Source organism: Chiloscyllium punctatum, chromosome 33 (genome assembly GCF_047496795.1).
Source record: "Chiloscyllium punctatum isolate Juve2018m chromosome 33, sChiPun1.3, whole genome shotgun sequence".
Classification (NCBI taxonomy): domain Eukaryota; kingdom Metazoa; phylum Chordata; class Chondrichthyes; order Orectolobiformes; family Hemiscylliidae; genus Chiloscyllium; species Chiloscyllium punctatum.
In genome coordinates this window covers 54,587,101-54,731,279 of record NC_092771.1, presented here as the reverse complement: position 1 = coordinate 54,731,279, position 144,179 = coordinate 54,587,101, and the positions used below count along the sequence as shown (strand labels likewise).

The 144,179-nt window shown below is 42.6% G+C and overlaps 1 long non-coding RNA gene across 4 annotated transcripts; it reads left to right on the top strand.

The window, feature by feature from the left end:
• Positions 1–72,424: 72,424 nt before the first annotated feature.
• LOC140458550 (uncharacterized) lies at positions 72,425–113,610 on the top strand. Of its 4 annotated transcripts, none has more exons than XR_011953522.1 (7): positions 72,425–72,496; positions 80,190–80,296; positions 88,857–88,937; positions 91,552–91,660; positions 96,801–96,907; positions 106,401–106,845; positions 113,083–113,610. It is a non-coding gene; the product is annotated as an uncharacterized lncRNA (long non-coding RNA). The 4 variants fall into 4 exon arrangements; XR_011953523.1 differs by lacking the exon at positions 113,083–113,610 and adding an exon at positions 88,720–88,762 and having other exon boundaries at positions 106,401–107,124; XR_011953524.1 differs by lacking the exon at positions 113,083–113,610 and adding an exon at positions 74,801–74,907 and having other exon boundaries at positions 72,429–72,496; positions 106,401–107,124.
• Positions 113,611–144,179: the final 30,569 nt, after the last annotated feature.

The following is a 144,179-nucleotide window of genomic DNA, read 5'->3' as shown; positions in this document are numbered from 1 at the left end:
GGATGTCGCGACTCCCACTAACAGGTCGGGGACCTGTGAATAGAGTCGGCCACTCTCAAAAGTGAGGGCAAGGGGGACCCAGGGAGTCGGGGACTCCCACTAACAGGTCAGAGACCTGCAGATAGAGTCGGGTACTCAGATTAGGTCGGATTGGTGTTGTCGAAATTGATTCGCAAATTGTTCTGTGAAAGATGAAAGTAAGAAGTATGGCGATAGATTATGACAAAACTGCTAAGGTTTTAGAATGTCGACAAAGTTCGAAGAAATCATTCGTCTTGTTGTTCATTGTCAGGTTGTTGATTAGTGAAAGTTTTAGGTTGAGGTTATCTTCTCTATTTTATCTTTTCAGCTCGCCTTGACCTGCTTTGCTGCTTTGTATTGTTTGTCTGCTGTAGTTTTGTTCTGTTTGTTTTCCTGTTTGTTCTTTGTTTATGGAATATAGAGGGTGGTTGCTGCTTTCGTTGTATTTTAAAAAAGAAAGCTGGCCAGTGATGCCAGTCTCGCATACTTCTTTAACAGACGATGTACCACTGTGTGTGTGTGTGTGTGTGTGTGTGTGTGTCTGTGTGTGTGTGTGTGTGTGTCAGTCTGTGTGTGCGTGTGTGAGAGAGAAAGAGACTCATAGTTGATTCTGCATCATTTGATATCAATATAAACTTGAACTCAATTTCTCCATAATTCCATGCAACTAACAAAGATCATTTTCACCACTCTCACCCCTTCGTGTAGTAATGAAAGAATTCACCGAATGAAGGATCGCAATAACACTAAATCTAGGCCTCGGGTGCAGAATTATTCTGTTCCGGAATGAGAGCAGCTCTCTGCTCAATTTTATTTATAATCTAAGCCTGACATGGAGGAAAACCACTTCAGATTTTAACATTTGCTCATTGAGTGGAGGAATTGCATGAGCCTTATTTAATTTCGGTACATTTGGTAAAACTGGAAGATCCAAGGTATCCCAAATAATCAGCATAGTTTTCAGAAAATGACACGAGCAGATTTAACTTTTGTTTCAGACTCGTTGATTCCACTTAATTTTAAGTCTGTCGTGTTTCATTGGTGATTATGGTGTGCCATTCATAACTTCATTTGATATCAATTCCCCTTCCTTAATGACAATTGAAGTTTCATTTCAAAATTAAGTTGGAATAAATCATGTAACAAAATTAACATCCTATGCTTAATACCTGTGTCTTTGGATTCGGCCATTAATCGAGCGTTATAAGTTTTTTTTGTTATCATGTGAGTAGACAAGACCTTTTAACGCAGCAGCGGTCATTTCACGGCCAATAGCATTGTAAATGAACAATGACTGGACAGGACTGCTTAAGGAACCTAATCTGGGATTTAAATTGAAGGACTAGAACCAGGTAATTATAATGGATTTCAGAGTTGGAAAAGGTATACGTTTTACATTTTAAATATTGAATATTGAATAAATGAATTTCCAGTTTATATTGAAGACTTATAAAATGTCTTAGTCACTTGTTTAATTTTCAGCTCTGAATTAAAGATAATGATTATTTTGTTTACTACTTTTATGTAATTAATTGAATTAACCCCGAATCAATAACGCAGAATTAATTGTCAGGATCACTTGGTTTTGTTCTTTTACATATTGTCAGTGACCTGTATCATTGCCTATTGTTAAACTTGAAGAATGGCTGCATTAATTTGTTGCTAACTGAAGAATGGAAAAATACTTTACTGGCCAGTTGAGGGGAGTTTGCATGTGATTGGGGATAGATGTATATATAACAAATGGAACTCCCAAAGGATGGGAGGTGTTGTGAATGGGTAGATGAAAAAATCAAAGTGATATGAGATACAATGTAAGGCTACTAAGGCTGAGGAATATACAAACAGGGTTAACCAAAAATGCTATAAATCAAGAACTTAGATTCTACTCGGAATCCCGAGCCTATGTCTGCCTTACCGACCCTATTTCAAAATGGGGATTTTGTTCTTGGATACCCTTGGGCAAGGAGAGAATGGTTTATACTCTTTTATAATGGACACGCTGCGGCCTCCTAACTCGATGGAAAGGGGCCCTTCCGGGCTCTCTTCACAACCCCTACTGCTGATAAGGTCGCCGGGCACCTCCATCATTGCATGGTCATCGGTCGAGCCACATGCAAGGGGGTTGATGATGAAAATCGAACTTACCCTACTATATGGACTCGTCTTCGTCGGCATTGGTGCTCAAGAACGGACGGTTTACCCATGCGACCTTGAGCAAACAGAGGCTGTATCTATTTGTGCCGAGAGACTGATTCTTTCGATGCATGGAAAGTTACCAAGAATGATTGTCGCAATGGTCAACTGCATCAAGAAGATTGGACTGTTCGTTTATTTGACAAGTCTCAATGGTCTTTCCCCTGTCAAGGTGTTGTGTGCCAGTTTGATTTCAGTTGTGATACGAGCGGCCCTAGTAAGCCTGTCCTCTATTCAAAGAGGTCTAAATTGGCACGTCTCAAAAGAGAAAATGGGAAAATATTATTTTTCACGAACAATATGTTTCCTCAAAGTCACAATAAACTATTTGGCCGGGATGAAGTGGTCTGTTATGCCGTCACATCAGCAAAGGAGTCTTTGACCACTTTCCCCTCCCCTACACCCCATCCCAACATAGGAGTATGGAACACTTCTAAATCGTTTACTGGACATGATATTTCATTTTTACTATTAATCATCCCCACCTGCTAGTTGCTTTTAGACTTGCTCCGTGGTAGCCTACCCCAATTGTAACGGCAGAATGGTATGGGGGTACATTTACGTCAATGTGTCCAAGGCTATTCCATGCACCTTGATTAAATGGACAAATGGCGATTGATCCCCTGTGGGGCCTCGCATCTCATGCATATTATGGATTACTGGTGCTGGAAGAGCACAGCAGTTCAGGCAGCATCCAAGTAGCGAAATCGACGTTTCAGAGAAAAGCCCTATGCATATGCCAACGGGAGCAGTATGTCTCTGTAACCCTGTTATTACTGGTTTACAGGCCCTTTGTGGTATGGTTAACAGCACCATCAACCTTCTTTGTGAGACCCCGCATGGCAGCTCCGTCTTCCCCATTCTTGGATTTAAGGAACCAGTCTGGGACAATAACCACATCTCTTACCTAAAGATGCACCACATTTACATTGAGCAGCTTTCATCTTCAGCGTTCAGTACAACCACACTTTGGAATCATGGCCTACACATATATTCCGGGACGTCACAAAGCCAGGCCTGTTTCTGATTGCAAGCTCCCTCCATTATCTATACTAAACCTGGTTATCATTTTTCAGTCAAGGCAAAGCAACGAACTAACTTGTTCTTGATGAAATAGGTATTCCCCGGGCTATAGCTGTCGGGACACGTTTCCCGACTATGGTTCCCTGTCCAACTACCTGGGAATGAGGTTGGGGTTTCCCTGCCAAACGTTCAGTTATATCCCAGTTCTGCGTGCATTGGAGGGGTGCTCAATCTTTGGACAACACTGAAGCTCACTCTGTGGACTAAACATTTCTTAGTACTTTTCCTTTTGGAGGATCTTGTGGAATTTTTGGATATCTAAAACGAAATTATCTGTTTTGCGGTCTCAATCTCTTGGGCAACAAGATAGCTTAGGACATGCTCTCAGAATTACGCCTAACTTCCCAACAAAACCAGTACGCCCTCGACTACCTACTCGCCGAAGAGGGTATTTTATTTCGCCATAGTAAAGGGCAAGTGTATGTTGGTGTTACTGACAGCATCAAGAATATTACAACCATGTAGATAACATCCATACCTTCCTCACTGAAATGACACAAGGCACGGAATGGGTAGATTTGGGTTTTGGCTCATGGTACAACTGGTTGATACGTCTGGCCATGTATATTGTTATTGTTTTAATTTGCCTCTTTGATGGCGTTGCTATTACTAAATGTATTATTGCTAAGCTAATAACTTCTGTTAACAACATCGTTCTCCCCATTAAATGCTTCTTCTCCATCCAAATAAAGATGAGGACATGTGATTGCCTACCCCTGGTTCTTTGGAGGTGGGGGGGAAGTATGTCATTCTCGAGCGTCGTATTGATTGGACTGATCTAATCTGTTTAGTTCAGAGTGGTGCTGAAAAAGCACAGCAGGTCAAGCAGCATCCGAGGAGCAGGAAAATCGACGTTTCGAGCAAAAGCCCTTTATTAAGAAACGAATGGCATCATCAGGGCGTCTAATCTATGCCCTCCCATAATATGGTGTGGTCATGGAACGATCAATGACCGGAGATGAGGACCTGAAAACTGAAAACAGGCTGAGGTAACTAGTTGTTATCAGGAAGACCCACTTAAGACATATTCTTACTAACTTAGGTGGAAATAAAATGATTTCTTCATACTAACATCATCACAAAATGGATTTTCATTTAAAAATTGTCCAATTCTGCTTAAAGCTGGTTAAACTGCCTTTTAACACTGATAAAGCTGCAAAACCGACTTGTCCGTAGTCTGTCTCAACAAAGATTAGCAGGCAATGACTCATTTACAGCACAGAAATAAGTAGACTAGATAAAACACGAATGGACATCATAACTAACATTCAAGTGCAGGTAAAAAAAAACTTGATTCAAGAGATAAGAATGGCTTAAGTTTTGGAAAGCAAAGTTGGTTTCCAGGAAATATCATTGGGTTCAGTTGCTGTTAAAATAAATTTCGTTCCACCAAAGATGGTTCCTGGAGTCCGCAGAACCCCGAAAATCCTGTTCATATCTGTCAGCCAGGACTCCCTGATTGTTCCAGGTTATCAGCACAAATCAGAAAACTCATCTTCAATGAGATCCATCTGGCTGACCACATTACAATTCCAACAGCTTCCGCTATTGTAAGCCACTCCCTGTGTCCCTGTAGTCAGGATCCTCCCGCTTATTCCTAATAAAATTCTCCTCCTATTATTTTTAGTTACTTTCCCTAACTTTTCTTTCTTTATCCGTCCCCTATTCCTGTATTAAGCTCTCTCCCTGTAACTCGCTACCTAACCCACTCCTATTGTCTATGTAATTCTCTCCCCATTATTCTCCATTGAGTTATCTCCCTATTACAAATTTTTACCCTGTTTATATCCGAATTCAACGCTTTTTCTTTCCCCAGTGCTCGTTAACTATTACCCTCCACTCCACCCCCACTCCGCCATCCAGAATGTGTGTTAACTCTACAATAACCAGAGACCTAATGCCCCTGCCTGATCATTCCCCACACCTGCTAACATGGAACCACTGATGCTCTGTGCTGCCGACCCTCTGGCTGACGCTGGGATTGCAGATCCGTCCCAAAGTGCCGGTGAATCTCAGCAGCACCCCTACATGGTCAGAGACAGTATTGCTGGTTGGAAGAAGAAAGGCACAATTTTAACATGAACTAATACAGCATTGATATATAAATAGGAAAAGTTACAAGGCACAACAGGAAATACATACAAACATGAACATTTCTAATATGCGACAATATTTGGGTATAAGCTCGAACATCTCCAATCCTAACAATATTTATGCTCCACTGAACAATAATATTACATGTAAACACAATCAGCTTTAATACACAACAATATTTGTACAGACACAAATAGCACCGACATATAATCCTACATAATGCATGTTATACAAGTGAAACATGGGATAATGTGTGTATGAAGGACTTGCATGAAGGAAGTAATTGCACTGTTGCCAAATGTGCAGAAGACGCAAAAATATTTGGAAGACAAGTTGGCACATTGCATGTGCTTTCTTAGGTATGGGGATGGTGGTGGTCTTCTTGAAGAAAATGGAGACTTCCACTTGTTGGATGGAGATGTTCAATAATTCGGTGAATACATCGGCCAGTTGGTCCATACAGAATCGAAGTGCACGGCCAGAGACTGCATCCAGGCCCATCGCTTTCCTAGGGTTGACTCTCAGGAAAACTTTTCTGTCATGTGCGGTCGTGAACAATTGAACAGATGTGTCAGGGGCTGTTGGAGCAGGAGTCACTGTGCCCCTGGCATTCTGCTTGATTCACACACAGAAAGCATTGCCCGTCTCAGAGAGTGATGTGTCTTTGTCCGCTACTGTTCATTTAATCATTTGGCGTCCCGTAAGCTTCCTTAGTCCTTGCTATAGGCAGTGGGAGTCTGTCTTGTACGTATGGGTCTTTCATGTGGTCTGGTACTCCCTCTTGGCATGTCTGCTGGACTTGCAGAGGTTAGATCTGGATTCCTGTTTAGGTCTGGCTCTTCCCACTTGAATGTTGCCTTCTGGTCTTCAGTTGGGAGTGGATTTCCTGGTTGAACCAACATCGTCATTGAGGAAACACACGGATTGACTTCTTCAACTCTCAGTCCTCCATGCATTTACTAAAGATGTCCGTGATGGTGATGTTCACTTATTCAGGTTTTCTGCTGAGTGCTTTAACACGGTCCAGTTCAACAATTCTAAACAATCCGAGAGACTGTCAATCACAGCCTCAGTCCAGCAATGTACCTCCTTTCGTGAAGAGTCCTCCCGTTTCAGCTTCTGCTTATAAGCTGTTTCCGCATGTAATAGAGACTCGGACCTGAGGGCATAGTCTCAGAGTGAAGGGACGACTTTTGGAACTGAGATGAGCATGAATTTCTTCATCGAAGGAATGTTTAATCTGTGGAAATTATTACCGCAGAGGACTGTGGAGACTAGGACATTGAGTGTGTGATGAGGCTGTTCCTTTAATGTTTTTTTTTGTTAGAATATTAGTAAATGCAGAGGTTCTGTGGGGTCTAGGTTTGATGGGTTTTAGGGTCAACTTCATGATATCTAATAGACACTGCGTCCAGCAAAAGGGTCCCAAGTGATAAAAGTATAAAATGAAAGGGAGTGGCCAATTCTCACAGCTCAGCATTACTCTAGTCTTGTTTCGTTTGGTTTGGTGTTAATATGCAGACAGTCTTTCAGACTGCTGGTACAAGGAACAGCTACATGAAAGTAATTGTTCCATGCTGAATCTCTCTCCGACATCTCTTGTAAGACCCTGTGTTTCATTTTACTTGTATTGCCAAGAGGTGTTTATGGGGATTTGGGCAGTAATTGAGAACAATTATTAAATTGAGACAGTCTGTTCACTTTCACACAGGTTAAGTTATTCTGTATTCTGTTACCTTGTGTTTGTGTTTCATTTTGTACTCTGCAAATAAATTCTTTTTTATTTCAATCCGAGGAATATTGACCAGCTCCATCACTCCTGGAATATCCACTGTATACCTGCTCAAAACAAGTTAGCTCAGAAAAGTTAGGGTTTGGGCTACAATCTTGAAATGTTTTGAGACGGTCTGGCCTGGTCTATAACAAATTTATTAAAAATAGAGATATATGTGTTTCTAATTGATCAGGGAATCAAAGGTTTTGGGGAGAATGCAGGAGAATAGAATTCCCTCATGTCGAAATGTCAGAACGACTGGTTGGGATGAATGGCCTAATTCTGCTCCCACACTGTATGACCTAATGATCTAATACGCAACAATATTAATGTATGGACACAACCAGCTTCAATATTGCATCCATGTTACAAACAAGGATGGAAGAACTGGAATCTTTCCTTTCATTGAATATTTCCCTGTCTTGTTTCGTTCATTACGCTTAGGTCCTTGAACTGAAGTAACAGTTCAGCTGTCAGGGTGCAGACGCTACAGATACTGATAGTTAGTTATTTTCCAGCTTGTCAGAATGCGCTATTTAGACCATTGTGTGCACCGTGATCTGCTCAAGGGTTCACTTGAACCTTTTCAGGAGAGAGAATATCATGATCAGGCATGGACAGAACCACACCCAAAGAATCACCGAAACACACCCACACTCTCGCGCAAACAAACACGTACATATAGAAACACGCCCTCACCCTCAAACTCACTTACACGTACACGCAGAACACATACCTATACACAGTCAAAGTGAGATATAGGAACATGCTGACAAACAAAAACACACATAAACGTGCACACATGCACAGATACACGATAACACCATCAATTTGAAACGTGGGGATACATCTACACAGACTACAGCAACATTCCAGCACCCTCACAACACACAGGAATGAAAACAGAATGCAGAAGGGGGCGCAGCTACTCACACATGTGCGTGCACACATACACACCAGAAGATCAGGCATACTGAGACACACCCATGTATGGACAGAATGCACATGCATCCACACACAAAGAAGTGCAGTCATACTGATGATTTAGAGATGCGGTTGTTGGACTGGGGTGCACAAATTTAAAAATCACAGAACGTCACGTTCTGGTCCAACAAATCTATTTGGAAGCACTAGATTTCATTGTACTGCTCCTTCATCACCTGGTGAAATTTGGCAGGCATAGTGAGAAATCAGAACAAATCTACACATGCTCACACACACGCACGCGCACAGACACGCACACGTATGCACACACAAATACAGAAAGGAACACATTATGTACATGTCAAATGCACACGTTTCCACACACAGAGAAATGCAGTCATACTGAGATATAGGAACACATCTCCACACAAAGAATCACTCCTGCAGCCCCAGACACAGATGTAAAAAACTCAGCGTAAGCGTCATTACACACCAACCTGCAAGGACTGACAGTAACTTCTTCGGCACACACACAAGCACTTTCAAATACACTTATTAAACTCCAAACACAATGAGATATATACAGAGTGACACTCAGAAACAGAGACGCACCCACAGAGAGGCACAGAGAGATCCTACTGTGGACACAGAAAGACTTTGAAACACGGACAGACAGCCAAGCACATTCTGATCAACACGCTCACCTGCTTAAACATGAACACAGTCAGGCAGAGACACCCCACACTCCCACAATAATAGAATGACACTCAGAGACACACGCATATGGTGTCATAGAACCATAATGACATGCTGAGAGTAATACAAATACACACACACACAAAACCACACGGTCATAGGACTGTGACCTCACAAACAGCATATACACACAAGAAAAAATGCAACACCTTCACAATGTACAAAGTACACACAAATAAGCAATCACACAGGCACAATAACATACACCCACATAAGAACGCTTGCCTTCTTGGGAACACTCATACAAGACTGAATAACATATCCAAATATATAACACATGAATGAAAATTCAACAAAATACTTTCCAATACGCACAAAGGGAGACCCACACATCAATGCATAAACACGGTCATGATGTGTCACACTTAGGGACATATCTAATGACAAAAACTGAGGGACACACAAACAAAGTGAGATCCCACAAAGGCAATGAAGTACACCCCTATACAGAGACACACAGAGACCGTCACACACTGAAAGGGAGATGCATGAACACACTTCCCGCACAGCCACAGACAGAAGAAAGGAAGATGATCAATCTCCAGCACACATACTCACAGTAATATGACAACGTATTGTCGGCTGTGTCTGTGCACTTTGCAGTTTGCAAAATAACTGACTGGGGAGGAACAGTGAATGACGGGATCAGGAAGCGTTTGAGTCAATGTAAGTGAACATGTGCTAAACTGAGACAAGTTTAGATGTCATGATGGTTCTATGACACCATATGCGTGTGTCTCTGAGTGTCATTCTATTATTGTGGAGTGTGGGGTGTCTCTGCCTGACTGTGTTCATGTTTAAGCAGGTGAGTGTGTTGATCAGAATGTGCTTGGCTGTCTGTCCGTGTGTCAAGTCTTTCCGTGTCCACAGTACGATCTCTCTGTGCCTCTCTGTGGATGTGTCTCTGTTTCTGAGTGTCACCTATGTGAGAATAAGCCAGAGAGAGAGGGGGAGAGGCAGAGAGACCGAGAAAGAGATAGACAGAGAGACAGAGAAGGATAGACACAGAGGGAGGCAGTGAGACAGACAGACAGATAGATAGGTAGACAGACAGATCGATGCAGACAGGGAAGGACACACAGAGCGAGTCAAAAAGAGAGAAAAAGTGACACAGCAGGAAACTGAGAGATGGGGGGTCAGCGTGAGAGAGGAACAAAGACAGACAGGTGAGGTAGAGAGAGACAGAAAACAATATTTTTGTAAAGTAATTAGACAGGAGGTGGACACAATAAACTCTCTCAAAAACAAATGTGCTTATCCAATAACCAACTCAGATTAGGTGATCACTGACACCCGGAACCTTTCCCTGCTGGTTGTAATAAAGTGTTTATTGTGAGCTGAACAGAGAGAGTCTGACAATCATCATTGTGCAGGAACTACTGCTTCTGCCCAACCCCCTCCTCACCTGCAGGAGGAATGCAAAGACCCATCCAGCTGGTCTTTAACATAATCCAAAGGGCACTCTGTGAAGACCCAATATTCCAGATGAAGCCATCGCTCGCAGCCAGCCACTTAGAATCACTCCTCCAGCCTCTTTCCATCCTCTTTCCATAATTAGTGAAGAATTTACCTGACCAGAACATCGCTCTGAACTTGGGCAGAGTCGCCGCATAAAATAATGTGTTCGTGCTGCAGCTTAAATCCCTCAGTATTTCTGCCATCAACATAAACTGGAATAGATGAGAGCTCTTCCAACGATATGCTTGTTTAGTGTTAAAGTATAAGGTGTTTGCACCCTGCTCTAACCACAGAAGTACAAAGTTGATGTATATGGTGAAGAGAGATATCACCGACTTCCTCAGGCTCTCCATCTCTGTGTCTTTGTGACTCTCTCTATTCCTCTGACCCTTCAGGCTCTTGCAGACTCGACTGGCCACTGAAATGTACCTGAAAGTCAGAGTGTTCATCAACAGAAGTAACACGAATGGAATGAAAGGGGTTAAAATCATATCAAACCAGTTAAATCCCAGCCAACTGAGATCAGTAAAATAACTTGACTTTGTTACGCATTACCTCGGAACATTGTCAATTATCCTCGAAGGTTCACACCGAAAATAGAAAGGAATGCGTTTTGAATAGAGCAGAATGCCAGTTACAGCTAGAGCCACGGCCAAGGTTTTGTCTGTACAATATTTCCTCTTCAGTTTCAAGCAGCAAATGGTCACAAAATGATCAACGGAGAAACGGACAGTGAACCAGTTGGAAAAGTCTGTGGCTACACGAATCAGGACAAAGATAGCACTGCACACAGGGGTATGTCCAGGAAACACCCCAGATAATAAAGATCTTTGAATCGACACAGCGTGATCCCAGTGCTAATGAACAGCAGATACCCTGTTGCCATGGCCAACAGGCAGCGCGTTATGCAGTTATAGAGGCCGTACTTACCCCGTGAGAGAACCAAAATAACCGGGCAATAATCAGAAGTCACTGAGCAAATATTCTCCATCACTGCTCAATGGAAGATCTTCATATCTAACTGAGACAGGGAATTGACAGATGGTCGAAGGGCACAATTTGTAAGGTGAATAGTAAAACGTTTGGTGGGGATTTGAGAAAACGGCTTTCACTCAGAGATTGGTGTGGGTTCTGATATTTCAGTACTTGGGAGGGTTATTGAAGTAGGAAACCTCAAAATCTTTAACAACTACTTGGGAAGAATCCAGATTTTGTTTGGCCTTGATAGCACAAGCTGGATTGACCGACGGACCTCTTCAGTCCAGTCAGGTTCCACAATTCAAAGAAATATTTCTGGGAAGTAGGCTGTGAAGTGAAACATTTTCAATAAGGAAATAAACGAGCTATGAATACCAGAATTATAAAAATGAAAGAGAAATAGCTGGCAAAACTCAACAGTTACGGAAGTACCTGTAGTGAGTGAAACAGAGTTAATGCAATTATGCTTCATCAGAAATCGTCCCTCTGAACATTTGTCAAGGAACTCAAAACATCAACTCGGCTTTCTTCTCGGGCAAGGCCCTATCATTGCAAACAAAGGACTGGGGTTGATTTCTTAAAGGGAATTGAGAATCATCGTGTTGATGTTTATCTACATTGAAATATTTGTTCTACTGCTGTTAGCATGCTGGGCGAGATTAGAATCATCGAGATTTAGAGGAAGGAAACATTGTTCCAAGTCGTCCTTGCTGATCAATTATTCTGTAATAATAGCGTTCCGTTTGCCCTCATCAGCATCAAACCCATTACTCCTCATTTACCCATGCGGCTGTGTTTGAAATGTTGCATTTATACCACTCTCCACCATTTCATCTGGCAGCTCATTCCATATATGCACCACACATTGCATGAAAATGGTTTTCCAGTAGATACCTTTTAAATCTTGCCCCTGTCACCCTGAACCTATTCCCTGGGCCTCTGGAATCCCCCAACCCAAAGGAAAGAACTTGCCTATTTATCCTATCTATGCCCCTCACGATTTTATAAACCTCTATATGATCACTCTTAGCGTCCAAAGCTCCATTAAAAACAGACTCAGCCGATTCAGCCTTTCTCTATTACTCAAACCCTCCCAACCTGGTCATATCCATGTAAATCATTTATGATCCCTTTCATGTTTCACACCATCCTTCTGATCGGAGGGAGACCAGAATTGCATAGACCGTTTCCGAAAGTGGCCTAACCAATTTCCTGTAAAGGCACAAAGTGAACTCACGGCTCCTCTAATCAATGCACTGAACAATAAAGGAGCACATACCAAACGGCTGCTTCACTATCCTAGCAACCGAAGACTCCACTTTCAGGGAACTACGGAACTGCACTCCAAGGTCTGTTTGCTCAGTAACATTCCCCAGGAGGTTACATTAGTATACAGGTCCTGCACTGGTTTGCTGTTTCAAACTGCAGCACCTCACATTTACCAAAAGTAAACTCCATCTGCAACTCCTCAGCCCATTGGCCCATCTGATCAAGCTCCCATTAGACACAGACATAACTTTCTTCGCTATCTACTATATTTAAAATTTTGGTTACATCTGCAAATTTACTCGCCATACCTCCCAAATTCACATCTGAATCATTTATGTAAATGGCAAAAACCAGTGATTCAGTATCAATCCTTGTGGAACACCACTGGTCACAGGTCTCCAGTCTGAAAAGCAGGCCTCCACCACCAGTCTCTGTCTTCTACATTCCAGCCCATCCTGTATCCAGATTGCTAGACCTCCCTCTATTCCATGTGGTCTAAACTTGCTAATCAGTTTATCATGAGAAACCTTGACAAACTCCTTCCTGACGTCCATATAGATCACGTCCACCACTCTGCCATCGTCAATCCTCTTCGTTGCTTGTTTAAAAACTCAAACAAGGTCGTGAAACATGAGTTCCCACGAGCAAAAGCCATGTTAACAAACACTAATTAGTCATTGCCTATCCAAATACAGGGTACATATAAATCCGGTCTCTCTGGATTAACATCCAACAACTTCCATACCACCAATGTCTGGCTCACCTGTCTAAAGTTTGCTGCGTTTTCCTTACAACCTTTCTTAAACAGTGTAACTCATGAGGCAACTTCCAGTTTTTCAGCAGCTCACCTGTGGCGATTGATTATCCACGTATCTCAACAAGGGTCCAGTAATCACTCACCGAGCTAGCCACAGATCAAATCCTGTGGATTTATCAAGCTGTATACTTTATTTCATAACCAGCACATCCTGCTCTGTAATATGGACATTTTTCAAGATTAACAATCTATTTCCCCACATTATATGTTTTCAAGTCTTTTCTCCACAGTAAACAATGATACAGATTGCTCGTTTAGTATCTATCCCATCTTCAACAGTTCCACATATAGAGGGCCTTGCTGATCTTTGAGGGGTCTTCTCTCCTTAAATACCTTTTCGTCATGAATGTAGTTCAGAAATCACATTGGATTCTCCTTAAACCTATCTCATTAACTCTATTTGCAAAAATTATCTTTTGTCCCATATTTGCCCTCCGATTTCTCTCTTATGTATACTCCTACTGCCTTTGTACTCTTTGAAAGATTCACTTGATCTCTGCTGTCTATACTTGCCTGATGCTTCCTTATACCTACCAACCTTGTCTTTCACCCGAACAGGAACATAAATCTAAGATCTTGCCAAATGGCCATCCTCCAATTTAGAACTTTAACTTTTAGAACTGTTCTGTCATTTTCCATCATTATTTTAAACGAACAGAATTCACGGCTCTGGTCCCAAAGTGTGGCCCCACCTGCACCTCAGTCAACTGCCCTGTCTTGTTTCGCAAGAGTAGGTCAGGTTTTATAGGTTTTCTACTGGATACATGCACACACTGAAGCAGAAAATTTTGATATACACACTCAACAAATTCATGTCCATCCCAGCCCTTAAAAATGTGGCAGTCCCAGTATATATTTGGAAAGTTAAAATCCCCTACCATTACCACACTTTTATTCTTTCAAATAACTGAGATCGCTTGACAAATTTGTTTCTCAGTTTCCCACTGACTGGTGGGGAGTCTCGAGTGCAATCCCAATAAGGCAAACAGCCCTTGCTTAATTCTCAGCTTCAAACAAAGATCTTCCCTGTATGTATTCCCAGGAATATCCTTCTTAAGTGCAGCAGTAAAATTATCCGTTATCAAAAAGCAAGTCCCGCCACCTTTTCTTTTACAGCATTATTTCCTTCCTGCAGCACGTCCATCGTGCAGCTTGAAGCTGCTAGTCCTGTCAATCCCTGAAAGCCATCTGTGTAATTGCTATGATATCCCAGTCCCAAGCGCCGAACTATGACTGCAAATCACCTGTCTTCCCAGTTCGGCATCTTGTACAGAAATAAATGCAATTTAATTTGGCAGTCCTCCCTCATTCTCTGCTTTGGGCAACCTTACCCTGACTATTGGACTTGCTCCTTTTCCCAACTGTATCAGTCTCAGACTGATTTGTTTCCTCATGATCGCCCTGGCACACCACCCCAGGCCTGCACATCCACCAGCCCCGCACCCCCGACTCCAACTTTATTAGTTTCATTATTCCTGAACATCACGAGCAAATCTCACTGAAAGTAAATTAGTTTTCTTCCAATTCAGGTGCAATCTGTCCTTGTCATAGAGGTCACTTCTACTCCAAAAATTATTCCAATGATTCAAAAATGTTAACCTTTCTGCCCTGCACCAGCTCCTCAGCCATGAATTCATCTGCTATATCTTCCTATTTCTATACTCACTAGCTCGTGACAACTAGAGTAATCAAGATATTATTACCCCCAAGGACCTCCTTTTAAATTCCTGCCTGACTTCTTATATTCCCCGTTCAGATTTTCCTCCTTTATCCTTCCTATGTTGCTCGTTCCAATGCACACAAAGACCTCCTGCTGGTATCGCTCCCCTTTGAGAATAATCTGCACCAATGAGGCAACAGGCACTCTTGTCCACTGTAATGTCTGTCTCTGCCTCTGAGCAAAGAGTCCCTGGTCACAATTGATCACTTCGAACCTGACATAACCCTAATTACATTAGAGCCAGTCTTTGGTACCAGAAACTTGGCTCTCAGTGCTACATTCTCCTTAGTGTCCTTCACTCCCTACAGCATATCTGTTAAAAATACACATGGCCACAGTAGACTCCTGCGCTAACTATACCCCTCTCCTGCCTTTCCTAGCGATAACACATCTGCTTGATCGTGTCAGCTTTTGTTCACTCGCTCCTGTAGCTGCCATCCATCAGACCCCTGAGTTCCTGAAAATTCCTCATTGTCTCTAAATGCTGCTCCAACCAATCCATGCGATATTTTCGGTTTTCCAAACAAACATATTTACTGGACACATAATCATCAGTACTTGGAAGCTCTCCCTCATCTCCCACATCTAACAGGTAGAGTACATCACTCCACTAAAGGCCATCTTTGCACCCTAATAATCTACACGCCCAGAAAATGCCATAGCCTTATTACTCTAAAAGAAAGTGCTCATGGCTAATGCAGTGCCTAAGCTTTATACTTTTACATTTTAATCAAGTGACAGATCTTAATCAAGGCTATAACCAAAAAGAAACCACGCTACTCAATATTGTAGATTTACACAAAAAAACTCAGCAAGACACCACTTCAAAACCATAAATATACCTACTCCTGTGCTGTGAACTCTCCCACACAAGTTGCTCCTTTATTTTCATTGTGTTGCTTTGATCTTTTTTCCCTAAATTTCCAAAACAATGCAACAGTTCATAAAACAATAATTACTATTCCCGAAATTTGTGGAAGTCTGCGCTGACACCTAAAATACCCCAAATATTGGAGCATCTCTCAAAGCCACAATCTTTTCCCGTCTTCGAATTAGGATTACCTCGAATCGTCTAGTCACTATATTACAGAAACATGAGTTGTTGCACTTGAGAAGATGTAATTATCTGGCGGACATTGCTACCAGAGCTGAGAATGGTTTGTTTCATCAATAAAGGTGCAAAACATGATCTGAGTTATCTCTGCAATGATAAACTAAGGATCTGTTAACTCATTGAATCCCACACAGTTTGTTTTGGAAAGTGATCAATTCCTTGTCAAGTTTAGCAAATGTTCTTATTTGGCTGACATTCAGTCAGCAAATAATGGAAAATGCAAATAGGGAGATGTGACTTTTTACTGTATTGCCTGCATTGGCTGACTCAAATAGTTTTGGAATGTGCTTGTTGATATTTTATGAATAAACTACACAATACAAAACAAAACAGGCAGATTACTACTGCAATTAGTTAATCGAGCAGTTCCAATCCATTGTGCAATATGATATGATTAAAAAAATCTCGCTGACTCTCTATTATGTTATATCATATCAGAGGCAATTAACCTTTAAATTGATAATCCACTGAAGGATTCATGCCCGATAAGTCGATTCTCCTGCTCATCGGATACTTCCTGACTTGCTGTGCCTTTCCAGCATCACACTCTCGACTCTGATCTCCAGCATCTGTAGTTATCAATTTCTCCTCGGTGAGGACCAATAATTTGCACTAAGCCGCATTTGTGCCAACCTGCCAGTGTCTCATGCAGTTCCACTGTTACAGATCTGGCAGGGGCTGATGGAATTTGTTTTGCATTGGATCTGGTGCTGAGTGAGAAAGTAGTAACTTTGGGAGAGGTAATATGGAATTACATCTCATTGTGCATGCCTGGTCAGTGTCTGGGGCATATAATCGATCTGGACGAATTTCGTTGGGGCGCAATGTATTTGAAGAGTGGGGTTAGTCTATTAGTTCCTCGGGAGTTAGTCAAGTGTTTAATCGCCTCACTTCTGTTCCAGCACAAGCTGATTAATTACAGAACACGCCAGATCCTCGTCAGAAATCCAACTTAATGGATGATGACCTTAGTTGTTTTAATTTAACAAAATGATCTCTTCTCGAAAGTAAACACACAATGCTGCAAATATTGTTTCCTCATCAAAACAGAAGTTCATTCCAAAAGAAATGACGACAAACTAGAATAAACCAAACTTCGTACATATAACACAGAGTCAAAGGCAATGAACACGCAGTATATTGCACAACTCTCTTTAATCTCAAAACAATGTATTAATGAAAAAACGGACACGATTTTTATCTATTCTCCATAACACGACTCCCAGTGCTGTTCCAAAGAAAACAATTCCCATAATGGGCGGCACGGTGACACAGTGGTTAGCACTGCTGCCTCACAGCGCCAGAGACCCGGCTTCAATTCCCTCCTCAGACAACTGACTGTGTGGAATTTGCACATTCTCCCAGTCTCTGCGTGGGTTTCCTCTGGGTGCTCCGGTTTCCTCCCACAATCCAAAAATGTGCAGGTTAGCTTGTTTGGCCATGCTAAATTACCCCGTAGGCTTCGGTTAAGGACAATGCATGATAACTATGTCCTGTGGTAAGGCAAAGGATAGGAGGGACACGATTCGTGAACCATGGATGAGAGGAGAAATTTTACAACTCGCCAAGAGGAAATGGGAAGCGTACATAAGGTCGAGGCAGCTAAGACCAGAACGAGCCCTGGCGGAATGTCAGAAGAGTATGACATGCCATAAACAATCAAGGATATTAGTGGTCATGAAATAGCTTTAGCAAGCAGAATTAGGGACAATCCCAAAGTATCTTATTCTTATATCAGAAGCAAGCGGGTAACTAAGGAAAGGATTGCTCCACTAAGAGATAATGAAGGAAAGCTGCGTGCCAAGCCTGAGAGAATGGGTGAGATTCTGAATGATTGCTTTGCATCAGTGTTCACTGAGGAGAGGAACATATTGAATCTTGAGATTACAGATAGAAGTTTGATTAGTCTGCATCACATTGGCAAAAGTAGGGAAGATGTGTTGGGTATGCTAGAAGTTATTAAGGTGGAGAAATTGCAAGGACCGGAAGGGAGGCGAGAAAGGAAATAGCTGTAGTCCTGACAGATATCTTTGGGGCATCCTTAAAAACAGGTGAGGTGTTGGAGGACTGGAGGATTGCTCATGTTCTCCCCCTTCACAAGAAGGGTAGCAGGGATATTCTGGGTAACTACAGACCAGTGAGCCTGACGTCGGTGGTGGGGTAGTTGCTGGAGAGATTACTGAGAGATAGGTTCTAATAATATTTAGAAAAGAATGAGCTTATCAGTGAAAGACAACATGGTTTTGTGCAGGGGAGACCGTGCTTTATCAACTTAATAGAGTTCAGTGAGGAAGTCACTAAATTGTTAGATGAAGGAAGGGCTGCTGATGTCATACAAATGGACTTTAGTAAGGCGTTTGATAAGGTTCCCCATTGTAGACTAATGGAGAAAGTGAAGTCACGTGGTGTGCAGGGTGTTCTAGCTAGGTGAATAAAGAACTGGTTGAGCAACAGGAGACTGAGAGTAGTATTTGAAGGGAGTTTTTCGGAATGAGAAACGTGACCAGTGGTGTTTCACAGGGGTCAGTACTGTAGATTTATAGATTATTTACAGTGTAGAAGCAGGCCCTTCAGCCCAACAAGTCCACACTGATCCTCCGAAGAGCAACGCACCCAGACCCATTACATTTACCCCTTCACCTAATGCTATGGGCAATTTAGCGTGGCCAATTCACCTAACCTGCACATTTTTGGACTGTGGGAGGAAACCGAAGCACCAGGAGGAAACCCACGTAGACACGGCAAGAATGTGCAAACTCCACACAGACTGTTGCCTGAGGCAGGATTATGAACCCGGGTCTCTGGCGCTGTGAGGCAGCAGGGCTCACCACTGTGCAACCGTGCCGCCCACTGTGGCACATATACATAAATGATCTAGAAGAGGGCACTGTTGTTATGATCAGCAAGTCTGCAGATTACACACAGATTGGTGGAGTAGCAGAAAGCAAAAGGGACTGTCAAAAATACAGGAGGATATAGATAGACTGGGGAGTTGGTCAGAAAAGTGGCAGATGGTTTTCAATCCAGACAAATGTGAGGTGATGCATTTAGGCAAGTCTAATTCTAGAGCGGATCATACAATGAATGGAAGAGCCTTGCGAAAAGTTGATGGGCAGAGATATCTGGGAGTGCAGGTTCATTGTATCCTGAAGGTTGCTGCAGAGTTGGATAGAATGGTCAAGAAGGCATACAGTACAAGAAGGCATACAGTATAATTGCCTTCATTGGACGGAGTATTGAGTATAAGCACTGGCAAGTCATGTCAAAATTATCCAAGACATTGGTTCGGCTGCATTTAAAATATTGTGTACAATTCTGGGTGCCACATTACCAAAAGGATGTGGACGCTTTGAAGAGGATGCAGAGAAGGTTTACGAGAATGTTGCCTGGTATGGAAGCTGCCAGCTATGAAGAGAGGTTGAGTAGGTTATGTTTATTTTCACTACAAAAAAGGAGATTGAGGGGGGACCTGAAAAATCAGGTTATCAAAATCATGAAGGGTGTAGGCAGGGTGGATAGAGACAAGCTTTTTCCCAGGGTGAAGGATTCAATAACGAGAAGTCACGCTTTCAAGGTGAGAGGTGGAAAGTTTAAGGGGGATACATGAGGCATGTATTTCACAAAGAGGGTGGTGGGCGTTTGGAGCTGGTTGCCAGCAGAGCTGGTAGAGGCAGGCATGGTAGATTCGTTTATAGTTAAAAATCACACAACATCAGGTTATAGTCCAGTAGGTTTAATTGGAAGTACACTAGCTTTCGGAGCGACTCTCCTTCATCAGGTGATTGTGGAGGGCTCGATTGTAACACAGAATTTATGTCAAAAATTTGAAGTGTGATGTAACTGAAATTATACATTGAAAAATTGATTGTCTATTAAGCCTTTCATCTGTTAGAACACAGTGATAGTTTCAAATCGTTCATGTGTAAATCACAAAACCTTTTTTTTAAAGTTGCATTCTCGGGTTAGCTGTTAACAATAGTGATAGCTAGACAGTATGTTGAAGGTGTTACGTGTCAAAATATTGTCTAGCTATCACTGCAAATTATTGCTATAAATTTGGTGTTACGATCGACCCCTTTGCAATCACCTGATGAAGGAGCGTCGCTCCGAAAGCTAGTGTACTTCCAATTAAACCTCTAATTGATTAGATTAGATTACTTACAGTGTGGAAACAGGCCCTTCGGCCCAACAAGTCCACACCGCCCCACCGAAGCATCATCTACATCTACATCTACATCTACATCTACATCTACATCTACATCTACATCTACATCTACATCTACATCTACCCCTTACCTAACACTATGGGCAATTTAGCATGGCCAATTCACCTGGCCTGCACATCTTTGGACTGTGGGAGGAAACCGGAGCACCCGGAGGAAACCCACGCAGACACGGGGAGAACGTGCAAACTCCACACAGTCAGTCGCCTGAGGCGGGAATTGAACCCAGGTCTCAGGCGCTGTGAGGCAGCAGTGCTAACCACTGTGCCACCGTGCCGCCCAATTGGACTATAACCTGGTGTTGTGTGATTTTTAACTTTGTACACCCCAGTCCCACACCGGCATCTCCAAATCATAGATTCGTTTAACATGCATCTGGACAAATTCGTGAGGAGGTGGGGAGCAGTGGGGTACAAATGCTTAGAAATTGACCAACAGATTTAGACAGTACATTTGGATCGGCTCAGGCTTGGAGGGCCGAAGGGCCTGGTCCTGGGCTGGAAATTTCCTTTGTTCTTTGCGTAATATTCTCATCAGAATCCGTGTATCTATCACTTGGCTAAATGATTTGTGACTGCCACTTCTAAACTGTCACTATAGTGAACGTCTTCCTGGAGCTAGGGTATACCTGAGTGTCAATGTACTCTGCTTTAAACAATCGCTTCAGAGCTTTTCCTTGTCCCAACATCCTGTCTGGGACCGAGACAACATTTTCATTCCAAGGCAGTTTAATTTACTAAAACTCGTATTTCTTTCACATGAGCACAGAGATACACATCCGCTCAGTTCCAGGGTCATAGAGGAACTAAAAGAAATTACAAATATGATTGATGTGAAATTAATGCTTTCTCCATTACTTGTTTCTTCTTCAATCGAAAATTCCAGAACTGCACAAATAATCTTTAAGGCTGCATCATTACCATGCTGTGCTGCAAGCGTCGAAAGTAAACAAAGTTTCACTCGTGTACAAAGCCATTCAGGAGAAGATGAGGACTGCAGATGCTGGAGATTCAAGTCAAGATTCGAGGAATGCTGGAAAAGCACAGCAGCCAGGCAGCATCCAAGGATCAGGAAAATCGACGTTTCAGGCAGGGGTCCTTTGACTTGACTTCAATCTTGACTACAAAGCCAATCAGCCTACATCCAAACCCCAAACACATTTTTAAAAACAAATCTTATCATTACAGAAATAACAGAGCATTTTAGTACTGAGGTTTATTGGATGATACAAACGTTAATCGTTTATTTCCTTCATGAAAATGTTTCACTTCCCAGCCCATTTCCCAGAAATAATTATTTGAATTGTGGAACCCGACTGTACTGAAGAGGTCCGTCTGTCCATATAGCTTGTGCTATCGAGGCTAATGGAAATCTGAACTCTTCCCAGGTAGTTGTTAAAGGTTTTGAGGTTTCCTACTTCAATAACCCTCCCAAGCACTGAAGTATCAGAACCCACACCACTCTCTGAGTGAAAGCCTTTTCCTCAAATCCCCACCAAATCTTTTACTAATCACCTTAAAATTTGCGCCCGTCTACCATCTATCAATTCCCTGTCTCAGTTAGATATGAAGATCTTCCATTGAGCAGTCATGGAGAATGTTTGCTCAGTGACTTCTGATTATTGCCCGGTTATTTTGGTTCTCTCACGGGGAAAGTACGGCCTCTATAACTGCATAACGCGCTGCCTGTTGGCCATGGCAACAGGGTATCTGCTGTTCATAAGCACTGGGATCATGCTGTGGTAATTCAAAGATCATTATTACCGAGGATGTTTCATGGACATACCCCTGTGTGCAGTGCTATCGTTGTCCTGATATGTGTAGCCACAGACTGTTCCGTCAGGTTCACTGTTCGTTTCTCTTTTGATCGTTTTGTGAACATTTGCTGCTTGAAACTGAAGAGGAAATATTGTACAGGGAAAACTGAGGCTGTGGCTCTAGCTGTAACTGGCATTCTGCTCGATTGAAAACGCATTCCCTGATATTTTCGTTTGGAACCTTGGAGGATAATTAAAATATTCCGAGGTACTGCGAAACAAAGTCAAGTTATTTTTACTGATCCCAGATGGCTGTGATATAACTGGTTTGAAATCCTTTTAGCCCTTTTCATTCCATTCGTGTTACTTCTGTTGATGAACACTTTGACTGTCAGGTACATTTCAGTGGCCAGTCGAGTCTGCAAGAGCCTGAAGGTTCAGAGGAATAGAGAGAGTCACAAAGACACAGATATGGAGAGCCTGAGGAAGTCGGTAATATCTCTCATCACTATATCCATTAACTTTGTACTTCTGTGGTTAGCGCAGGCGGGAAGCACCTGAAACTTTAGCACTAAACAAGCATATCGTTGGAAGAACACTCATCTATTCCAGTTTACTTTAATGGCAGAAATGCTGAGGAAATTAATCTGCAGCACGAACACATTATTTTATGCAGCGATTCTGCCCAAGTTCAGTGCGAAGTTCTGGTCACGGAAATTCTTCACTTATGATGGAAAGAGGATGGAAATAGGCTGGAGGAGTGATTCTAAATATCGGGTTGGCTGCGAGTGATGGCTTCATCTGGAATATTGGGTCTTCACAGTGTCCTTTGGAAGAGTGTGAAAGACCAGCAGAATAGGTCTCTGCATTTCTCCTGCAGGGGAGGAGGGGGTCGGGCAGAAGCAGTCATTCCTGAACCATGATGATTGTCAGACTCTCTGTGTTCAGCTCACAAGAAACACTTTATTACAACCAGCAGGGAAAGGTTCCGGGTGCCATTGATCACCTCATCTGAGTTGGTTATTGGAAAAGCACATTTGTTTTTGAGAGTTTATTGAGTCCACCTCCTGTCTACTTACTTCCCAAAAAAAAGCTTTCTCTCTCTCTCTACCTCACCTGTCTGTCTTTGTTCCTCTCTCACGCTGACCCCCATCCCTCAGTTTCTTGCTGTGCCTCTCTTTCTCTCATTTTGTCTCGCTCTGTGTGCCCCTCTCTGTCTCCATCGATCTGTCTCTCTACCTGTCTATCTGTCTGTCTGCCTCACTGTATTCCTCTATGTTTATCCTTCTTTTCCTCCCTGTCTATCTCTTTCCCGGTCCCTCTGTGACTCCCTCTCTCTCTGTGTCTTTCTCTCACAAAGCCGATGACAGGCACTTTTCACAGTTTACAACAAGCTCACTTGCATTGATTCAAAGCACTTCCTGATCCCCTCATTCACTGATCCTTCCCCAGTCAGTGATTTTGCAAACTACAAAGTGCAGTGATACAGCCGACAATACGTTGACACATTACTTTAATGACGGCTGCTGGAGTTTGATCGTCTTCCTTTCTTCTGTCTATGGCTGTGCGGGAAGTGTGTTCATGCGTCTCCCTTTTAGTGTGTGACTGTCTCTGTGTGTCTCTGTATAGGGGGTGTATTTCATTGCCGTTGTGGGGATCTCACTTTGATTGTGTGTCCCTCAATGTTTGTCATTAGATATGTCCCTGAGTGTGAGACATCATGACTGTGTTTATGCATCTGTGTGTTGGTTTCCCTTTGTGCGTATTAGGTAGTATTTTGGTGAATTTCCATTCATGTGTTTATATATTTGGATATGTTATTCAGTGTTGTATGAGTGTTCCCGTGAAGGTAAGCGTTCTTATGTGGGTGTATGTTACTGTGCCTGTGTGATTGCTTATCTGTGTGTATTTTGCACATTGTGAAGCTCTCGTGTTTTTGACTGTGTGTATGCTGTTTGTAAGGTCACAGTCCTCTGACCGTGTGGTTTTGTGTGCATGTGACTCTGTGTGTCTGTGTGTGTGCGTGCGTATGTGTGTGTGTGTGACTGTGTGGATTACTCTCAGCATGTCTTGATGGTTCCATTACACCATGTGTGTGTGTCTCTGAGTGTCATTGTATTATTGTTGGAGTGTGGGGTGTGTCTCTGCCCTACTATGTTCATGTATAAGCAGGTGAGTGTATTGATCAGACTGTGCCTGTCCGTCTCTCCGTGTGTCAAGGTATTTCTGTGCCCCATAGTAGGAACTCACTGTGCCTCTCTGTAGGTGTGTCACTGTTTCTGAATGCCACTCTTCTATATCTCATTGTGGTTGTGGTTCAGTAACGATTTGAATGTGCTTGTGTGTGTGACGAAAAAGTTACTGTCAATTCTTGCAAGTTGATGTTTAATGACTCTTACGCTGAGTTCCTTTATATCTGTGTGTGGGGCTGTAGGTGTGATTCTTTGTGTGGAGATGTGTTCTTATGTCTCAGTATGACTGCATTTGTCTGTGTGTGGATATGTATGCATTTGGCATGTACATAATGTGTTCCTTTCTGTACTTGTGTGTGCATATGTGTGTGTGGGTGTGTGTGCGTGTGTAGATTTGTTCCGATTTCTCACTATGCCTGCTAAATTTCACCAAGTGGTGAAGGAGCAGTAGTCTGCAACCTAGTGCTTCCAAAAGCATTTGTTGGACCAGAAACTGATGTTGTGTGATTTTTAAATTCGTAAACCCCAGTCCAAAAACCACATCTCTAAATCATCAGTATGACTACATTTCTTTGTGTGTGGATGTGTGTGCATTCTGTCCATACATGAGTGTGTCTCAGTATGACTGTTTTTCTGGGTGTATACGTGTGCACGAACATGTGTGAGAAGGTGTGCCCTCTTCTGCATTCTGTTTTCATTCCAGTGTGTTGTGAGGGTGCTGGAATGCTGCTGTAGTTTGTGTGCAGATGTGTTGCCACGTTTCAGATTGATGGTGTTACTGTGCATTGTGTGTGCTTTTGTTTGTCAGTATATTCCAATATCTCACTTTGACTCCATTTCTGTGTATAGGTATGCGTTCTGCGTGTATGTGTTCGTGAGTTTGTGGGTGTAGATGTGTTTCTGCATGTTCCTATATGCTTGTGCGAGAGTGTGGGTGTGTTTCGGTGATCCTTTGCGTATGTTTCTGTCTATGTCTGATCTTGATATTCCCTCTCCTGAAAAGGTTCATGTGAACCCTTGAGCAGGACACGGTGCACACATTCGTCTAAATAGCGCATTTTCGGCAAGCTGCGAAATATCTAACTATCAGCATCCGTAGCTCCTGCACCCTGAGAGCTGAACGGTTCCTTCAATTCAAGGACCTAAGCCTAATGAACGAAACAAGACAGGGAAATATTCAATGAAAGGAAGGATTCTAGTTCTTCCATCCTTGTTTGTAACATGGATGCAATTTTGAAGCTGGTTGTGTCCATACATTGATATTGTTACATATTAGATCATTAGGTCATATAGTGTGGGAGCAGAATTAGGTCATTCACCGCAACCAGTCGTTCTGACATTTTGACATGAGGGAATTCTATTCTCCTACATTCTCACCAAAACTTTTGATTCCCTGATCAATTAGAAACACATATATCTCTATATTTAATAAATTTGTTATAGACCAGGCCAGACCTTCTCAAAACATTTCAAGATGGTAGCCCAAACCATAACTTTTCTGAGCTAACTTGTTTTCAGCATTTGTGCAGTGGACATTCCAGGAGTGATGGAGCTGGTCAATATTCCTCGGATTGAAATAAAATAGAACTTATCTCCAGAGTACCGAATGAAACACAGCAAAAGGTAACAGAATACAGAATAACTCAACCTTGTGAAAGCGAACAGTCTATACCAACTTAATAATTGTTCTCAAGTACTGCACAAATCCCCATAAACACCTCTTGACAATGCAGGTAAAATCAAACACAGGGTCTCACAGGAAATGTCGGAGAGAGATTCAGCACGGAACAATTACTTTCACGTAGCTGTTCCTTTTACAAGCAGTCTGATAGACTGTCTGCACATTAACACCAAACCAAACTAAACGAGCCAATAGTAAAGCTGAGTTGTGAGAATTGGCCACGCCACTTACATTGTATTTTTTTTTACTTGAAAGGCTTTTGCCGGAGGTAGTGTCTGTTAGATATCATGAAGTTGGCCCTAAAACCCATCAAAACTCGACACCACAGAACCTCTGCATTTACAAACATTCTAAGAAAAAAATAAGAACAGTAAAGGATCAGCATCATCACACACTTAATGTCCTGGTCTCCACAGTCCTCTGTGGTAATAATTTCCACAGATTAAACATTCCTTCAATGAAGAAATTCATACTCATCTCAGTTCCAAAGGTCGCCCCTTCACTCTGAGGCTGTGCCGTCATGTCCTAGTCTCTCTTAAATGTGGAAATAGCTTACAAGCAGAAGCTGAAATGGGAGGACTCTTCAGAAAATGAAGTGCAATGCTGGCCTGAGGCTGTTAATGACAGTCCCTGGGATTGTTTAGAATTGGTGAACTGGACCGTGTTAAAGTACTCAGCAGAAAACCTGGAAAATAAACATCACTATCACGGACGTCTTAAGCAAATGCTTGGAGTACTGAGTATTGAAGAAGTCAATGCGTGTGTTCCCCAAGTGTCGACCTCGTGTTGACCAGGGAAATCCGCTCCCAACTGAAAACCAGATGGGCAACATTCAAGTGAGAACAGCCAAACCTAAACAGGAATCCCGATCTAACTTCTGCAAGGCCAGCAGAGATGCCAAGAAGGAGTACAAGACCACGTGAAAGCCCATACAAACCAAACAGACTCCCGCTGCCTATGGCAAGGCCTAAAGAAATTTAAGGGATACAAAATGAAGCAAAGAATACAGCAGACAAAGACACATCACTCTCTGAGAAGCTCAATGCTTTCCGTGTGTGGTTCAACCAGAATGCCAGGGGCGCAGAAACTCCTCTTCCAACAGCCCCTGACACATCTGTCAATCGTTCACGACCGCACATGTCAAAAAAGTTTTCTTGAGAGTCAACCCAAGGAAAGCGGCGCGCCTGGACGCAGTCTCTGGCCATGCACGTTGATCCTGTCTGGACTAATTTTCGGAGGTATTTACCGACATCTTCAACGTCTCCCTCGAACAAGTGGAAGTCTCCATCTTCTACAAGGAGACCACCACCATCCCCATACCTAAGAAAGCAAATGCAATGTGTCAACTTGTCTTCCCAAATATTTTTGTGTCTTCTGCACATTTGGCAACAGTGCAATCACTACCTTCGTGCAAGTCCTTCATATAAACATTATCCCATATTTAACTTGTATGAGATACATTATGTTTCGTTATATGTTGGTGCTATTTGTGTCTGTACAAATATTGTTGTGTATTAGAGCTGATTGTGTTTACATGTCGTATTATTGTGCATTGGAGCATAAATGTTGTTAGTATTGGAGATGTTCGAGTTTATATCCAAATATTGTTGCATACTAGAAATGTTCAAGATTGTATCTGTTTCCTGTTGTGTCTTGTACCTTTTCCTATTTACGCATCAATACTGTATTCGTCAATGTTGAAATTGTGCCTTTATTCTTCCAAACAGTGATACTCTCTCTGATCATGTAGGGGTGCTGCTGAGCTCCACTGGCACTTTGGGATTGATCTGCAATCCCAGCGCCAGCCAGAGGGTCGGTGGCACAGCGCATCAGTGATCCCGTGTTAGCAGTTGTGTGGAATGATCAGGCAGGGGCACAGCGTCTCTGCTTATTGAAGAGAGTAAACACACATTCTGGATGGGGGAATCGCGGGGGGAGTGGAGGGCAATAACTAAAGAGCACTGGGGAATGAAAAAGCATTGAATTCGGATATAGACATGGTAAAATTTTGTAATGGGGAGGGAACGCAAGGGAGAATAATGGGGAGAGAATTACATAGGAGAAAGTGAGGAATGCAGATGTTGGAGATAAGAGTTGAAAATGTGTTGCGGGAAAAGCGCAACAGGTCAGGCAGCATCCAAGGAGCAGGAGAATCGTCGTTTCGGGAATGAGCCCTTCTTCAGGAATTACATAGACAATAGGAGAAGGTTAAGTGGACAGTTATAGAGAGAGAGCTGAATACAGGTAAAGGGGGACGGATAAAGACAGAAAAGTTAGGGAAAGTAACTAAAATTAAGAGGAGGAGAATTTAATCAGGAATGAGAGGGAGGATCCTGACTACAGGGACACAGGGAGTGGCTTACTTCAAATAAAGCTGTTCGAATTGTGATGTGGTCAGCCAGATGGATCTCATTGAAGATGAGTTCTCTGATTTGTGCTGACAACCTGGTACAATCAGGGAGTCCTGGCAGACAGATATGAACAAGAGTGTCGGGGTTTCTGTGGACTCCAGGAACCAGCTTTGTGCGAGCTGGGTCAGTATCATGTATTATGCAAGTGCAATTGCAGAGTGACTTGATAATGGGTTACCACTTTGTGGAACTTGAGAGTACATAATAGAGTCATAGGTAGGGTGTTGAATACAGGGCAGGAAAATGAGTGTTCAGTTCAGGGAATAATTGCAGGGAATTAGCAGAGAGGAATAGAAAAAACAAATAGGGAGTGACAAGGAGAGTGTTGAATGCAGGATAGCAGGACAGGGTTGAAGACAGGGCAAAGGACAGAGTGTGAAGATCTGATCCGGGGGGTGGTGGTGGGGGGGGGGGGGTGCCTCTCTGCTCCGTGATCGGTCAATAAACACGAGAAATTCGTCTGGTTGTTTACGACTTTACATTTTATTGCTCACAGCCGGGCACAGATCATTCAGAAACACAGAGGTTAAACACTTCCATGTTCCTCTGAGGAACTGCGCACATGGCTTAAAGGAAAGACATGTTTATACTTTTCTTAAAGAGATATACAGGCCACAATCATACAGTTCATTCAAACAGTTACCAATCAATTTAACGATTTTTTATAGCAACTTAACCCAATATTTCCTGGAAACCAAGTTTGCTTTTCAAAACTTAAGCCATTCTTATCTCATGAACCAAGTTTTTTCACCTGCACTTGAATGTTAGTTATGATGGCCAGTCGTGTCTTATCTAGTCTAGTTATGTCTGTGCTGTAAAGGAAACATTGTCTGCTAATCTTTCTTGAGACAGACTGCGGTCAAGTCAGTTATGCAGCTTTATCAGGGTTAAAAGGCATTTTAAGCAGCTTTAAGCAGAATTGGCAATTTGCCAACGAGAAGCCATTTGTTATGTTGTTCGTATGAAGAAACTATTTTATTTCCACCTACGTTCGTAAGAATATGTCTTCAGTGGCTCTTCCTGACAACAACTAGTTACCTCGGCCTGTTTTCAGTTTTTCGATCCTCATCTCCTCTCTTTGGTCGTTCCATGACCACACCATATTTTGAGAGGGCATAGATTAGATGCCCTGATGATGCCATTAGTTTCCAAAGAGGGGCTTTTGCCCGAAACGTCGATTTTCCTGCTCCTCGGATGCTGCCTGACCTGCTGTGCTTTTGCAGCACCACTCTGATCTAAACAGATTAGATCAGTCCAATCGAATGGACGCTAGAGAATGACATACTTCCTTCTCCTCCTCCGACGAACCGGGGTAGGCAAGCGCACGTCCTCATCTTCATTTGGATGGAAAAGAATCACTTTCGGGGATGAATCGACGTTGTCAACAGACGTTATTAGCTTAACAATAACATATTTAATAATAGCAACGCCATCAAAGAGGCAAATTTAAAGAATAACAGACTTAGCAACCAGTTGGACCATGAGCCAAAACCCAAATCTCCCCATTCCGTGCCTTCCCTCATTTGAGTGAGGAAGGTGTGACTGTTGTCTACATGGTTGGTAATATTCTTCATGAGGTCAGTAACCCCAACATACACTTGCCCTTTTCTATGGCGGAAAACCCACGATCTTCGGTGAGGAGGTAGTCGAGGACGTATCGGTTTTGTTGGGCAACTATGCGTAATTCTGAGACCATGTCCTAAACCCCTGCTAAGGCCAAGGCTGTTTCTTTGCCCAAGAGACTGAGACCGTAAATAATATAATTTCGTTTTAGATAGCCAAAAATTCCAGAAGATCCTCCGAAGGAAAAAAGTACGATGAAATTCATAGTCCACAGAGTGAGCTTCAGTGTTGTCCAAAGATTGAGCACCCCTTCAATGCACACAGAACTCAGATAAAACAGAACGTTTGGCAGGGAAACTCCAACCTCATTCCCAGGTAGTTGGACAGGGAACAGTAGTCGGGAAATATCTATTTTATCAAGGACAAGTAAGTTGGTCTCTTAGCCTTGACTGAAAAAATAGTAACCAGGTTTAGTATAGATAATGGAGAGAGCTTGCAATAAGAAACAGGCCTGGCTTTGTGACTTCCCTGAATATATGTGTAGGCCATGACTCCAAATTGTGATTGTACTGAACGCTGAAGATGAAAGCTGCTCAATGTAAATGTGCTGCCTCCTACGGTAAGAGATGTGGTTATTGTCCCAGACTGGTTCCCTCCATCCAACAATGGGGAAGACGGAGGTGTCATTAGGTTTATCATAGTGAAGTTTGGTGGTGCTGTTAACCATACCAAAAAGGGCCTGAACACCAGTAATAACAGGGTTACAGAGGCACACTCCTCCCGTAGGCATATGCATGAGATGCGATGCCCCACAGGGAACCAATCGCCATTGGCACATTTAATCAAGGTGCGTGGAATAGCCTTAGACACATTCACATAAGTGTACCCCCATACCATTCTGTCTTGACAATTGTGATAGGCTACCACGAGGCAAGTCCAAAAGCAACAAGCAGGTTAAGTCATAGTCAAAAATATTATGTAGGTGAAAGTGAGGACTGCAGATGTTGGAGGTCAGAGCTGAAATATGTGTTGCTGGAAAAGCGCAGCAGATCAGGCAGCATCCAAGGAGCAGGAGAATCGACGTTTCTGGCATAAGCCCTTCTTCTCATCAAAAGTATTATGTCCAGTAAACGACATAGAAGCAGTCTATACCCCTTTGATGGGATGAGGGTCGAAGGAAGGGAAAAGTGATCAAATAGACCACTTCATCCCCGCCAAATAGTTTATTCTGACTTTGAGGAAACAAATTGTTCATGAGAGATAATATTTTCACTTTTCTCTTTCGCGACGTGCCAATTTAGACCTCTTTAAATAGGAGCCAGGCTGACTTAGCCGCTCCTATCACAACTGAAATCAAACTGGCATGCAACACCTTGACAGGGTAAATACCATTGAGATTTGTCCTTTGAACGAACTGTCCAATCTTCTTGATGCAGTTGACCATTGCGACAATCATTCTTGGTAACTTTCCATGCATCGAAAGAATCAGTCTCTTGGCACAAAAAGACACAATCTGTGGTTGCTCAAGGTCGCACGGGTAAACCGTCCCTTCTTGAGCACCAATGCCGGCTACGACGAGTCTATATAGCAGGGTAAGTTCGATCTTCATCATCACCCACCTTGCATGGGGCTTGTCTGATGACCGTGCAATGAGGGAGGTGCCCGGCGACCTTATTAGCTGCAGCGGTTGTGAGCAGAGACTGGAAGGGCCCCTTCCATCGAGGTTGTAGGCCACGGCGTGTCCTTCGCATGAGAGTAAAAACCATTCTCTCCTTGCCCAATTGTGAACATAAATGCATAATATCAATTAAAATAGGCAGCAACAAAGACAAAACACAAACTTGCCCAGCAGTGTTCACCCACATTTTGATTTGAGTATCGATAAGTACATTGGGGAAACCGAGCAAAGGCGACGACAATGGATGAATGGGTACCATACAACAATCAACAGACAGGAGTGCTCCCTTCCAGTTCGGGAACACTTCAGTGGTCCAGGACATTCAGCCTCGGACTTTCGGGTGACCATCCTCCAAGGTAGACTTCGGGACAGGCAGCAGAGGAAAAAGTGGCTGAGCCCAGGCTGATAGCTAAGTTCAGTGCCCATAGAGAGGGCCTCAACGGGGACCTTGGGTTCATGTCACACTACAGGTGATCACCATTGCATGACACACACACACACACACACACACACACACACACACATACACACACACACACACACACACATACACACACACTGTCTCTCTCACACACACACATACACACAGACACGGGTACACACACCCTTATAGACACACACTCCCACACTCACACATGCACCCCCGCATAGACTTAAGACACTCTGCACTCACTACACACACACTTCCTCACACTCACAACCCCCACCCCAGACAGACACACACAGACAGACAAAGACCCACAGGCACACATATTTTGTGGGGTGAATTTGTACTTGCAGAGTTACATTGTACTTTGCTCAAAAACTGCATGCATTCATGTAGAACGCTGAGCTCAAAAACTGCATGAATTTATGTAAAATTCTTCTCTCACTTTTTAGATTAGAATCAATCTAAACATCAGGGCATAGACAGAGAACACAGGGGGCCAACACCTTCAACATATTGTCTAGCTATCACCATTGTTAACAGCTAACCCGAGAATGCAACTTTCTAAAAAAAGGTTTTGTGATTTACACATGAAAGAAGTGAAACTATCACTGTATTCTAACCGATGAAAGGCTGAACAGACAATCAATTTTTCAATGTATAATGTCAGTTACATCACACTGTAAATTTTTGCTATAAATTCTGTCATACAAAATGTATCATATTAGATTATGAGGCTTAGAAGATCACCAAAAAGTACTTACAATCCTGAAGTGAGAGAGTATTTTAGGAGTAAGTGTTAAAGGGATTGCAAAGGGTCTGCTAGCAGGCGTTGGGCAGTGGGAAGGGGAATCAGTGTCAGGATTCAATGTCACAAAAGGAACAGGGAGAGGTGAAGGTGCCGGAGGTTGGAAGAGTGTTACAGAGAGTAGTCAGGGCCTGAACGATGTTACAAAACCAGTCTGAATTGCTGCAGCTGGAGGGGTTTGCAGAGGTAGGGAGGGACACATGTATTTTTATTGATTCATTCATGGGATGTGAGTGTCACTGCTAATTACACAGAGGACAGCTCAGAGTTAGCCATATTGCTGTAGGTCTGGAGTCACATGTTAGCCAGACCAAGTTAGAATGTCCGATGGTCTACACAAAAGGAGGTCAGTGAACCAGATGAGTTCTTCCCACTGATCAACAATGCTTTTATGGTGACCTGACCAATGTCTTGCACAGGTACAACATGACGTCCCAACTCCTACTCTTAATGCTCTGCCCAATGAAGGAAACCATCCCAAACACCTGCTTCACCATCCTGTCTCCCTGTGACAGCACTTTCAAAGATCTGTGTACCTGCACCCTTGGGTCACAGACTTACAACATTCCCAGGGCCCGAACATTAACTGTACAGTCCCACCCTGGTTTGTTTCACCAAAATGGAACAATTCACATTTATCTAATTAAAGTCCATCTGCTATTCTTCAGCCCACTATCCCAGCAGTACTGTCCATCCTGTTCTATCACAGATAACCTTCATCACTGTCCAGTTTACCACCAATTTCAGTGTCACCCAAAAAACTTACTTAACAATATTCCCATCCAAACCATTTATCCAAATAACAAACACCAGGGGACCCACTCCACTGCTGGTCACATGTCTCCAGTCAGAAAAACAACATGTCTCCCACCACACTCTGTCTCCTACCATCAAGCCCAATTTTCTGTCCAGTTGACTAGCTCCTCCTGAATGCCATATCCTTTTACACTGATCTAACCTTACTACCCAGTTTACCATACGACATGTAGAACACAGAACAGTACAGAACAAGACATTCGGCCATGATGATATGCCAATCTTTAATCCAACCGTAAGATCAAAAAAATGGCAGACAGTTTAATTCAGATAAATGCGAGGTGCTGCATTTTGGGAAAGCAAATCTTAGCAGGACTTATACACTTAATGGTAAGGTCCTAGGGAGTGTTGCTGAACCAAGTGACCTTGAGGTGCAGGTTCATAGCACCTTGAAAGTGGAGTCGCAGGTAGATAGGATAGCGAAGAAGGCGTTTGGTATGCTTTCCTTTATTGGTCAGAGTATTGAGTACAGGCGTTGGGAGGTCATGTTGCGACAGTACAACGCGTTGGTTAGGCCACTGTTGTAATATTGCGTGCAATTTTGTTTTCCTTACTATCAGAAAGATGTTGGGAAACTTGAAAGGGTTCTGAAAAGATTTACAAGGATGTTGCCAGGGCTGGAGGATTTGAGCTACAGGGAGAGGCTGAACAGGCTGGGTCTGTTTTCCTTGGAGCGTCGGAGGCTGAGGTGTGACCTTATAGAGGTTTACAAAATTATGAGGGGCATGGATAGGGTAAATAGACAAAGTCTTTTCCCTTAGGTTGGGGTGTCCAGAACTAGAGGGCATAGGTTATGGATGAAAGTAGAAAGATATAAAAGAGACCTAAGGGACAACTTTTTCGTGCAGAGGGTGATATGTGTGTAGAATCAGCTGCCAGAGGAAGTGGTGGAGACTGGTACAATTACAACATTCCAGAGGTATTTGGATGGGTATATGAATAGTAGGATTTGGAGGGATATGGACCGGGTGCTGGCAGGTGGGACTAGATTGGGTTGGGATATCTGCTCAGCATGGACAGGTTGAACTGAAGTCTCTGTTTCCATATTGTACATCTCTATGACTAACTTCCATACCCTTCATTTTATTATCATCCATGTGCCTATCCAGATGTATATTAAATGTCCCTAATGCATCTAATTTTACCGCCACCGCTGGCAGTGCATCCCACTCAGTCACCACTCTGTATGTAACAAACCTACCTCTGAAATCTCCCCTCAACCATCCACTAATCATCCGAAAAATATACCCCCTTGTAATAACTATTTATATGAGCGTAAAATTAATCACTCTCTATTCACTCGATCTCTGACTCTCATCACCTTGTTCATCTCTGCCAAGTGTTCCCTCACCCTTCTTCACTCCAATGAGAAAAGCCTTAGCTCCCTCAACCTTTCGTCATAAGACATGCTCTCCAGTACAGGCAGCATCCCGGTAAATCTCCTCTTTACCCTCTCTAAAACTTCCACATCCTTCCTGCAATGAAGGGACCAAAACTGAACACAATATTCCAAGTGGGGTCGAACTAGGGCTCTATAGAGCTGCAGCATAACCTCACAGCTTTAAAACTCCATCCCCAAACTAATGAAATCCCAGACATATATTGCTTCTTAACAAGCCGATCAACTTGGGTGGCTACTTTGAAGGATTTATGGACTTGGAACACAAGATCCCTCTGTTCCGCCACACTGCCAAAGATCCTGCCTTTAACTCTGCATTCTGCATTCAAATTCAATCTTCAAAATGAATGACTTCACACTTTTCCAAGATTGAACTCCATGTGCCACGTCTCAGCCCAACTCTGCATCCTGTCAATGTTCCGTTGCAACCTACAACAGCCCTCCACATTATCAACCACTCCACCAACCTTTGTGTCATTGGGAAACTTACTAACCCCTCTTTCAATCACACATCCAAGTCATTCATAAACTCACAAAGAGCAGAGGCCCTGTAATCTCTCCCTGCAGAAAACCACTGGTCACTGAGCTCCAGGATGAATGCTTTCCATCTATCATCACCCTCTGTCTTCTGTGGGCCAGTAATCCTGTATCCAGACAGACAGGTTTCCCTGTACCCCATGCCTCCGAACTTTCTGAATGAGCCATCAAAATGTTTTGTCACATTCTCAAAAGATTCAATAAGACTTGTAAGGCATGACCTGCCCCTTACAAAATCATGCTGACTATCTCTAATCAAACTATGGTTTCCCAAGGAATAATAAATCCTGTCTCCCAGAGTCCTCTCCAATAACCACAGACAGAAGACTGACAGGTGTTCAATTCCCAGGATTATCCCTATTCCCTTTCCTGAACAAGGGAATAATAATTTCTTGCCTCCAATTATCTGGTCCGACTCCAGTGGACAGTGAGGGTGCAAAGGTCATCACCAGGTGCGCAGCAATCCATTCCCTCGGTTGCTGTAGTAACTTTGGACGCATCCAGTCTGGTTCAGTGACTTATGTGTCTTTATCTTTTACAAAATTCTCTGCACATCCTCTTTCTTAACATCCACCTGTTCACGTACATCAGCCTGTTTCACGCTGTCCTCACAAACGACAAGACCCTTCTCAGCTGTGAATACTGAGGCATAGTATTCATTAAGGACCTCCCCTACTTCCTGTTACTCCAGGCACAAGTTCCTTCCACTATCCCAGATTGGCCTTATCCTCACTCTGGCCTTGCTCTTGTTCCTCCCATAAGTGGAGAATGCCTCATGGTTTTCCTTAATCCTTCCCAAGAAAGCTTTTTCATGCACCCTTCTCGTTGCCTTAAATCCATCTCTCGGTTCCATCCTGGTACCTTCAGAGAATCCCTACAGTGTGGAAACGGACCATTTGGCCCAACATCTCCATATCAACCCTCCAAACAGTATCCAACCCAGCCCCATTCCCCCACCCTATTACTCTCCATTTGCCCTGACTAATGCACCAAACCTACCCATCCCTGAACACTACGGGTAATGTAGTATGGCTAAGCCACCAAACTGGTACATGGTTGGGCTTTGGGGTGGGGGGGGGGGGGGGGAAACCGGAGCACCTGGAGGAAACCCATAGGGAGAATGGGCAAACACCCCAGAGACAGTCGCCTGAGGCTGTAATCGAAATGGAGTCCGTGGTGTTATGAGGTAGCAGTGCGAACCACTGAGACACCGTGCCATCCAATGTAACTCTCTGGAGACCTGTCTGATCCTTGCTTCATCAACCTTAAGTAAGCTTCCTTCTTCCTCTTGATTAGATGCTAAAGTCCATGTGGACAACGTTGACTGCTCTTCCTTTATCTATCTTTGGCCACCTCCTCTAAGAGTAAATCCGGTTTGCGAAACGTGGTTTCCCACTCACAAAGCCATGCTGACCATCTCGAATCAGCCCTTGCCTTTGTAAATGTAAGGATCTCTTTTCTCTCAGAATCTCCTCCAACAACTTCCCCATCACTGGGCTCACGGGGCTGTAATTTCCCGGCTTTTCCCTGCAGTCCTTCAGTGATGGAACGGCGTTAACCAACCACCAGTCTTCCAACATCTCACTGTGTCTGTTGATAATATATTTATCTCTGTAAGGGATACTGCAATCTCTTCCCGAGCTTCCCACAATATTCTAGGATTGACCTAATGAGATACTGAGGGCTGATCTACCTTTATTTGTTGTAAGGTTCCAGCACTTTCTCTTCTCTGTTGAGGATTCTTTCCAAGACATCACTATTTATTTCCCAAGTTCCCGAGTTTCCATGTCTTTCTCCACAGTAAATACTGACAAGACTATTTTGTCTAATATCTCAGCCATCTCCTCTGGTTCCACACATAGGTGACCTTATTGATCTTTAAGGGGCGGTATTCTCTACCAAGTTACTTTTTAGCCCTTATTGAAACTTGCATAAAGGCTTCTGATAATTCAAATACACCATATCCCCCGTACCAGCACACCCCTCCTACACCCTTCCAAATCTGCCATTTATATTCACACCAACAAATTCAATCCAACAGGCTGTATCAGTCGGCATGGAGACCACTGTCACACACAGTTACTGTACTGCCCTTGCCATAAGTACATTCAGTGTCCTGACTGTAACCATATTGACATTCCCCTCTTTGTTTGGTGCCTACAAAAGAATTCCTGCTAATGTTTGCTGCACACACACAGCAAGGGAGGGGCACACACACACACAGCGAGCGAGGGAGGGGCACACACATACACACACACACACACACACACACACACACACACACACACTGCGAGGGAGGGACACACACACACACACACAGAGCGAGGGAGGGACACACACACACACAGCGAGAGAGGGACACACACACATACACACACACACACACAGAGCGAGGGAGGGATACACACACACAAACACACACACAGCGAGGGAGGGACACACACACACACACACACACAGAGCGAGGGAGGGGCACACACACACACAGCGAGGGAGGGAAACACACACACACACACACAGCGAGGGAGGGATACACACGCACACAGCGAGGGAGGGACACAAACACACACACACACACACACACACACACACAGAGCGAGGGAGGGACCCACACACACACACAGCGAGGGAGGGACCCACACACACAGCGAGGGAGGGACAAACACACACAGCGAGGGAGGGACACACACACACAGACACACACACACACAGCGAGGGAGGGACATGCACGCACAGACACAGCGAGGGAGGGAGGGGCACACACACTGCGAGCGAGGGAGGGTCACACACACACTGCGAGGGAGGGACACACACACAGTGAGGGAGGGACACACACACACTGCGAGGGGGGACACACACACAGTGAGGGAGGAACACACAAACACAGAGCGAGGGAGGGACACACACACACACAGTAAGGGAGGGACACAAACACACACACACACACAGAGCGAGGGAGGGGCACACACACACACACACACAGTGAGGGAGGGACACAAACACACACACACACACACACACACACAGCGAGGGAGGGAAACACACACACACACACACAGCGAGGGAGGGGCACACACACACACACACACAGCGAGGGAGGGACACACACACACACAGACACACACACACAGCGATGGAGGGAAACACACACACACACACACACAGCGAGGGAGGGGCACACATACACACACAGCGAGGGAGGGACACACTCACATGCGCACGCGCACACACACACACACACAGTGAGGTTGAGACATGTGCTCAGAAAGTGAGAGGGGACACACACACAAAGTGAGGGAGGGAGGCACGCAGACATATGCACAGACAAACACACACACAGTGAGGGAGGGACACGCATACACACAGCGAGGGAGAGACATGCTCACACACAGCAAGGGAAGGGGACACACACGCATACACACACACACACACACACAAACACAGAACAATGGAGGGACACGTGCACACATAGTGATGTGTCTACTCGGACGTGTAATCGTCCAGCTCTCACTCCAGTCTGCTCCCTCACAGGGTCACCGTCTCTGTGACTCCCAGGTACAACTAGGCCTCAATCCTCAGTGTTGATTTATGTTCTCCCAGGTGTGAGTCAGCCTCAAGCTCCTGCTCCAAGTTGCTCCCTCACACGGTCCCTCCCTCTGTGACTCGGTGCTGATTTCGAGCCTCCTGCTCTGCTTTCTATCCAAATCCAAGTCCCAGTCGGCATTGACCCTCGCTGCTGATTTATATTCTCCCGCTTTGTGCTGCACTTGCTCAGGTTCTCTCCCCTTGTGACCCCCAGGTAATGGTCGGCATCAAGCCTCAGCTGAGATTTATAACATCCCATTCCACACTGCTCTCTTACAGGATCGCCGTTGTGCCTGGAAGACAGTGGGAAAGAGGAGGATTAGACAGAGCAGAGGGTGTTACAGTGATTGAGGGAGCTGTAGGGGATGAAACAGGTTATCTGGGGAGCTAGGCAGACCTGCAGTAACGAAAGAAGGTTACTGGAAGATACAGTGAGAGTTGCAGACACTGAAGGCGACAAAGGAAATAGCGAGATGGTGGCTTGTTCATGACGGAGCTTTGTAGAGTCTAAAGGGCTTCAAAGTTTGTGAGAAGATTTGTTGCTCGGGTGCTCGTTGTTGTGGTTCTGTTCACCGAGCTGGGAATTTGTGTTGCAGACGTTTCGTCCCCTGTCTCGGTGACATCCTCAGTGCTTGGGAGCCTCCTGTGAAGCACTTCTGTGATGTTTCCTCCAGCATTTATAGTGGTTTGCATCTGCCGCTTCCGGTTGTCAGTTCCAGCTGTCCACTGCTGTGGCCGGTATGTTGGGTCCAGGACGATGTGCTTATTGATTGAAACTGTGGATGAGTGCCATGCCTTCAGGAAATCCCTGACTGTTTTCTGTTTGGCTTGTCCTATAATAGTAGTGTTGTCCCAGTCGATCTCACGTTGCTTGTCATCTGCGTGTGTGGCTACTAAGGATAGCTGGTCGTGTCATTTCGTGGCTAGTTGGTGTTCATGGATGCGGATCGTTAACTGTCTTCCTGTTTGTCCTATGTCGTGTTTTGTGCAGTCCTTGCATGGGATTTTGTACACTACATTGGTTTTGCTCTACTTTGTTATCGGTCCTTCGTCCTGGTGAGTTGTTGTCTGAGAGTGGCTGTTGGTTTGTGTGCTGTAATGAGTCCTAGTGGTCGCAGTAGTCTGGCTGTCAGTTCCGAAATGTTCTTGCTGTATGGTCGTGTGGCTAGTCCTTTGGATCGTGGCATGTCTTCATTCTGTTGTCTTTCCCTGAGGCATCTGTGGATGAAATTCAGGGAAGTGTGGAGAAGTAACAACACCCTCAGATTCTATGGACTATCTAAAGTGCACAAACCAGACATCCCACTCAGACCCATAGTATCACCACAGGGACACTATCACACAAACTGGATAAAGAACTACAGCATAAACTGAAACACCTGATCAGTGGATCCAGACACTCTGTACAGTCAACACAGGAATTCTTGGACATCATCAGAAATATACACATAGACAAGGAAGAAACCATGGTCTCATTCGATGTAACGGCACTGTTCACTTCTATCGCCAAAACCCTAGCCAGAGAAACAATACCTAACCTGCTGGACATACAGAACAGACAACAGGACGGGTAACCTATCAACAAAGACTGCATACTCAAACTACTGGACCTGGGCCTCACAACACACTTCACATTCAATAACCAAATATATGAACAAATCAACGGCACACCCATGGGCTCACCCATCTCTGGACTTATAGCAGAAGCAGTAATCCAAAGATTAGAACAAACATTCTTACCGCAAATTCGACCCAAACTCTGGGTCAGATATGTGGATGATACCTTTGTAATCATTAAAAACACAGAAATAGAGAACACACACCGGATCATCAACGCCACACTCACAGGAATCCGATTCACTAGAGAGGAAGAAAAGGACAACCAACTCCCATTCCTAGACGTGATGGTACAGAGAACACCTAATGGAGAATTCACCACAAAGGTTTACAGGAAAGCCACGCACACAGAGACCAAGTCCTGAACTACGAAAGCAACCACCCCAACACACAGAAAAGAAGTTGCATCAAGACACTGTTCAAAAGGGCCACAACACACTGCAGTACACCAGAACTGCAATAAGAGGAAGAAGAACACCTATACAATGTATTCGCCAAAAACGGATACCCACGAAATTTCATTAGGGATTGTCTGTATGGATTTGCTAGACGTCTGTCCTCTGATATTGATGAGGGCAGTGCAGATGATATGGTTTATGTGGAGTTCATGAAGGTCTTTGACGCGGTCCCACACGGAAGGCTGGTCCAAAATGGAAGAGCCCATGGGATCCAAGGTAAGTTGGTAAATTGGCTCCACAATTGGTGGAGGATTGGTTTTGTGATTGAAAGCCTTTTCCCAGCGGGTGTACCACAGGGATCTGTGCAGGAGCCATTGCTGTTCATTATAGACATTAATCACTCGGATGTGAAAGCAGAAGGTAACATTAGTAGGTTTGCAGATAACATGAAAGGCGACGGTGTTGTCCACAGTGAGGGGGATGGACTCAGGCTGCAGTCTGATATCGATGATAAACTGAGCAGAGTAATGGCAGATGGAGTTTACTTCTGATCACTGTGAGGTAATGCACAGTGGCAAGCCTAACAAACGAATGATATACATCATGAATGGTAAGTCCTCCTGGAGTACTGAGGAACACAGGGACCTTGGTGGCTAAGTTCCTGGATGTCTGAAGGTGTCAGCACAGGTAGACATGGTGGGGAATACACCTGATCTGGGAGCAGGAGGGGGACCCACATCCTAGTGGGAAGCGTTGCTGGAGCTGCTCGAGAGGATTTAAACTCTGTGTGAGGGTTGTGTGACCCCAAAGAGTCGTAAGGCCAGAAAGAAAGTCGAGGGTGGTACAAATGTTCAAGAGAGCAATATAAGTAGATAAGGCAGGCAAGAACATAGCAGACAATTAGGGAAAACTGGTGGATTAAACTGCAGTTATTTCAATGCAAAGGGCCAGACACATAAGGCAGATGAACCCAGAGCATGGATGGGAACATGGGATTGGGATACCATAGATATTACAGAAACACAGCTGTGCGAGTAATAGGAGCAGTAGCTCAATGTTCCGGAGACAGATACTACAGGAAGGATAGAACAGGAGGCAAAACAGGAGGAGAGCTGGTGGGTTTGATTGGGGGAAACATCCCAGCAGTACCTTGAGGGAGGATTCATGTCGGATCGCCAAGTTAAACGATATTAGTGGAACTGAGAAATATAAATTGATCATTAGTTTTCTACGGTCGTACGACAGCGATAGGCAATGGGAGATGGAGGAGCAAATATGTCAGGAGAGTTCAGATATCTCTTAGAATAATAGGGTTGGAATGATAGGGGATCTTAACCGTTCCAAACCTGGACTGGGATTGCTACTAGGTTAAGCATTTGGATGGAAGAAATTTGTTAAGTGTGTTCTGAAAACTCCCAGTCATTATGTAAGTGGCCCAACTGGAGAATGGGGCTAAACCTGACCTCCCCTTGGGAAACAAGGTCGGGAACGGGACTGAGGTGTTAGTGGGGGAGCACTTTGGAAAGTTACCACAATTGAATTAGTTTGAAAATAGCGATGGAAAAGGACAGGCCTGGTCCACAAGTTAAAGTTATTCAATGGAGCAAGATAGTATTAGACAGGAATTTTTAAAGTAGATCTGGGGAGGCTATTTGCAGATAAAGGAAAGTCTGGCAAGTAGGAATATTTTAAACCCGAGATAAAAGGAGTGTTCAGCGCCAGCGTGTTCCTGTTAGTGTGCAGCTCAATGCTGACTGAATTAGGAAACACTGGCTGAGTTTCGAGGCTGTGGTCAAGAAAAAAGGGGTCACATGTCAGATATAACTGGCTGACTCAAGGGAATCCCTTCAGGAGCATCGGGGCTGTAGAAATACACTTAGGATGGAAATCAGGAATGTAAAAAGGGGACACGAGATCGCTTTGGCAGAGAAAGTTAAGGAGAAGCCAAAGAGACTCTACAAGTGTATTAAGAGCAAAAGAAGAGCTCGGGACAAACCCGGTCTCCTTAATGATCAATGAAGGCAATGATGTGTGAAACTACAAGATCCGAAACAAATATTTCACATTGGAACTTACTGTGGATAAAGACTGGGGCGCTCAGGGAACTAAACAGTGTTTGGCCTGACCACTATTGGAATACTGTGTGAAATTCTGGTCTCAATGCCATCGGAAGGATGTTGTGGAACACGAAAGGGCTCAGAAGAAATGACCAAAGATGTTTCCAGGGTTGGAGGGTTTGCGCTTCAGGGAAAACCCTGAATAGGCTGGGGCTGTTTTCACTTGAACATGGGAAGCTGAGGAGTTAACTGATAAAAGGTGTTTAAAATAATGGTGGTCATCGACAGGGTCAATAGACAAGGTCATTTTCCCAGGAGAGGGAAAAGTTTCAAAGGGATCTAAAGGACAACTGGCTCCTGCAGAGTGGATGGAATGAGCTGCCAGAGCAAATAGTGGAGGCTGATAGAAACACATTTCAAAGGCATGTGGATGGGTGTATGAATAGCAAAGGTTTAGAGGGATATTGGCAGAATTGTGGCAAATGCGACTAGAAACGTCATGCAGGAGTTGGTCCGAAGGGCCAGTTTCCATGCTGTACATCTCTATGACTCAATGTCTTGAAAACAGTCCAGATTATAGAAAAGGAGGTGCTGGAGGTTTTAACACACAAAGGTAGATAAATCCCCAGGACCTGATCAAATGGATCTCAGGACATTGTGGGAAGCTGGTGAAGAAATTGTATGGCCTCTAGCAGAGATATTTGTACCATAGAGAGCTGCATGTGATAGGCTGATAGACTGGAGGGTGGCATTGTGGACAGTGAAGAAGGTTTTCTGAGATTACAATGTGATCCTGATGAAATGCGTGCATGGCTGAAAAACTGTCGATGGAGTTCAATCTGAATAAATGCGAGGTAATGATTTGGTACAATAAACACGTGCAGGACTTATACAATTAATGATAGGACCTTCGGTAGTGTTGTCGAACAGAGGGACCTCAGGGTTCAGCTACATAATTCTTTGAAGTTTGCAACATGGAGAGACAGGATAGTTTTAAAAAAGGTGCTTGCCTCACTTGCTTTCATTGCTCAGTCCTTTGGATATAGGAGTTGGGAAGTCGCATTGAGATTATACAGGCCATTGGTGAGTCCTCTTCTGGAATACTGTTTCCAGTTCTGGTCGCCCAGTTATAGGAAGGATATTATTAAGCTGGAAAGGGTTGGGAGGAGATTTACTGGGATGTGGCTGGGTACGAAAGGCTTCAGTATAAAGAAAGGCTGAATAGGTTGGTATTTTTCACTGAAACCTGAATGTTGACAGATGACCTCAGAGAAGTTTATAAAATCATGAGGGGGATAGACAGAGTTAATGGGAGTTGTCTTTTCCCATGGACAGGGGAGTTTCAAGACAAGGCACTACATTTTTATGTTTTGTGCAGAGACATTTTTAAAAAAAAGACATGAGGCACATTGTTACACAGAGGGTGGGTTGTGTGTGAAATGAACTTCCTAAGGAAGGGGTGAACATGGGGACAATTACAATGTTCAAAAGACATTTGGATTAGTACAGGAATAGGAAAGGTTTGAAGGGATATGATCAAGGAACAGGCAGGTGGGACGAGATCCGTTTTAGAGTATGGTTACCGTTAACCGAACAGTGCAGTATGACTCTCTGACTATGATTATAATGTTGTGTCATTAATTAAGAAAGGCTGCAAGAGAAAGCTAGGGAACTACAGACTGATGAGCGAGACATCAGGGTGGGTCAGTTGTTGGAGGTCATTCTGAGATGCAGGCCGTCCATGCATTTGGAAAGATAAGGCCTGATTATGGACAGCAGGCATGGCTTTGTGCGTGGGAAAACATGTCCCACAAACTTGACTGGAGTTTGCTCAAGATGTGACCAAAAAGATAAACGAAGGCAGAGCAACAGACGTTGTTTCTGGCTTCCGCAAACCCTTGTTCATGGTGTAGCATGATACATTGGTTAGTAAGGGTAGATCACAAGGGATCAGGGAGCTAGCCAACTGGATACAAAATGGGATGACAGGGGGAGACAGAGGGTTGTTGTTCAGATTGGGGCCTCTGACCAGCAGTGTGCTGTAAGGATTGGTGCTGGGACCACTGTTGTGCACCATTTACATCAACAATCTGAGTGAAAATATAGGACTCCCTGTTAGTATGTTTGTGGATACCAAGATTAGTGAAAGAGTGGGCAGGGAATATAGTTATCGAAGGGGATGTTAATCAACTGGGCCACTGGGCCAAGGAATGAAAGATGGAATTTAATTCAGGTGTTGGATTTAGATCAGACAAACCAGGGAGGACTAACAGGGGTAATGTTTGGGCCCTGGACAGTGTTGTAGAAAAGAGAGAGACCAAGGGGTGCAGTTACATTGTACCTTGGACTGGCATCACAGGGTGACAGGGTGTTGAAAGCGGCAATTGGCACACTTGTCTTCATTGGTCAGAGCATTGAGTACATGAGTTGGAGATATTGGTAACACTGTCGTCAATATTTCTCCTGGGCAGAGGAAGCCACGGGGTGACCTTATAAAGGTTTATGAATCCATGTATGGTCTAAGTAATGTGAATTGCCAAGGGTAGTTGAGTCCAAAGCTAGAGGCATAAATGTGAGGTGAGACAGCAAGGATTTAAAGAGGGAGCTGAGGGAGGCAACATTATCCACAGAGGATGGTGCATAGACAGACTGGACTGCCAGAGGAAATGGTAAAAACAAGTACAATTACAACATGGAAAAGACACTCGGACAGGTACATGGAGAGGAGAAGGTTTGAAGGGATATGAGCCAAACACGGGCAAACGTGACTCATTCCATTTAGGAAATCTCAGCCGAAGAGTCATACCACACAGAAACAGACTCGATGTCTCCAGTTATTGGAGGAGGAGACTATCGAGACAAGGCATGTTGTAGAGACTGAAGCAAGTTACAGCGATACGGATGGTCATCTGGACTGGAGGTTTCAAATATGCGAAATAATTGGTGAGAGGGGAGGGGATGACAGAGATAGGAACTGTTATAGGAGTTAGATGATTGAAGACGCTGGTCCTCAATACAAGCCATAGATACAGTGTTGGAGAGGGAATAGGGAACAGAAAGATCCCAGGCAGCATTACTACCCTCTTGTGGGAGGCCTGCTTTCCCCTCAGTTGTTCTGATGCTCTCCAAGAAAGCACAGGCCTGGACTGATAATTGGGAATTCCCGATGCTGTCTCATTACAACAAAACTTGCAGCAGGCGTGGTGATTGAGCCTGGGGTGTGTCTGTACTGTGCTCCCCCTCCAGCACTTTCCCTATGTCATGTCTTGTTAGCTGATGTTTGGATCCCCCTTATTACTTTCTGCTCTGTGCACTGGAATGATCTTACCTGGCAGCAGGATTTATTGAAGACTCCCGACCTCCCTGACTTTGACTTTCTGGCTGACCAACCATCGTCCCAACCAGCAGTTGGCAAGTCTATTGGGTCAGGAACTCCATGATTACCTGTAGAAGACACAGAAATAGGCAGAATGGGAAATTAGACTAATGCTTTGAGTGTAACACATATAGAATGGCACTGAGCCCACAGAGATCTGGAAAATCCCAGTCTCCATTCCTGACTTGTGCTGCCTCATCTCTCTGGAGTGGAGAATTCTGTTGGCTCATGATCTGGAGTAGCTTCAAGAGTGAGAGACGCTGACAGAGGTAGCAATTAGACCCACACAGTGAGGGATACCACATGGTGAGGTACTGAGTCACATCACCAGAGTGCCGTGTCAAACAATTGTGCAGGAAGAAAGGGTTTTGATACATGTTGCACTGGGATATACCAACTGTGAGCAGGCGAAGTGATAGCCGAGTGGCATTACTGTGTGACAATTTATCCAGAAACTCAGCAAGTGTTCTCTGGACACAGGTTCAAGTCCCACCATTGCAAATGATTGAATGTGAAGGAAATGCTTCAAAATCGATGTAATTAAAAACCTGTAAATGAGTATTAAACAATCCATCGGGTGAATTCCTGTCTTTAGTGAAGGAATCTCAGATGGGACTGGGGGAATCACAGGTATTACAGAAACACAGCAGTTCAGGCAGCATCCAACGAGCAGCGAAATCGACGTTTCGGGCAAAAGCCGTTGATGAAGGGCTTTTGCCCGAAACGTCGATTTCGCTGCTCGTTGGATGATGCCTGAACTGCTGTGTTCTTCCAGCACTACTAATCCAGTATTTGGTTTTCAGCATCTGCAGTCATTGTTTTTACCCCATTACAGAAACACAGCTGAGGGCGGGACAGGACAGGCAGCTCAATGTTCCAGGGGACAGATGCTGCAGGAAGGACAGAAGGGGAGCTGAGAGAGGAGGAGAGCTGCTGGTTCTGATGGGGTGAAACATCCCAGCAGGACTGAGAGAGGATATTCCTGCGGGACCGCCCAGTGAAGCTGTGTTCGTGGAATTAATCAATAACAATGGGTCTTCCCTTTCCTCTGATTGTTCTCCAGACCCCGATAACCCCGCCCTCCTGCACCTTGACCTTCTCAAGATGGCGGCCCTGAGGCCCGCGCTCCCTCTTCCCTCAAACAAATGGCGGCCGTGACCCTGGACCATTTCCCTGATCAGAGACCGCCACCTCCCGACCAGGGCCTGGAGGGTCTTCTACGAGTTTTTTTTAACCTTTATCCGGGACTTGTGAATTCTCTCCGCTCATTTCTCCCCGCGAGGCTCCCACACACCGGCTCTGAGCGCCGCTTTCTGGAGCCGATCCCAGCCGCTGCCGGAGAAATCTGCTCCATTTCTCTCTCTCTCTCTCTCTGTCCTGACCAATGTGACACTGAGCATGCTCCACATAGAAACAAAACTGCGCGTGAGTCTGAGGTTATCGGTGAGTTTGTAGAGAATATTCATATCTGCATAGACTGATGGGTAAAATATTAGTCATTAACAATTGCTTTGTCGAGTATAGTCATAGAGATTTCTAGCATGTGAACAGGTTGTTCGGTCCAACTCAACCATACCGGCGAGGTATGTAAATTAGCAATCGTTCTGGGGGTTTGAAAAGAAGTTTCTTACTCGAGTTGTGCAATTCGATTGGAAATATATACGTTATCAGATTTACACCTCAACTATTTCTTAAAATATCACATTGATTTGTGAGAGAGGTTTAATATTCCACTATGTGGTGGGAACGCTCAATCCTGCAAAACAGTTTGTTTTATGACCAATCCTGAAGCCTTCACTCCTGGAGAATGCTTTGGCCCCGCTCCTCACTCACTCTGGTTGGAGGATCGGCCGCTGCTCGGTCCTCCAGTTCCGCCCCTTCCTCCCAATTGCAGAGTTGATTCAGACGTGACTCAGCAAGCTAAGGGACAAGGGAAGTTAGAGTCGATTCCTTGTGATTCGGTGAAAATATCCCAGACCTTGGACCGAGAGGCCTGAGTTCAATTCATAGCTTGTGCAGGTGTGTGTAATAAAAACTTTGAACAGGTTCATTCGGAGAAATAAGGGAAGTCCGGAACAGAGTTAGAAACATAGAAAATGCATGCAATGTGGTGCGGCTGTCAATGCCCAGAAGATTTTCACCTTTACCAAGTGTTTCAGGACCCCAGTGGGTCCTAGTACAGACTGGTGCACTCCTAGTGCACAGCCAGATACCACAGTTGTAGGGAAAAGTGTCGTGGTGGGAGATAGAGGTGCTTTTCTGGAACGCGCTCGGTTTTGGAGGTGAAATAGGTGAGAAGGAGTAGGGATTTTTATGGAGGTACCAGTTCCCCTCCTGTCGCAGCATCTTGTTATTGCCCTGGCTTTGCCTCGTACATGTTTGGTAGAGATCAATGACGTTTCGTAAGCCCACAATACAACATTCATCACTGTTTAAGACAGTAGAAATCTCTTGTAACACTTTCGTCATAGAACAATACAGTGCAGAACAGGCCCTTCGGCCCTGCATGTTGCGCCGACCTGTGAAGTATTCTGAGCTCGTCACCCTACACTATCCCAAAATCACCCATGTGCTTATGTAAAGGATTGTTTAAACCTCTCCAATGTGGCTGAGTTAACTATATTAGCAGGTAGCACATTCCACGCCCTAACCACTCTGAATGAAGAATCTGCCTCTGACATCTGTCTTAAATCCATCACACCTCAATTTGTAGTTATACCCCCTCGAACATGCTGATGTCATCATCCTAGGAAAAAGACTTTCACTGTCGAACCTATCTAATCCTCTGATCATCTTGTAAGTCTCTGTCAAATCCCCTTTTAGCCGCCTTCTTGCCAATGAGAACAGGTTCAAGTCTCTTAACCTTTCCTCAAAAGACCTTCCCTCCAGACCAGGCAACATCCTGATAAATCTCTTCTGCAACTTTTCCAATGATTCCACATCCTTCCCGAATTATGGGCACCAGAACTGCACACAATATTCCAAGTATGGTCGCACCAACGTTTTGTATAGTTACAGAATGAAATTGCGGCTCCGGAACTCAATCCCTCAACGAATGAAACCTAATACACTGCATGCTGCCTTAACAGTAATATCCACCTGAGTGACAACTTTCAGGAACCTATGTACATGGACTCCAACATCCCTCTTCACACCCACACCACCAAGTATCTTTCCATTGACCCAGTACTCTGCCATCCTGTTATTCTTCCTAAAGTGCATCACCTCACATTTAGCTGCATTGATCTCCATTTGCCACATCTCAGCACAATTCTGCAGTTTATCCAAGTCTGCCTGAGTACCTGTAAAATTCTACCACACTGTCCACTACTCCACCGACTTTAGTGTCGTCTGCAAATTTACTGATAAATCCACCTATGCCTATGTCTAAGTAATTTATAAAAATGACAAACAGCAGTGGTCCCAAAACAGGTCCTTGTGGCACACCACTAGTAACCAGACTCCAGGTTGAATATTTTCCATCAACCACCATTCGCTGCCTTCTTTCAGAAAGCCAGTTTCTAATCCAAACTGCTAAATCACCCTCAATTCCATGTCTGCATTTTCTCCAACAGCCTACCATGTGGAACCTAATGAAAGGCTTTATTGAAGTCCATGTCTACCACGTCAACTGCCCTACCCTCATCTCTATGTTTGTCTGCCTTCTCAAAAAAAACTCAGAGGTTTGTGAGACATGTCCTGCCCTTGACGAAACAATGTTGACCATCTGAAATCAAATTGGTGTTCGCTAGCTGATTAGAAATCTTATCTCTTATAATCCTTTCCAAAATCTTTCCAACAACAGAAGTAAGGTACACTGGTCTATAATTACCTGCGTCATCTCCACTACCCTTCTCGATCAAGGGCACAACATTTGCAATCCTCCAGTCCTCTGGTACCAAACCTATAGACAATGATGACTCAAATATCAAAGCCAACGGCTTTGCTATCTCCTCCCCAGCTTCCCAGAGAATCCTCGGATAAATCCCATCCAGCCTAGGGGACTTGTCTACTTTCACTCCTTCTTGAATTGATAGCACCTCTTCGTTTCTAGTCTAATATCTCGTACCACATTCTTCTCCTCTATAATATTCTCTTTTTCCTGAGTGAAAACCGATGAGAAATGTTTGTTTAGCACCTCTCTGATCTCCACAGGGTCCACACTCAACTTCCCACTTCTGACTTTGACTGGCTCTATTCCTACCCTATGCTTTTGTTCCTCACATACCGATAGAAAGCTTTAGGGTTCTCCTTAATTCTATTCACTAAAGACTGCTTGTGTGCTCTCTTTGCCCTTGTTAACTCTCTCATTAAATCCTTTCTAGTTGATCTGTAACACTCCATCGCCTCATCTGTACCATTTTGCCTCATCAACACAGAAGCTTCCTTCTTCTTCTTAACAAGAGATCCAATTTCTGTAGTAAACAACGATTCCCTTACCATATCACTTCCTTCCTGCCTGACAGGAACATATCTGTCAAGGACATGCAATATCTGTTCCTTAAAGCAGCTCCACATTTCAATAGTCTGCACCCCCTGCCTTTTGCTACCCCATTCTATGCATCCTAATTCTTGCGGAATCGCATTATAATTGCGCCTACCCCATCGATAACACTTGACCTGTGGCATGTATCTATCCCTTTTCATCGCTAAACTAAACATAACTGAATTATGATCACTCTCTCCAAAGTGCTCACCTACAAGTAAATCAAACACTTACTCTGGTTCATTACCAAGCTCCAGATCCAATGTGGCCTCCCCTCTTGTCCGCCCTTCGACATACTGTGTCAGGAAACCCTCCTGTATGCATTGGACAAAAACTGATCTATCCAACGTACGAGATTTAGACTAGTTCCAGTCAATGTTGGGGAAGTGAAAGTCCCCCATAATGACCACCCTGTTCCTTTCATTCCTACCCAGAATAATTTTGCTAATCCTCTCTTGTACCTCCCTGGAACTCTGCGGAGGCCTTTTAAAAAAACTCTAAGCAGTGTGACCTCTCCTCTACTGTTTCTAACCTCAGCCCACACTACCTCAGGAGACGAGTCCTCATCAAAATTTCTCTCAGCCACCGTTATACTCTCCTCGACTTACATGATATGCATGGACCCATTGCAGTGCTTCAAACTCCATGAGGCAGCCATACTCTCTGACAGACAGACTCAGTCTGGAACCTCCTCTGTCCTTAAGACCTTACGCACTGCCTGAGCTCCTCCATTTCCCCTTTGCATGTTCCCTTTCCAACCCACCCCATCTGCATCACTCCACAATTGGAGCTGTCATGTGCAGAAGTCTGTGGAGTAGCCTCCCTAACCTTCTCTATCCTCCTTTTAAGATGTATTTTAAAATCATTCTCCTTAATCAATGTTTTGATCATCCATGAAGCACCTTAGGAGATTTGCCATTGTGAACGTTCCATACAATGCAAGTAGTTGTTGTTATTGCTGTACATTAGGAGAAACAGGAATGATGCATTCCAAATTCTAACAAGAAAGTCACTGACAGGTTAGTGTGCAGGCCACCAAATAATAACATCACATTGGGATGGGCAATAAACAAATAAATAACGAATGCCTGTAAAAATGGTACGGTTATTATCATGGGTGATTTTAATCTACATGGAGATTGGTCAAACCAGCTCAGTCAGGGTAGCCTTGAGTTTATTAAGTGTATCCATGATAGTTTTCTTGAACAGTATGACATGGAACTGACAAGGGAGCAATCTATCCAAGATCTGGCCCCTGTGCAATGAGACAGGAATAATTAGTGACTTCAGGGTTAGGGATCCTCTTGGAAGAAGTGATCACTGTATGGTTGAATTTAGAATACATATGGAGAGTGTGAAGATAAAATCTAATACCTGGGTCCTGTGCTTCAACACAGGGAACTACAATAGAATGAGGGACAACCTGGATAAAGTAGACCGGAAACAAAGATTTTATGGAACAGTTGATGAGCAGTGGAAGATTTTCAAAGACACTTTAGAAAGTGCTCAGCAAAGGTATATTCCAGTGAAATGGAAGGACTGTCAGAAGAGGTATATTCTGCGATGGGTATCTAAGGAAAACGATCAAATTGAAAAAGAAGGCATGCAAAGTGGCCAAAAACAGCCTGAAACTAGAACTGGGAAAACTTTAAAGGTCAACAGAAAGCAACAGAAGAGCTACAAAGAAATGTAAGATAGAACATGAGAAAAATAAATGAGCACAGAGTACAAAGACAGAGAGCAAAAATTTTATATTGAACAAGAAAAGAGTGGCTAAAGTAAGTGTTGGTCCTTTGGAAAATGAGATGGAGCATTAAGTTATGAGATATCACAGTGGAGAATCCTAATATCTTGCCAATAGTTAGCAAAGAGACAAAGGTAGATGAGGATTTGGAAACTATCGTTATTACGGAACAGCTAGTGTTGGACTGTTGGAGGTAATTGAGTTAATGACAGAAAAGTCTTCTGACCCTGATGGAATGCATCCCAGGGTACGAAAAGATATGCCAGGAGAAATAGCAAATGCACTGGCAACAATTTTCCAAACTTTACTGGACACTGTGGCAGTCCCAGCAGATTGTAAAGCAGCAAAAGTGACACCACTGTTTTAAAAAGTAGGTGGAAAAAATATGGGGAATTACCCAACAGTTACCTTATTCTCTGTAGTGGGAAAGATGCTTGGGTCTATAATCAAGTATGAAATAGCAGGGAATCTCGATAGAAATTGTCCCATTGCAGAGACACAGCATGGGTTAATGAAGGGCAGGTCATGCTTCACAAATCGTTTGGAATTCTATGAAGACATTTCGAGCAAGGTGGACAACTGGGACCCAGTGGATGCGGTGTACCCAGATTTCCAAAAGTTATTCAACAAGGTGCTGTGCAAGAGGCTGTTACATAATATAAAGGTGCATGGCGTTAGAGGTAGGGTATTAGCATGGATAGAAGATTGGTTGACTAACAGGAAGCAAACTGTGGGGATAAATGAGTACTATTCTGGCTGGCAATCAGTGATTAGTAGTGTGTCTCAGGGATCAGTGTTGGGACTGCAATTGTATACAATTGATACAGATGATTTGGAGTTGGGGACCACATGTAGGGTGTCAAAGTTTGCATCTTAGACTAAGATGAGTAACAGAACAAAGTGTGTGGAGGACTGTGAAACTTTGCAGAGGAACAGAGATACATTGAGTGAGTGGGCAATGGGCTGGCATTTGGAATAGAATGTTCATAAATTTAAAGTCATACTGTTTGGTTGAAGTAACATTAAAAAAGAGATTATGAATTGAATTTTTAAAAGTTGCATCATTTGCTATGCAGGGGCACCTGAGTAACCTTCTGCATGAAGGTTGGTTCCCAGGTACAACAATCAATTCAGAAAGCAAATGGAATTTTGTCCTTCATTGCTGAAGGGATTGCGTTTAAAAGCAAAGGTTATGTTAGAGCAGTATTGGGTGCTGGTGAGGCCACACCTGGAGTACTGCATGCAGTTTCTGCCGTCATACTTGAGAAAGGATGTACTGGCACTAGAGGGAATGCAGAGGAGGTTAACTTGGTTGATTCTGGAGTTGAGGGGGTTGGCTTCACAGAGACTGAGTAGATTGGGATGATATCCATTGGAATTCAGAAGAATGGAAACATATAAAATAATGAGTGGAATGGATAAAATAGAAGTAAAGAGGATGTTTCCACTATGTAAAAACAATGACTGCAGATGCTGGAAACCAGACCCTGGATTAGTGGTGCTGGAAGAGCACAGCAGTACAGGCAGCATCCGAGGAGCAGTAAAATCGACGTTTCGGGCAAAAGCCCTTCATCAGGAATACAGGCAGACTGCCTGAAGCATGGATAAGCTAAGTGAGAAGGCGATGGGGGTGGGGGTAAAGTAGCATAGAGTAGAATAGGTGTGTGGGGAGGGGATGAAGGTGATAGGTCGGGGGGGAAGGGTGGAGTGGATAGGTGGAAAAGAAGATAGGCAGGTAGGACAAGTCAGGACAAGTTATGGGGACAGTGCTGAGCTGAAAGTTTGGAACTGGGATGAGGTGGAGGAAGGGGAAATGAGGAAACTGTTGAAGCCCACATTGATGCCCTGGGGTTGAAGTGTTCCGAGGCGGAAGAAGAGGCGTTCTTCCTCCAGGCTTCAGGTGGTGAGGGAGCGGCGGTGAAGAAGGCCCAGGGCCTTCATGTCCTTGGCAGAGTGGGAGAAAAAGTTGAAATATTGGGCCACAGGGCGGTGTGGTTGATTGGTGCAGGTGTCCCGGAGATGTTCCCTAATGCACTCTGCTAGGAGACGTCCAGTCTCCCCAATGTAGAGGAGACCGCATCCACTGGCAGGTGAAGCCAGGACAAGAGGGCATCACCTCAAGTTTAGAGGCAGCAAATTTAGGACTAAATTGAGAAGGAACGTCTTGACCTCGATGGAATTCATTGCCCAGGGAAGTAGTTGATGCTAGTTCAGTTAACGTTTTTAAAGCTAAGGTAGATTTTATTAAAAAGAAACAATTAATTAAGGGATACGGTGAGAACATGGGTAAATGGTTCTGCGTCCACGAAATGATCAGCCATGATCTTATTGATTGGAATTGCAAGCTCAAAGGGCAGGACGACCTTCTCCTGTTCCTAGTTCTTTGGTTCTTATATTTTGCATTCCTCCCTCACTCTTGACTTGCAGGTGCTGGTGTCGCATTAGGATGAAGGCTGAAAAATTAGATTAGATTACTTACAGTGTGGAAACAGGCCCTTCGGCCCAACACGTCCATACCGCCCCGCCGAAGCACAACCCACCCCGACATCTACCCCTTACCTAACACTACGGGCAATTTAGCATGGCCAATACACCTCACCTGCACTTCTTTGGACTGTGGGAGGAAACCGGAGCACCCGGAGGAAACCCACGCAGACATGGGGAGAATGTGCAAACTCTACACAGTCAGTCGCCTGAGGCAGGAATTGAACCCAGATCTCTGGCGCTGTGAGGTAGCAGTGCTAACCACTGTGCCACCAAGTGCTGGCAAATGGGAATAGATTAGATTAGAATGTCTGGTTGGCATAGATGGGTTGGACCGAAGAGTCTGTTTCTGTGTTAGACATCTCTGACTGTGGGATCATAAAAGTGAACACTGCTCTGATTCACTTCTGGGCTCCTTGATATCCACTTATTCGTTATCTAGCTTCCTCAGTCTCACATGATTGTATTTTTGCCTTGTTTAGTATTTTACTATTATGTTCACAGACCTTTTCGTAAATGCATTGTCCACTGCTGCCCGGCTCCTGACCGTATGCTGCTCCATTATCAGGTTATTTTTTCCACAATATCTTTGACAGTCAAGAATTCTTTTTTTCCAATAGTGAGCGGATTTTTCTTCCAATTCTGACAGTCAAATTCTGCACCATTTTCAATCCCTCTAATTCATATTGCATTTCCTGAAACATCATCTGTATTTCTCCTTCCACAGATACCAGTGATCATTGCCAAAGCCCTGTTGCCTGTGGAGAGGGTGATGTTTGACTTCCTTCTACTGCTGCAGTTTGTATGGTGAAAGCGCTCCCACAAAACGGTTGGGTAAGAGACATTACAGATTATTCACTCAGAGATAGTGAAGAGTAGAAGATATCTGTACAACTCAACATGTTTTTAATTTCACAAAAAATATCGAGAACTTTTGACATAAGGCCACAGATGGACAATATTATGTCCAGTGACCAAAACCATTGCCAAATAAGCAATTTTTCAGGAATGCCTTTAAGGAAGAAAGCAGATCTTAGAGGGTGGGAATTCCAGAACATGTTTCCTTGGAATCTATAGAAACAGTCACACAGCTGAACTCAAAAATAAACACATCATTGGGAGTCTAAACTAAAATGAGTTATTGAGATGTGAAAGGGTGTCTGGTGCATGGAGTTAGGAATGATTACAGCCAGGAATTAAATCAAGGGTGTGAAAGTAGATTGTTGTTGTTCCTTATAAATGGGAGCCTTTTGATGGATCAGCAAGTTCTGGTACAAGTGAGCACTTGGGCGGTAGAGTTTTCAATATTCTGGAGATTAGAGGGAGGGTGATTGTGGGATGCTGGCCAGGAATGGGTTTAGATAATGAAATCTAGAGTTAACAAAAGGAATGAATGAGAGTTTTGGTAAATGAGCTGAGACTGTGGTGAGGTCTGGTGACATCTCTGAAGTCGAAATAGTGGTCTTGGAGTGGGACTGGGCTGTCACCCTCACCTCTAGGATTCAGCTGTTTGTCAGTTTGTGACTCAAGTCTGTAACAAGCTCAGGAACTGCGTGGCTCTGGCAGAACCCAAACTGGGCATCGCTTGGCAGATTATGGCTGAGCAAGTGCTTGACAGCACTGTTGATGACACCTTCCATCACTTCACTGCGGAGCGAGTGTGCACTGATGGAGGGATATTGGCTGCGTTGGATGTGTCCTGCGTTTTTGTGTTGAACAACACTGGGAAATGTTCCACAATGTCGGTAGGTGCCAGTGCTGGAGCAGTAATTATCTTGGTGTGTAGCAAGTTCTGGAGCACAGCCATCAGTCTTATTGCCACAATGTTGGCAGGGCCCATAGCCTTTACACTACTTGTCCATTTCTTGATCTGATTTGAAATGAGTTTTCAACCAATTCGATTCACATCTGTGATGTCAGGGACCAATGGAGAAGGCTCATCCACTTGGAACTGCTGGCTGAAGATTGCTGGAAATGCTTTTGTCTTGTCTGTTGCATGAATGTGTGAGGCTCCTCCATTAGTAAGGGTGAGGATATCTGTGCTACCCCCTCCAGTGAGTTGTTTAAGTGTCCAACACCATTCATGACGAGGTGTGGCAGAGCTCAGATCTGATCTATTGATTGTTGGATCACGTAGTTCTCTTTGGCGTTGTTTGCGCTGTGTGGCATGCACATTGGTTAGCTTCACCAGGTTGGCACCTCATTTTGAGGTATGCCTGGAATTGCTCCTGGCATGCCCTCCTGCATTCTCCATTGAGCCAGGGTTGATCCCCAGCTTGATGTTATTGGTTGAGTGGGGGATATTCCAGGCCATGAGTTTTCAGATTGGGCTGGAGTACAGTTCTGCTGCTGTTGTTGGCCCACAGTGAGGCGGAAGTTGCAGGGTCAAGAGGGCTGATTGTGTTGTTGTATTTTCCAGTGCATTGGTAGATGTAATGTGGTCCATCCAGATTCATTCTTTTGTTGAGACCGTGCAGTGATTAATTCAATGAGTGATTTGGTGGGCCAGTGTCAGGAGTGCAACTTTTAAAAACAGGTTTGGTGATTGACACATGAAAGAAGTGAAACTATCATGGTATTCGAAAAGATGAAAGACTCAACAGAAAATCAAGGTATTTTTCAATGAAGAATTTCAGCTACATCACACTGTAAATTTTTGCTATAAATTCTGTTCCTTTGAATTGTGCACTGCACAATCACCTGATGTAGGAGCGGCCCTCTGAAAGCTAGTGTGCTTCCAATTAAACCTATTGGACTATAACCTGGTATTGTGTGATTCTTAACTTAGAATATTACAGCACTACTAACAAGACTGCATGTAAACAAACTCAGTACAGTTGATCAATACATTCGGAAGGATTTCCTCCAAGTTTGATGATACCATATTAGTCAAAATCGTCAACTTCAACCCGCAATGTTGCTCTTAACAAAAACTTCAGGCTGACACAAATCTCCCCACCCCACTGCAATGTGGTACCCGGGCCCGGCCCAGGAATTGGAACTGGGATATTTGTGGACTGTGATCTCCAAGGAATCGAGCAAACAAAATTCTGACAGATTAGTCCTCAAAGATGAGTAGCAAGTTTGAGACAAGGCAGGTGGTATGCCGCCTTGCACTTAGCTTAATTGCATTTCTTATTTACAGTAATGTTTTGCAAAGTATAAAGATATGTTTTTTTTTCCATGGTTGGGGAGTTTTATCCTAGTTGATCACAGTTGCTGCCTCTCGCTCCCAAGTTAAATCATAGGATCGATCACAAAACAATAAACTGCAGGTACTGGAGATCTGAACCCTAGAAACACAGTGCTGGAGAAACTCAGCAGTTCTGAGTGTATCTGTGAAGAGAAAAAAATGTTACATTTGAAGTTCACTGACTTTGTCTGAACGGACAAAAGGTCACTGGACTTGTAACTTACAGTTTTTCCCTCAGAGATGCTGCTGGACCTGCGGTTCTCCAGCACTGTGCTTTCTATCGTGAACTTTATTTACAAAACAGATCGGAAAATTACTAATCTGCAAAAGTGAAAGGTTCATTGTAAACATGAGCGTAGTGTTAACACTTGCGTGACACAAGCATGCCTCAGTTTAAAAACAAGATTTAACTCAAAGGAACAATCCATCTCAAAATTAGCCAAGTTACACCAGTAATAAAGCTCATCTAACCAATGAGGCACTTCAGCACAACATCCTGCAGTGTTGTACACAGCCACCTTTACCAAAGTATGATCACATGTCACAAAATTGAAGGCCGAGAACATGTCTCTTTAAAGGGGCTGAATCAAACTCTCAATTTTTGGAAGGCTTTTTGATCAAACCTGATTGAACATTTAAATCTCAGAGCATAATCTTTGCTTTTTTAAACAAAGTGTGTTGGAAACATCCCACATCTTGTTAAAGGTTCAGTTCAGTCTGTTACATAGAGCCAAAGGTCAAGTAAAGATCACATTTTCCATTCACTTCTACAAAGGGATGACATCACATTTCTTCAGAATTTAAAGTATTTTATAAATTGTTTGTAAAATCAATTGTCACATTAAAGAACTGGACAATAAATGTCATTGTATGCAATAAGAGTGAAGCCTTTGACAGCAGATTTACCTTTGGAGGACAGTGTGTTCGCTTTCTAAATTCTGGGAGCACTTTGGGAGACTGCTCCCTGATGGTGATAGTGAGCATATCTGGAATGCACTGTTTAGATTTGGGAATGCATGGGAAACAATCTGTGGTTTCACTAATACTTGGCTTACGTTGTTGGTGTACAGTAAGCAATTCATAAAGTTATTTATATATTGTTTTTGACTACCTGAATGGTATTCAAATCTGCCAGGTTGCCTTCAATAGTGTGAATGCATCTATTGTAAATATTCAGAATATTCCAGAACTGCCCAGTGCTTGGCAAATTCAGAGGGGACAAAAAATCACATTCAGTTGTTTGAAATTAAGAACCAAGAGGACGTAACCACTGAAGTATTCAATTCAAATAGTTAAATGGAGTGTTCACATTTAAAATACCTCTTATCCATTGGAATGGATGGACCGACAAAACTGGGACCAAATGTCTTGCTGGGGACTATGAAAGTGCTTTGATAATGTCACCTACATTTACCAACATTAATTTGGCAAGCTCTGAAATTAAAAAAAAACAATACTAGCTTCATTGCTGCTCCGATTAGGTCCCAATCTCTGTGAAAAAATAACAATGTTCAGGTTTATTGCATATGCTCAGAAACACATGTTTCTTCTACAGATCCTGCAAGTTTCCCCAACGGGTAGAGTCCATCCAAATGATGTTGCTAACTTTGGCCAACTCATTTATTTCCTCGCCTCTAGAGCCTGAAGAGTGACCAGAAGCAATTACTCCACATGTGTGGGAACATTACCAATGAGGATTTTTTCCTTCAGAATTGACTTCCATATATTCAGTGCCCAGAACAGATAAAAAGCTTGTTATCTTTTATAGAACAATGAATCAGTGGGAGTAAAACGCCAACCTTTTCTTGCTTAACAAACAAGCCGCCTAAGTTTTAAAAATGAACACTTTTTAAACAATTCACTAGATCCTAATGAAATATTTTGTGCAAAACAAATCACATGATACATAGTTATTCAGATAACAAAACAGGTTTGGTCATTGAGAACCCAGATGAAAACGTCATGAAATAATGTGAGTTTGATATACCTCGATCATCATTTCAGGTGCATTCTCTGCATAAATCCTCCTTTTCCTCCTTGAAGTATTCAACTGCTTGAATAATTGAGAGAATGATGTCACAGTTGTACAACACGAAATCAAACCCTTCAGTCCAACTTGCCCATGCTGACCAGATATCCTAAATTAATCTAGTCCCATTTGCCAGCATTTGTTCCATATCCCTCTAAACCCTTTCTACTAATTATCAGTTTATTTTACTTTATCAGCACTTTAAACACTGACATGTTTTCTCCCAAGATTGGTAAAGGGAACCATAAATTCATCCATCCAAGTTAAGTTTGTGATCTTTCACAAAGAAACAATTTAAACAGCCATTTAAGTGAGAACAATAAATGGCTGAGTGCAAAACAAAATACTGCAGCTCCGCGATATCTGGAAGCACTGTAAAGCTCAGGCAGTATTAATCTTTCTGGTCAATAACCTTTTTCTCGCTAAATATAACATTCGGGCAAAGCAGAAGGAAAGTAGAATTTGGAATGATTTGGAGATGTGAGTGTTGGATTGGGGTGTACAAAGTTACAAATCTCACAACACCAGGTTATAGTCTAACAAGTTTAATTGGAAGCACACTAGCTTTCGGAGCGTCACTCCTTCATCAGGTGGTAGTGGAGGGCTCAATCCTAACACACAGAATTTATAGTAAAAATTTACAGTGTGATATAACTGAAATTATACATTGAAAAATTGATTGTTAAGCCTTTCATCTGTTAGAATATCATGATGGTTTCACTTCTTTCATGTGTAAATCACAAAACCATTTTTAATACGGTTGCATTCTCAGGTTAGCTGTTAACAATGGTGAGAGGTAGACAATATGTTGAAGGTGTTACACCCCAGTGTTCTCTGTCGATGCCATGATGTTTAGATTGATTCTAATCTAAAAAGTGAGATAACAGAGTGCTACATGAATTCTTGAAGTTTTTGAGTAAAGTACAATGTAACCCTGCAAGGACAAATTCATCCCACAATGCACGTGGGTCTTTGTCTGTCTCTCTGTGTGTGTCTGTCTGGGTTGGGGGTTTTGTGTGTGTCTGTGTGTGTATGTGTGTCCGTGTGCATGTGTCTATAGGAGTGCTTTGTGAGAGTGTGTGTGTTTGTAGGAATATCTGTGTGTGTGTATAGTGCAATGGTGGTCACCTATAATGTGACATGAACCCAAGGTCCCCGTTGAGGCCCTCCCTATGGGTACCAAACTTAGCTTTCAGCCTCTGCTCAGCCATTTTTCGCTGCTGCCTGTCCCGAAGTCCACCTTGGAGGATGGTCACCCGAAGGTCCGAGGTCGAATGTCCTGGACCATTGAAGTGTTCCCCAACTGGAAGGGAGCACTCCTGTCTGTTGATTGTTGTATGGTGCCCATTCATCCATTGTCGTAGCCTTTGCTCGGTTTCCCCAATGTACCATACCTCCGGGCATCCTTTCCTGCAACTTATAAGATAGACAACGTTGGCTGAGTCACATGAGTACCTGCCATGTCGAGCGAAACATCACCCGTTCACAACGCAATGCCATCCAGGCTCTCAAAACCAATCACAATATTGTCCATCAAACCAGCAGATAAAGGAGGAGCCAGTGTCATTCAGAATAGAACAGATTACTGCAAGGAAGTGAACCGACAACTGCACAACCAAGAACACTACAGGCAACTACCAGGTGATCCGACCAAAGAACAGGTTTGAGATTGGGGTTAGTGTATTTCAATGGACAGGGAGCTAGTTGACAGACAGGAAACAAAGAGCTGGAACAAACAGGTAATTTTCTGAGTGGCAGCCAGTAATCAGTGAGGTACTACAGAGATCAATGGTTCAAACCCAGTTATTTACAATATATACGGATGATTTAGATGGGGGATCTATTACTATTTCTATTTGAGGACGACACAAAGCTGGGTAGAAGGGGGAACTGTGAGGAGGATGGAAATTGAGGATGATACAGAGATGCTTCAGTGTGATTTGGATAAGTTGATTGATTATTTTGTTGCAAAAACAGAAAGGGAAATTATCTGACTATAATAGGAAAAGGGGAGGTGCAACTAAAGGTGTCTTTGTCCACCAGTCACTGAGAGTGGGCATGCAGGTGCAGCAGGCAGTGATGGCAAATGGTATGTTGGCCTTCATCGTGGGGTAGGCCAGAACCAGTGGGCATCGTCTAAAGGATATAAGATTAGGCTATTCAGAAGGGAGAGAAGGAGACATTTCTTCATCCAGATACTGGTGAACTAACAAAATAGTCTGCCACAGAATGTATTTCAGTACAAAACGGTGAATATTTTTAATGGTTAGATATACTTCTTAGGGCTAAAGAGATCAAATGGGATGCGGTGAAAGTGGGAAATGGTCTGCATTTGGATGATCAGCCATGATCATATTGAGTGACAGAGCAGGCTCAAGCGGCTTACTACAACACTTGCTTTTTATGTTTCAAACAGGAAAAAAAGTCAAATATTTCTAAAACATGTCAATTGCTATCTGGATCACAAAAGAAAATCTTCATTTTTTTTTAACAGCCTCTTTTAAGATTCATATAAACACAATCATTACAAAGTTCATTGGTATTTAATTCACCCTGGGAGAGGGTGCTAGTTTCTATTAGTTTTCCAATATTACAACATTCACACAACAAACATAATTCATACTTAAAATTCTGCATGAGTTTTCAACAATTCCAGTAATTCTGGGTGAATTTTATTCAGAAATGTAGTACAGCCTACCATATAATCAAGGCCATTATATCGAAACTTTCACATCACACTGTATAAGACAAATAGGTCTTCAATTAAACTGGATTATCATGAAATATCGTGACATTGCTTCAAAATGACAAAGCTGTTTCCCCTCTCATGATTGATTAATGAATAAATTTTCAGTTAAATGTAGCGTTCTAGCAAGAATACTATTAAAACAGGTTAGGTTCATAGCACAGTTTCTGCAGATTGTACACACAGCTGCACTGTAACCACAGGATATATTTACATTACTTGCTTTTATTGAAGATTGTTTCATGGAATAAGAGGGTTGCCAATGAAACCAGCATTTGTTTTTCATTCCCAATTGCCCTTAAATGGTGGTATGCTGCCCTCTTGAAGGAACACCACAGTGCAGTCAGGATGTGGTACAGGTTTGATGATATGATTCCAATTCAAACGTTATGCAGCTTGGAGGGGAACTGGGTGGTGGTAGCATTAGTAAGGGAGTAGTAGCTACCATTGTCTTAAGATGGCACAGATCTTGGGTTTAAAAGGTGTTGTCAAAACAGCCTTGGTTAGTTGCTGTAGTGCATCTTATGTATTGTAGACACTGCTGCAAATGTGTGCCATTGAGAAAGAAGTCAAATGGTGGGGTGTCAACCAAGTGGTCTGCTTTGCTCAGGACAATGTTAAGCTTTTTCCTTGCTGTTGGAGCAGTATTTATCCAAGCACATAGAGACTGTTCCATCACACTCCCAAAAAGTGCCTCTCAGGCTTTGGACAGTTATTCATTGCAGAATGTCCAGCCACTGAGCTGCTCATACAGCCAGAGTATTTGTGTCGCTCATCCAGTTACAATCTCAATTGAGTTATCCTTCCATCAATGCCATTTCTTTTTCTCTGAACAGGAAGAAAATGGTAGATTAACAACCCAGTTACAGATAAAAATACCAACAGTCAACTTGCAAAAATACTGCTCCCAAAGTAAAAAATGGGAGATGGAATTGTCTTTTCTGTGGGAATCTACGAAGGAGCTGCAGAAAAGCTGCAGAAAAGCATTAACGTAACAAACTTCATTTTGAATGCAGTTTAAAAGAAAAGATAAAAAAGGGGAAATTAAATAGCTCTGAAGCAAGATTAAATTTAAATTAGAAATCAACACATATTTCCTGCCATTGCTAAAATCATCCAAAATGCTTGTGAGCTTGTCCAGCATGTCACTAAATGCTGCACTAAGCCCTGAGTTATATTTGATATCGGTAATTTCAATTCTAAACAATTCTGAAAGGACTATTAAACTGACACATTTTAAGCAAAAATTCCAAGTATTCCATACAACAATTTATATCCAACCTCCCGACACCTTCTGGCTCAACACAACTCCTTCTGCTAAGATTCATTAACTTCAAATAGCAGCAGAGCTCAGTAACGCCAACACCAGCTCCATTTCTCTTTCTGATTTGGATAGGAGGAGAATCTCAAGCACGATCTTCCAAATGATCCAACCACAGCTTACACATCCCTCTGCAAAAGGGCGAGCATGTCAGCAGCATTGGGGTACAGAATAAAGAAATGTTCCTCAACGATACACTCACAAGCAAAGTTAAATTCTGTTTGTCTGTTGACAAATCTTTTGGAATAAGGCAAAGAAAATAGAAGAGGATGAATTACATCAATATTCCAAATTCACACCACTATGATTTACTATCCCACTTCACACCCAACCTCACAAACACACTGATCAGTCAGGTGAATAAGGACAGAGTACTTCATCTCCAACCAACCAGCATGTTTGGCAAAGAGGGAAACGTTTAGTCTTTCATCTGTATTACTGAACTATCCTTAAATGCCCCAGGGATTCTGATCTTTGCTGATCTGACTGCAGAGACTTGACAAGGCAGATGTAAGACTGAGAAACCAGAGAATTGCCATCTTTCACTCTTTCAGTGTTGGAACTGTGACATTCAGTTCACATAGTAAGGTTTGCATAAACCTGACTCTCATTTTACAAAACTAAAACAGGGCCTGAAACGAGTGGGAGGTCATGGAATTAAAGGATACCACAATACTTCCAAGTCTAAAAGGATTAAAAACAGTAAGAATTTGATATAAACTCCAACACAACTCAATGTCAATTATTTAAAAGATGTAATAGGTCAGGGTTTTTCAAACCTGTTCCCACCGTGACACCATTTTAAGGCTTGTAAATTGTTAAAACTCAGAGTGTCTGGGTGGTGAAGGGTTTGACCATTGCTACCTTGGAGCACATGACACCAAAACATCATGTTGTGACCTCAAGTAGGGAGTCCCCCCACATTTTGTAAAGACCTGCGGAAAATCATAACTGAAACCTTCTGATCCACTTGACACAATGTATTTCCCCGCCCCTTCATGTCATAAATTAATCTCTAATTTAAGAGAAAGTTTTATAGCAATACACCTCGTGTGTTTTCAGTTTAAGTTAACCAGTTTGATTTAGGGCTTCGGATTTTTATCTTTCAACGTTAAGTACAGATCTTCAAATATCACTTGACTATCATAAATTCCCAGTTATCAGGTGAGGAATTATAGGTCTGGTCTCAACACTCCATGGCACTCTTTCGCAGTGGGGTGTGAAACAATCAATTCAAAATCCATCACTGAATATTTTGGAAATTGATATTTAGGATTTCTAGTCTAGATTTTATAGTATCATCTGTTAACATTTATTGTGCCAGATACAAGTTGAAAACAGATGTTTTAGGGTTAAATAAGGCAGGTTCCAGACATATGCATGTTATTTCAGCAAGGGGGCAACACTGCAGTAATATCACAATGGTCCACTCGTTATCTGAAGGTACTTTATTTGAATTAGTAACACTGAATTTTGCAAATTATTAGTTAATTATATACTGTCTTAAATGCAACTAATTCCTGTTATGGGATTACCAGATGAGAAAAACTGCTATGGATCTGCTGGTCTTGTCCTTTGAGATCTAAGTATTTGTAGGTTTATAAGTTGCTGCCTCAGGATTTTTGGTGAATCTCTGCAATGCATCTTTACATCGTACATACTGCTGTAACTGAGCATTAGCGGTGGAGGGAGTGAGTGCATGTGGATGTGGTGCCACTCAAACAGCTAGCATGTCCTGGATGGTGTCAAGCTTCTTGTGTTTAGATTAGATTAGATTAGATTAGATTACTTACAGTGTGGAAACAGGCCCTTCAGCCCAACAAGTCCACACCGCCCCGCCCCGCCGAAGCGTAACCCACCCATAGCCCTACCCCTACATCTACATCTACATCTACATCTACCCCTTACCTAACACTACGGACAATTTAGCATGGCCAATTCACCTGACCTGCACATCTTTGGACTGTGGGAGGAAACCGGAGCACCCGGAGGAAACCCACGCAGACACGGGGAGAACATGCAAACTCCACACAGTCAGTCGCCTGAGGCGGGAATTGAACCCGGGTCTCTGGCGCTGTGAGGCAGCAGTGCTAACCACTGTGCCACCGTGCCGCCCACTGTGTTGTTGGAACCCCACCATTCCAACCAAGCGGCGAGCATACCATCGCCATTTTGGCGTGTGTCTTGGAGATGGTGAACAGACTTTGGAGGCGAGTTGCTCGCCACAGTATTCCTAGTCTCTGACCTGCTCTTGTAGCCACTTTGTGTTGGTGTGGTATGTCCTGTTGAGTTTCTGGGAAATTCAGAAATGGAAATTTATGTCAAGGGATGGTTGTTAGATTGTCTCTTATTGCAGATGGTCTTTAACTGGGGTTGTACAAATATTTCTTGCCACAACCCTGTATATTAATAAGCCCTTGCTGCATTTAAACATAGTTTGCTACAGTATCTGAAGTGTTACAAATAGTGCTGAACATTGGGGAACATTGCAGAAATGTCCTGGAGCTGAAATGACTGACCTCCTACAATCACACCCAGATTCCTACTTCCCAGGTATGATACCAGAGGAGAATTTGCCCCCAATAACCAATGATTCCAATTTTGCTCAGCCTCCTTGGTGCCACAAATGCAGCTCTGAAGACAAGACCTCCCCTCTTTAATTCAGCTCTTTTGTCCACGTTTGAACCAAGGCTGTAATGAAGTCAAGAGCTGAGTGGCCCTGGCAGAGCCCAAACTCTGCATCACTGAGCTGGTTATTGCTGAGCAGACGCTGCTTGTTAGCATTGTTGATGACCCTTTCCATCACTTTACTGGTGAGTGACGGTAATAGGGCAGGAAATAGCCAGGTTGGATTGGTTCTGCTTTGTGTACAGGACATATCTGGGCAATTTTCTCTCTTGTCGGGTTGATGCAAGAATATTGTCAGGCCCATAATCTTTGCAGTATCCAGTGCTTCTAACCGTTCCTTGGTATTGTGTGGAATGAATCAAATTAATTAAAGACTGGTTTTTACAATGTTGGGGACCGCTGGAGAATGCCAAAATGGATCATCCACGTCTGACTGAAGATTTCTGCAATTGGTTCAGCCTGAATTTTTGCACGAATGTGTTGGGCCCTTCCATCACTGATGATAGGGATACTTGAGAGTGTTCTCCTGCAGCAAGCTTTTTTTTAAATAAAAGATTTTCCACCATCATTCACGACTGGATGTGACAGGACTATAGAATGTAGATCTGATTCACTGGTTGTGGGATCGCTTAGCTCTGCCTATCACTTGCTGTTTATTTTGTTTGGTGCGCATGTAATCCCGTTTGATAGTCTCACCAGGTTGGCACTTCACTTTTAGGTCCGCCTGAAGCTGCTTCAGGGATGCTCTCCTGCACTCTCCATTGAACCCGGGCTGGTCTCCTGGTTTGATGCTAATGGTTGAATGTGTGATATGACAAACCATGAGACTACAGATTGAGGAGTAAACTTCTGCTGCTGATGATGGCCCACAGTGCCTCATTGAAGCCCAGTCTCAAGTTTGAGCCAATTTAAAAACATTTGTCCCATTTAGCATCGTGACCTTTAAGTGCTATTTTTCCTGTAAGAAATGTTCACCTTAAGGGCTGTTATCATTGGTGGAGTAGCCCAAATTTCTCAATTAACAAAATCAATTTCACAATTATCTATGTAACTGACAGTTAACTCGTAGCATTTTGCTGTGAAAGTGTGTCGAGAGTATTTTGCTGGAAAAGCACAACAGGTCAGGCAGCATCCGAGGAGCAGGAGAATCGATGTTTTGTGCCTAAGCCCTTCATCAGGAATGAGGCTTGTGGGTCGAGGGGCTGAACGATAAATGGGAGGGGGTGGGGTTGGAGTACAGGTTCTGGGAAAGCGATAGGTGGAGGAAAGTTGGGGAGAAGGTGATAAGTCAGAGGGGGAGTTATGGACAGGTCCGGAGGGCGGTGCCAAGTTGGAGGCTTGGGACTGGGATGATGTGGGGTAAGGGGAAATGAGGAAGCTGTTGAAATCCACATTTATCCCGTGTGGTTTCAGGGTCCCAAGGCAGAATATGAGGCATTCCTCCTCCAGGAGTTGGTTGGCAACGGTTTGGAGGTGGATGAGGCGCAGGGCCTGCAATTTTTTGATGGATTAGATGCGGGTGTTGAAGTGTTCAGCCATGGGGCAGTGGGGTTGGTGGGTGCGGGTGTCCCAGAGACCTTCTCTGAAATGATTCGCAAGAAGGCGTCCCGTCTTACCGATGTTAAGGACACCACACCGGGTGCAACGGATGCAATAGATGACATTGATAGAGGCGCAGGTAACTTTCTGATGGATGCGGCAGGATCCACTGGGGCCTTGGACGGAGGTGCGGGGAGTGGTGTAGACACAGGTTTTGCACTTGCTGCTGTAGCAACTCGGCACCGCCCTCAGGACCCATCCCTCACTCCCCACTCTGACTGATCACCTTCTCCCTTACTTTCATCAACCTATTGCTTTCCCAGCTACCTTTCCCCAAACTTCACCCCTTCCCATTTATCTCTCAGCCGCGACCCACAAACCTCATTCCTGATGAAGGGCTTATGCCCGAAACGTCAATTCTCCTGCTCTTCAGATGCTGCCTGACCTGCTGTGTTTTCCAGCACTACATTCTTGACTCTGATCTCCAGCATGTGTAGTCCTTATTTTCTCCTCCCTGCAAGCCTACTTTATCCACACTTTTCATGATCAGACATTTTCCTTCCCTGCTGCTGCGTTTCATAACAAAAGTCACCAAAAGGAAATACACCAAACAATAAAAGTATAACATTTCTAATCACTTGTAACTGAGTCAAGGTAAAGTCACCATAGCCCTGGAAGGCAGTAGGGCTGCTCTGTCATGACAGAAGAAGTGGTGGTTTAACCTGAGGGTCACCGCACCTCAGATGAGGGACAAGTTTGAAAAGATGGAGCCTCATCTGATGCAGTAATTGAGCCTGCGCTGTTGGCATCACAGCATTGCAAACCAGCAATCCAGCCAACCGAGCTAAACAACCTTTATTACAGCATGTGCAACAACATGGGAGAGAAAAAGGGTTTCACCAAGCAATGGTATGGAGCATCAACCAACAATGAAAGAAAATGACGATTCTCAAAAAACAGATGGCCAGTTGGACTCAGATGTACAAATTAGAGACAGGCCCTTTGGTCCAAATTATCCATGCTGGCCAGATATTCTAAATTAATCTAGTCTCATGTGCCAGCATTTGGCCCATATCCCTTTCAACCCTTCCTTGTTTTAGGCTGAGTAACTCGTGGGTTAATTTGCCCAATTATCTTACTAATCCAGAAGATACTGCTACCATCCTAAAGATGGGAAATAAACAAGGTATTAATGGGAGCAAAGATGTTATAACAGTCTCCCTGACAAGGGACAAATTATCTTCCATTTATTTTTGTTCATCCTTCGATAGTTTGAAATTTTTAAACCTTCTGGTCTACCATCATCTTTGCAGTTTTGTGCATCTTTTCTTTCAATTTGATGTCCCTCATAATTCCCTCACCTATGCACTGCTGTTCATCATGCGTTTCTTTTACAAGTCAATAGATATTGTTGAGAATTATAAAATAACTGAATATATTCTTCTGCTTTAACATTCTAACTATAGTCTCATTCCAGTTTAGCTAACTGCTACTTTATACCCTTGTGACTGCCTTTAAATTTGGATACAAGTTGAAGAAGCAAATTCCTCCCCCTAAAACTAAATTCTATCATTCTGCATTCAATCTTAGCAAAAGGGTCGCTTATTTTGAGCTCATTCATCAATCACATTATCAGATGATCCCTGATTGGTTCCAGAGCATCTGTTCTGAGAAATCGTACAGAGCAGTCAACCTCAAATTGCTTCAGAAGGTAACATAAGCTGAGTGTACAATACTATTTTAACTAACAGAGAACCCTCTGCATATCAGGATTCTGTTGGATCCCCAAAATTACTCAGAGCATTGAATCCCTATGTTGTGGAAACAGGCCCTTCAGCCCAACAAATCCACACCAACCCTCTGAAGAGTATTCCAATCAAACCTATTCCTCAACATTTACCCCTGATTAATGCACCGAACCTGTGCATCGCTGGACACTATGGGTATACAAGCCCAGTCGCTTCAGTCTTTCAGTGTAAGGTAATCCCGCCATTCCAGGGACTGACCTTGTGAACCTACACTGCACTCCCTCAATAACCAGAATGTCTTTCCTCAAATTTGGAGACCAGATCTGCACACAGTACTCCAGGTGTGGTCTCACCAGGGTCCTGTACAGCTGCAGAAGCACCTCTTTGCTTCTATACTCAATTCCTCTTGTTATGAAGGCCAGCATGCTGTTAGGTTCTTCACTACCTGCTGTACCTGCATGCTTACCTTCATTGACTGGTGTACAAGAACACCCAGATCTCTCTGTACTGCCCCTTTACCTAAATTGATTCTATTTAGGTAGTAATCTGCCTTCCTGTTCTTGCCACCAAAGTGGATAACCATACATTTATCCACATTAAACTGCATCTTACATGCATCTGCCCACTCACCTAACTTGTCCAGGTCACCCTGTAATCTCCTAAAATCCTCATCACATTTCACCCTGCCACCCAGCTTTGTCTCATCAGCAAATTTGCTAAAATTGAGAGCTATGCGAATCAATTATAAAAGAGGTGTTGAGGCCTGGGTTGGCCCAGCCATGATCTCACAGAATGGGGGAAACAAGCTGAAGGGGATGAATGCCCTACTCATGCTCCGATTCCTTGAGCCTCCATTTCATGCTTTTTTGTCTCCAAAGATGAGCATGATACAATGTGCTAAAGATCTCAGATGTTGTGAAAATGGGGTGTTTATGCAGTGATTCAGATGGCATTGATTAATAAATCACAGCTATGCAGTCATAAGTAGGAAGGGAATTCCCTCCATGAATACAGGAAATCTACTGCAGAGCTCACACAAAGGGAATTCTTCCCTTCAGAGCAGAAAAATGTGTTGCTGGAAAAGCGCAGCAGGTCAAGCAGCATCCAAGGAGCAGGAAAATCGACATTTTGGGCATAAGCCCTTCTTCAGGAATGAGGCTGGTGTGCCAAGCAGGCTAAGATAAAAGGGTAGGGAGGAGGGACTTGGGGGTGGGGCATTGGGAGTGCGATAGGTGCAGGGAGGTCAAGGTGAGTGTGATAGGCCAGAGAGGGAGTGGGCGCAGAGAGGTCGGCAAGAAGATTGCAGGTCAAGAAGGCGATGCTGAGTCTGAGGGTTGGGACTGAGATAAGGTGGGTGGAGGGGAAATGAGGAAGGTGGAGAAATCCACAATGTTGGGACTGAGATAAGGTGGGTGGAGGGGAAATGGTTGGGACTGAGAGAAGGTGGGGGGAGGGGAAATGCCCGAAACGTCGATTCTCCCGCTCCTTGGATGCTGCCTGACCAGCTGCGCTTTTCCAGCAACACATTTTTCAGCTCTGATCTCCAGCTTCTCCAGTCCTCACTTTCTCCAATTCTTCTCCTCAGTCAACTCTCCCATCACATTACCCATCAGCTAAAGCAGGATGCACTGCGCATGATCGGGCCAACAAAGGGACCCCGGGTGATTGATGTCAGCACCGGACCAATGAAAGGACGGTGGGCGGAGCTGGAGGACCTTGTGAGTCGGTTGGTCCTCCAATCAATCAAAGTGAATGATGGGCGGTACTAAACTAAACCACGTGATCACCCTTGCGCGTGGCACCGAGTAGATGAAAGGAATGCTCGGGAAGTTCTGGAGCGAAAGGATATGGTAAGGAAAGAAATAAACAGGGAAACGGGAGAAGAATTGTGTTCCTATGAGAGGAGAGGTTTTATAAACAAATTGTGCACGTCGGAAAACACAAATTTGAGCGTCCCAGTCCCGCGTTTGCAGTAAACGGGGAATTGCCTCAGCGCGGCTCCGGGACTGAGTGAGCGCCGCCATCTTTATTCGGGGCAACGATTCACTAGACACCTGCGGAGCCGCCATCTTTGTAGGGGGAAAGTGCAGCGTTACTCTGGTAACAGTCATAGGGCAGGATTTACACAGAGCATATTCAAACCTAGAGAGATGGGTGTTTATTTCTGGATTTGTTTCGTCATTCATTTAAATGATTTGGATGTCAACATAGGAGGTATAGTAAATAAGTTTGCAGGTCATACAAAATTGGAGGTATTGTGAACAGGGAAGAAGGTTACCTCAGATTACAATGAGATATTAGTCAGATGGGGTTTAATTTAGATAAATGTGAGGTGCTGCATTTTGGAAAAGCAAATCAGGGCCAGACATATACACTGAATGGCAAGGCCCTGGAGAGTCTTGCGGAACAAAGAGACCTTGGACTGCAGGTTCATCGTGTTAAAAACAAAATCAATAAAGCTTAGACGAGACCACCAAAACTGGAAACGAGATAATTTATTCTACGATCTTGTAAGAATCGGACTCCAATTGTACAGAACAATTGAAGTGAGGAAAATTAAAATTACTACACCAGTTGTACCTTTGAGTTGTGTGAGGTCATCTTTCCCGACTATGACTGGCTCCTATACTACCCAATCTTTCTTATTGATTTCTATTAATGCCCAGCTATGCTCCACCCTTATTGCCCCCTTCTCTCCAAGTTGGCCACTTTCCCCTCTGTAAGTACTGACACAAGGCTAAACCTATAACTTGATGTTCCTTCTCACTTGTCCATTGACCATTATCCATAGGTATATCATGATCTGGTTCAACATTTTGTATCAACTCTGCTGGTACATTCCATCCCTGCATATTTCATTGACTTGTATAGCTCAAGCATTTTGGTTATCTCAGCGTTTTGCTCAAAACACAAGTTTTAAACAAAACTTATTTGAACTTTATTTCAAACATTGAACTTATTTGAAACTTATAATAATTACACACTAAAATTAGTATTTAATTAACCATAATTATAGATTCTGTTCCCTAAATACTTATAGAGTTCTCTTGCTGAACCCCTTTTTCTGTATGCTTTTTCTATATCTTCAAAAACAACACTTTTCCCCGTTACTAACAATAGTTCCTTGCCAGATAAGTTGCAGGTAGATAGGATAGTGAAGGAGGCGTTCAGTGTATTTTCCTTTCTTGGTTACAGCATCGAATATTGGATGTGGGAGGTCATGTTGGTGTACAAGACATTGGTTAGGCCAATTTTGGAATGTTGTGTGCAATTCTGGCCTGCCTCCTATCAGAAGGGTGCCGTTAAAGTTGAAAGGTTTCAAAAAAAAGATTTACAAGGATGTTACGAGCTTTGGAGGATTTGAGTTACAGGGTGAGGCATAAAAGACTGGGGCTGTTTTTCCAGGACTACCAAAGGCTGAGCGATAATGTTATGGAGGTTTATACAATCATGAGGGGCATGGATAGGGTAAATGAACAAGGTGTTTTTCCTGGGGTAGTGGTGCCCAGAAGTGGAGAGCATTGCTTTAGGGTGAACGGGGAAAAATTTCAAAGGGGCCTAAAGGCCAACTCTTTAATGCAGTGGGTGGAATGAGCTGCCAGAGGAAGTGGTGGAGGCTGGTACAATTAAAACATGTAAAAGGCTGCTAAATAGATACATGATATGATTAGAAAGTGTTTACAGGGATATGGGCCAAGTAGTTGCAAATGGGAATAGATTAGGTTAGGATATCTGGTTGGCATGGATGAGTTAGACCAAAGGGTCTGTGTCAGTGCGATATATCTCTTTGACTGTGGAATCATAACAGCTAATATTGCTCTGATTCACCTCTGGGCTCCCTCATGGCCACTTTGTCAAAATCTAGCTTCCTCAGTCTTGAAGAATAGGTGTATTTTTGGTCTGTTTAGTATTTTACCATTACTTTAACAGAGATTCTTGTAAGTTAATTTTTCACTGCTGCCCAGCCCCTGACCATGTGCTGCTCTATTATCAGATTATTTTTTTCTAGAAAATATTTGACAGTCAAGAGTTCTTTTTTCCAATAAGCAAGTGTATTTTCCTTCCGTTTCTGACTATCAAATTCTGCACCATTTTCATTCCCTGTAATCCATTTTGCACTCGCTGAAACATCAACTGTGTTCCTCCTTCCACAGAAACCAGTGATTAATGCTAAAGCCCTGTTGCCTGTGGAAATGGTGATGTTTGACTTTCTTGTACAGCTGCAGTTTGTGTGGTGAAGATACTCCCACAATGTGGTTGGGTAAGAGATATTACAGAGTATTCATTACAGCAACAGTGATGATTTGAAGATAATATCCAAATCAAGAACATCTTATAATTTCACAAAAATATTATTGGGAACTTTAGACATGAGGCCAGAGAAGGATGATATTAGGTCAGGTGACCAAAAGCATTGCCAAATAAGCAGGTTTTGAGGAAAGTCAGAAAGGAGGAAAACAGATCTGTGAGGTTTTCACTGCGACTTTCAGACCTTGTTGCTTTAGCAACTGTAGAAACAGCCACACAGGTGAAATAATGATTTAACAAATTGTTGGGAGTCTCGAACAGAATGGGTTGTCGATGTCTCAAAGGGTGTGTGATGCAGCGAGCTAGGAATTAAATCAAGGGTGAGAATTTTAAATTCGAGGATGTGGGCCGGGTGCTGGCAGGTGAGACTAGATTGGGTTGGGATATCTGGTTGGCATGGATGGGTTGGATTGAAGGGTCTGTTTCGATGCTGTACATCGCCGTAGCTCTATGTTGTTGATTATGAATTGGAGCCTTTTTATTGATCAACAACTTTTGGTACAAGGGAGTACTTGGGCAGCAGAGATTTAGGTTTTCTTGAGATTACAGGGAGGTTGAATGTGGGAAGCTGGCCAGGAGTGTGTTTGGATAATGAAATCTGGAGATAACACAAGGTAGATGAGAGTATATGAGCTGAGATGAGGGTGGAATCAGCGAGAAATAGTGGGCTTGGACTGGGACTGAGCTATCACACTCTCCTCACCTCTGGGATTCAGCTGGTTGTCAGGTTGTGAATCAGGGCAGTATCACAATTGGGAGCTGAGTGGCCCTGGTGGAGCCTAAAATGAGTGTCGCTCAGCTGCTGGTTGATAGCCCTGTTGATGACGACTTCCATCACTTTACTGCTGATCGAGTGTGGACTGATAGAAAGAAATTGTCTGGGTTGGGTTGCCCTTTGTTTTTGTGTTGAACATGCCTGTTCCACATTGTCGGTCGATGCCAGTGCTGAAGCGGTACTTGGCTTGGTGGGTGGCAAGTTCTGAAGCACAAGCCATCAGTATTATTGCCAGAATATTGGCAGGGCCGTAGCCTTTGCACTACTTAACCATTTCTTGGTGTTATTCAAACTGAATCGAACTGGCTTAAAACTCACATCTGTGATGTTATAAACCACTGGAGAAGGCTGAGATGGATCATCCACTTGGCACGTCTGGCTGAAGATTGCTGCAAATGCTGTCATCTTATCTGGGGAATGGATGTGAGAGGCCCCTCCATTCTTAAGAGTGGGGATATCTGTGATGCTTCCTCCAGTGAGTTGTTTCATTGCCCATCACCGTTCAAAACTGGGTGTGGCAGAACTGCAGAGCCTCCGATCTGTTCCATTGGATGTAGGATCACTTAGCTCTGTTGCTTGCTGCTGATGCTGTTTGAAATGCATGTGGTCCTGTTTGATTGCTTCACCAGGTTGGCACTTAATTTTTAGGTGCTGCTCTTGGCATGCCTTCCTTTACTGTATGTTGTGATGATTGAGAGTGGGATTTACAAACCCATGAGATTATAGATTGTGCTGGAGTACAGTTCTGCTGCTGTTGATGTCCCACAGTGCCTCAGAGATGTCCAGTTTGAGATCCTACATCTCTTCAAAGTCTATCCCATTTAGAACGGTGATAGTTCCACTCAACACAATGGAGGTTTTTCTCAACTTTACGGCACGACTTTGTCTCCAAAAGGAATGTGTGATGGTCGCTCTTAGCGTTACTGACATGGCCAGATATATCTGCTGCTAGTCAATTCATAACAATGAGATCAAGTATGTTTTTCCCTCTTGTTGGTTCCCTCACCACCCTCTGCAGACTCAGTTGAGCAGCTATATCCAGCAGCTATATCCTTTAGGACCTGACCAGCTCAGTCAGTAATTCTGTTGCAGAGTTAGTCTCGATTGTGAATATAGAAATCCTGTACCGAGAGTATGTTTGACGCCATTTTACTTCCTCAGTGCTTCCTCCAAATGTTGTTCAACATGAAGGAGAACTGATTCATCAGCCGAGGGAGGATGGCACGTGGTAATCAGCAGGAGCCGTGAGACTTCCTGGTGTCCGGAGTCAATGCTGAGTACTCCCAGGGCAAATCCTCCCTCTCTATACACCACTGTGCCACCACATCTGCCTGGTCTGTCCTGCCAGTGGGACAGGACATATCCAGAGATTTTAGGAGAAAGTGAAGACTGCAGATACTGGAGATCAGAGTTGAGAGTGTGGTGCTGGAAAAGCACAGCAGATCAGGCTAATAAAGGGCTTAGGCTCGAAGCGTCGATTCTCCTGCTCCTCGGATGCTGCCTGACCTGTTGTGCTTTTCCTGCACCACACTTTCTATCTCGAGATGATGGTGTCTGGTTCATTGTCTGTCAGGGTTGATTTTGTGAGTATGACTATGTCAGGCTGTTCCTTGATTGGTCTGTGAGACAGCTCTGCACATTTTGGCCCCAAAATCCATATGTTAGTGAGGAGGACGTTGCATCATCGAGAGGGCTGATTCTTGGTTGTATTAAATGGTGCCTTGTTAGATACCAAGCGGTCCATCCAGTTTCATTCCTTTGTTGAGACTTTGCAGTGATTATTTCAGTGAGTAGCTGGCTGGGCCACTGTCAGATTGGCAGGATTTTATCTGCCATTGACAATGGTTTCATGGAGATCAGGAGATTCCTAATTCCAGTTATTTTTTTCTTGAATTCACACTCCACCATCTGCCAAGATCGGATTCGAACCAGGATTTCAGTCACTTGTTGTAATATTTTGGATAAACGTTAAATACATTTGGTTTGTTCACTCACTTTAAATATCACTTACCCAGGTTTCATTTTTTTGTGAAACACTGTCCATCATCCTGTCTCCTCCATCCTTCTCTCCAACAAGAAGAGTCTGCAGCACTTGGAGTTTCTTTGTCACTAAGACTGAGATAATCCGATCTGTTGCTTCTTTCCCTCCCACTAGCCCGAAGAGCCAAACTGCCTCACGTGGTGTTCCTGGTTTTTGTCCTAAACTGACATCTTTCTCCAATCTCATGTCAAGCCTTATCAGAGCTCATCTTGACCCTTTACCCTAATCTAACTAAACTACAGACTTTCCAACTCTCTTTCCTCCTCCTCCTCATCAGTCCCCCTCACCGATTCACAGATATTGTTTCTTGTTCTGTCTTTTCTGGTTATGCCCTTCTCTTCCAAAATCCTACTCCATCTCCACTCTACCTGTCCTTTCTGAATTTCTTGCATTTGGTGTCCTTGGTCCCTCCTGTATCTCACATACAATGCCAGGAGGTGACATTGTGCAAAAGCACCATGTTGGGATTCACATGTACACTGACGATGCCCAGCTCTCCCTCCCCATCATCCCTCTCCATTACTCCACTGTTACTCAGTTATCAAACTGCTTACCACATTCCCACTACTCGATTAGCTGCAGTTTCCTCCAATGAAACATTGTAATGGTTAAACCCATTGCCTTACTAATTCCTTTCCCTTATTGCTGCGCCCCTCCCTCTCACTGGGAACTGTCTGAGGCAGAACTACACTCTTCACAATATTGCTGTCATATCTGACCCCAAGGTGACCTTCTGATCAGACATCAACACAATCACAAACACCAGGAATTCCAATCTCTTAAACATTGTTTGTCTCCTCCTCACCCCAGCTCCATTGTGACTGAAACCCCTTACCTGCATCGGTGTCGCCTTAAACTTGATGAATCTGAAACGGAAGCCTTGATTCCGTGACTGACACAGAATCTGGTTTCGGACTCCCCCATGATGGGAAACATCTTCTCACTATTTATCCTGTCAAACCCCTTAAGAATCTGGTGGTGGGGTTTGATTGTAGGTGGTGGAAATGGCAGAGGATGATGTGTTGTATCTGGGTGGAAGGTAAGGACTTGGGGAGGGTTCTATCCTTGCAGTTGGAGGTGTGGGTTTCCAAGACAGAGGTGCGGGAAGTGGAGGAAAAACATTCAATGATATTGACAACGTGGGAGGGGAAATTGCAGTCCTTGAAAAACGGGGCAATTTGGTATGTTCAGGCTTTACTGGAACACTGCAGGAAGCATGAGACAGAGATGTTGACCAGGAAACAGGCTCGTGTGTTAAAGTGGCAGGCAGCTAGAAGCTCGGGGTCTGTTTTTGCAGCAGAACGTAGATCATCAGTCGCTATTTCCGCCACCTCCACTGAGATGCTGCCAGACACAGATTCCTGTCCCCTCAATTAACAGCTATGCACCCCCCTCCCCCAGCCAGATCGTAATCCACTCCTTTGTCTTTCCAAATGTTCTGGTCTCTCTTTGGGTTCTGTCCCTCCCTGTTATTTACTCTTTACCCCCTATCTCCTGCAGTACAAAGATCTGCAGGTTAGTTGAATTGGCCAAGGTAAATTTCCCATAATGTTCAGGAATGTATAGGTGAGGTGCATTAGTCAGGAGAAATGTAGAGTAATAGGGTAGGGCAATGGGTCTGGGTGGAATACCCTTCGGAGGGACGCTGTGGACCTTTTGGGCCGAATGGCCTGTTTCCACACTGTCAGGATTCAAATTTTCCCAGTTCCCATCGGTTCTGAGGAAGGGCCACTGGACAGATTTCTGTTCCCAGATGCTGTCAGACCTGCTGAGCTTTCCCAGCACCTTCTGCTTGTTGTTCCTGATTGACCCCATCCCTACACCTTCCGGGTTTAATTCAGACAGGGGGAGGATCCCACCACTAACCTCACAATGGGGTGCAGCTGATTGATGGAAGCTTCAGACCAATACGAAAAGGTGGTGGGACTGGTGGACCAAGTGGAACCAGCTGGTCATCCAAACAATGGGACTGAATGAGGGGCGTGGCCAATGGGATGACACGTCACCAGTAACTCTGCTGATGCAGCGCCACGTGACACGGCCATTGGTGAATGTGAGAGACGCAAACAGGGAAGGGGAGAGTGGCCTCGGAGACGGAGATAATGAGTCACTTTAGACTGGGAAGTTTTAATTACACTCTGTGCGGTTCGGTAGTCTGAATTAGAAACTCTGGGTCCCGCGTTTGCAGCAGATGGGAAAACGGCTGCGGCCATCAGGCGGTGATAGGACCTGGGATATGCTCGCCATCTTTATTAGGGGCAAGGTACAGGTGAGGCGCTTGTGCATGTCCCTTTCCTAGGATGTGGGGTGCGATTTGAAGAGAGGCATTTACCCATCAAGCACATACCAAGAGAAAAGTATGTCTTTACTATTCTTCCTGCACTGACTGTGAGTTTTGTTTTGTGAATTCATTTCATAGGATATAAAATCAGAATAATTGAGGCTGGGATCTCAAAGCAAGTTTTTACAGTCGATGGAGTCATCAGGATCTGAACATCATTGGCATTTAACTGTGGAAGGAGAAGGGTTTGTCTGTTCTGTTTGTGGGAAAATATTTCTAATATTTTTGTTAAGCAGAAAGATGTACAAATTCGTGGTTGGATCACCCTTTGGGTATGTGCTGCCTTCTGGGCTCTGCAGCTGAGGAAGGAGATATTGGCCTGAGAAGGAGCACGTATTTATCCAAGCTACACCTCGTCTCTTTGTAAGAACTGTCAGATTTCGATCCAATCACCCACTTCATGAAGTTAACCTATAAACTCTTTATTTTCAATTACCTGCAAACTTCTCATTAAAACTCCTTTTGAACTCAAATTCCAGCACCTTTCCAGGTGCAATGTTCCAGATTCTACCAAATGTCCATTCATCCAGAAACTGCTGAGGTCCATGTTGACTCTGGGGTTACAAAGGACTGAATTGAAAGTTGAGTTGCTGTCCCTGAGCTCCCATTGAGATGCATTGGAACATGACAGGAAGCTGAGGCCAGTGTAGGTGTGAGAAGACAGTGAAAATGACAGGGCTGCACTGGGAGTGCTGCTTGGCTCAATGAGAGTGTTTTAGAGTTGGATGTAAACAGAGTGAGGTGAGACAGGGAGCAGGTGCAGGTGAAGCTGAAACTCAGTTTTGGTTCAGGCCATTCAGAAACTCTCATGATCCCAATGGGAACAGTCAGTTTTTAAGTGATACCTGCGGAGTATTTCTTAACAGTTTTTAAAGTATAACATAACAGGTGAAGTAAAGATTGGTGCTTTTGATTTTAATAGAAATGTTTGTGAGAAGAAAGGTTGCTAGTTCATTTAAATTCTCTTAATGGGAGTAACTAAATGAATAAAGAGAGACATTGAGATAGGAGCCCTCAGACCCGTGGTGTGCTACTCTTGCACAATGTGGGAAATAAGGGAAGCTTCCAGTATCCCTGACGGCTATGTATGAAGGACCCACCTGCAACTACTGGGAAACTGCTTTTCAGACCTGGATCTGTGAGTGGACTCACTGTGGAGCATCTGCAATACTAAGAATGTTATGGTCAGCACGTTTAGTGAGTTAGTCACACTGCAGGTGAGGGCTACACAAGCAGAAAGGGAATGGGTGACCGTCAGATCAAGAAAATAGACAGGAAGGGAGTGCAGGAATCCCCAGTGGTTATCCCCTTCTCAAACAGGTACAGATATACCACTTGGGATTCTGTTGGGAGGTTATGGGTGGGGTAGCCTCTCAGGAAATCAGCAACAGTCAGGTTCATGACATCACAGAAAGGTCTGCTGCACAGAGCAGGAGGAAAGACAGTCGCAGAGCTAAAGTGACAGGTGATTCAATAGTCGATGCACTTCTATGGCCACAGACATGAATCCAGGATGGTATGTTACCTCCCTGGTGCCAGGATCCGCAATAGCTTGGATAGGCTATCGGACATTGTGGAGCTGGTGGGTAAAAAGTCCATGGTGCTGGAATCTTCTCACTATGAAGACCATGGAACATTTACATTCTCCACTGCTTCCCACTCCTATCTGCTTCTAAAAGAGAATCACAGAGAAACACGGAATAAAATGGGGTCAGAGTCTCTGGTATAAAACTATTTTAGATTAGATTACTTACAGTGTGGAAACAGGCCCTTCGGCCCAACAAGTCATTTTTGATTGCGAGCAGCAGCTAAGGTAAGACTGTTTGTTTTAAAAGTACTTACCGGTAGCGGGCAGCGGTGTTTTTTTCACTCTCTTCACAGAAAGAGCGGGAGCAGCAGGGGGAAGTGACGACGACCAGAGAGGCAGCCGGGAAGGAAAGCAGTGAGTAACCTAATAATAAGATCCTCTAACCTAATAATAAGATCCGTTGTGGTAAGGAGGTAAGTGCCGAATTTTGCTTGTTGTATTCTTTAGACCCAGTTTTTTGTTTAAAATAAAGGTTAGCTTTAGAGGGATGGCAGTGAAGGCAGTGCAATGTTCCTCCTGCAACATGTATGAGGTGAGGGATGCCATGGACGTCCCTGCTGATTACACTTGCAGGAAGTGCACCCATCTCCAGCTCCTCCAAGACCGTGTTAGGGAACTGGAGCTGGAGTTGGATGAACTTCGGATCATTCGGGAGGCAGAGGGGGTCATAGATCGGAGCTATAGGGAAGTAGTAACTCCAAAGATGGCAGATAGATGGGTGACAGTGAGGGGGACTGGGAGGAAGCAGCCAGTGCAGGGACCCCCTGTGGTCGTTCCCCTCAAGAACAAGTATACCGTTTTGGATACTTGTGGGGGGGACGACTTACCAGGGGTAAGTAACGGGGCTCAGGCCTCTGGCACGGAGCCTGTCCCCGCTACTCAGAAGGGAAGGGTGGAGAAGAGCAGAGCAATAATAATTGGGGACTCGATAGTTCGGGGCACAGATAGGCGGTTTTGTGGGAACGAGAGAGACTCACGTTTGGTATGTTGCCTCCCAGGTGCAAGGGTACGTGATGTCTCTGATCGTGTTTTCCGGGTCCTTAAGGGGGAGGGGGAGCAGCCTGAAGTCGTGGTCCATATTGGCACCAATGACATAGGTAGGAGGAGTGCTGAGGATGTTAGACAGGCTTTTAGGGAGCTAGGTTGGAAGCTCAGAGTTAGAACGAACAGAGTTGTTGTCTCTGGTTTGTTACCCGTGCCACGTGATAGAGAGTCGAGGAATAGGGAGAGAGAAGAGTTAAATGCGTGGCTACAGGGATGGTGCAGGAGGGAGGGATTTCGGTACTTGGATAACTGGGGTTCTTTCTGGGGAAGGTGGGACCTCTATAAACAGGATGGTCTGCACCTGAACCTGAGGGGCACCAGTATCCTTGGGGGGAGGTTTGCTAGTGCTCTTGGGGGGGGTTTAAACTAACTCTGCAGGGGCATGGGAACCCAGACTGTAGCTGTAGGGTGCAGGACCTGGAGTGTAGGGAGGTTAGGAATATGGCATCAATCTTAAAGGAGGGTGCCTGTAAACAGAAGAGTGGCTTGAAGTGTGTATACTTTAATGCCAGAAGTATACGAAATAAGGTAGGTGAACTCGCAGCGTGGGTTGGTACCTGGGACTTCGATGTTGTGGCTATTACGGAGACGTGGCTAGATCAGGGACAGGATTGGCTGTTGCAGGTTCCAGGGTTTAAATGTTTTAGTAGGGTCAGAGGTGGGGGCAAAAGAGGGGGGGGTGTGGCTTTGCTTGTCAAAGATAGTATTACAGCGGTGGAAAGGAAGATGGACGAAGATTTGCCATCTGAGGTAGTTTGGGTTGAGGTTAGGAATAGGAGAGGTGAGGTCACCCAGTTAGGAGTCTTTTACAGGCCTCCTAATAGTCCTAGAATCGTTGAAGAAAGGATTGCGAAGATGATTCAGGAGAAGAGTGACAGTAATAGGGTGATTGTTATGGGAGACTTTAACTTTCCTGATATTGATTGGGAAAGCTATAGCTCAAGTTCGTTAGATGGGTCAGTGTTTGTGCAATGTGTGCAGGAGAGTTTCCTGACACAATATGTAGATAAGCCAACAAGAGGTGAGGCCATACTGGATTTGGTTCTGGGTAACGAACCAGGCCAGGTATTAGAACTAGGGGTAGGTGAGCACTTTGGGGACAGTGACCACAATTCGGTGATTTTTACTCTAGTGATGGAGAGGGATAAGTGTGTACTACAGGGCAAGAGTTATAGCTGGGGGCAGGGAAATTATGATGCGTTGAGGCATGACTTAGGATGTGTGGATTGGAAAAGTAGATTCCAAGGCAAGAGCGTAATTGATATGTGGAACTTGTTCAAGGAGCAACTATTGAGTGTCGTTGATAAGTACGTACCTATCAGGCAGGGAGGAAAGGGTCGTGTGAGGGAGCCGTGGTTTAATAAGGAGTTGGAATCCCTTGTTAAATGGAAGAGGGCGGCCTTTGTAAAGATGAGGTGTGAAGGTTCAATAGGGGCAATTGAGAGTTATAAGGTAGCCCGGAAGGACCTGAAGAGAGAGCTAAGAGCAGCAAGGAGGGGACATGAAAGGTGCTTAGTTGGTAGGATTAGGGAAAACCCTAAGGCTTTCTATAGGTATGTTAGGAATAAAAGAATGACTAGGGAAGGAATAGGTCCAATCAAGGATAGTAATGGGAAGTTGCGTGTGGAGGCTGAAGAGATTGGGGAGGCGCTGAATGAATACTTTTCGTCAGTATTCACTCAGGAACAGGACATTGTTGTCGATATGAATACTGAGGCACGAATAAGTAGAATGGATGGCTTTGAGATATGTAGAGAAGAGGTGTTGGAAATTCTGGCAAGGGTGAAAATAGATAAGTCCCCTGGGCCTGATGGCATTTATCCCAGGATTCTCTGGGAAGCAAGGGAGGAGATTGCAGAGCCATTGGCCTTGATTTTTGTGTCCTCTTTGTCGACAGGAGTAGTGCCAGAGGACTGGAGGCTAGCAAACGTGGTTCCCTTGTTCAAGAAAGGGAGTAGGGATAATCCTAGTAACTATAGGCCAGTGAGTCTCACTTCTGTTGTGGGCAAAGTCTTAGAGAGAATTGTAAGGGATAGGATTTATGCACATCTGGATAAGAATGATGTGATCAAGGATAGTCAGCATGGTTTTGTGAAGGGCAGGTCGTGCCTCACAAACCTTATTGAATTCTTTGAGAAGGTGACTAAGGAGGTAGATGAGGGGAAAGCGGTAGATGTGGTATATATGGATTTTAGTAAGGCGTTTGATAAGGTCCCCCATGGTAGGCTACTGCAGAAAATACAGAGATATGGCATTGAGGGTGAGTTGGAGGTTTGGATTAGGAATTGGCTCTCTGGAAGAAGACAGAGGGTAGTAGTTGATGGCAAAGGTTCATCTTGGAGTGCCGTCACTAGCGGTGTTCCGCAAGGATCTGTTTTGGGACCATTGCTGTTTGTCATTTTTATAAATGACCTGGAGGAAGGGTTAGAAGGTTGGGTGAGCAAGTTTGCGGATGATACGAAAGTCGGAGGAGTTGTAGACAGTGAGGAAGGATATGGCAGGTTACAGCGGGATATAGAGAAGCTGCAGAGCTGGGCAGAAAGGTGGCAAATGGAGTTCAATGTAGCTAAGTGTGAAGTGATTCACTTTGGTAAGAGTAATAAAAAGATGGATTACTGTGCTAATGGTAGACTACTTGGTAGTGTGGAAGAGCAGAGGGATCTTGGTGTCCATGTACACAGATCTCTGAAAGTTGCCACCCAGGTAAATAGTGCAGTGAAGAAGGCATATGGCGTACTGGCTTTTATTGGTAGAGGAATTGAGTTCCGGAGTCCTGAGGTCATGCTGCAGTTGTATAAGACTCTGGTGCGGCCGCATCTGGAATATTGTGTGCAGTTTGGTCGCCATACTATAGGAAGGATGTGGAGGCACTGGAACGGGTGCAGAGGAAGTTTACCAGGATGTTGCCTGGTATGGTAAGAAAATCCTATGAGGAAAGGCTGAGGCACTTGGGGTTGTTTTCATTGGAGAAAAGAAGGTTTAGGGGTGATTTGATAGAGGTGTACAAGATGATTAGGGGGTTAGATAGGGTTGACAGTGAGAACCTTTTTCCACGTATGGAGTCAGCTATTACAAGGGGGCATAGCTTTAAATTAAGGGGGGGTAGATATAGGACTGATGTTAGGGGTAGGTTCTTCACTCAGCGAGTCGTAAGTTCATGGAATGCCCTGCCAGTAGCAGTAGTGGACTCTCCCTCTTTATGGGTATTTAAGCGGGCATTGGATAGGTATATGGAGGATAGTGGGTTAGTGTAGGTTAGGTGGGCTTTGATCGGCGCAACATCGAGGGCTGAAGGGCCTGTACTGCGCTGTATTCTTCTATGTTCTATGTTCTATGTAAGTCCACACCGCCCTGCCGAAGCGCAACCCACCCATATCCCTACACCTACCCCTTACCTAACGCTACGGACAATTTAGCATGGCCAATTCACCTGCCCTGCGCATCTTTCGACTGTGGGAGGAAACCGGAGCACCCGGAGGAAACCCACGCAGACACGAGGAGAATGTGTAAACTCCACACAGGTCTCTGGCGCTGTGAGGCAACAGTGCTAACCACAGTGCCACCCTTAAAGAGTAACCCACCCAGACCCATTTCCCTCTGACTAATGCACCAATTTAGCATGGCCAATTCACCCAACCTGCACATTTTTTTTGGATTATGGGAGGAAACCCATGCAGGCAGGGGGAGAATGTACAAACTCCACACACAGTCACACGAGGCTGGAATTGAACCTGGGACCATGGCACTGTGAGGCAGCAGTGCTAACCACTAAGCCACCACTCATATCACAGTGGCCCCATCTTATCCATATTGGTCAACAAACACATATACCCGGTGTGATCATCTAATACCTTTTGATATTAGAATAGATGATACATGATTAGTTAATGTTTTGATGAGGAAAATGAGCAGAGAGATTTACTAATAATTTCTGGAGCTCAGGGTGCATGAATCTGAATTAAAAATGGGCTATCCTCAAGGCTGGACATAGAGAAAAGCACTTAGCACAGAGATTTGTGGGGCTCGAGGAGATTACAAATACAAGGAGGATTGTGAGAATGGATGATGTTACAGAGACAGATGTTTTGTGATACCAGAGATGGTGAGGGTTCTGAGGCTGGAGAGGAATTACAGAGATAAGGAAGAGTTGTGAAGCTGATGAGGTGACAGTGATAGAGAGAGTTGTGAGCATGGAGAAATTTACAGAGACACCGAGAGTTAGAGTCTTAAAGTTATTCAGCATGGAAACAGACCCTGTGGTCTAACCAATCCATGTCGACTATAATTCCAAATGAAACTAACTGCACTTGCCTCCAAATATTTCCTATTTATGAACTTTAGCCGATGTCTTTTAAAGATTGTAATTGTATTCACAGCTCCCATTTCACCTTGTAGTTCATTCCACAAATGTAAAAATATCCTGATAACTATTAGGATATCTATAAAACATCCTAAAATCTATTTGAAACATTTCTCATCTCTCTTCAAAATGTGTGCACCCGAGTCTTCAATCCCCCTGCGACCCCCCCCCCCCCCCCCCGGGCATTCATCTTATCTTCATTCTCCGTGATTTTCTCAACCTCTAATAAGTTCACCCCTCAACCTCCTATACTCCAGTGACAGAAATCTCAGCCTATCCAGCCACTCCTTCAAGACCACCCCTCCATTCATTGCAACATCCTGGAAAATATCTTCTGAACTTTCTCTAATAACATCCTTCCTATAACGGGGAACCAGAACTGGACGCAGTATTGCAGAAAAGGCCTCACCAGCATCCTGTACAGCCTCAACATTACGTCCCAACTCCTCTACCTGAAGGTCTGAGCAATGAAGGTAGGTGTGCTAAACACCTTCTGAACCACCCTGTCTACATATGACACAAGACCTGAACCCCTCGGTCTGTTTGTTCTATGTCACTACTCAAGGCCTTACTTTTAATTAGTGAAATTAATTAATGAGGCTAAAGGCAATGTCTGTTCTGTCAAAATATAATAGCTTACATTTATTCAAATTAAACTCCATCTGCCCCTCTTCAGCCCATTCACCCAATTGATCAAGATCCCTTTGTAATAATAAATAACCTTTGTTACTGTCCACTTCAACAGTTTTGATGTCACCCACAACCAAACCATACTTTGTATATTCTTACCTAAATCATCTACACGCATGGCAAACAAAAAGGGATCCAGCACCGATTCCTGTAGAACACCACTGGCCACGGGCTTTCAGTCTGAAAAGCAACCCTCCACTATTACACTCTGTTTCCTACCGTTAAGCTAGTTTTGTATCCAGTTGGCAAGCTCTTCCTGAATCCCATGTGATCAAACTTTACAAATTAGTCTCCCGTGCAAAACCTTGTGAAAGGCTTTACTAAAGTCCAAATAAACAATATCTAACGCTCTGCCCTCGTCGATCTTCTTGGTTACTACCTTAAAAAGCTCAATCAAGTCTGTGAGACACCCTCTTGTGTAACCATGTTGACTGTTCCTAATCATTCCTTAACTCACCAAATACATGTAAACCCAATCCTTCTGAATGACCTCCAACAGGTCACCCACCACTGAAGTCAGACTCCGAGGTCTACAGTTCCTAGGCTTCTCCTTCTATCCCTTCACAAACAAAGGTACAACATTAGCCAGTCTCCAGCCATCAGGTAGCTCACCCGTAGTTATCGATTATACAAATATTTCTCCATGGTGCCCACAATTTCCTCCCACCCAAACTGTTCCCATCCTATCACTTCAGTCACTTGCCCTGTCTGATCAGCCAAGAAAAGGGCAGGTGTTGCTTGCTTTCTGATAGGAACATTTACATATTGATAAAGAACATTTTCTTGGACTCGTTTAACAAATTCTTTCCAAACGAAACCTTTCACACTATGGTAGTCCCAGTCAATGTTTGCAAAATTAAATCATCTACTATTACCACTTTATTATTCTGACTTTATATCTGAGATCTCTCTGTATGTTCCTTTAGTTCACTCTGATTATTGCGGCGTCTGTAGTGCCATCTGATCAAGGTGATCATTTTTTAAATTTAAAAAACACAATTTTATTTTTAAAAAGTTCTCCTCCGCGATTTAAAAATAAATCTCTTTTTGTTTATTCACTTAGTTGATGTGGGTGTTTACCCTGAGGGCAGTTGAGAGTTACCTACATTGCTGTGGGTCTGGAGTCACTTGTCGGCCAGACCAGGTGAGGATGACAGTTTCTTTCCCTAAAGGACGTTAATGAATCTGATGGGTGTTTTCTAACAATCGACAATAATTTCATGATCATCATTAGCCTTTTCATTCTCGATTGTATTGAATTCAGATGCCACAATCAGCCATGTTGGGATTCGAACCCTAATCCTCGGAACATTACATATATTACTCATCCAGCAAGAATACCATCTGGCCATTACCTCCCTTTTTAGCAGAGTTTTTGAAAACAGTTCCCTCATTCTACATGTACAATTTGTGATAAAATACTCAAATGTCCATGTGTCGGCCTCTCCAAAAGGTCACTCAACAGAAATCTGTTTGGTGGGAAAATATTTCACTCTTTTCTTTGTTTTTTTTTCATTTTTGAGGTAGAAGAAACAAAAATGAACCCAAATAAAAATCTTACATCACGGACATGTAATTTCTGAAGCTGGAGGGGGATGACAGAGACGCTGAGGGTAGTGAGGCTGGAGGGGGATTACAGAGACAGGGAGGGTACTGAGGCTGGAGGGGGATTACAGAGACAGGGAGGGTGGTGAGGCCGGAGGCGGATTACAGAGACAGGGAGGGTGGTGGGGCCGGAGGGGTATGACAGAGACAGGGAGGGTGGTGAGGCTGGAGGGGGATTACAGAGACAGGGAGGGTGGTGAGGCTGGAGGGGGATTACAGAGACAGGGAGGGTGGTGAGGCCGGTGGGGGATGACAGAGACAGGGAGGGTGGTGAGGCTGGAGGGGGATTACAGAGACAGGGAGGGTGGTGGGGCCAGAGGGGGATTGTTGTCTAAACGTCACTGTGGTGTACATGGACTGCAGCATTTCAGGAAGACAGTCTACCACCATTTTCTCCGACACAAAGATGGCCAATCAATACTGGTCTGGGCAGCAAAGGCAACCCCCAGTGAATAAAACCAAGCAGTGACCTCTCTGAGCTGACTGGCTGTGAAGTTATAAACATCTCTGGAAATGGAGTGGACAGAGAAGAGAAACAGTGACATTTCACAGCTGCCCTCAGAGAGACCTCACCCTTGGAAGTACTCAGAGCCGGGGATCAGCTCAGTGAGTTTCAGTCTCTTCAAACATCAATCTTAGTCTGTTCTACTTTATTAAATCTACAATAGTGAGTAAGGTGAGGGTTTCTTTTTAATGTCTTGCTGTCTCTTGATTAAATGTTTGAAATATAAAACATAAGCATTGTTGTTCTCGGGCAGTATTTTTCCAGCAGTAAGACTGTGCCTTTGTCTTGTTCTGTAGATTCTTAAGGCCGAGAGATGGCCTGTTGTAGAGTGGCGTGCTGTTCCTGTCGGATGTGGGAGATTAGGGAGAGTCTCCATGATCCTGTGATTATGTCTGCAGGAAGTGTGATTGTAAATCCTATTGGATCGTATGTATTGGTGGAGGAGTGATTAAAGGCAGTGAGGAATTGACAGGAGCCTGGGGGTGTGATAAGGGGCAGTCTCAGGATTACAGGATTATGCAGATACAGTCAGGTAGGTGGGTTACCTCCAGGAAAGCTAGGAGGGGTAGGCAGGTAGTACAGCAGTCTTCTATGGCTATCCCCCCTCTCAAACAAGTGTACTGTTTTGGAAAATGTAATTGGTAATAGACTTTCAGGGAATGTAACACTAACAGTCAAGTTACTGTGACTGAGACTGGCTCTACTGTAATGTGAGGTAAATCCAGTTCCACGTGATCAATGGTGATAGGGGACTCTCTAGTCAGGGGCACAGTCTGCCGTTTCTGCAGCTGACAGTGAGACATCAGAATGGGGTGGTGCCTGGGTGAAGGATGACTCCGAGATGGTTCAGAACCTTCTCAAAGGTGAGGATATCCAGTGGGAGGTCATTGTACATTGGTACCACTGGCATGGGGAGGGGAAAGCCTGGGGTCCTGACGAGCAGGGAGATTTGCTCGTGCCACTCGGGAGGCATCAAACGAGTGAGGGATTCAGGGTAAACATAAAGAGATAGTGAGAAAAGAGGTGAGTCTGAAACTGGTACTGTTCACAGGTCAGACTGTCAAGGCAGGCAAGAGCAAGTCACAGAATGAGGTGGGACGGACCAGTTACACTGCATTTATTTCAGTGCAAGAGACCTGACAAATCAGGCAGATGGGCTCAGGCTATGAACAACATGGCACTGGGATATTACAGCAATTAGAGAGGCATCACTCAGAGATGGATAGGACTAACAGCTTAATGTTCCAGGGTATAGATGCTATAGCAAGGTTGGAAGGGGGCAACAGAGCAGGGGGAGTGGCATCTTTGGATATTCCTCGGAGTACATCCAGGCAGTTATTTGGTTGCTACTGAGAAATGAGAAAGGGATGATCATCTTTTTGGGATTGTATTATAGACCCTCTCCCAATAGTCAGCAGGGAATTGAGACAAAATTTTACCGAGAGATCTCTGTTATCTGTAAGAATAATGTAGTTGCAATGATAAGGGGTTTTAACTTTACCAACATGGCCTCGGAGTGCTGTAGTTTTAAGGGCTTGGATGGAAAGGTATTTGTTCAGTGTGTACGAGAACATTTCAGATTCAGTTTGTAGGATATACCTACCAGAGAAGGAACAAAACCTCACCTGTTTTCTTTATTCATTCACAGGTTGAGGCTGTCACTGGCTTGGCCAGCATTTATTGCTGCGTTTACCCAGAGGGCAGTTAAGAGTCAACCACGTTACTACAGGTCTGGAGTCTCATGCAGGCCAGCCCAGGTAAGGATGGCATTTTCCTTCCCTAAAGGTCATGAGTGAACCAGATGAGTTTTCCAACAATTGACAATGGATTCCTTGTCGTCACTAGATTATTTATTCCAGATATTTATTGAATTCACGTTCCACCATCTGCCGTGATGGGATTCAAACCCAGATCCCCAGATCGTTATCTGGGTCTCTGGATTAACTGTCTAGGGATAATTTCACTCTGTCATCAGGACATGAGGCAGGGTGAGTGACTGAGGTATCAGTGGGACAGCACATCAGCACCAAAGATCCCACAGTATTGTGGCTCGGTGGTGAGCGCTGCTGCCTCAGCACCAGGGACCTGGGTTTGATTCCAGCCTCAGGTTGTTCAAGTTGGCACATTCTCCCCAGTATCTGTAAGGGTTTCCTTTGGGTGTTCCCGTTTGCTCCCACAGTCCAAAGATGTGTAGGTTAGTTTGGTGAACCACGTTAAATTTCCCATCGTGTCTAGATGCAATATATGAGGTTTTGGGATGTGCAGGCAAATCTCTGCCTGATGTGAAAAGATCCTTTCGGGTCTTGGACAGAGGTCAGAGGGAGGTGTGGCCGCACGGTTTACATTCCCGTGGCGGCAAGGGAGGGCCGGCGGTGGTGGTGGTGGTGGGGACCATGGGTTGGGGGGGAGGGGGGACCATGGGTTGGGGGGGGGACCATGGGTTGGGGGGGGAGGGGGGACCATGGGTTGGGGGGGACCATGGGTTGGTGGGACGGTGTGGACCGAACATGCAAGGTGCAGAGGGAATGGTCTCTGCAGAACACAGATAGGGTTGGGGAGGGAAATATGTCTCTGGTGGTGGGGTCTGACTTTAGGTAGCAGAAATAACAGAGTTTAATGTGCTGTATCTGGAGATTAGTGGGGTGGAAGGTGAAGAGCGCAGGGTTATATTCTTTATTGTGGCTGGAGGGGTGAGGTAAAAGCGGAGGTGCGGGAAGTGGAGGGTATGTGTTGGAGGGCATTGTTGATCAAGTCAGAGGAAAATTATGGTCCTTGAAGTCGGCCTTTCTGGGATGTCCTGGAGTAGGACCCAAAGAGGTTAAACAAATATATCACAGACAAAAGATTAACTGGACCAGAGAATAGGACCCCTTCAAGGTCAACAAGGCTGTCTATGGAAACACAGGGGGTGCGAATGATATGCAAATATTTCACGTGATTTTTACTGGAGAAGTATATGGAAGCTCGAGAGATTGGAGAAATAAACAGTGATAACTTGAAAAGTGTCCATGTTACAGAGGAGGTGGTACTGGATGTCTTAAATTGCATCAAGGTGGATAACGCCCTGGAACCTGATCAGGTGTATCCTGGAACTTTCTAGAAATCTAGGGAAGTAATTATTGGGCCTCTCCTGAGGTATTTGTATCGTTGATAGCGACAGGTGAGGTGCCATTATTTTAAAAAGGTGGTAAGGAGAGGCCATGGAACAAGAGAACAGTGAGCCTGAAGTCAGTGGCAGGCAAGTTGTTGGAAGGGATTCTGAGGGACAGGATATCCATCTATTTGGAAAGGTAAGGAATGACAGGGAGAGTCAATGTGGCTTTGTACATGCACAATTGTGTTTCACTAACTTGAGTGAGTGTTTTGAAGTGACAAAGAAAATTGATTAAGCCAGGCGGTGAACATTGTTTATATGGACATTCAACAAGGTTCCACAAAGCAGACTGGTTAGCAGGGTTAGATAACATGGAATGCAAGGAGAACAAGCCATTACAAAAACTACCTTGAAGGTAGGAGACAGAGGATGATGGAGGGTTACTTTGTGGACTGGAGGCCTGTGAGCAGCAATGTGCTGCAAGGAAGGATATTGGGCCATGAAATAAATGACTTGGATGTGAATATGTGAGGTACGGTCAGTAGGTTTACAGAAGACACCAAAATTGGAGGTATAGTGGACAGTGAAGAAGGTAAGTTCAGAATACAACAGGATCTTGATCAGATGGGCCATTGGAGCAAGGAATGGCAGCCGGAGTTCAATTTAGATAAATGCGAGCTGTTGTATTTTGGAAAAGCAAATCAGGGCAGGACTTATACACTTAATGGTAAAGTCCTAGGCAACAGTGCTGAACAATGGGACCTTGGAATGAAGGTTCATAGTTCCTTGAAAGTCGAGTCACAGGTTGGCGGGGTAGTGAATGCAGCATTTGGTACGCTCCCCGTTATTGGTCAAAGCATTGAATGCAGCTGTTGTAACGTCATATTGTGGCTTTTCAGGGCACTGATTACAGCTCTTCTGGAATTCTGTTTTCAGTTCCAATCTCACTGTTCTTGGAATAATGTTGAGAAACTTGAAAGGGTTCAGAAAACATTTGCAAGGACTTTGCCAGGATTGGACGGTTTGAGCTGTTGGGAAAGGCTGAATAGGCTGGGACTATTTTCCCTGGAGAGTTGAAGGCTGAGAGGTGATTTTATAAAATCATGAAGGGCATGGATAAGGTGTGCCGTCAGGGACTTTTTCCCAAGTTTGGTGGGTCCAGAGCTAGAGGGTACAGGCTTAATTTGAGAGGGAAAAGATTTAAAAGGGATCTAAGGGGCATCTTATTCATGTTGAGGGCATTGCAAGTATGGAATGAACTGCCAGAGAAAGGGGTTGGAGGCTAGTACAATTGCAGCATTTAAAAGGCATCTGATTGGGTACATGAAGAGGAAGGTTTTAGACGGATAAGGGTGAACCGCTGGCAAATGGGACTCCATTAACGCTCTCCGTTATTGGTCAATGCATTGAATACAGAAGCTGGGATGTCATATTGTGGCTGGACAGGACATTGATTAAGCCACTTGTGGAATTCTGTTTTCAGTTTGAATTCCCCTGTTCTGGTAAGGATGTTGAGAAACTTGAAAAGGTTTGAAGAAGATTTACAAAAATGTTGCCAGGATTGGAAGATTTGGGCTACAGGGAGAGGCTGAATAGGCTGGGGCTATTTTCTCTGGAGAGTCAAAGACTGAGAGGTGACTTCATGGAGATTTATAAAATCACGAGGGGCGTGGGTAAGGTGAGCAGCCGGGGTCCTTTTTCCTCAGGTTAGGTGGATCCAAATCTAGAGCACATGGGTTTAGGTTGAGAGGGCAAAGATTTAAAAGGGGTCTAAGTGGCAACGTTTTCAAGCTGAGTGTGGTGTGTGTGTGGGAGGGGCGACCAGATGAAGTAGTGGAGGCTGATAAAATCACAACATTTAAAAGGTTTCCAATTGGGTACATGAATAGGAAGGGTTTTGATGGATACAGGCCAATAGATGATAAATGGTAATCTATTAGTTTAGGATTCCTCGTTGGCACAGACGAATTGGACCGAAGGTCTGTTTCTTTGATCTTAATAAATTAAGATGCATTCCTCTCTTTTGCGGAGAGCTAGCTGAATCACAGATAATTATCCTTGGAGCTGAGAAGGTGAAGCAGTGATTTCGACCTGGTGCAGATTTGGTTCCAAGATCTTGAATTTGCAGAGAGAGAGAGAGGAATTGTTAACACTGTCACAATTTTTAGTAACTACTTTCAAGTAATTGGCAAATAATACAAGATGAAAATGTGAACACTATTTTACTGAGTAAGTTCTGAGCATCTGGAACAGTCTGAACGACAGATTCAGCAAGTATTCTGAAACAGACTTGGAATTTTACTTTTTAAGGAAAGATTTGGGGGGCTATGGGCACATGGGAGGGGACTTGGGACAGATTTGCAGCATCTCCAGAGGGAGTGAGTACAGCCCCAATGGGCTGAATAGCCCCCAGGCCCTGTGCTCTGTGATACTGCCCCATTCACTGTGAATGATGAAGCTCATCTCAGGGCAGAGAGCGGGATTAACCCTCCACTCCCATCACAATGGGGCCCCGCTGATTGACGGCAGCTCCAGACCAATAGGAGGAGAGGGTGTGTCCTGCAGCCAATGGGAGTGAATGAGGGGTGTGGCCAGCAAGACAACACCTGTCCATGAGCTATGCAGGTGCAGTGTCACTGTTTAAGGTTGGGAGAGACAGCAGAGACTGGGACAGAGGCTGTGGGACCTGAATTACAAACTCCCGGTAAATTAAAACCAAAAGAACTGCGGAAGATGTAAATCAGAAACAACAACCAGGAGGTTCTGGAAAATCTCAGCAGGTCTGGCAGTATCTGTGATGAGAAATCAGAGTTAAAGTTTCAGACCCAGTGTCCCTTCCTCAGAACAGATGTTACTGAGAAAAAAAAGTCAGTTTATGTGCAGAAGTTAGTGTAGGGGGAGGATAAACGGAGTAAAGGATAGGTGGGGATAGAGTGAGAAGAAGGGTTGGATAAAGGAATGGATAACGATCTGGCTGGGGGAGGGTGATTAGCTGTTAATGGAGACTGTTAGTGGCTAACCATAGATAGTGTGTAATGGCAGGCTGTGAGAACAAGGCCTGGTGTGTTGGGTGGGGGCATCGACATGAGGTTGTTAACCTATGGTTAGCCACTAACTGTCTCCAGTATAAGCTGTTCCCCACCTGTATCACTCCACGATTGAGTTGCCGAGGACACAAACCTTTGGAATATCCTCCCTAACTCCCTCTCTCTGCCTTAAAGATGTATCTAAAAATCGTTCTCTTTAATCAACATTTCCATCATTCCTGAAGCATTTTCGGAGATTTGCCAATGTGAAAGGCTCCATACAATGCAGGTAGTTGTTATTGTCTGACATCAGGAGAAACACGGATGAGCCCTCTCTCTCTCTCTCTCTGACTTAGTGAACAGCAGCAAAAGTGAGAAGCACTGAGCATGCTCCAGCCCACAATGGGCCTCCGATTATTGATGTCAGCGCAGGACCAATAAGAGTTGGGGAAAGGGGGCGAGAAGTGCTCGTTGTTCCTCCAAACAATCGGAGTGAATGAGGGGCGGGACAATACTCATCCACGTGATAAAGTTCACTGACAGCACAGTGTTGTTGTGACCAAGGCATTGGAAATGTGTGAAGGTGAAGGGCAGGGGAAAGGAAAGACATACTGACCAGGAAGAGAAGGAAATTTTCATGGTATGGGATGTGAGGTTTTACAGAACTTAGTGCACGTTGTAAAACACAAATTTCAAAATCCAAATTCTGCACCATATTCCCTCCCTATAATGCATTTTGCACTCCCTGAAATATCAACTGTGTTTCTCCCTCCACAGATACCAGTGATCAATGGCCAAGCCCCATTGCCTGTGGAGAAGGTGATGTTTGACTTCCTTGTACAGCTGCAGTTCGTGTGGTGAAGGTGCTCCCACAATGTGGTTGGGTAAGAGCTGTTATAGATTACTCACACTGTAACATTGAAGAGTTGACAATGTATGTGCAAATCAACAGTTTTTTTATCATGGTTATAATTCCACAGAAATACTATTGAGAACTTCTGACATAAGGCCACAGATAGGGATATTAGGTCAGGTGATCAAAAGAATTGCCTAATAAGCAGGTTTTCAGGAATACCTTAAAGGAGGAAAGCAGGTCTGAGGGCGATAGGGTGGGAATTCCAGACCGTGTTGCCTTGGCAACAGGAGAAACAGCTAGACAGGTGAAGCAAGGAATAAACACATCGTTGGGAGTCTGAAAGAAAATGAGTTGTCGGGATCTCACAGGTTGTGTGGTGCAGGGAGACAGGGATGTTCACAGCCAGGAATTACATCAAGGGGGAGAATTTTAAATTGTTGCTGGTAAATAGGAGCCTTTTGATGGATCAACAAGTTTTGGTACAAGTGAGCACTTGGGCAGTAGGGTTTTAGATACTCTTGAGATTGCATGTAAGTTGAATGTGGGAGGCTGGCCAGGAGTGTGTTTGGATAATGAAGTCTGAAGATAACACAGGGATGGACGAGTATTTCAGTAAATGAGCTGAGACTAGGGTGGAGTTGGGTGATGTCACTGATGTAGAAATAGTGCTTTTGGAGTTGGGCTGCTCCTCCTCCTCATCACTCCCCCTCCCCAATTCACAGATATTGTTCCTTGTTCTACCTGTCTGTCTTTTCTGGTTATGTCCTTCTCTCCCATTCTGCTACATTTGACCCAACTGTTGTTGGAAAAACCTGCTCCATCCCGACTCTCCCTTTCCTTTCTGAATTCCTTGTATTTGGTGTCCCTTAAGGATCTCTCCTTGGTCCCTCCTGTTTCTCACCTACATACTGCCAGGAGGTGACATTGTCCAAAAGCACCATGTTAGGTTTCACATGTACACTGACAATGCCCAGCTCTCCCTCCCCATCATCCCTCTCCATTACTCAGTTATCAAACTGCTCATCACACTCCCATTACGCGATTGGCTACAATTTCCTGCAACGGAACGTTACAATGGTTAAACCCATTACCTTCAGTTGCTATTACAAATTACTTTCCCTTACTGCTGAGCCCCTCTCTCTCCCTGGGAACTGTCTGAGGCAGAACCACACTCTTGACAATATTGGTCTCATATCTGACCCCAAGGTGACCTTCTGATCAGACATCTACACAATCACAAACACCAGGAATTCCAATCTCTTAAAATGTTGCTTGTCTCCACCTCAAACCAGCTCCATTGCTGCTGAAACCCCTGACCCATGTCGGTGTTGCCTTAAACTTGACGAATCCAAAACAGAACCCGTGATTCCGTGACTGACCCAGAATCTGGTTCCAGACTCCCACACGATGGGAAGCATCCTCTCAGTATTTACCCTGTCAAACTCCTTAAGAATCCTACATGTTACAATGAGATCCCCTCTCATTCTTCCCAAATCCAGTGAGTAGAGTCCCAACTTCTTCAGTCTTTTAAAAGATAATCGCTGCAAACCAGAATTCATCCCAGTCAATTTTCTGGGCGATACCTCTGATGAAATGATGTATTTCCTTAAAGGGACCAAAACTTCTGTCATCACTCCAGATGTGGTCTCACTCGCACTTTATAAAGTTCCTCTCAGGTATATACTCCAGACAACTCCATTTAAACTTGCACAGCTGTTTGAAATGCTCAGCAGGTCATGCAGCATCTGTGAAGAAAAATCAGTTAAAGTTTCGGGTCTGGTCACCCTTCCTCAGATACGTTAACTCTAATTTCTTTTCACAGATGCTGCTAGACCTGCTGAGCTTTACCAGAAACTTCTGTTTCTCTTCCTGGTTTACAGTAGCTTCAGTTGTTTCGGATTTCATATCCTTTAAACTTGCCATCTCTCCTCTAGTATTTGTCATTTCCACCTTGGAAAAAAGATTCACATTTGTTTGGTCTCCCATATCCTGGGAAAAAAGAAACCATGACCAGTCACCCTGTCATTGCTCCTCATCATTGTATAAAGTTCGATAAAGCCACCTAAAGTGTCCAGTGCTGCAGGGAAATAACCTCAGCCTATTCAGCCTCTCCCTATTGTTCAAATGTTCCAATACTGGCAACACCCTTGAAAAACTTTTCAGAACTCTTGCAAGTTTCCCAACATCTTTCCTATAGTAGGGAGACTGGAATTGAAAGCAGTCTGGGGATTCCAAATGTGGCTGAGCCAATAAACTGTACAACTGAAACATGATCTCCCAACTCCTATACTTAATGTACTGCCCAATACCAGCTAGCATACCAAACACCACCTTCACCGACCTGTCTACCTTCAACCACACTTTCAAGGAACTATCAACCCACACTGCATGGTCTGTTTGACTGTCAACACTTCCCAGAAACTTGTCATTAAAAGGTTGAGTCCTACTCTGGTAACATCTTTCTGAAATCAGGTAGACCACAATTGAATGCAGTATTCTAAAACTGGCCTCACTAATGCCCTACTCAGCCACAACGTGCCCTGCTAACCCCTATACTCAGTGACAGAATCCCTACAGCGTGGAAGCAGGCCTTTCGGCCCATGAGACCATACCAACGAGCGGAACAGCATTCCACCCTAACTCTGTAACCTACCATTACCCAAAGCTAATCCAGCTAACCTGCATGTCTTTGGATTTGTGGGAGGAAATTAAGAGCACCCAGAAGAAGCCCACGCAGACACACGGGGAGAATGTGAAAATACCACACAGACAGTGGAATCGAATCGAATCAGCACATTCCATTCAGTGTTAGTGTCCCAAATGCCACGTTCAGCACCTGATCTCCCTGAAACTCTACTTTCCAAAACTATTCAGTTGTTCTGAGCCCTTCAGAAGGAATTAAGGTGAGGAGGAGAAAACAGGAACAGGGTTGAGTTTTAGATCTATAGAATAACTCTCCATCTTCCCCCTCTGTTCCCCCTGTGTCCCCCCACTCTGTTCCCCCGCTCCTCTGTCAGCCTGTTCCCCCTGTCCCCTCTTCTCCCTCTCTTTCCCCCCACCTCCCCACCGTCTCTTCCCCCCTTTGTTGGTCACCACCCCTCCCCCCCCGTTCTTTTCCCCGTTTCTGTCAGCCGCCTCCCCCCCCCCATTCCTCCTGTCTGTTCCCCTCCTCTCTAATCCCACTTTCTGTCGCCACCAATCTCTGTCCCCCCCTCTCCCCACCCATTTCGGTTCCACCGCTTGTCTGCCTACCCTACGTCCCAATCCCCTAGTTCTGTACTCCCCCACTGCAGGGCAAATATCTTGTCTATTTACCCTCTCCATGCCCAGCCTGATTTTAAAAATCTCTTTCAGGTCACCATTCAGCCTCTGCCGCTCCAGGGAAAACAGCCTATCCACCCTGGCAACATGCTATAATTCTTTTCTGATCTCTTTAAAGTTTAAGAACATCCATCTGATTGGAAGGAGAACAGAATTATATCGAATATTGATTCGGCAACTTTTGCAATGTCCTGTACAGGCACAATATGACCTCCCAACCCCTATACTCAATGCTCTGACCAGTAAAGACAAGCAGACCAACTGCCGCCTTCACTATCCGATTTACTTGCTACTCTACTGTCAAGCAACTATGAACCTGCACTCCAAGGACTCTTTGTTCAGCAGCACTCCCCAGCAACTGTATAAGTCCGGCTAAAGTTTGGTTTTCCAAAATGCAGCAGGTTGCATTTTGCTAAACTGAACTCCTCAGTCCATTCACACACCTGATCCAGATCCTCTTGTACTCTGAGGGAATCTTTTTCACTGTCTACTACACCTCCCATTTTGGTGTCATCTGCAAACTTACTTACAATACCTCTTATGTTCACATCCAAATCATGGATATAAATGGCGAAACGTAGTGGATCCAGCACCGATTCTTGTGACACTCCACTGGTCACAGGCCTCCAGCCTGAAAAGCCTTCGAACTTCGGGCCAGTTTTGTACTCCATGCGATTTAACCTTGCTGGCCAGTCTCCCATGAGGAACCTTGTCAAACACGTTACTGACGTCCATGTAGATCATGGCCATGCTCTGACCTCAGCAATCCTCTTTGTTACTTCTTCAAAAAAACTGAGTCAAATTCATGAGTTATGATTTCCCATGCACAAAGCTGTTATCAGTATCCAGGATTTAACTCTGTACATTGGGGTCTGCGTTGCCCAGTTATAGGTGTTAATATTCTGGATGAAGTTCAAGGACGCCAGCATTTTGTCAGTGAGTCTGTATTGAGTCTTGTTAATGTCACCAACACAGGGGAGTTCCTTTTGAAAGGCAGTCCCTTTATCCCTTGCCCACCAGGAGGGAGTGTCCTTACCTCTGGACTCGGAGAATCAGGCTCAGGGTTGAGTAACAGCATCTTTGAAGAGGCTGATTAGTAAACCTGCCCAAGCAACCAGGCCATACTGTCTCCCAGCTGTCCCTGCCTGAGCCTCCAAACAGAACCTTCCTGTAGTTTCTCTCCTGTCAGACTCTCCCATTGCTCAGTTTGTCCAGGATCCCCTCCTGCTGCTGCACTGATCGTGTCCCTCACTGACCTGTCCATCCCCCTGTCCTCCACATTCATTCACTATTCACAATCCCGTTATCCCAGTCCTCCAGCCCCGCCCCCTCCTATCGACAGAGACGGCTCATTGGTTGGCACTGCTGCCTCACAGCACCAGGTACCCGGGTTCGATTCCGGCCACGGGCGACTGTGTGGAGTTTAAGCATTCTCCCCATGTCTGAGCGGGTTTCCTCCGGGTGCTCCGGTTTTCTCCCACAATCCAAAGATGTGCAGGGCAGGTGAATTGGCCATTCTAAATTGCCTATAGTATTAGTTACATTAGTTAGGGGGAGTGGGTCTGTGTAAGTTACTGTTTGGAGGGTCAGCATGGACTTGTTTGGCCGAAGGGCCTGTTTCCATACGGTAAGGATTCTGATATATTGGGCAGCAGCTGCTGTCAATCACCCGGACTCCTGTATGATCAGGAGCACGTGCTGTAGGAGGGGAGACCAGTGCACGGGCGCAGTGCTGACCAACTGTGGGAGTATGCACAGTATAGGTCAGTGTCTGGGAAGGAGGCTGTGGGTGTGAGGGATTAATCTATCATTAGCATCTTCATCCCTCTGGGAGCAGGACCCAGGGGAATGGCCCTTCTCTTGCTACCCTGACATGTAATCAGACTATCAGTGGTGCAGCGTTTTGCAGAAAGTTATCAGAACCCTTTTGTGAAGATTCAGGGTTGTTATGGAAAGGGACAAGGATGGGCCTGCCATTAGAATTCTAATTTGGCTCATTTTAGTCAGATGGGTCTTGGCCAGAGTGTGCAGGAAGCAGTGTATGCAGGATGGTTCTCATCAGGAGCTAGGAAACTGAATTCGAAGAGAGAGTGTGTGAGAGAACTGGGTGTGGAGGAAAGGAGTGGTGGGATTGGTTTGGATTTCAGTTCACAGAAGAGAGAAATTGTGAGACTGAGGTTTAAAGCTTTGGGGGAAACAAGGAAACTACAGTGTAATACTACAATTGTCTAATGAAATTCCATCCTGTATTAACAGTGGTAACTTGTGTACTCTGTTGTATGGTACTGAAAGGGTGGATTTGCGGATGAGAAATTCAAATTGAACTTCATGTTCAGATCTGATGGTTACTTGATCCGTGCCGATCTGAATATCATTGGCCTTTTCATCTGGATGGAAAGGTGTGCATTCTGTCTGTGGGCGAATATTTCAAATCTCAGTGTGACTGGGAAAGTACTGAGACACAGCCAAGTCCATGTCAGCATGGTGAGTGTGGAGAGAGATTTCATTTGTTTTTGAAAGTCTAGAAAATCATGGCACATTTCCCAGGAACAATTAAGCCACAACTTTGCTTTGTAGAAGGACAAGTCTTTAATTAACCATGCAACCAGAAAGACACAAGGATACCTGCACCATGGGGAACACTATGAAAACGGGATTGTTGTAAAGGAGTTCATTCTCGATCATGGATTGTAATCCATTGGTATTGTCACGTCGGTTCCAGCGCCGCGGGGAAATACTGGAAATATGATGAATGTAATGTAGGTTTCAGTTATTAAACTGTAAAAAGTGCAGAACAATTTACAAGGATGTTGCCAGGGCTCAGAGGTCTGAGTTACAGAGAGAGGTTGGACAAGTGAGGATTTTATGTTTAGAGCAGAGGAAACCGAGGGGGTTCTTTTCTAGAAGTGTATAAGACCATGAGAGGCATGGATAAGGTGAATGCACTCAGTCTTTTTCCCAGGAACTCGAGGATTGGACGGCTTGATTGGATCAGTTTAAGGTTAGAGGAGAATGAATAAAAGGGAAGCTGAGGGGCAACTGTTTTACACAGAGGGTGGTATGTATATGGAATGAGCTGCCAGTGAAAGTGGTTCAGGCAGGAACACTCACAACAGGTAAAAGACATTTGGACAAATACATGGATAGGAAAGGGTTAGAAGCAAATGGGCCAAGTGCAGGGAAATGGGGTTAGCGTGGATGGACAGGCAAAAGGGCCTGTCTCTGCTGTAGGATTCTATGACTAAGTGCATTTGCTATTTCTCCCCCTAACTCTGTTGGTACCCTGGGATGTATTCCATCAGGGCAATGAGACTTGTGTACCTTTAGCTCCATTAACTTGCCCAGCTCGAACTCTTTCATGATAATGGTTATTATCTAGGTCCTCACCTTCCTTAGTCTCCTTATCAATTACTGGCATGTTCTTCGTATCCTCCACTGTGAAGACTGACTGCTGTGTACTCATATTCCTGAACCCTGCTGGATAGGAATAACTCGGCACAGAAATCTGAGAGATCTTCTTTGAGTCTTTATTGATGAGACATGGCAGTTACATGGATAGTGTACATGCAAAACACCTCCAGGCAGCATCAGGTAACTCACCGCCTGTCCGATGTTCCACTCCCATTCTTAAACCGTTGTTGTTTGGGACTTTGGATAGAGACTGTCTCTCAGTATTATCTCCATGGCAACGGCAGTTAGAAAGTCTAGTTCAGTTCAGCACTTTGTGGTTGAACCACACACCCCTCCCCCACGGCTCTGTGGCTCCCTTAAGTATCTGACAGGCGCTTCAGTTTCAGTGGGGTATCTATCAGGATTCTGATGTGGAGGAGCTGGGGTTGGGGTGGGGTGGACAAAGTTAAAAATCACACAACACCAGGTTATAGTCCAACAGGTTTATTTGGAAGTACAAGCTTTTGGAGTGTGCTGTGATTTTGAACTTGATCAGGATTATCTCTATGGTAACAGTTAAGCGCTTCAACAATTAGAGGCCATATGTTCCCCACACAATAGGTTCCCCTCGAGCAGTGTAAACTGCTATTCTGGCCCTGGGGATAGCTACTCATCACTTTTCTCCCCCAATCCCATCTCGCTTTCTGTTGATCTTTAAAGTTTTTCTAATCTCCTTGGTCTTTGGCAATTTGTATGCTTTCTATTTCAGGTTGATAGACCCCCTTATTTCCTGAGCCACCCATGACAGATTACTCCTCTTCCTACAGTCCTTCCTTTTCCCTGATATATACTTTTGCTGAGCACTTTGAAAAATTGCTTTGATATTCACCCAATGTGCATCAACTTTCCCACCATAAAGTCTTTCTTTCCCGTCTACATTAGCCAACTCCTGCCTCATTCTATTGTAGTCTCCTTTTGTTTAAGCACTGGATCGTGGGAGTGGATCTAATCTTCCAGCTTTCCATCTGTGTTCTAAGTTCAACCAGACTTCTCAGAATTCTTTTATCGGATTACGAGGTGAGGCGATGTTTCCTGGGTGTTTTGGTTTTCATTGTCAGTGACCTTGGCTTTGTAACAAAGTACAGGATAGATATTCACAACAGAGTATTCTGGACACTGAATGTACGACACAATCTAAAACCATAAATCACTGTCTCTACTCAGTATAAAATTGCAAAATCATTATCTTCTGCACACTTCCTCACTATCTAAGTTTGGAATGCTAATCCACCTGACTATCTGTCATTTTCCGAAAATCTCCTTTGGTGAAGTTGGTGATTTTTGGATTCAGCTTTCCAGTTATTACCGTAAGAAGATAAGCCCTGGGCACAGGAGAGGCAATGCAGCCCTTCGAACCAACTCCACCATTTAATACGGTGATGATTGAGCTCACATCGGTCTCAGCTGGATTTTCACGCCTGCTCTGTCTCACCCTTCAACCCATTGCAAATTCAACATCTGTATCTCCTCATTAAATTGACTCATTGTCCTGGCAGCTATTTTCAATAGGGAATTCCACAGATTCACAACACATTGAGACAAGTACATTCTTCCACATGAGAATAGAATAGAGTCCCTATAGTGCAGAAACAGGATATTCATCCATCGAGTCCACACCAACCTGTGATGAGCATCCCATTCAGACCCACTCGTTCCCTGTAACATTGCATTTCCCATGGCTAATTGTCTAACCGGCACGTCCATGGACACTATCAGCAATTTAGCATGGGCAATCCATCTAACCTGCACATCTTTGGACTGTGTGAGGAAACTGGAGAACTGGACAAAACCATGCAAACATGGAGAGAATGTGTAAACTCCACACAGTCGCCTAAGGTCCCTGACGCTGTAGGCAGCAGTGCTAGCCACTAAGCACCTCTGTTTAAAACCTACTGCGCCTTATTAACCTCCCTATCTCCCAATTGGCTGAATCTATGTTCCTTACCTCAGAAATCAGGTTGTCTAAGCGGATGTCTCAGTAAATCCCAGTTACAGCCCACATGTCCCGTGTGTCTGAATGGGAATCCAATACACAACATCCTTCCCCCCCCCCCCCCCTCCCACCAACACACTCTTCATTCACGTTCCAAAGACAGGTCTCCAGTGGCTGCATGGGGGCAACAACTCCCAATTTCCGAGGCAGAGACTGCACGTCTTTGGTGAAACCTGGCACTGCACACGTCCAGAATGTGGGTGGGTTTTGGAGCGTGTGCTTTGGGGTAACTAGTGGAAAGTATTTCACATTGTGATTGTCTGGAGGAGGAACGTATTTGCTTGTAGTATTGATATGTTAGATAGTCAAAGTGTCACCACGCCCACATGGGACCAAGTTCCATTCCCGACTTGTCATAACACTGGAATCGACCAATGAGAAACAAAAAAGGATGTGACCCATTCTCCCAGACTGAAGGTTCCTCTTCTGTCCAGGATCTGCCACCTCCCTTTCTGTTTCCTTTTGTTTCATTCTGCTGTTACATTATTGACTTGCAGCAACTGAAGGGAAAGGAAGTGAACCCAGAAAGGGTGCAGAGTCTAACCAGTGACGGGAAGTGGTGGCATGGATCTGTTTATCAGTAACACCATGAGAATGAGGGAGGGTGTACATTAGGGGGTAGGAGAGTCAGAATGGTGGGAGAGAGTAAGTGGGCTGGAGGGTTACAATTTTGTGGGAAGAAATGGGAAAAAGATATTCCAGCAAAACTAGAATTGTCTGTTCTGAATTTCTAACCTGTACATATTCCTTTACACAGGGTGCTCGATGGTGAAGCTTTTCAGACTGAAATCTCAAAATCATGTGCAGATCGTGATTAAGTTAACCAGCATTTGAAGAAGCAAAGATAGAGAATCACTTGGCCAAAATCCTGCAACACTCTCCTCACAGAATTGTCGGTCTATCTGCACCAAATGGACTGTGAATGGTTCAAGACAGCAGCTCACTACCATCTTCTGATGGGTAACTGGAGATGGGGAATAAATGCTGGCTGAGACCGTGATGCCCATATCCTGGAAATGGTTTCTATCTCTAGTTGCTGAAACCCGGTTGATGTTACTTCAGGATGATGAGGGATGCTGAGTGCATCCTCCAGGAGGCAGCACCATCACATTACCCCTGCCTGCACCCACACAGTAACACAGCAACGTCACTGGAACAGAAGGCAGTGAAGCCCAAGGAGGACATGGATCTAGTTCTTCAAGGTAATGTCATGAAAGGGGATTGGAACACAGCAGGAACAGGAGACTGAGCTGGATGTTCAGCTCTTTCCCATTGAATGGTGGGGCAGGATTGAAAGGCCGAATGGCCTCCTGCTGTTATCTCCCAGGTATGTATATAGTCATGGAGCCCGGGTAGGAAGAAGTGGGCAGGCATTCTCCAAGAGATTACACGTCCACACCAGTTTTCAGTGAGGGATGGTTTGATGGATTTTATTTAACATTTGTCTTTAACACAAGGTTTGTGAACTTGGTTTTAAAATATTGTAGCTATTTATTCCACAATAAACAAAACTAAAAGAAAAGAAATGCAACTATCTGAATATAACAGTTTTTAAAAATTTCAAACGCCCTGTAAAACACAATCCTGTCTATTTCTGGACACCATCATTTTCCAGTTACTCAAACTCCAGGGAAATATTCCCTCCCTGTCTGAACCTTTGGTTTGATTTTAACTGCTTTTCAGTTCTCCTTCTGTGAGCTATGAAGCGTTCTTTTTTTTTCCCCCCATTTCTCCTACCCAGACATGTTATCAAACACAGCTGAGCAACCTTCCCACCATCAAAATCATCATTACACCATTTTGGGTTTTGTTAATATATAATCAACAGCAGTAAACCACCCGTGTAACCAATTAAATATTTACAAACAAAGCCCATTACGGGCAAAGCCAACCATTACAAATGACAGATTGGGAAGGGACCAAATCAGAGTAGAGTTGGGGGTGAGGGGGCAGCAGTGGTGATAAAGCACTGTATTCCCTGTGATGCCCACCTCTATCTAAAGGCATCGAGAGCATTGATACATACCACATGCTCCTTCTCTAAGGACACCCTGCTGTGTAGCCTTTATCCTCAATCATAGAATAGAATCCCAACAGTGTGGCAGGAGAGCATTGGCCCATCAAACCCCACCAACCATCCAAAGAGCATCCCACCTGGAGCACTGCATTTCCCATGGCTGATCTACCAAGTCTGCACATTCCTGGGCACTGTGGACAATTTCGCACAACTGATCCACCTAACCCACCAATCTTTGAACTGTGGGAGGAAACCAGATAACCTGAAGGGGGCCCACATAATCATAGGGGAATGTAGGAATTCCACACAAGCTGTTGACCAAGGCTGGACTCCAACCTTGCACCTGGTGCTGTGAAGCAGCAGTGCTATAATCCCATTTTAAATCAAAACAGATGATCCCTGCTCATTGTCACGTTGCTGTTTATTGGAGACTTATTGCCCAGAGACATCCTGAGATTCAGAAAGAGACAAGATAAATTCAGTCAACTCCAGCCTCGTTCATGTGATTAACAACAGCATCAATACTCTAACCGTGCCATCAGACCTCGTACCTACTCTATCATTTACGATTTTTAACACATGGGAAGTTTGTTACCAGCTTCGATCACAGCCATAATGCTCTGACCACTTTGACGGAGCCAGTGCAAGTCAGTTCTAATCGTTATCTATAGATTGAATCTAAACAGGATGTCCCACAACAGGAAGTGCTCTGACACTCAATGCCTGTAATTCAAGGTCATTTTCCTAAAACCACTCATGTCTGGCAATACCATTGAAGATATTTTATACAGTAACCTTTCAGTCTCAATTGTCAGTTCCAGTCCATGAAGCAGCCAGTAACATGCAGCAGTGAATTGAATTCTAACAGCAGCATTGCCCTGACAGGCGAGATTGAGGAGCTTGAAGCTGTCTTCTCTGGAGTATCTAAACATGAAACACTTCAAATGAACAAAATCTTCAAGAGCTCGAGAGGATAGATACAGGAAGGATGTGCTCCCTGGCTGGTGTGCCTGGAATAAAATAAGCACTGACTACAGTATCTTTACCCAGCGTCCCCTTCAGCTGCATAAAAGTTTAATATTTATTTGCTGCTCTAATTGCACTCCCATTTTTAACTGCTGTCATGTTGATGAATATGCAAATGTATAAAATATAATTTAATCCATCCCAAAACCTCTCTGTCCCTGTGTCTCACTTGTGTTCACCGAGACACTCATTCAATCTGACCTCTTTATAAACCCTGCCCTGATATTTCCTTAGAGGGCTCAGAATGAAATATTCACAGAATTGTTACTGCACAAAAGGAGGCTGATTGGCTCATCAGGTCTCCAAAGGATCACCTCACTGAATGCCATTTTTCTCCCTTTACCCCATAAACCTTCCCATTCGTCCTCTTCCAATAACACCGGCGAGTTCACAAGTAACCATCAGCGATTGGATTTGTTTTGTTTGTTCATGGAATCACGGCATCACTTGCTGGGGCAGCATTTGTCATCCATTCTAACTGCCCAAGAGATGGTTCAGAGTCAACCACGTTATTCAGGATCTAGATTCACATGTAGGTTGGACCAGGTCAGAATTAACAGTTTCTCAGACCCAATGACATGAAGAGTTGATTTCTGGCCTATTATCTTATTTCTGAAATGGTAATGAATAATTTTTGCAGTTGAATTAAAAGTGAAAGACCAAAATGTTTTATTCTGATTGAGCACATCCTCCTATTTTTCTCAGTTGTTATTGACAGTCTCATTCCCCTCGCACCAGAACCTGTTCCAGAGAGTGTTACAGAAAAGGCAGAATGGTCAGCTGAAGGTGGTCACCTGGCCGGTCACTGGATCCAAAGGTTCACTCTCCACAGATGCTGCCAGATCTGCTGATTTTTTTTTCCAGCAATTTCTGTTTTTGTTCCTGATTTCCCAGCATTTGCAGATGTTTCGTTTTTGAATATTAATCTTGTCTGTTGCAGAGGAGTTTATTGATGAGTTTGGATGGTTTTGAACATTGCAACTTAGGCCACCAATCAGCCATGATCTATTGAATGGCAGAGCAGGGTTTAGGGGCAGAATGGCTTCCTCCTGTTCCAATGAAAGTTATCCATCTGCAGCTTGTGGTAACATTTCCCCTCACTGCTCACTTCACATCCATGTCTAACATTCTGTTACTGACTGAACAAACCTCCTGTGTTTGAACTAAATGTTCAGTGGTTCCCTCTACTGCCACCCGGGTTTAACTGTCATCATGGAATGCTGTCTTGTGTTACTGCGGGAATGCCCACAAGGACTAATACTGGAAGGTCTGTATCCCGTGGGATCCAAAAATCCCGTTTATTTCCTTCTTCCTGTTTCATTCTGGCATTGAACTCTCGGTTTCAATCCATTCTCCTGTCATGCTCTTCAATATGCCCATGGGGGTGGACTAGAGGCAGCTGGCACCTGAGATTGTGGGGGGTGGCAGATTCAATCAGGGATTTGGGAAAACACACTGACAATGACATATCCATCTGATTGTTGACTCCGACAGATAGGCAGAAAGAAAGATGCACATTTCGATAGCACCTTTGATGACCTGGGGCGATGAAACATGCTTCAACCCAATGATTTCAACCACAAATCTCTGAAAACAAAGACACAAAGCTTCCTACGTGTACCAGGTTGTCTGTCAGCCTCCTCTTTTCTTTAGAAAAGAGTTTTAAGCTGTTAAGCCTTTCTTGGTGATTATAACCACTGTGTTTCTGTCAGATTTGTGACTGAACCTTTATTTTCCTGTTGTGAGTGATGCCAGTAGCAGAAACAGTTCCTGACTTGTGAGGGGTTTCGGTTGGAGTATTTATATTTACACATTCATTCCCACCCTCACATACAGTGTGAAATTGATGTAAAACAGAAGGAAAGGATTGAGTGACCACCCACAGCAACACAAAAGGCAGCATATGTACCTGAGTTGAATGAATCTGGACTTGGGAAAATATGACAACAATCACAACAAGTTAGAATTGCACAATCCCTTAGGCGCACAAAGAGACTATTCGGTCCATCAGGTCTGCAATGACTTGCTGTCCCACCCTACCTTCATAACCCCACATTTAGCATGGCTAACCCAACTCACCTAACCGACACACTACAGGCCATGTTAGCACGGCCAATCCATCAAACCTGCACATCTGTGGGAGGGTCACATATTATGTCTAAGTGCTCAGGATTGTGGATGAAGGCTCACAAATACTTGACTCTGAGGCAAATCCTTTTTTTTTCAAAATAAAATCTTGGGGAAACTGCAGCCAGAAAGATTTCCGATTGTCTCATGAGGAAGCGAATTCAATACTCGTGCCACTGACCCAGGGGGCGCAGTGAAGTCACAGAGGTCTGAGAACCATCAGAAATGTAACAAGTTGTGAGCAAGGTGGGAGTGAGACAAGCACAACAAGACAGTCTGTCACACGGGGGAAGGTAGGAGAGATTAGATTGCAGAAATGGTAGTCCCTCAAGGCCATAAGGAATGGAGTTAGGGCTGGGAAAGAAACCAGGAAACAAGGTGAGCAGCTGTCAAAGAAATACATTGAAAAAACGGATTATAACAACATAGAGGACAGAGTACGCAGTCTGAGATTATTACTCTCATTGGTGAGTACAGATCGCTGTAAAGCCTGGGTCATTCTATTACAGCCAACACATGCAGGATAAGCCAAGTGGCCTTGATCTGTGCTGTAATTTTCTGATAAATTTATTCTGACATTTGGAATTCATATCGGGTGATGTTCATAAATTCTCAAATTAGACTTGAGTTTAATATTCTGGAGAAATGTTAAATCAATCACAATGACCCCATTCTGCAGACTTTAGTCCACAGCTCTGCATGTTCCAGCATCTCAGTTACATCCATGTCCTTTTATTCTAATGTGATGCTGGTTACTGCCTCTGCCATCCCATCAATGAGTTCCTGCTCCCTACCATCTCTGAGTGAAATGAATTCTCCTCTCCTCTTCCTCATGGGAATTAATTTCAATCTAAATCCTCCAGTTTCTGACCTCTCAGTTAATGAATAGCTCCTTCCTATCCACTCGTTCTGGATTCCTCAGCATTTTATCATTTCAATTAAATCTCAGCTCATCGTCCTCGGAAATCATCCCCAATCTATCCAACGTTTCCTCAGAGCAGAAATTTCCCAATTGTAGAAACATTCTGATCAGTCTCCTGTGTACCCTCTCTGGTGTGATCACATTAACCCTGGAATAAGGGGATCAGAAGTGTGTGCAGTACTTCAACCGCAGTCCAACAAATGTCCCTGACATTTCCCATGTCACCTCCGTGTTCTTGTGGTTGTCGCTCACACAAGAAGTGTCCTGGATTTCCCACATGGAACTGGATGTGCACTCCATGGGGCTGGGATTCCCTACCATGTGTTTATTTGTTAACTAATCCTAAATTAACTTCAGATTAAAACAACATTATCAGCTACCTACCAATCAACTTTTTCCATTATGCTCAAGTCACCTTACTTTTTAAAATATCTTTAAAATTATTACTACCTAAACACAACAGGCTTTAATTTGCTGAACAAGTATTCAGATGTCTCCACTGTTACAATCACTTGAAGATTATTTTTACCTTCAGTTACATTTGGTGAATTGAACACTGATTGTAAATATATGAATATCATAAGGACTTCAGGTTTATGGTAATTAATCCAGTCTGACATTCTTCTTGGTTAATATCTTGAAGAGAACAGTCCTCAGAACTCCAGCTGTGCTCTGACTTCATTCACAACTGGATTTGGTTGGACTGCAGATCTTAGATCTGTTCTGTTGTTTCCCGGATTGCTTCACTCTGCCTATCACTTGCTGCTTATGCTGTTAGGCACACAAGTCGTCCTCTTTGGGAACTTCATCAGGTTAACACCTCATTTTTAGTTATTCGTGCTGCTGTTCCTGACATGCCCTCCTGAATTCTCTCAGTTGAATGAGGATTGATACTCTGGTTTGATGGTAAAAGGTAAGTTGGGGGATATGCGGGGCCGTGATTCTGTAAGTTTTGTTGGAGTACAATTCTACTGCTGTTGTTGGAAAGAAAGAGCTAAACTCTTACACTGTTGGCCCCATATACTACATGCAGTATCATGAACACTGATAGGCCAAGACATGAAATACGAGCATCACTGTACAATGATGCAGGATCACAACTGCAGTAAGGGGAGTTTAAGATCCAACTTGACATAGGAGTAGGGAAAGAAACAGCAGATCAGATTGTCTCATTCATAGTCACAAAGAGACTCTATGAAATTATTGTACTGTTGGGTGTGAGGATGGAGGAGGTTGGGGAGATGGAGAGCCCTTCAAAAGAAACTAATCTGCCTGAGAGTTGTGAGATAGAATTGATTGTCATGCATTTAACAGAAAGCTAATTGAAACTGTTTTTATCCCCAATAGATAACAAGACTGATGATGCTTCCAATCATCACCAGAAACAAACCCCAGAATACATGGTTCGGAGATGGATGTCAATTGCCAATCAACATCCAACTCCTGCACTTATTCAGCAAACATATTTGTGATTACCCAGTTCTGATGAACCAGAAAATCACTGTTCACTCTGCAGATGGACAGTGATGTGGGGAAGTATTGGCCGAGTGGTATTGTCGCGAGACAGTTAATCTAAAACCCCAGATAGTGTTCTGGAGACCTGGGTTCAAAGCCTACTGCAGCAGATGGGGTAATGTGAATTCAATTAAAAAAAGTGTGAATTTAGAGTGTAATGATGACCATTAATCGATTGTCAGAAAAACCCATCTGGATCACTAATGCCCTTTCAGGAAGGAAGCTGACATCCTTACCTGGTCTGGCCTACTTTGTGACCTCAGACCCACAGTAATGTGGTTGACTCTTACCTGCCCTCTGGGTAATTAGGGATGGGCAGTAAATGCTGCCGGGCCAGCGACACCCTCATCCTGTGAATGAATAAAGGAAAATAAAAGTCTCTACCCAGTGTGAATCTGTGCATATTCAACAATGTTGTGAACATTTCCAAAGCTAAGATCTCTATGTGCACAACTTTATGAGCTGCCAAAACCATTGTTCATTACTTGGCGTGAAAAAGAGAAAAAAAATCCTTCAACTGTGGCTATCAGTAAATTGACTGGTGTCTCAGCCGGATGGATGCCTGAGTGAATCCCTTCCCCACCCACCCCCACCCCCCACCCCCCACATACGCACACACAGAGCAGGTGAACAGCTCCCCAGTCTGACTGGTTTGGCCAGTTTCTTGGTGGGATGGGTAAAGAATTCCCTTCTGGCATTCCCCACATTTTCAGAGTCTGTCATTAGTCTGGCTGCACTGGTGTTTTGCCATTTGAGATAAATGCTGGCATACTGTTTCACACACCGTAAGCACCCCCCCCCCCCCCCACCGCACCCCCACCGCCCCAAGAATCCAGTATAAAGCAGTAATTATCTCCTGATGTGGAGGGACAGCCTGTATTGGTCTGAGTAGCAACACTGAGCAGATTTACCTTAATGACAATTTAGTCAATGAACAGAGCAAGTTAAGCAAGTCCAAATAAAATGCATTATAGCACAGAAAGAGGCCCATCAAATCTAAGCTGGCTCTCTGTAGCAGAATCCAACATTCTCATTCCCCATACGTAGCCCAAACTCTGCAAGTTTATTTCCCTCAGAACTGATCTAATTGTTTATATTAATCATTGATCTTCTCTACTTGCACCACCATAATAGGCAACATGTTCTGCATATTTCCAGCCAATATAGTCAGCAGAAACACTTGCTCATCTCCCGCTGTCTCAAAACCTTACATCTGACTTTAACTCTTGTGCCATCACCTATCGAATACAGATATTTTTGTCTGCTATATCGAGGTCTGTTATAATCTTATAATCTTATATCAAAAATATATCCAACTTCTTCACTTCAAAGAAAATTGCAATTTCTTCAAATCAATCCAGTGACTGCATTTTCTTCATCAGTGAACCACTCCAGTAAGTCTGTACGCCACAGTCTGAAGATCACTCATATCCTTCATTGTTGATGTCTATTTTGTTCCACAAATCCAGACGATGCAAGTTTTCTTCACAACAGTAGTAGCTTTATTATTGGACAGCCGGCGAGAGTTTCAAAATGTCTCTAAAGTAGCTGAGTGTCTACTTGTAGTGACCAGAGCAAGTTAAGCAAGTCCAAATAAAAATGCATTATAGCACAGAAAGAGGCCCATCAAATCCAAGCTGGCTCTCTACTTGTAGACACTCTTCTTCACGAATTTCTGCCTTACCCACAGAGACAGTATATTTAATAGGAATTAGACAAAGGCATATCAGTCACATGGGCGATTGTCATTACATAGGTTAAAGTAGGTAATTATGAACTTACAAAGCTTTATGAATGGCGATGTCCTGTGATAACGTGTGATGGATTACAGAAACTGATGATAGTATGTCCATGATTATGTGTTGATGGGAGGAGATTAACGCAGAATTGTTCTTCCTTCAGTAAATAAGGGTTTCACTTACCTATTCTCATATGGAGGGGAGGTAAGACAATGGGAGTGGGAGGCAGTTTAACAGAGTTGTGCCCAGGGCTACCAGTCTTGTCTGGAAAGGGCAAATTCCTTTGTCTGGGGTTACGGGGCAATCCACATGTGTGGCTGCAAGAGGTTCTAATTTGAGATACTGTCAGCCTCCCCCATTCTGAGGTACTCTGCCTGTATTCTAAGAGTACAGGCCTTCAGTTGATGAAATAAGGCCTTTTGCAAGGTAATGTTTAACCCTTGAGACCCCACGCTGTCCTGAAAGAGAAGCAAAAGGTATGGAACTGGTCCCTCTATGGTATTTTAACTTCCTCGTTCTGACCAGGAATCTGTTGACCAGAATTGAATGCAATGATTGACTGTGACCTAACTCAAGCTTTGTCAAGGGTCAGAATCTTTTCCGTGAGTTTGTTATCATTCCCCCATTAATGAAGCCCAGCATCCCATTTGTTTTACTCAAAACACTTAATGTTTTCTCTCCTTTAATGATTGGTACACATTGTCCCCCATTACTGCTGTCCTTCTCTCTGTGTCTGTGCCACTCAAATATATATTCCCTTTCTACATTGCTTCTCTCAAAATGTATCAACTTACTGTGTGTTCTAAAGAAGAGACATATTCCACTCAAAATATTATCTCTCGCTCTACACATTCTACCCACTGGAAAACAGAACAGTGCAGCACCGGAATAATTGGCCCACCATGTCTGTGCGGACCATGATGCCATTCCAAACTAATTCCATCTGCCTGCACATGGTCCATATCCCTGCCAACCCATGCCTGCGTATGTGTCTGCCCAAATGCCCCTTAAACATTATGATTGTTTCTGCTTTTCCCATCTCTCAGGAAAGTACATTCTTGTCACTTACCAGCTTCTGCATAAGAAACTTCTCTGACTCAACTCCCTTTAAACTTGCTCAGGTGTTGTTGGAAATGTTCAGCAGATCATGCAGCATCTGTGAAGAAAAATCAGTTAATATTTCGGGTCTGGTCACCCCTCCTCAGAAACGTTAACTTTAATTTATCTTTTTAGAAGCTGCTAGAGCTGCTGAACTTTTCCCGAAAATGTTTTTGATTCTGGTTTACAGCATCTGCAGTTGTTTCAGTTTTCATTTCCTTTAAACTTGCCCCCACTCCCCTTAACACTATGGCCTGTAGAATTTGCCATTTTCACATTGGAAAAAGATTCAGATTATTCACTCTGTCTGAGCCTTTCGGATCACCCGCAGCCACTGACTTTCCCAACGCAAAAATCCAAGACTTTCCAACCTCTCCCAATCCAGGCAACATCCTGGTAAACCTGTTTTCACGCTGTCTAAAGCCTCAACAACCTCCTTTTTATGTGGTGATCAAAACAGCACACAATACTCCAAAGGTGGCCTAATAACAGTTTTATATTCAGTCCCTGACAAAAGAAGGCAAGTATGCCATCCACATCCTCCACCACTTTCAGGGAGCTGTGAACTTGCCCCTGGAGATCCCTATGTACATAAATGCTGCTGAGAGCTCTTCGGTTTAGTGAATACATTCCTCTTGCAATGAGCCTCACAAAATACATCACCTCACACTTGCCTGGATTAACATCTATCTCCGTATGGGTTTTCCAACTGATCTCTTTCTTGCTGTATCCTTTGACAACATTCTTCACGATTCACAACTTCATCAATTTCTTCCATCTAGAAACCTGCTAATCAAATCGTTTACATTTCCATGCTAATCATTGATGTATGTTGCAGACAATGGATGTTCCAATTCTGATCCTTGTGGAACAACACTGACCACAGAACTCCCGCCAGCAACATGCTGTGGAAGGAACATATTTCATTTAGTCAGTCAGTCGGAAAGTATTTCAGGTATTGGTGTGGCACTAGATGTTCCAAGATATTCACAATCCTGGTTAAAACACCCTGGAGCAGATTTTCGGTTCTGGGTACCCTACCTGGGGACTCCCCAAGAACCAATTATAAAGCAGTAAACATTATCTCCTGCTGTGGAAGGACAACCTGTGTTGGTCTGAGCATGAACACAGAGCAGATTTACCTTAATGATAATTTAACCCTGAAGACAAATAACCAGAACAAGTTAAGCAAGTACAAAAAAAATGTGTTATGGCACAGAATGGGGCCCATCAAATTCAAGCTGGCTCTCTGCAGCAGAATCACTTATTCTCATTCTCCAACTGCCCTCCAAACCCTGAAAGTTTGTTTCCCTCAGATCTGATATAATCGTATAAGTTAATCATTGATCATCTCTACTTTCAACACCATAATAGACAGCACGTTCTGCATATTTCCAGCCAATACAGTCAGCGGAACATTGCAATCTTTCACTTTCTCAAAACGTAAAATTTGATCTTAAAGTTTGAGCCATCATCTATTGAGTGCAATTTATTTTATTGTCTGCTCTATCTAGGTGTGTTATAATCTTATCCATTTTAATCTAACAAGATATATTCAACTTGATTTCTTCAAAGAAAATAACATTTTTTTTTCCAAATCAATCCAGTGACGGCATTTTCTACATCAGTGCACCACACCAGTAAGTCTGTACTCCACACCCTGAAGATCACTCAGATCCTTCCTGAGCAGGAATCTGTTGACCTGAATTGGATATAATGGTTGATTGTGACCTAATCAGTCACTGAAATTGTTTCCATGAATTTGTTCTCATTCCCTTTATTAATGAAACCCAGGTTCCCATATGTTTTGATCAAAACACTCTGATTATGTTTTCTCTGCATTAAAGAAATGTACACATTTCCCCCCTTCCCTCGGTCTCTACTCTTCGTGTCTGTGCCAGCCAAATATATATTTACTTTCTACATTGCTTCTCTCAAAATGTATCAACTCACTGTGTGTTAGAAAAAATATTACCTCTCGCTCCATGCACATTACCCCCTGGAAAACAGAAAAGTACAGTATCTGAATAATCGGCTCACCATGTCTGTGCAGACCATGATGTCATTCCAAACTAATTTCACCTGCCAGGGCATGATCCATATCCCTGCCAACCCCTGCCAGCGTATGCACCTGCCCAAATGCCTCTTAAGCATTGTGATTGTTTCTGCTTTTACCACCTCCAGGAGAGTACATTCCAGTCATCTACCACCTTTTGGATAAGAATCTTGCCTGATATAACTCCCTTTAAACTTTCACATGTTGTTGGAAATGCTCAGCAGGTCTTGCAGCATCTGTGAAAATAAAAATCCGTTAATGTTTCGGGTCCTTCTTCAGAAATGTGACCTCGGATTTCTCTTTACAGATGCTTCCAGTCTTGTTGAGCATTTCCAGACACTTCTGGTTTGGTTTCTGATTTACAGCATCTGCTGTTCTCCGGTTTTTATTTTCTTTAACTTTCCCCCTGTCCCCTGAAATCTATGGCCTCTAGAATTTGTCATTTCTACCTTGGAAAAAGATTCAGATTATAGAACATAGAACATAGAACAATACAGTGCAGAACAGGCCCTTCGGCCCTCAATGTTGCGCCGACCTGTGGAATTTTCTCAACTCGTCCACCTACACTATCCTAAAATCATCCATGAGCTTATCTAAGGATTGTTTAAAGCTCCCTAATGTGGTTGAGTTGACTACCTTAGCAGGTAGGGCATTCCACACACTTACCATTCTCTTTGTGTAAAGAATTTGTCAAGACATCTGTCTTAAATCTATCACCCCTCAATTTGTAGTTATGGCCTCTCATACAAGCTGTCGTCATCATCCTAAGAAAAAGACTTTCACTGTCTACCATATCTCATCCTCTGATCATCTTGTATGTCTCTACCAAATCCCCCGTTAGCCGCCTTCTTTCCAATGAGAACAGATCCATGCCTCTCAGCCTTTCCTCTTAAGACATTCCCTCCACACCAGGCACCATCCTGATAAATCTCCTCTGCACCTTTTCCAATGCTTCCACATCCGTTTTGTAATGGGGCGACCAGAACTGTACACAATATTAAAACTGTGGCCGCATCAGCATTTTGTATAGTTGCAGCATGATATTGTGGTTCCAGAACTCAATCCCTCTACCAATGAAACCAAACACGCCGTATGCCGCCTTAACAGTACTATCCACCTTGGTGGCAACTTTCAGGGATTTATGTACATGGACTCCAACATCCCTCTGCACACACACACTACCAAGAATTTTTCCAATGACCCAGTACTCGGCCTTCCTGTTATTCCTCCAAAAGTGCATCACCTCACATTTAGCTGCATTGAACTCCACTTGCACCTCTCAGCCCAATTCTGCAGTTTATCTAAGTCCCCTGCAACCTGTAACATTCTTCCAAACTGTCTACTCCTTCACAGAATTTAGTGTCGCCTGCAAATTTTCTAATCCATCCACCTATGCCTGCGTCTAAGTCATTTATAAAAATGACAAACAGCCGTGGTCCCAAAACAGATCCTTGGGGAACACCACAAGTAACTGGGCTCCAGACTGAATATTTTCCATCAACCACCACTCGCTGCCTTCTTTCAGAAAGCCGGTTTCTAATCCAACCTGCAAAATCACCCTCAACTCTATGCCTCTGCATTTTCTCCAGCAGCGTACCATGTGGAACCTTATCAAAGTCTTTTCTGAAGTCCATGTATACCATGCCAACTGTCCTAGTCTCATCTAAATGCTTGGTCACCATCTCAAAAAACACAACGAGGTTTGTGAGACACGACCTGCCCTTGACAAAAGCATGTTAACTATCTGAAATCAATGTGTTGCTTGTTAGATGATTATAACTGTTATCTCTTCTAATCCTTTCTAAAACCTTTCCTACAATGGAAATAAGGCTCACTGGTCTATAATAACCTGGGTCATCTCCACTGCACTTCTTGAACAAGGACACAACACTTGCAATCCTCCTGTCCTCGGGTACTAAACCCATAGAAAATGATGACTCAAATACCAAAGCCAAAGGCTCTGCTATCTCTTCCCTCGCTTCGCAGAGAATCCACGGATAAACCCCTATCCAGCCTGGGGACTTGTCTACTATCACTCCTTCTAGAATTGATAGCAACTGTGCATAACTAACCTCAATCCTTTCTAGTCTAGTATCTCGTACCTCATTTTTGTCCTCTACAATATTCTCCTTTTCCTGTGTAAACACCAATGAGAAATGTTCATTTAGCACTTTTCCGATCTCTGCAGGGTCCACACTCAACTTTGAGATCAGATTACTTACACTGTGGAAACAGGCCCTTCGTCCCAACAAGCCCACACTCACCTCGCTGAAGCGCAACTCACCCAGACCCATTCCCCTACATTTCACCCCTTCACTTACCGCTACGGGCAATTTAGCAGAGCCAATTCACCTAACCTGCACATTTTTGGACTGTGGGAGGAAACCGGAGCACCCAGAGGAAACCCACGCAGACACGGGGAGAATGTGCAAACTGCACACAGTCAGTCGCCTGAGGGGGGAATTGAACCCGGGTCTCTGGTGCTGTGAGGCAACAGCGCTTACCACTGTGCCACTGTGCCACCATGCCACCCATAAAAACAATAATACATAAAAAACATAAAAACTTGCCACTTCTGTTTTTGATTAGCCCTATTCCTCCCCTAAACATGCTTTTATTCTTCACATACCTATAGACAATTTCAGGGTTATCCTTTGTTCTATTTGCTAAAGACTGCTCGTGTCCTCCCTTTGCTTTCCTTAACTCTCCTTAAATCCTTCCGAGCTGATCTGTAACTCTCTATTGCTTCATCTGTCCCATTTTGCCTCATCAACACATAAACCTCTTTCTTTTTCTTAACAAGAGATGCAATTTCTGTAGTAAACCATGGTTTACAAACTCTGTCTGTGCCAGTTGTGTCACCCCACAGCCATTGACTTTCCAAAGACAACAATCCAAGAATTTCCAACCTCTCCCAATCCAGGGAACCTCCTGGAAAACCTGCTTCCACCTTCCCAAACGCCTTCACATTTTACCTATAATGTGGTGATCAAAACGGCACACAATACCGCAAAGGTGGCCTGATTATAGTTTTATATTCACTCCCCTGACAAAAGAAGGCAAGCCTGCCATTCACCTCCTTCACCACTTTCAGGGAACTTTCAGCTTACAACTGAAGAGCCCTCTGTATATCAGTGCTGCTCAGGGCCCTTCTGTTTATTGTATACATTCCTCTTGCTTTGTGTCTTCCAAAATGCATCACCTCACACTTGTCTGAATTAAAATATATCTGCAATTTCTCCACAAAATTCCCGACTCATCTCTTTCTTGCTGTATCCTTTGACATGATTCTTCACAATTCATTATTGCTGTTTCACTGGGATAGTTAGCTGCTCCCACTAACTCTCTGACCTGTACTTCGTGCTCTATGTGGCCCCCAGACAGGATGATGTACCCTCACCGATCCCAGGCCAGCACATGGTCATGAACAATACCAAAGGCATGCTGTCTGTCTGTGTATATGCTGACTCCCTGACCCCTGGCTAATGTCCGTGCTTCTGTCAAGGCTGGTGATGGTTCTGCCAATTCTCCACAAAATTCCCACAGTAATTAAATAATTCTAAAGTTTGCATTACCCCTTTCACGGTGTGGGGGTGGGTAGTTTTAAAATCATGGTCTGTCGTTCCGCTGGGATTGTCCCCTCTCCCTTCCTGATTTGATCTCCCTGATGTGATGTCCCAGGTCCCCTACCTTCCCACTCTCTGTTAATTTTAAGCCCGGCCTGCCTGACCGAACCCTATATTCTGTTTAATATCTGGATATATTCTTTCTCACCAACTGAGGTAATGAGGTGTTGGTAAGATCAATGTGACGAACTCCATCAGCCATGGGATATAGTGGAATATTGTGGGATCCCTGAGGTAATTGGATCCAAGTGTACTGTTTTCCTCAGCCAGTAAACGCCAGCTTATTCTGGGATTCCAGGTCCACAGGTATGGACCAGAACCCATTCACAATATCAAGGACTGAGACAATATACTGTTGCGATTTCAATCCATTAAATACAGTGGTGTGGTTCGCTAATGTCTGATACTCTTTGTGGCGGATTTACTGAGTGAGGTATACTAAATAGTGCGGTGGGATGAGCTGCCCGGCTTCTGTGAGTTAGTCTGGGATACTCTCTGTCTGACTATAACCTGCTTCTGTCAATCTGTGACTGTCACAATTACTGACTCCTCAGCTTTAATGGGATCCTGTTTGTGTGGAGTGTGAGAGGGCCCTCGATCTTTACAGTATCTGCAGGTAATAACCCACATTCCTGTTTAAGTTATCGACACTGCTGGTTGGGTCCTAGCTATAACTCCCCAGATTCCCTGACTGTTCCAGTCTCCCTGCAAGGTAACTACTCTACAGATGTCGCCTTTCCTCTGCGTCCTGTCCCGGGCCTGTTCAGGTTGTTCCCATATTACAGTTTGTGTCTCGACATCAATAGTTGCTCCGAACTGTTCTAAACTGGCAACTCCCAGAGCGGTCCCTTCCTCACTTGCCCACTCCCATATCTGAATATATTTTGCCATATCCGTGATCTGCGTCGGGAGAGGTTTATTTCATCCAGCTTCCTCGATTCTCTCTCCGACTGCTCTCATTTTAGTAATTGAGGTGATATGGGGCAAATCCATATTGGTAACTGATATAGATGCTCCTGTATTAATATTATGCTCTGCTGGTTCCCAAACACAGCATCAAAGAATATTCATGTGCCGAGGTGAACACATGCACACACACAATGTGAACATCTATCTCCCTCCCTCTGCCTATGTTCCTTGGCTATATGTCCTTTCCCGCTTCACTTGTAACATTGTCAGTCTGGTTACCCTCCCTGGACTGCAGCTATTCCCCTGTGTTTCTGAGTTTGTCTCAGCTCTCATGGTCCAATTCAGAAGGTGTTTAGAATGATCTCCCACTGGGAGTCACATGTTTATAATTACAGTTAAATGGGGTCCAAGTTTAAAAACAACAAACTGATATCATCATCACAGATTGGGATTTGCTAATCCCCCGTGGCCCTTACACACCTCAGGCGTCCTCTCTGAATGATCCTCGATATTACCCTTGGGCCCCTGAGTCACTAAGATTATTCTAGCCCATTCAACCTGTCCCCTCCCCAGTGTGTCCCTGTAATATCTGTAAATGCCTGGAGCCACTGATCGGCTGCGCACTGGGGGGAACTGGCTCGCAGCCTCACCCTCTCATTGCGAGACAAGTGCTGATGTACACGTCGCGGCATCTTGGCCTGAGAGATTTTGGCCTGGCACCATCATCGGTGAGACTGTACCTGGACTAATTCATCCATATTCTCCCAATAAGGCCCATTATTACCATTTCTCTATCAGGTCGGGTGTTAACTCACCAACTTTTGTCATTCAGCAGGAGAACGGTTCATGTTTGGTTTCTGTCAGTTCCTTTGTTGCTCCCTACTGTCTGTCCAAGTTGAGCTTAGATGCCCAGTGGTGCCATAGAGAGGGCCTTCTGGACCTTATAGGGCAATGGTTGATCCCACTCATTGCCGTCCCTCTGTCCATACGTGTGCGCTTTGTCATCTAACCCGTTCCAGTCAGTTTCACCATCCTCACTGCATTCTGAGGAGAGCGGGGCACTCGGTACCTCCCCCACTGTAACTACCACCTGGCCCTTTGGCTTTAAGGCCTCACGTCTGAGAGTCACCACCTTCAGTTGTTCCAGTTTCATTTGTTCCTGTTTCTGTGATTCCTGGAATAAAACAGAGCAAAATGTAATTTGGTTTTACTTGAGATAATAATTTGACATTCACTCGACATATCTATAGAGGTGAGAATTGTACTGTGATTATTTAAGTGAATTTAATGTGATCATACAGTGAAAATAAATGATAATCAACGACAATATGTGATTATTTGTACCAGTTCTTGCAATGAAAATTCAATTTTATTCAATGCTTGTCACTCATTACACCATGGGCATGGTTATTAGGGAATAAAGTAATGGAAGGATATCAGAGAAAATAAATAGACTTTAATGTTAGCTTCACTGCAATAATGAACCAAAACAATATTTGGAAATATGGGTCAACTACATAACAAAGTTTCCAGTGTCATTATTGACATGAAAACTATTTTAGTTTGCAAGTTGTTTTGCTCTAAGAATAATTGGAAATGAATTGTGATTATGAATTAACCATTTAAAATATACTTTGAAGAGAATAGTCAGATGCATTTTTTGGAGGAAATTAGGAAAGGAAATAAATATGTATACATTGGTATTAATAGTTTTTAAATGTTTGGAAGTTGACTGTGATTATTTGATTGAGAGAGGCTGCATTATTATAAAGACTAATAAACCTTTTTCATTGCATTGTTGGTTTCACTTGAATCTGTTGTGGTCTAAGCTCTTGTTGTGTGCAATGGACTGTCACTAATAGCTTAATTAACCTGCGAGTCTCAGATCAGGTTTCCTTTGTCTGTAAGTCAGTCTGTAAGTGTGCAACACACCTGCTTTTGTGAGGGGAAACAGAGATGCTTTTCAAAGGAAATAAGTGACAGTTCTCACTGAGAATGGTGGCTACCACACACCATAAGCAGGGAAGTGTTTTTCTGCAGAATTTCATTGTCTATCTATAAACTGATGGTACCTGTGTTTGTCAGTTTGTGGAGGATTCAGCACCTTTGTGCTGAGCTGTTTTTATACAAGCAGTTGGTTCATTATGTCTTTGCCAATAATGTTGTTTACTTTCTCCTTTTACTGTGATTCTGCAGGTTAGAATATTCTGAGAATCAAAAATGTTCAATAACTGAACATTGAAAGGTTTAGACTCTAAGAGAGCAGTGGCTTTGTTATCAGGTAATTATTCAATTTCCATTTCCTGGTTGTGTTGAATGTGACAGAAACAGGCTCTGAGCAATGTTTCCATTCACTTGTGTTGGAGTCACTGACAGCCACGTGGTCAGTCAGTTTCAGGCTGATAGATCAGTTTCTCTGTCCTATTAGATGGTGGTCTCCTGCTCAGTTTCCGATGGCTCACCTGAGCGTCAGTCCATCAGCTGCTGAAACCCTGCATCCAGCATTTGTTCCCCCTCACCATGACTAATCCAATACAGTCCCAGCTTGTCTCCCACATTCACCTCCACATACTCACGATCACCTCAGATTCTACTGTCTGTGTCCTTGCAGCAAGTTGTGTAAGACACCTACTTCAGTTTTAACCTGATCTATATCATGTTCAGAAAGATCATTTCAAAATTTGGTTCACTGCTTCTTCAGGACCTTCGTGAAGAAGGGCTCATGCCCGAAACGTGGATTCTCCTGCTCCTTAGATACTGCCTGACCTGCTGCGCTTTTCCAGCAACACATTTTCAGTTGTAATTGTAGCAATCAGTTAATTACAAGTTACTGACAAAGTATTTTAGGAGGAGCTGCTATTGGTGGTGGAAATGCTGCTGGTTGATATAGAACAGGGCTACGGTGAATACTGTACTCGGTTTTGATGAGAAAGTTGAACAATGTAAGACTATTTTATCTTTGTTAATAAGAAGAGGCAGAGATTGCAGCTCGGACATCCACAAGCATCCACCCTCACTACCACTGATGTTCAGTAGCAGCAGTGCCAATCAAGTGGGCTGCTTTATTCCGGATGGTATCAAGTTTCTTGAGTGTTGTAAGGGCTGCACTCAACCAGGCAAGTGGTGAGTGTTCCATCATACTCCTGACTTATGCCTGGTAGCGTTTGGACAGGATTTCAGGAGCCAGGAGTTGAATTACTCTTGTAGCCACTGTGTTTATGTGGTGAGACCAATTCAGTTCCTCATCAATGATTATCCCCAGGATAGTGTTGATAGTGAGTGTTCAGTGATGGTAACACCATCAAATGTCAAGGGATGGTGGTTAGGTTATTTCTTATACGTGATGGTCATAGCCTGCATTTGTGTGGCATGTATGTTACTTTCCCCTTGTCAGCCCAAGCCTGGATATTGTCCAGATCTTGTTGTAGTTGGACTTGGACTGCTTCAGTACCTGAGGATTTAATTATTTATTAATATTAAATAGTCATGAGATTATGCAAATTCATTTTTCTATCAAATGTCATGGACTGTATCTTGTGGTCACTATCATATTCACTTTCATTATCTTTTTATTTGCTTCCTAATTCAGACACAAATGTTTGAGCATCGATCAGAATTAAATTACATAAATTAAAAACACATGTTTCTACAAGTAAACTAATTGATGAAATACATTACTTCTGTATTGACTGCATTTTAACAAAAAAAATTATTTTCAAAAACTAATGAATGGCTCATTTATTGTCCTCAATCCATCAATCTAGATTTTATATTTAAGTCTTCAGTTTACCGATCTTAATGTACGTCTAATCAACACTAGAGCAAAGTGTTTTTAAAATATTGAGTAAATTTATTTGTTCATAATCCAACATTTATTAGGACTTCATTATCCTTATAATAATTGCTGAATAAGTTGTTTGTCTTTCTCACGTGCATCGTCAGATCCATATATTATTTTATTTCATATTTTAATTTAATCCATTGCAACAATGCTATTGTTTTCAGGTCAACTATCGCACAATGGAACCAATCATTTTGCATCCAACACGCTTTGCAAACTGACTTTTGCTCATTTGAATAATCACAGTAATCTCAGCCTTATGAATTCAGAGAACTGTAACTTCTTTTCTCTGCAATAATTTCTGTTCATATCTGCGTTTTGCACAGTCATGCAACAAAATTAGATTTCTCCTTCTCAGTGTACTGATAGATTTTAGAAAATCTAAGTTTTGCTAATATCTAAGTATTGTTCAATTCAGTAAGGGATATAAATGTGTAATAATGGCTCATTACATAAAGTAATGTGAAGATATTGCAATGTACAAACTCACAATGATTGTGAATATCAAATTTTATCTTAACCATGGAACCAGTTGAGTTGATTTAATTATATTTCACTTCGAAGCTCACGTTCATTGTATTTCTAATCACAATAAGAGCGAAATATTTCATGTGACAAAATTATTTAAAATTCATGTCACTTTTTTATGGACACAAAATACAATTAACACCCGTTTGTTCTTTCCTTTACCAATCACAGTGAAGTTTGAATTGTAGAATGCTAGACTGACACAGCACAGAAACAGACCATTCAGCCCAACTTGGCATTCCGTCCAGGTTTCCTAAACTAAACTAGTCCCATTTCCCTGTGTTTGTCCCATAACCCTTTGGACGTTTTCTATCCAATAAACTGTCCAAAAGTCTTTTAGATGTTGTAATTGTACCAGCCACTGCCCTTCCTCTCACAGCTCATCCCAATATGTGAAACATACTGTGTGGAAAAGTTTCCCCTCAGACCCCTTTTAAATCTTTCCCCCTCACCGTAAAAATTATTTACACCGTCGAACCTTTACGACTGCAAAATTATTAAAAGTTGAGAGGTATTTAGAAGCAGCGTAATGACATTCATACTTTAATCAATGATGTGAAGCAAATAAATTCAAGATGTTGTGATCATTATAATGAACAACAGTTACAAGTTGGGACAATGTTGATTGAAAAGCAATTCAATCGACACTTCGATATTTTTAAATCATCTCTGAGGTGTTTTTACACATCGTTGTTGAAGGTGGGAATTGAATCCATGCCCCCTGGTCTACTAGTACAGACATTACCGGAGACGTCCATCATATTGCCCTGCAGGAAGGGCAGGACTATAATCACATACTTACTGTGTTTATTCACAGAGAAAACTACTCAGATATTTATTGTTAGAATTGGACAAGGATTGCATTAGACAGTTCCATAGTGTAATGGACCGAAATAAAGAATTAGTCATTTCTAATAATGAAGGAACGAAGCAACAATGATCTTAAATAAGCATAGATCTCATGATAATCAAGTAAGTCAATATGTTTGAAGCAGTTATTCATCTGCATAAATAAAAATTAACCTGCTTTGTAATGCACATGAATTGGAAATAAAACATTAGTCATTCAATGTGACTACTCAGCGAAAGACAACTTCCCTCATTTTCAAAAAATTGTGATTTTTAAGAATTCAAGATCGATTGCAAAAGCATAGAGCAAACATTTGTTAATTCTGGGTTATTTACACAAGAATCTCGTAAAATTTAAATAATGTTTAACATGAAAAATACTGAGTTGTTATTGTAATAATCAGAAATAAAGAAATGTTAGAATTGAAGTGAAATACAATCAATACAAGAATGTAAACAAAACTGTGGATGGTGGAAATCACAAACAAAATCAGTAATTGCTGGAAAATAACTCAGCAGGTCTGGCAGCCTCTGTGGAAAGAAATCAGTGTTAATACTTTTGGGCCAGTGACCTTTTTTCAGACTGCATTGTTGCTCACAATCAATTCAATCCATATTAACTTCCACACTTAAAATTATTTTTGCTAGGCTTAAGAGATTGTTGAGTGCAATATTGTTTGTACCAGTTGATGTACTGAGACATAGTTCCACATCTACAGCTGGAGATATTGGATTTCAACAATGATAATCGATTAGATATTGTCAATAATTAGTTTTAAAATGGCTGGTAACAAATTTATGAATGATGAGAAAACCCTTATTGCAATGTAATTCTGCAATATGTTGGGGAAAATATGAAATATTTATGTGAAAAATACTTCGCCATCTCTTAATTGATAAGAATGATTAATGAACCTTCCATTAATATGAGAATTCAAATGAAAGAGAATGAGATAATTAGAATGATTGTTGGATGAAAAAACTTTGGTTGATTGAAGGTGTGTTGACCTGAAAAGAATGTTAATATTTCATTACGATACTGGCACTAAGAAATAATGGATTCAACAAAAATGTGAATCTCATGATGGTGTGTGAATTGAAATAACAATTAAATAATAATTAATGTTAGAACTCAACACTTAAAATGATTCAATACATTCAAAGCTGTTTGTCCTGGATATTCATTAAGATCAGTATACTGAGAATTAAAATATTGGGTTAATTTAAAACCAAAAAATCAAACCTTCGAAGATTATTCATCAGAATTGTTCTGTCATTGAAATAACCTCATTTCTTCAAGAATTCTGCATTTCCCTCATTTTATGTCTTTTTTCCACAGGTATCAGTACTGGAACCCTTCTGTTTGCGATACAAATATATAGAAGTGAAATGGATTAAAATCTAATTGGGGGAGTTAATACATTTGCAGATGATATAACGTTCAGTGCAGTTGAGGACAATGTTGAGCAGGAAAAAGATAAATTGCAGATATGGGCAGATAAATTAAAGGTAAAGTTTAATCCATACAAGTGTGAAGTGTTTCACTTTGGAAGCTCAAATGTTAAGGAAAAGCAGATAGTTAATGGCAGGACCCTAATAGCTTTATTATTCAAAGGGATCTTGGCGTTCAAGACCATGATTCCCTGAAAGCGACCATGCAAGTAATTAGGTGGTTAGGAAGGCAAATGGCATGCTTGCCTTTATTGGTCAGGGAACTGGTTACAAGAGTCAGGACGACATATTGTAACTTTATAAGACTTTGGTTAAGGCATACTTGAAGTATTGTATTCACTTCTGTTCACCACATGACAGGAAGGGTATGGAGGCTTTGGAGAGGGCACAGAGGGCGTTTATCAGGATGCTGCCTGGATTCGGAGAGGAGAGAAAATCTCAGATTGCTTTTTGTGGAATGGCAGAAACTGGGGGAATACTTGATGGATAGCTGTACAATCATGAGATACATAGATAGGGTTGACGGTCAGAATGTTTTTCCCAGAGTTGAAACGTCAAAAACTATGTGATATGCATTTAAGGTGAGGGGGAAAGTTCAAGGGGCATTAAAGGGGAAATTTGTTGTAAAACAGAAAGTGGTAGGTGTCTGGAATGAACTTCCAGGGTTGGTGGTGGAGGCAGATACATTAAGGCTCTTTAATGTTCATTTCGATAATTTGGAAGGATATGGACCAAGAGTAGGCAGAAGGGATGAGTTTCTTTTGCATTACGTTCAACACAACTTTATGGGCCAAATGACCAATTCCTGTGCTGCACAGATCTTTGAGAGAAAACTAACGTCTAACTCATACGACATTTAATCTAATCTATATTTAGGCACTGATGTCAGAAATAGGAAGGAAATAAGTAGAGAACGAACTTGACTACAATCGAAAAACATAGTCAGTTTAATTTACAGAGTTTTTATGATATTCGTTCTGAATTATCAGATTAATAACTTTGATGGAGATGTTTCGAAAATGTTTGCAGTTACTGATGTGCTGACCCAAAATTACCATTGTTAAACTGAAGATTGGACCAGAAGCCTGTTAGAAAACTTGACAATATTCAGTAAGGTGAGATGCACATCATAATTTAATCCATTATTTCTTACTGCCAATACTACAATAACAAAATCTTTCAGGTCTACACCAAAAAGCATTGATTTCCAGCCAATGGTCATTATAAATATCTGAATGCTTCTCGTTTCAACAATCAAAGTAATCACAGCCTCATCGTTTAAGAGATATCTAAGACATTTCAGTAATAATTACTGTTTATTTCGACAAATTGCTCGTTGAAACACCAATGTGAGATTTCTCATTAATATTCAGTTCACTGACAGCACATTAATGATTTAGTTATTTGTAATATCTAATAATTGATCATTCCAGTAAGGGGTATAACAGTGGAATTATGGCTCCGTACATTAACTGATGGAAAGATATTGTTGTGTTCACTCTCCCAATTATTGTGAATATCGATGTGTATTTTGATTTGATTTGATTTGATTTGATTATATTTTTCTTCAACGTGAAGACTTATTGTATTTCTGATCACAGTAATAATTAAATATTTTAAAGCTAAAAAATCAAATTTGTGACTTTTTTGTCAACAAGAAAGAAGAATTTACATACGTAAGTTATTTTCTTTATCAGAGTAAATTTTGAATTGTTGGAAGTTATACATTTGTGTAAGGAAGGGGAGCTGCCTGCAGCAGAATAGTCACATTGAGTTTTTTTGCGATTACATCCTGCTGTTAAGCATTCTAGCTATCTTTTCGTTATACGAAAAACTATTTTAAACACATTCCGCAGTCATATTTTTCGTGAATTAGCAATAAGTGCATGATATGTGTATTTATCTTTCTTTCAATTGTCATGATTTTAATTTTTAAGTAAGAGCATATATGCTTAGTACCATCATTATTGGGAATTACTATTTCATTCTAAGTCCGTTACGCACAGAAACAGTCTAATTAATTCCCAGCCAAATTATCGGAATGAATATTGATTAGTTTTCATTTGAGTAATCACAATTTATGATAATCGTACCCTTCCTTGTTAGGAACATAACGAAAGACACTTGTGCAGCTCTAGTAGTGTCTCTCCTATGAGACTAGGAGGTGTGGCTTAACTTCCCTTCTCCAACAGAGATACGCCAGAGCAGCTGAGAATGGTGATTAGAAAATATCTAAGCAGAGTTTGAATTGATTTTCAATCCAGTTCTGGATCTGCTTCTGTCTGTTGTTCATTCCAATAATCTCTCAATCTGCAATGTATTATCTTCAGGTCATTAATACCATTATGTATCATATTATATCCAAATTTTAGATTTGAGGACACTGCAATTTTTAAAATTTTAATGGATGTAAGTAATGAAATTCATTTTATTTAATCAAAATACATTCGGGTATTATTCATATGGTGGGCAACACGATTTTACTTTCAGTCAGCTCATGAATGCTCAAATTTTGTTTATTCTGTGAACTTAATGCTGCAGAAGAGATTCAATAAACATTTAGCACATCATTATTGTGCATTTCAACACCTCACGTACATCACTCCTTATTCTCTAGTCCCAGCAGATGAAGAGATGAAGATCGCCTGATGAAGAGGCAGCAGCTTGAAAGCTCATGTTTCCCAATAAACCTGTTGGACTATAACCTGTTGTCATGTGATTTTTAACTTTGCTCACCCTAGTCCAACTCCAGCATCTCTAAATCATAGTTTCACAAAGGAATTCTCATAATTTCTAAGAAGAAAATATGACTTTAAATAAGCACTTTAACAAGCGATTATTAATCCCTTCCGATATTAGTTAAATATCTCAATGTCAATGAAATCAATGCTCACACAATAGGGCACATACAGATACACAAATGTCTTCCTGGTCATCTAATTACTGCTCAGGAGAAAAACCGGAGTAAGTATCTTATCGTTCCTGAGAACAGGAGCCACAACAAACATTTGGTGAGCAGTTCCATCCAATAAATGCATTTGATTTCTTTCATTTTGGTTTGGTAATTGCACACAAATTATTTAGCTAAAACCAATAATCATGCTTTATTACAAATGACCGAGGATGGTAACATCAACATATGTAGCAGCTTGCCACTCAGGGTTCCAGTTGAAGTATTGCAAAATAAAATAATTTAATTTCGGCTTAGTACAACTGTAGTGAAAACATGCAGATTTTGCGCATTAAAAACCTTGATCGGCTTATTCAGAGAAAATACTGAAAGGTGGCACTGTACATTTAATTTATTTTGAGTTTCGTTCACGAAAACAATCATGTGAATTGCTTCTCATTTTCTTCCAGTTCTGATACAAATGTCAAAATATTTACGATATTAACTCTTTATGAATAATGAAAGAGTTTTCTCTGCAAGAACGACATGAAGATATTCAAGGTCCTTTAATTACTGCTGAGCAGAATACTCTTCATATGGGTCTTATTGTCTTAAACCGATGCTTTTTATGACCTTGATTTTATTTCTGACTGGTGTTTTGGTGACTGATGTGTTTTCAAACCATGTGCAACGCATAAGGATTTCTTTCGATTTGTTAGAACACAAAAAACTGCTTTCCATGTTGATTTCTAATGATTTTTACTCCCAAGTTATTTGTCGATGTACAATAATCACAAAATTATGGAAGATCCCTGTATCTTATTTTCACTGCAATATGCACTTTCACTATCTACTTTTTTACTTTCTACGTCTGACATGAATGTCTAAACATTGATCAAGAACAAAAAGTTGTAAATTAAAGGTACATCTCAATAAGCAAACCAATGGATGGAAACATGTAATTCTTATAATCCTGCATTTTTGAACCAAAAGCAAATCTGCTGAATAATCACTGAATGGCTCATTTTTGTGAATCCATAAAACTAGCTATAATATTGCATTTCTCAGTTTACCGAACTTAATGAATATCCAATCATCATCACAACAAAGTGATTTTAAAACATTGAATCAATTTATTTTTTTAGATTACAACGCAATTTTCCAGTCACTGCCATGAAAATAATTGCACAATTATAGGAGTTAGTCTTTATCACAAATATAGCGTGATTCGCATTTTAATTGCATCAATTGTTTCTTAGTATGAACACGACAAGAGATAAATCAATTTACTGCTCAGGGTAACGATCCCATAATGGAACCAATGACTTCCCATTCGATGCGGATCTAATTGTGCACATTTGAATGATCGCAGTAATCTCAGCCTGAAGCATTCAGAGAACTGCAATTATTTTCATCAGATCAATTCCTGGTCGTTTCTCCACATTGCTCAGTTAAATAATCAACTGAGATTTCTCAGTAGTCTTAAATTAAATAATATAATTTTGACAATCCAATTGTTGCTATTATCGTTGGTCAATATAGTTGAGGATATGACTACAAAATTATGGCTTATAAATTAAATAAAGTAAAGATTTTGCTGTGTGCATTGTGAATATCAATTTTAATTTTAATCGTGGAAACAGTTGAATTGATTTAATTATGTTTAACTTCAATGTTAACACTGACTGTATTTATAAACACAATACAAGTTAATCACTTTTCATGGAACAAAATCATTTAAATTTTTTCTGAATGTTTGAAGTGCACCAAAAGAAACAAACATCTCTTTATTGTTTCATGAAATAGTCAGAGTACATTTTGAACTTTAGGAAGTTGAACATTTCTGGAAAGAGCGGAAGTTGTCTTCAGATGAATAGCCGCATTGAGTGACTAATTCATTTATTTTCCTGATCATTTATGTTGCAAATGTATATTAATTCTCTTTTCATTCTGTGACAAACAGCATTGAACATATGAAACTATTTGATTGATTGAGTTTCGTTCATCAGTGTACACTAATCAAATGATTAGCTTTTTTCGTATCATGTATAATCATTAGATTCATATATAATTAAAGTCATTATTGCTTTGCTACATCATTACTGTAAATCACTAAACCGTTTTGTCAGTTCATTACACATAGGAAATACGTAATTAATTCCCATTCAAATAATTACAAGAACCATCTGATTAATTTTCATTTGTGTTACCACCATAAGCATGTGACGATGCACCTGCCCTTCCCGTTTGATAACATTATGACGGGTCCTTGTGGAGCTTTGACAGTGTCTCGACGACAAGATCAGGAGGAATGACTTCAATTCCCATCTTCAGCAGAGATGTGTCAGAGCAGCTCGGAAATTTCATTAGAAAATATTTAAGTATAGATTGAAATGCTTTTCAAAACAACATTAGATATTCTTCAATCTGTTCTGCATTTCAATCATCACCACATCTTTCACGAATAAAATGATGCACCTAATTCTGCTGATTCTACATTCCTTGGAAAAAATAGTTGACGATGTTGCACTCTTTAATTTGGAAGAGTCTACGAAATGATACTCATGATTTGTTTTACTGTTTAAAGGAACCTAGTTCAAACATTTCAAGCACATAAATTCTTATTCTCCGGTATTATAAAGATGAAAATATTAACAGTCGAAATTCCTCTTCAGAAAAATAACCAAATGCAACTTCATGCTATTCATTGGTCAGCTGATCACCTACATTTGTAACTAAATATTGCAATTCATCTAAATACTGGTATGTGCTTGAATCAAATTAAATGTCTAATTATTAGTCATTCATGAACTATCAGGAATTTGTTTTTATTTTCCATTCACCTATTCATATTGAATGTAAGATTGATATGCTGTGAAACTATTGGCATATTTTTTATTTCAACATTTAATTTGACTCTCTCTCACTTATCTCACTTCATGCATGATGGCTTCAATGCACTTTGCTAAATTTACAGATTTTGTTGACTTTAAGTAGTATCTTTAGCACTCACTTATCAAACTATTCCAAAATCATATGATCATAGAGTCATAGAATTCCTACAGTGTTGAAACAGGCCATTTAGCCAAACAATCCACACTGAACCTCCTAAGAGGAACACACCCAGACATTCCCTTGCTCTATAACTCGAAATTTCCTCTGACTAATGCACCTAACCTCGTTAAAAACAATGACTGCAGATACTGGAAACCAGAGTTTAGATTAGAGTGGTGCTGGAAAGCACAGCAGTTCAGGCAGCATCCGAGGAGCAGTAAAATCGACGATTCGGGCAAAAGCCCTTCATCAGGGATACAGGCTGTATTCCTAATGAAAGGCTTTTGCCCAAAACGTCGATTCTACTGCTCCTCGGATGCTGCCTGAACTGCTGTGCTTTTCTAGCACCACACTAACAAAAACTAATGCACCTAACCTAAACATCCATGAACATTATGAGCAATTTAGCATGGCCAACTCACCTCAGCTGCACACTTGTATACTATCAGAATGTTATTGAAATCAATGCTCACACAAAGCACGATACATAAAGCCACACAATGATCTTCATGACCATTTAATTACTGCTCAGGAAATCATCTGAGTAATTGTCTTATTGTTCCTGAGATTAATCATCGCAGTAAGCATCTGGTCATCATTCCCTCCAATAAGTAGAATGGGTGTCCTCTGAAATTTCTGTTCAGTAATTATCCGTGATACTTGTTGCTCAAAGCAGTGTTTATTCTTCATTACGAGTGGCCAATGATTCTAACAGCCATTGGTCTTGATCTTATTGTTACTGAGTGCAATAACCCCAGTAAACATCTGGTTATCATTCTTGCCAATAAATACAAGAGCTATCCTCTAACTTTTCAGTTCAGTAATTACACATGATACTTGTTGCTGAAAGTGGTATTTATTCTTTATGACAATTGGCCGAGGACACTGACAGCAAGACATGTTGATAGTCCTGATTTGTTCATGTTTTCAAACAGGTTATCAGGCCATGTATTTCAAAAAGAAGTAATTTGACTTCATTCCAAATTAAATGTAAACATTTTCAGATATTTTCCATTCAAAATGTTTATTTGCTTATTCAGATCAAATTTGAATCTTGCCTCTGTAAAGTGAATTTATTGTGCTTTCCATTCATGGAAGTACTCATTAATTGGTCCTCATTTTCATCTTAGATCTGATGGAAATTTGAAATACTGATTACAGTGAAAATTTTATGAATTATACATGAGTGGTCTCTAAAGGAAAATCAAGAAAGGCGAGATAGAATTCTTGAACAGCCTGTATATTTGAATAAAGGAAACATTCCTTCCAAAAAACAAAGTTAAAAATCACACAACACCAGGGTATAGTCCAATATGTTTATTTGGAAGCACTGGCTTTCGGAGCGCTGCTCCTTCAACCACCTGATGAACGAGCAGCGCTCTGAAATCTAGTTCTTCAAAATAAACATGTTGGTTAATAACCTGCTGGTGTTTGATTTTTAACTTTGTACAGCCCAGTCCAACACTGGCGCCTCCAAATCTTTCAAAAAGTAAAACACTTAAGTCTGTGGTTTAACAATTCAACAATCCATGCAACTAGATAATAATTCTCAGTTTATCTGTCTTGATAAAGATCTAATCAATGTCAGTGTAAATTCCCGGAAAACAAGAAATCGTTTTGTTTATTAAAACACAAACTTTAATTGAAAACTCATTGTTATCACAATATATGAATTATATTTTAACTCTCCAGTAATGTGAAGTGACCCTTGGACAGAAATTGGATGTTCTAAATTCACCTACAGGCAGAGAAATCGGGACAAATACAAAATCAATCAAACTCAATCAAACAGCAGCTAGAATCAATCAGCTCCAGGATGAATCAGATTTTCTTACACCTTGACTTCCAGCCACTACCTGAGCATTATACACTTATCTTGGAAATGTCAATAATGAAGGGTTTTCACACCAACACATTGGATTTTTTAAATCCAGCTCATAACCACATGTGGATGTTTGTCACAAAATTATTAATCATTTTACAAATCATGGAAAATATCTCAAAGCTCTTGAAATATATTAATCACTGCACATAAAGCCACACGATGGTATTCAAGGCCATCTAATTACTGTTCAGTGCAAAACTTTTTGTCAGTATTGTATTGTTCTCAAGATGAATAACCACAGCAAACATCACACTTTCACACCATTCCAAATATATGCAACAGATACCTTCCTATAATTTACACACTTCTTTCCCACACCATTAATCAGACTTAATTATTTACGACTAAGGATGCTGATAGTAACATGTTTTTAAATATAGGCGAGTTTTCTGATAGGTTCCCCCCAGTCATCATGATAACAATGCAATTACGTCTCAGTACATTGTAACAGATCCCCATTAAACTTTTTCATGTATTCACTAAGAGGCAATGTTTAAAAATTTCCTCTATAAATGCTGTTGACCGTTTGTTGCGATGATACCCATGTTCCTTGTCGATTTATTTTCTTTGTAATGCTGACCTAAATGTCTGAATATTGATGACATGAAAAGTTGCATGGGTTATATATTTTATTTTTACAGAAGAAAAGCTGAGACACCAAGAACAGATTGCAGGACATTCTGAGAATGTTGAATGATCAATAATGACTGCATATCGAATGTATTTTCCAAAACATCATGTCAGCATTCTAATTCTCAGTTCACTGATACGAATTATTATGTAATCAATATCACAGCAAACTTCGTTCGGAAATATTGAATCACTTAATGTGTCAGCGTTCTAAAATAGATTACCAATTCATTGTTAGTCCAACAATCACACAGTAATTCAGTTCAGGTTTTGAAACAAATATCATGAGATTCACATTTCAATTTAAATCATTATTTGGCAGTGCCAATTTTACAAAGAAAAATGGATCTTTTATTCCAAGTCAACACAACCACAAACCAAGCAATAATTGCTCATCCAACACTGACAGGAAATATCTGATATCTTCTCATTTGAATGTTCACAGAAATCATTGGATTAATATTAATATTAATATTACAAATGAAGAATACGTCTGATTGTTTTAGATTCCAATAATTAATGTTGAATTCTACATGTTACGGAGAGTAATATGACATTTCTAATCATTTTAAGTTTACAGTGACCAGTTTTAACACGAATTGTTACTTATATCTAATATTTAATCATTGATCAAATCCAATAGTGGGCTTTAAGTGTGGAATTAAGTCTCAGTGACGTAAGCATATTGCATGGTACTGTTTCCTAATGGTAGCGAATGCTGATTTTTATTTTAATGCTGAAATCCTTGTTGATTTGCTGCTGTACGGATGCCCCGATTAGCCTGCCTTGAAATTAAAACACAAAATGGTGGAGGGGAGACAAATAAGACTAACAGTCTGTTTCAGTCTTAAGTTAAAAAAAAGAATATTTTGTACAATCGTACTCCAAGTCCATAAGTAAGCTATTCCAGACAGTCATATTCCAGATAATGATAAGAGAATGCCAGCATACAGAAAAATGACCAATCCTGACTTTCATTAATGAAAGAATAATTGCCCCAGTGAATGAATAAACGCCAACTGCAGAATAAAGCCCAGCCAACTTCCACAGTTGCTATCATGGAAACAGACAGGGTTTAATTGTCAGAAATATTTACTATTTTAAAGTTGCTCAGAACATTTAAAAAGTTTCTAATTACATATTCTTGAGAATCGTAAATAAGGCAGAGTGAGAGGCCCAAAGGACTGCAGCAATTAATTTTGTAATCTGAGGAAATAAAACGCACAGAGAGATCCCAAGGCCTGGAGATTATAGCACCTGTAAAACTCCATGAAGCAGTAGAAAGTTGGGGCTATCCATAGCGATGCCCATCTGAGATTAGGGGTTCTACAGGATCGGGTGTCTGTATAAGGAGGGAAGGACTGTAACCACATTGCATGTGGATATTGTAACACAGCAAGTGTGTAAAAGTACTGCTTTTTACTGTGCACGTTACAGTGTGTCATGGACCTCCCTTCCTAGATTGGCCTCGGGAGATGATCTCTGCACTAACTGATTGCAGCATGAGTAAACATCTTCCACTTGCCTGAGTTCTGCCTATCTCCTCAGTCTTCATTCCCTGTCAGGGGAAATCACTCCTACAGCTATGGTGACATTTAAATTCAATACAAACACTTATTATCTGTGAAATTATTACTTGCAGAGCGATATCATCTTCATGTTATTTTTTGAACTTTTTGTGTGTGCAAGAAAACAATGTAGGTACATCCATTTGTTATTTAGTTCAACTTATACTAAATTTTAATTTATTGAAAAGACTACACGTGGTGGGGGGGGGGGGGGGGTGTGTGGATGAAGGACGATTCTTCAGCTCAAATGTCACATTAACTGGCAATTTCCGTTTTTCAAAACATGTGACCTCCAAAATGATATTTATTTTACTTTCATTTTGAGGTAGTTTTATTTTCTTCCAACATTAGTTGTCAATGAACAATAATCACAAAATTATTACTCATTTGCTACAAAATGACTTCCTTTACCAAATGTCATTAACTCGATGTTTTGTTCATAATAATACTCACTTTCTCGGCCTAATTATTTTCTTCCTAGTTCTGACATTTATCTAAACATTTATCATGATTAAAGTTACATTTATAAAATAGACATGAACTGACCAAAAAAAAGTTGAACTATGTTCAATTGTTGCTGAGATTTTTTAATTATTAAAGCCACGTTTTATATTTTTATTTTCAGTTTATTAATCTTAATGAATATACAATCGACATCAGAGCAAAGTGCATTCAAAATATTAAGTCAATTTATCTATCAGGATTTTAGAAACAATGATCAATTGCAATAATTACGCAATACTTTAACTTAGGCTTTATAACAAGTACAATGTGCCTTTAATATCTTGATTATTTCTTAGTGTGAGTGCTACAATATTCAAATCTGTTTGATCAGGTCAATACACCCACAAAAGACCAATAATTGCCATTGCAACATCATTTGTAAATATCTGACTTTTGCTCATTTGAAAGATCACAGTCTTCTCCGCCATTGAAATTCAGAGAACACCAGTTACTTTGCACTGCAATATTTCTATTCATTTCTGAACATTACTCAGTGGAATAGGAAGAGGAGTTACCTCATTATTCTTAAATTTATTAATAAAAGTTTTCAAATCGATTTGTTGCCAATACCTAATATTTGTTCAATTCGGTAAGTGGTGTACATGTGGAACTATGTTTTCATATAATAACTAATGCAAGGACATTGCAATGTACAATCACTCAATCATTCTGAATATTGCTTTTCATTTTAAACTTGGAAACACTTTTGAATTGATTTGATTGGAAATCATTTTAATGTTAACATTTATTGTGTTTTTAATCACAATAACAATTGAATATTTTTCATGTGCAAAATCATTTAACTCCCCATTAATTTTTTGAAGCACACAAAAAAGGGTTGGCATCTATCTTATTTCATTAAACAATCACAGGAAATGGTGACTTCTTAGAAATCGTACTTTTTCAGAAAGAATGAAAGTTGTCTTCAGCTGAATAGGCACATTGACTGACCAATTCATCATTTTGTTCCAATTTACGTGTAGAACAAAAAGATTTTAATTTGCATTTCAGAAAATGAGAAACTTATGAACATATAGAATAATTGTATTCATTTTTATTTATAATGCACAGTAATCACACAATTCTGTTATGTTGTCGTTCCACAAGTGATCATAAAAATCATGTTTAATTAAGTCATTTGTTAACTCCCGTCATTATTGTAAATTACTACTGAATTTTCAGTAGATTACACACAGTATCCAACCATTTAATTCCAATCCAATTGTCACAATAAACATCTGATTAGTTTTTAGCCCTGCCCAGCCTGGTTGGGAATGTTATGAAGGAATATTGTGCAACTCTGGTCGTGTGTCTGTTACCAGACCAGAGGGTACAATTTCAATTCCCACCTTGCACAGAGCTGTGCCAGAACAGCTCTGAATGTTGAAAAGAAAATATCTAAGAATTGAATGAATTGCCTTTGAATTCAATATTAGATATGTTTTCATTTGTTGTTCATTCCAATCATCACAATACCTGCTATATATTTACTTCAGTCCGCAAAGAACAGAATGTATCTAATTCCACTCAATCAATATTCTTTGCAAAATATTTGATAATGTTGCACTCACAAAGATGAAATATGAAAAGTACAGATATTCCTTGATTTTCTTTTGTTCTGAAGAGCTGAGTTCAGACTGCACATAGAACTTGATGCTTCAAAGGTATAAACATGAGAAAAAAAATCAAGTTCTTCTTCAGTTAAATAAACATATGCCACTTCCTACTATATATCAATTTTTAGTTATTGATCTGTTTATGAGTTGTCTGAAATTTGTTTTTAGCTTTCCATTCATCTATTTATATTGAATGTAAGATTGAAATGTTGTGAAAATATCCGGATGCATCCATTTGAAATTGAATTTGCATATTTCTCTCTGATTCAGTTCATTGCATGATGACTTAACTGTGTTTTGTTCAGCAAACCTAGTGAATCCTAAAAATTGTCTAATCTTAAATAAGATCTTTCACACCCAGTTATCAGTCAGTTCCTAATTCATATAAATATCTAAGTATATTGAAATCAATGTTCACACAAAACAGTGCACATAAAGCGACACAAAGATATTCAGCTGATTACTATTCAGTGGAATAACTTGAGTAAGTATCTTATTGTTCCTGGGAAAATGACAACTGTAAGCATTTATTTACTATTCTATGCAGTTAATGCAATCGATGTGTTATATTTCAGTTCAGTCGTTAATGTTGATTTATATTGTTTAAACCAATAATTCTACTTTATCACGGATATTGACTGTACTACAATAACGTTGGAAAGGAAAATTATTGTCAATCTAACAATCTTTAAACTCCTTTTTTGTTGTGTGCGTATACAAGAGACAATTGAAATTATAAGCATTTTTATTACAAATTGAACAAATATTGCATTTTAAATTTGTGAAGTTCCTACATTTTTGCAAAAGGGTTAGTCTTCACTGTATATGTCACATTAAAAAAAACTTCTATTTCAAATCATGCGTGCTACAAAATGATTATTGTTTTCATTTCATTGTAAGAAAAGAACTGCTTTGACCATGTTGATTTTTTTGGCATTTCTATTCCAACATTTTTCATCATTGTCCAAAAATGACAATATTATTAAAATCGCATATACGCCACATGTCATTGACTACATTGTTCAGTTTCAAGCTCACTTTCATGACTTACGAATTCTCTTCCTAATTCTGACACAAACCTTGAAACATTGATCATAATATTGATCATATAAATTGATGTAACATATCTCTACAAGGAATCCGGTGTATGGAAATTCACAATTCTTATATTACGTACATTTTTTACTTTAAAAAAGAAGAATTTCGCTCAATAATCACCGAATGGCTCATTTTCCTTCAATCCATAAAGCTCGGTACAATGTTTTATTCCTCAGTTTATTGATCTTAATAAATATCCAATCAACATCACATCAAAGTGCTTTTGAAATATTGAATCATTTTAATTCTTCAAAAGAGCATTCATTATCAAGTCATTGCCATTATAATAATGGCACAATTATTTATAAAAAAAAAGTCTTCTGAACAAGTATAATGAGATTCACATTTTCATTTAATCCATTATTTCTGAGTACTAATAGTACAGTATGAAAATGCCTTTTCTTTCAGGTCACCTACCCCACAAAGGAACCAATGAATTCCCATCCAGTCATTGCAAATATCTGATGTTTGCTCATTTGAATGATCACGGTAATGTCAGCCTTAAAATTCAGGAAAATGTAATTACTTTTCACTGAATTAATTCCAGTTCATTTCCAGACATTGCTCAATCGCTTGCAAAAAGAGATTTTTCATTATTCTTGAATGCAGTGACAGACTTTGATAACACAATGTTGCTGATTTAGAATAAAAATAATAATTATTCAATCCAGTAGATTGCGCAAATGTGGATTTACGGAACAGTATATTAACCACTGTAAAGATATTGCAGTGCACAATCTCTCAATCATTGTAAATATCAATTTTTATTTTACCTGTTGAAACATAGTTGAATTCAATTAATTATATTTGACTTCAATGCTCACATTTATTGTGTTTGTAATCATAATTCGACTTACGGATGTTTCATGCAACAAATTCCAATGAAAAAGAATTAGCATCTCTATTCTTTCATTCAACAATGGCAATAAATTTTGATTTTTTAAATTTTGAACATTTTCGAAAGAAGGGATGTTGTCTTCAGTTGAATTCTTGCATTGACTCACTAATTCACACTGTCCGCTACTTATTCTCTTTGGGTTCCTATGAAAAGAAATGAACTAGTCCTTCTGGTTGTAAATTCCTGGAAAATATTTGAGAATGTTGTGGTTTTAATGGTGACAAGGCGAAGTGATCGTAAGTCATCATTTATTTGGTTAGAAAGAGCTTGATTCAAACATTTCGAACACACACACACACACACACACACACTGTTATTCTGCTGTGTAACAAGGGGAAACACAAGTCGCTTTCTTCGCCATTAAGTAAATATATGCCACTTCCAATTATTCATTAGTCAGCTAATTACTTACATTTGTCATTAAAAATTGCAATTCTTCGAAATATTGTTATGACCTTTGATTAAATTAAATTTTTAATTATTGTTAATTCATGAATTTCAGGGACTTTTTTTGTTTTCAATACATCGATTCGTATTGAATGTAAGATTGACATGCTTTGACAATGTCGGAGAGTGTCCATTTGAAACTTGTTTTTTTCGTATCTTTCACTGATTTTACTTATTACATAAGATTACGTGGTACCTCAGTGGTTAGCAATGCTGCCTCACAGCGCCAGGGACATTGGTT